Source organism: Periplaneta americana, chromosome 3 (genome assembly GCF_040183065.1).
Source record: "Periplaneta americana isolate PAMFEO1 chromosome 3, P.americana_PAMFEO1_priV1, whole genome shotgun sequence".
In the NCBI taxonomy this organism is placed as follows: domain Eukaryota; kingdom Metazoa; phylum Arthropoda; class Insecta; order Blattodea; family Blattidae; genus Periplaneta; species Periplaneta americana.
This window is the reverse complement of record NC_091119.1, coordinates 78,965,217-79,109,395: the sequence shown is the minus strand read 5'-3', so window position 1 is coordinate 79,109,395 and position 144,179 is coordinate 78,965,217. Positions and strand designations below refer to the sequence as shown.

Below are 144,179 nucleotides of genomic sequence, written 5' to 3'. Positions count from 1 at the left end.
TCAAATTTGAATGATATAGATTCAAAATCCCTTATTTCACAAACTGAAGGATTTTAACAGTAACTGATGGCAAATAGAAGGAATTTTCAACCTAACAGTGACTTTTAACAACTCTTTTCCTTGAAATTTAGTGACTTTTTGAATTCAAACTGCATAAATCATTCGAATTCATTCTGAGCAAGCAATATGTGGGCGTAACTTAATTACAAACAAAATGGTTTTTAAAGGTTTTGAATCTAGATGATTAATTTGTCTTATGGTTGTATATCACTGTGTACGAATATGATATTTGTTTTAGAATAATACTCAGCTGGTCTAGTTGGATTTGAGTAGAGTTTTACTTTCTTATTTGTATCTGGTTGCAAACTATTAGGATCGTTTTTTGTATGTTGTGGCATGGGGAATCGGAACTCGGGCTTCGGCAGGCGCTGAAGCGCGGTACGGGGCAAGGGGAAGGAAAAGTATGAGGCGAAGCGGAGCGGAGAAAGCAGGGGAAAATATCTGGAAGCAATTCTCTCCCGAAGATTCTGTAAGCGCCGCGGATCGAAGTTTCAGGATGTTATGGTTTAGTAATAAAAGCGCGAGCCGTCTTCGGAGCAGTTAGTTAGTTGGCTGCGAGAAGCTAGTTAGTCTTGTCTTGGACTGCGGAGACGTATCCAGAGGATCTGAGTTCGAGGTGCAGTGAACTTGAGTAAGTCCGTAACTGTGGCAGCGTCCAGGCGAGTGCGGCGTATGCGGAAGTCTTGTGTTCGAAGTGCACTGAACTGTATCGGGAAGTCTTGGGTTCAAAATGCAGTGACCTGTATCTGTAAGGCTTGGGTTCGACGTACAGTGAACTTGAGCGAGTGAACTAGAAAAACTAGCCAAGGCGAACGAAATGTGAACTGAGAACCGATAGTTTTGTATATAGTGCTTTGTGAACATTAGTTGAAATTAGGAGTACATTGTTGTTCTTCTCAATAATACACGTGAATTGTCATTGTCGTTCGGTGGAGTGATATAACGACTACTGTGTTGCTCTGTTCAGTGAGATACCCATTGTTGACGGGTGTGTGGTTAAAGTTAGAAATAAAAGTCACATTGTTGTATAAAAGTTATAATTTGCTTTGGCTTTTTTCATTGTTGTTATTGAAGGTTGTTTCATATTAGGCTATATTTAAGGTGAATGTTTTCATTTATTATGAAATTTTCAGATTTATCTAATTTGTTTTCGTCTAGCCTACAGCTATTTTGCTGTCTTGAAAATGATTTAAAATTTGAAGATTTTATAGTAGGCCTAAAAACATTACCTCATATTGCATTGATTTCGATATCATCTTCATTGTTTCCATTACTACAATCCATTTCTTCTGAAGAGGTTTATGACAGTTTATTTGTGGCTGTGTTTTAATCATTTAATTGTTCTGTTTCTAACTAATATAATAAAATTATAATAACCAGACATAGCATCTTAGGGGCCGATGAGTTTAGTTGAGTGCAACACGGAGTAGGATACACTGAGGCTTCGTTGCTAGTGGCAGAGGTGGAGGTGTGCAGAAACATAAAAACTTATGGAGCGTTGTTTACTGCTGAATGTGTGTTGACCATGTAGTTCAAAATCAGGCATGGATCTATTTATTTGTCTATGCTTAGTATTATACAACTATGTTCGTCGTCTAATGAACATAAACACTGCTTGCTAGGAACGATGGGTTACATAAGAACATTTATAAAATTTAAATAAATGATATATTAAAAATGAAAATAACTTAAATATATGTCTTAGTTAATGCAATGTGCTATCGTAACATATTTTAAAATAATTTTTCCTTAATGTTACATAGATTGGCAACTTTTTATTGTGTATTTTTCAATAAAGACTTTAAAGGGGAGATTTTGTAGCTTAAAGAACGGGATGCCAGTCTTTGCTATAATACCACAGTTTAGTATATATAGTTGCGAAGCTCAATACTTACTAAATATGCAAACATAGACAGTTGAAATATGCATCCATAGATAATTGCTAGCCACCAGGATCGCTACTATCGCCTCATCACAGACACTTTCCCTAGCAGACCATAAAATGTATTGTACTTTTGATATCGCGTTCTTTTGAAAAATTAACACCTTCCTTACACTATTGAAATACGAAATACATAAGGTTTATATATTATTTTCATAAAGTATATATTATATTTTATAAACTCACCTTCCTGGATCTTTCGGATGGACAATTCTGACCTCTTTTTCTTAGAATTTATAGTGCAACAAACGTCTCCTTGTCCAATATTATTACTCAAATTATTGTATTTTAGCCATTTACAGTTATTACAACCGATAGCGAACATTTCACAGTTTACACAACTTTTCACAACGATACGAAATACGGCACAGTCAATGCCTTTTCGATCTAGACCAAGCCGAAATATATGTTCGGGTTTTCTATTTCAGTATATGGAGCTCAGTGAATTATTATATTATAACTTTATTGCGTATCATAGCTAAGTTTTATTTAGTGTAATGTGTCCATAAGTTCCCTTTACTTCTTGTTGCATAATATGTTGCAGAAATAATTACAAAACTGTGTAATTTTAATGTGAAGAGAATTTTACATGTTAACATAATCTTTTCGCATCAACATTTTAAGTTTAGAATGGACGCTATTTTTATGTTTAATAAGAAAGAATTTATATTGTGATTTTAATATAGGACATCTACCTTCCTTGATAAAGACAGAAAATTTATCATACCACTCTCATGAAATTAGTGTACGTACGATTGTTACTTCGTCTCTTAGGTAGTAGATAAATGCAATAATTCAATACTCAATTGTAGTATTAAAATACAGACAAATTGAATGTGCGGAGTATCATACATGACATTATGCTTAATTTTAATGTATAATTGCGAATTTAGGAATATAAGATATAGTAAACATAACCTATAATATTTCCAATATGAATGGCAGGGCATTGGAGACCACTAAAATTATGGAGTTTGACTACCTTCGGATTTTTAAATAAGGACTCTTATTATAGGGTAGTTTTGTAAGGTGAAAACAGTGTTTTGCTTTTTATTTGTCGGAAATGATGGGAAAGGGAACATGTTTTAACTTGCATGCACAGTGTTGCCCTTGCCCTCAATCGATCCCCAAGATGCTATGTCTGATCATAACAGTCACACAAAACTATTTAACACTTTAAACACAAGAGAACACTATTTATGTTATATTTTATGAAATAATTATACGAAACAAAATCGAATGAACCTCTCTTATGATAGCCTTCGGAATCTCTCCTCGTCTCTCCCAAAGAGTTTGTAATACTTACTATACTAAAAGCCAGGTTATGAACCGACGAAACAGGAAGTAGTTGGATGGGCGAGAGGAAAGTGCGGGTTAGAGGGGTAGCCTGTGCAGTGATGACACGTTGAGTGTGGCGGATGGAGGGGAGAACGAGAACGGAGCTTTTCATTGGACCTCGCGTGAAAATGTCGTCTGCTAACGAAAATCTGGCAACGGAATCACGGAGACAGTGTAGCCAGTTCATTTGCAGTACCACGTGCATTACGAGTCGCATTTCGTACCAGCGTCATTAGCTCGTGCTTTCTTAAAAACAGTAATTTTAATTACTAATATTGTGGATAGTGTTATCGAGAACTATATACAGTAGTTATTTTAAACATATCGGTGACAAACACTGAACACGCTTTGAATCTCGCCCCACTATGTGGCAACAGAGCTCAGAAAGAGACCAACAGAACGTCGGTTCATAACCTGGCTTTTAGTATAGAGACACATCCACGTGAGTGGCAGGCAAGAAAAATGTCACAAATTGAATCGGCTAGCATCCCCCATTAAAGGGAGTGTTTGCGGCGCGAAAATCGAAAACAGTACCACAATACATTGATGTAGCCTGATGATAGACACTGTTTTAAACATCTTTTACAAAGGATGAGTCGTGATGAAATAAACATGAATGGCAGAGGTGCGCTATATTTATTAAAGTATTATAATGATTCATCTTTGGTGATATTCTAAAAAATAAATTAGATCACCCATATACACTCGGGATAAGTATGTGAAATATTGAATAATGGCAATGTCAACAGTAATTTTCAGTATTACTAGTATTGTTTTAAGGACATAATAATGGATATTCACTGTAATATTTATAAAGATCTATATTTCAGTCCTTTCATGCGAAGGAAGAGGAAGGTAGCCTATATGGTGCTTAGAAAATATTTAGTGGTGAAATATGAGATCATAAAAATTCTGGAAACTGATTTAAAATATAACGAGAATAAATTTTATCATAAAACAATCTATTTATTGTGTAATTGACAGTTGATGACTATACCAAGTTAGAGGTCAGTACAGACTTTTTAATACAATTAGTAGCGGTAATAGTAGGCCTAGGAGTACTGGTAACACTAGGCCTAGTAGTAGTGGTAACTGGTAATAGTAGGCCTAGTAGTAGTGGTAATAATAGTCCTAGTAAGTAGTAGTGGTAATAGGCCTAGTAGTAATGGTAATAGTAGGCCTAGTTTTGGTAGTATTAGTAGGCCTAGTAGTAGTGGTAATAGTAGGCCTAGTTGTAGTGGTAATAATAGGCCTAGTAGTAGTGGTAATAGTAGGCCTAGTTTTGGTGGTATTAGTAGGCCTAGTAGTAGTGAGACCTAGTTAGTAGTAGTGGTAATAATAGACCTAGTAGTAGTGGTAATAGTAGGCCTAGTAGTAGTGGTAATAGTAGGCCTAGTATTAGTGGTAGTAATAGGCCTAGTTTTGTGGTAATAATAGGCCTAGTAGTAGTAGTAATACTAGGCCTATTATTAGTGGTAATAATAGGCCTAGTAGTAGTGGTAATAGTAGGCCTAGTTTTGGTGGTATTAGTAGGCCTAGTAGTAGTGAGACCTAGTTAGTAGTAGTGGTAATAATAGACCTAGTAGTAGTTGTAATAGTAGGCCTAGTAGTAGTGGTTATAGTAGACCTAGTAGTAGTGGTAATAATAGGCCTAGCTAGGCCATCAGCTATATTTTCACTAATTTCTTTGCATTTAATAGCACCAAAAACTAGAAATACATACTGCACAATACAAAAATTACATGATTAATTCATTTATTGTGAAACAAAACTGTTTCAGACAGATATAGTCTGAGGATTTTCTTATGCACTCTGCTATTATAATCCACTGTAATATGATGGCACCTAACCCTTACATACATTGTTAAAACCAACCTTATAAACCTGATTAATGTGTTTCTGGAAAAACTTTATCCAAGAAATATTCCGACATTCTGTAAACACATTCAAAAGAGGAACTGCATTTAGAACATTCTTCCAAATATTAAGATATGCATGCTTTCCTGAGCATCCTACAATAGTAGCTATGTTCGAACAATTATTTGCGGCGCAGTATTTCACCATTTTCTTATTATTTCCCTTCAAGTGTACTTATATTTATTCGTACTCCTCAATTAGCATGAAATGCTCGGACTCCCGCCGAAGCATCAACTACCTTTAATGGCGGCCGAACAGCGGTTCAATTTTGACGAGACGATAAAAGTCACCCTCGGCTCCCTTTATTGCGCATGCGCTATCGGTGAAGAAATTCCGCTTCCGGTGTGACGCTGAGCCCCGTTGTAAGCATAAAAATGTTTTATTTACCGCAGTAATTGTGAACTGGATTTCTTTTACTTTCATTCGAGATTGATGGATTAGTTTTCAAACTTCTGTAATAATGCCTGTGGTATGCAAACATTGCAGTACCATATTTAGTAAACAGTCGAATTTAAACAGACATTTAAGACATGTACATAAAATAGAGCACGTGAACATGATATCGTATCAGTAATATTATATCTTTCTCTTGTAAAATTTCCAGTTTTGGAATTACAAGGTTTTGATCGCCACCCGACGATGAGCCATTAGTTTCACTATCATTAATATAACCCAATTTATCATTGTATTCCCGTTCACTGCACTTTCAGTGGGGACAATTTTCTTTATTAAGCATTTATCCATTATCAGTAGTTATATAGCCGTTGCTAATCAATTAACGAGCACACACCTACGACGACGATCATAACAAAAAAAAAAAAAGCAACCTAAAAACGAGTGTTGATAATGGTTAGGTTTAAATTTTGGGTAATTAAGTAGTAATCACCAGCCAGGCCATCTTCCCGTAATAGAGATCCAGGATAGATACATTACCAAGTATATACATATATTTTAATAATTGTGTAGAAACAAACCATCGACAGGTCATATCGGCCAGGCCATCATCTTACTACAACAGAGATCCAGGGTGTAAAGTGGATACTGGATGACAAGTTAATCATATACAAACGAAATTTAATAAAAGAAAATACATATGATAACGAAGGTGCCCTGGACCTCTATTGCGGGAATATGGAGGCCTGGCCGATTATTACTACATAATTACCATACACTGTTAATTAACTGTTAGCTCTGTGTTATTTCCGCTTGGTAAGACTTAGGACCATTACTGTTCGATCCCAATAGTTCATAGATTTGAACTGAACTACAAAAATGTGGATCATGGATAGAGAAGTGGAGTCACTCTGTTGCATGTGTGAAGATTCACCGATCTCAAATTCAGGAAAGATAGCGGCACTGTGAATTGCTTTACTAACATGTTCGACAGCTGACCTCCTCTATCAGTGATTTAGATGGATAAAAACATTTAGGGCCTACAGGAACTCATAAAGTTAGTGGTATGTTTTCTAATTTACCACGATATTTAAAATGCTATTGTTCTAAGGGTGTCTCGATTTTTTCTTTTGGATGGTTCCTTGTCCATTTTGTTACTCAACTGTGGAATAATAAATAATAATGAATATAGGTCTATACCGGTAATAATAAAAAATATATATATTTCTTTTTTCCGAGATGTTCCAGTCGAACCAAACCACTACTCTCTATAGAGTTCAAATAATAATCTTTGGCCTATAACCTACTTCATCTTTCAAACAAATTAATTCAATTTTTGGCTAAACTAGTGCTGAAGTAGTTCCCCGCTTATATACATGTTGCATATACGAATCTGTGACAGGTTAGATTTGGTTAGTTTAGGGTTTTGTTACGCCATGCATATATTTGTCTATGATGCATATACGATCAACTGTATCTACATAAAAAGAAACCCTTATAAATTCAAAAATTTTCACTTCCGAAATCACCAGAACTACTTCAGCGCTAGTTTCGCCGCTTTATTTACATAGGAATATCTCTTCGAATTGTTAACAAGGCTGAGATCACTCTTAATTTTACTGGATGTGACGCCCCTGGTTTTATAAATTTGGACACAAAGTGTCTTGCAGCCCCTCTGAAGTTGGCACCTACGTTTGGTGATATTTATTTGCATATCACGAGATTCGTAAGTTGGTTTACAGTTGAAATATACAGAACTACCTCAGCGCTAGTTCTTGCCGCCCCTCTGAAGTTGTAGATGGAATATTGTGTTAGCCAAGTTTAATATCAATACTACCACCAGAAATTAACTCTTAATACATATAGCCTATCAAGACTTATGAGGAAATATTCTGGAATACAATTATACGAAAATAACGTTTGACTTGGATAACAGGATCTGGAGTAATAATTGTGAAATCTATCAATGCACTATTATTATAATTACGTAACTTGTATCACCGAAATGTAAATAATATATGATCGTGACGAAGGTGAATCACAGTCTAATACTTACAGTCACGCAACTCATACGTATAAAATATGCCAACATTTGACAGCTGGCGCGACAGTAGCCCTCTAGCGGCAGGCAAGTTAAAAGTGAGCACACGACACATGATAACATATCAGAAAACGGGTTTTGCATAATTTGTTTTATATTTTTATGCTATACAGTATAAGTGTATATGATTCTTATTAATTTTACTTTAGAATCCTAGAAGAATTTCACACGCAGTTAATCTACAAGTTTCAGAAGCTGGGAATAAACGTAATTCTTTCTGCTCCTTACAACTGAATCATGGTCCTGTTCACGTATCATGGTTTGAAATAATATAATTGTTCGTACGTGGATGGTTAATTAAATTCATTCCTAAATATATTTATGAATCATTAGAACTCTATATTTCCTGTGAGAAGAGTCAAAATTAATAGCTTCAAAATTGAAGGGCATATCTCGTAGGGTACATTGCGTGGTGAATTCCTCTCCCTATTTCCTGAGAAAGTAACTATTTTCCATACCGCAAATTGGGGCAAACTCGGCCGCTGAGGTAAACTTGAAAATAAAAAGGGGAAGATTTAAACCTTAATATGACAGACATTGATTTATGAAGTTCATTATTTTTCATTTCTTAAGAACCGGTATTTCCTTTATTATTTTGAGTGGCAAATAGTGCTGATATTATGGTTTAAATGTTTATGGCAAGTTTACCGCATTTTACATTACATTTCCAGTTTTCACACATAAGCTTAATTTTAACTTATCCTACTTATATAATACGTAATTTACATGTCCTTATTGTTAATATGACGTAGGTGAGAACAAATTAATGAACACACAATTTTGTTGAAAAAATTGTGACTTCAATTAACTCAGAAAATGTAGGCCTAATTTTATTTTCAGAGCAGAAGTGGTGTAAGTCAAAATGAGTAATGAGGGTTAAAGTAAACGTTCTTTATAATACAGCGCAAAGTAGCAGTTAATATTGAATTTATTTAAACTATTAGTAGTCAGTGAATAGCACGAAGGATATATTAATTGCTACTTTGCGCTGTATTTTACACAATATTTACTTTAAACCTCATTACCTAATTTTGACTTACACCACTTCTGCTCTGAACGGCTCAAATAATCACTGGGAATATAAAATCAACACCAATAACAGTCATGCAAATTGTTACAGAAAAGATTGCTTTTTATATTAAATTTAAAAAGGCTATTGAGAACTTAATACGTCTGCCACATGAATCTACACCAACACATCAGAAATTTATCGACACAGTCTGGATTTATTCAAGAAGTGAATATTTTGCAAAAGGATTACAATAATCCATGAATTCTTGAAAAATTAACATCATGATCCCTACTTGAATGCAATATAACGTTCAACTTTTGAAAAATATAAAGAAAAAAAAGACGAATACAAAAATTATGGAATTACTTGCATTAAAAACTGTAGATACATTATCCAAAATCGGAATGGTTACACATTTACACATATGATTTCTGCAAAAAATTAATATACTGTAACAGGTATTTACTTTGGTTTTATTTAAACTCTCCTTCCTGACATACAAATAGGTAACATAACTAATAAATGTTTTATAGAATACAATACGTAGGCTACCTTCAACGTGGATTATTGGTTACGACTGAGTAATGATTTTCTCTTGGTCTTCAGGAAATCTGAAGAACGACAAATTCGGAGATTTGAACTTGTTACTGCAATTTTCGTCATTGCACACATTGCCTTTATTCCGATGCATGATTAAAACGTTATTATAATATCTCTCATCCCTTTAAAGCATATGCTGGCTGAACGAGACTATGACCAGTGCCTTGCCTGCCGCTTGGGCGCTAGTGTCGCGAATGTTGGCAGAAAAAGTGTTGAAGTTTCGTGACTGTATGTATTAGACTGTGGGTGAATCTAGAATGCGGTGAATAAAACAATTTTTATGCTTACAACGAGGCCCTGCATCACACCGGAAGCGGAAATATTACACCGATGGCGCATGCGCAAAAAGAGAGCCGAGGGTGACTTTTATCGTCTCGTTCAATTTTGTACGCGAAACTAGCGCCGTTGGTGTCTCTAGTTATATATTACAAACTCTTTGGCGAGCCCCTACCACGCCGTATCGGAGAACTGAGAAATATGTTCCCAAATTGAAGCAGCAGAAAGCAGCCTTTTGTTTGTTAGAAAACGCGCGGAATTTCGAAACCGCTATTTGAATACGTGTTGTATTGCATATTCCAAAGCTAAATGTTTATGGTTACAGGAACAATACTTCCTTTCCGATATACCTTTAATAACGTGTTTCTGCTGTCAGCAGAGTAGCTAGGTTTTCTGCGAGGGAAATCGGGATATCAGAACCTGACTTAAGACATATTTATCATCACTTTATCAAAGAGATTTATAGTTGTTTTCTGCAAAGTAGTATCCGCGTGCTTTTAATGTAGTATTCGCCTCCCTGAGAAACACTAAAATACGAAGGACACACAGTGCAGTGAATACTATAGGCTACTGTATTTGTTTTTTCTTTCATTAACCACGAATATGTTTTAACCATTTGCTACTAGCCTAAATTAACTTTGAAACCTTTCTTTTTCGGAACCGGTACTGCAACAGTACATCTGACGATGAGTTCATGTTTAAACATAGTTCACTGCACTACAAAACGCAGCAATTGTATGTGTGTTATTAGTGTAAAATACGATATCTAAACGCTCTTTCTTTTTGGCACTGAACGCACCTAAAATACACAATGTTGATTACTTGCGAGAACAGCAACTAGGTACCGAAACGGATTAATCAACAATGTGGTAGAACTAGGGGAACTATTATCTTGCGAGTAGAGTTGCCTTACGGCAATCAGCTGGGTTACCTCACAGACTTACTAAATTTCCGCGGGTTACCTCTATGTTTACAATGTAACCATTTGAGTCAATATATAAATAAAAATATCGGATAATAGGAAATGCAGACTAACTTGTTTAAATTACGTTCTAGGCTATTATCCCTCAAATCGGATTTTTATCAATCTCGATCCGCTTTATCGGGATTCTACCAGGCTGTCAGGCTTGCATCATTTTCATAGGAACTCCGAATGTGAATATTCATAACCAAGGTTAATAATGTCTACTTTTTAATTTAATCTGTAGGTTAAACTGCTGTATAAAATCAAAAAGTAGTAGTAGTAGCAGCAGCAGTAAGTAGTAGTAGTAGTAGTAGTAGTAGTAGTAGTAGTAGTAGTAGTAGTAGTAGTAGTAGTAGTAGTATTAATGGTATAAAAAACTGTTTCATTAATCCGTAACTAAGACGAGAGTTACTTTCAATCAGGCATATTAAAAAATTAACTTTTTGTAATTTATACAGTTTCTGTTGAGTCGTCCAAAGGAACGATGGTGTGAAAATTCCTCTAACAGGCTATGTGGCCTAATACTTGTGTTGGGAGATGAATTTGAAATGTGTTATGCCATTACTTAATGAGTGGATAGTACATGCAGTATTAATGAACATGTTTCAGCTTTTAGGCTCTGAAATTTGTTTATATATATTTTATACAGGATCTATTTGTACCGTCCTGCGCCGTGGTGTCGTTGTCTAAGGCATGCTGCCTAGGACTCGCGTTACGGAATGCGCGCTGGTTCGAGTCCTCATGGGGGAAGAAATTTTGTAATGAAATTTCAGCCAGTGTATGGGACCGGTGCCCACCCAGAATCGCGTTGCACTTGGGGAGCTACGATAGGTAGCAAAATCCGGTAGCCAGCTTTAAAGGCTGGGGGATAATCGTGCTAACTACACGATACCTCCATTCTGGTTGGATGATCGTCCACCTCTGCTTCGGCATGTGGGCGTGAGGCCAGCAGCCACCTGGTCGGTCTGGGGCCTTCACGGACTGTAGCGCCACGGATTATTATTATTATTATTATTATTATTATTATTATTATTATTATTATTATTATTGTTATTGTTATTATTAATATTATTATTATTATTATTATTATTATTATTAATTCTGTATCTTCGTATTGGGTGAATAATTGTATTATACATGTATGCACTGAAACAACAGCTGTTTGAAGAAAGGGAAGGGTATGGAGTGGATGAAGGACAATAACAATGTATACGGTAATAACGTACTTTGAGAGGTAACAACTATCTTCGAAATGAGTTGAAACACTGAATGATTCATTGTAGGGTAGAAATTCTCTCTGCGGATTACACCTATCCATTTTCGCTTAAGGAAACTTTACTCAGAGGAAATCTGAAGCACAAACTGTCGTATAAATGCAATAGTTTGTCTTCTGTAACATAATACGGGCCAAAAATATTGTAGAAATTAAAGATTAACTAATCAGTGAAATGTAACATTCCTTCCTTCTTTATCTTTACATCTGTGTGCATTGCTGCAATTAAAAATAGCACACGGACGAACCTGTACATATTCAGCTCAACCAAACAAATAGCCGCCCGTCGGCTGTTCAATTTGGGAGCACTACACTAGCGCCAGTGAGCGGTCTAGCGGTTATTTAGTAAGTCTATGCTCTTTGGTCTCTCCAGCGAATAGGGATTATAAAGAATGGACTCTGAGCGAATTTTCCTGTGTTTTGTTTCTCTGTGCGCCAGCGGCTAGTTCCACTTTCAAGCGCTAGAGGTAGTGTAATCGAGCAAACGCTAAGATAATTGAGAACAGACATCCATGGAATAGAGTTAAGGCACAGGATCCAAACATCGCCTACCTTATTGCATAATCCAGTAACGCTTTGCTTCAAATAAATTAAAGTTAACAGCTTTTCCTTATTTTTCAGTGACAAACTAGTTGTAATAATAATATTTTATATTTCAAATATAATACATTATATTATAAAATAATATAATACATCATAAAATTAAGTATCGAATTCGTTTAATATTTGTATAATAATATAATATAGGTATATGGTTTTACTTCTCGTAAGAGTTTTGTTTTTCCATTTTCAGCGCTATCAAATCATTACATATTTTAATTGTTGTTGGGGTCAACGTCTCAACTCTCATTATAAAGGAACTCTAGAGTCTAGACGTTACAGTTAATGAAGGATTTATTATTTTATGGATCCAATTTATTTATTTATTTGAGTACATAATGTGGCTAGATGTATTAATTATATGTGTTATATTTCCGCTGTGTCGACTGCTAGCCGAGCCCCTACCACGCCGTAGCGGAGAACTGAGAAATATGTTCCCAAATTGAAGCAGCAGAAAGCCGCCATTTGTAGGTAGAAAACGCGCGGGATTTCGAAACCGCTATTTGAATACGTGTCGTATTGCATATCCGAAAGCTAAATGGTTTTGTTTAAAGGAACAATACTTTTTTTACGATACCTTTAATACCGTGTCTCTACTGTCAGCAGAGTTGCTAGGTTTTCTGCGAGGGAAGTCGGGATATCAGAAGCTAACCTAAGACATTAGACTTGTCAACAGTTTAGCCTATCATAAGATTTATAGCAGTTTTCTGCAGTGTTCGCGTGCTTTTTAATGTAATAGGCCTATTCGCCTCCGTGAGAAACACTAAAATACGAAGGACACACAGTACAGTGAACACTACAATAATTTTTTCTTTCACTAACCGCGAATAGCCTACGTTTTAACAATTTGCTAATAAATTAATTTTGGAACCGGTACTGCAACAGTTTCACTATCTGACGATGAATCCATGTTTAAACATAGTTCACTAAACTATAAAACGCAGAAATTGTATGTTCCTATTATTAGTGTAAAGTACGATATCAAAATCCTATTTTTCTTGAGATACACAATGTTTACAAATTGCGAGAACAGCGACTAGGGACCGGAACGGAATAATCAACAATGCGGTAGAACTAGAAGAAGTATTATTTTGCGAATTTAGTTGCCTTACGGCAATCAGCTGGGCTACCTCATAGACTTACTAAATATCCGCAGGTTATCTCTGTGTTTACAATGTCACCATTTTAGTCAATATATAAATAAAAATATCGGATAATAGGAAATACAGACTAATTTGTTTAAGTATGTTCAAGGCTAATATCTGTAAAATCGGGATTTTTGTCAATCCCGACTCCCTTTAATCGGGACTCAACCAGGAAATTGGGAGAATCCCGCCTAAATTGGGATACCCGACAACCCTGGCTGTCAGACATAGGTACTGTGTTCAGACTTGCATCATTTTCATGGGAACTCTGAATGTGAACATTCATAACCACGGTTAATAAAAAAATTACTATGTCAACTTTTTAATTCAATCTGTAGGTTAAACTGATGTATGAAGTCAAAAAAATAGTAGCAGCAGTAGCAGGAATAGTAGTAGTAATAACTTAATAGCAGTAGCAGCAGAAAATAGCATAAGAAAATGTTTCATTAATCCGTAACTAAGACAAGAATTACTTTCAATCAGTTATATATATATATATATATATATATATATATATATATATATATATATATATATATAATTTATGCAGTTTCTGTATGTTTAAGTTCGGTAAATAATTTTATTATTCATGTGTGCACTGAAACAACAGCTGTTTGAAGAAAATGATGATATAGAGTAAGGACAATAACAGTGTATAATAACGTAGATTGAAAGGTAATTACTATCTTAGAAATGAGTTGGACACACTGAATGATTCATTGTAGGGTAGAAATTCTCTCTGCGGATTGCACCTATCCGCTTTCGGTTAAGGGAATCTTTACTCAGAGGAAACTTGAAGCATAAAGAGTCACATGGCAAGTACAATAGTTTGTCTTCTGTAACATAATATGGAGAAAAAATCGTCGTAGAAATTAAGGATTAACTAACTAGTGAAATATAACATTCCTTCCTTCTTTACCGTTACATCAGTGTGCATTGCTGCAATAAAAAGCAGCACAGGAAAGAACCATACTTATTCAGCTCTACCAAGCAAATGGCCGCTCGTAGACTGTTCAATTTGGGAACATAACACTAGCGCCAGTGAGCGGTCTAGCGGTTATTTAGTAATAGAGATGGGTCGGAGTCGTTCATTGATGAGAGCTAGCTCTTTGACTTCCGCTCCTTTTGAGGAGTCGTTCAAAAGAGCGGAGCGGTACAGTGCCCTCCCTCTTTCTCAACCAGCTTGCTCCTAGTGATCACTCCATGCTTCACCATCGCACCGCTCCGAATCTTCTCTCTTAACTGCACAGCGGGTGTTAACTGTATGATATAGTACACAAGCTTCTCAATAGATGCCATTGCAATACACATTCCAATAGTTTGTATCGGTCCGTGAATGCGGAGTACATGTGCAGTAAATAAGCAGCTGCTCAACACATGGGACAAAATGCAACACTTCGTTTTCGTAAATAAAGTCATAAAGACACGGCAACCAACTCTTAGATTTTAACATGACATTTTTAAACATGTTTATAATTTATGTTCCCCATAGTACGTAGTAAATAATTATTAAAATCATTAACTTTCGGTTTTACTTTCCTTTATATAAAACTACAATAATAATTACATTATAATTTCATAAATAATAAAAGAGGTATGCGTATATATTTATATATTGGCAGTAGTGAAACCTAAAACCTCCGCAAGGCCTTAGCAAAATATTAGTAATTTTTTGGGATTCGAAATATTCGGTAGTGTGTGAAGTTAGTGTGCGGCTTAACAATGGTTTTGAGGCAGAAAAAAAGAAGTGAGATCTGGAACTTTTTTACAGATTTAGGCGACGGAAAAGCGAAATGCAACTTTTGCTCTAAGCAAATTTAGTACAAAAGCGGCAGCACATTTAATCTAGCCCGTCACATTCGAAATTTGCATCCATCTAATGCGTTATCAATAGAACGTTTAACGCCTGCCACTCTCCCGTCAGACGAAAACCCAGACGATCCACCACCATCACCTCCACCACCAGCTGCAGAGACATCAAACAATGAAGGCTCCTCAACTTCGCAGCAGAGGAACTATACTTCGCATCAGAGCGGCTCTACTTCGCAGCAGAGAGGAACAACACACCACAGTCAGACTTCCATCGGGTCATTTTTGCGTAAGCCTCTTTCTAAACAAAGGACCCAAGAAATAGATTTCTTAGTTTTGGAAACAATTGTTGAAAATTATTTACCTTTCCAAATTGTTGAGAGCCAAAAATTTAGAAAATTGATTCAGAAACTAAACAGTGCATATAAACTCCCCACAAGGAAAACACTTGCCAATGTAATTCTTCCTCAGTTATATAATATGACCAAGGAAAAGGTTAAAGTGCAGTTGGAGTCTGCAGAGTATGTTACCATAACAACAGACGGCTGGACCTCCATTAACAATGAGTCCTATCTGCCAGTGATTGCTCACTACATTAAGAACGTGCAGATGGAGTCATATTTGTTAGAGTGTTATAAGTATGACGCCAAGCACACTGCACAAAACCTGGCAGAAGAGCTGAAACGCGTTACTCGAGAATGGGGAATTCAACAAAAGATTGTGTGTGTGGTGAGTGACAATGCGGCCAATATTGTAGCGGCAATAAGGCTGACGGGTTGGAAACACATACCTTGTTCCGCCCACAATTTGAATCTAATTGTCCAATGTGGCCTTCACTGCATTCACGATATTTCAGCTAAAATAAAAAGAACAGTGGAGTTCTTTAAACGTAGTCCACAGGCTGCCACAAAACTTAAAGAAATGCAGGAACAATTGGGCGAGCCTGTACTGAGTTTGAAGCAGGATGTTGTTACGAGGTGGAACTCCACCTTGGACATGTTTCAACGGATTGTAGAGGTACAGCGGTTCCTAATTTCCACTGTAGCACTGAATTACCCGGATCTGCCGCAAATATCGAATGACGACGTCAATAAGATCACACAATTATGTGAAGTACTTAAAGTATTTAAAGTGACAACAGAAGAAATGAGCAGCGAGAAGCAAGTTGCTGCTTCAAAAGTGATACTGCTTAGCCAGTCACTGAAACGGTGGTGCAGTTCATTTGTCCACAACGCTGCGATTGCTGAGGATGTCAGGCAGATGGCTGAGAAGATCACGGAGGCCCTAAACACCAGGTTCCGGAACATAGAGGACAACGCTCTGTTCGCAGAGACCACGATTTTAGATCCGCGCTTCAAATCGCACGGGTTTAAGGACAAAAGGTGTTTCGAGAAGTGTAAACAAGCTCTAATAGCCTTCTGTGAAAAAAACCAACCATCACAGAGATCTGATGTTACTTCTCCACCGCCACCAATTTCGGAAATGGAATCGATTGTCTGGGGCGAATTCGACGAAACTGTCTCTAGTTTCGTAAGAAATCCTCACCCGAAATCGGCTGCCATTATCGAAGTTGATAAGTTCCTGCAAGAACCAATGTTACCAAGGAAAGAAAATCCACTTGTTTGGTGGTCAGAAAGAAGGCAAATATATCCTTCACTGTATAATTTGGTGAAGAAGCGCTTGTGCGTAGTTGCGACTTCCACTCCGTGTGAGAGTTTTCTCGAAAGCAGGGCATACTGTTACTGAGAAAAGAAATCGTCTCACAGGGAAACGCGTTTCTCAGATTTTGTTCCTAAATGCAAATTTGAGGGAATAAACGATAAGAACTAATGTAAATAGTGTACGAGTGTAAATAGTGTAAATAGATCAATCAAATTAACAAAAGTGTAAAAAGTGCTATGACTAATGTGCAGACATGACAATGTGAACAAAAACTGTAGGCCTACTTTAAACACATCTGCCAAGCCGAGGAGCTGCCCAGCTGGTCTTGGATAAGGAGCGAATGTGAGGTAAGTTTCCATGTCATCCCAGAGCCCATTTACATTACTTACGCTATTTTACGAACGAGTAACGATCGTAAAGTATCGGTATGTAGTATAAACAGATCAATTAAAAACAGTTCTGAAAGTGTTGGTAAAGTAGTATAAATAAGTAAATAGCAATTATGAAAGTGTACAATGCTACATATAAAACGGCTAATGTGCAAACATGATCTATTTAAACGTGTCTGTATTGAAGTGTAATTTAAACATCGCACCTCTCAATCTGTGTCATTGCGCATGACCACACTAACAGACGTGCTGCGCATCGTTGTGATCAGGGATTGTATACAGCTGTAAAGGAGCTTTGGAGCGCTGTGCTGTTGTGGAGGGAGCGGAGCGTTGGGAGTTAGCCATAAGCAAGAGAGCGAGGCGAAGTTGCCTTGCTCTCCCAAGAGTAGGGAGCGAAATGTAATGAACGACTCGCTCTTTTGTAAGGAGCGAACGGAGAGCCGCTCCAGAGCGGGAGTCGTTCATTCGAAACGACTCGCTCATGAGCGACCCATCACTATTTAGTAAGTCTATGCTGCTAGCTGGTGTGATGTCAGCGCCAACTCTAGGGAGAAAGCAGAATCTGACGCTTTAGCTTGCTTGAAGGTCATTGAAATCAGTCCGGCTACATCAAAGGTACCGACGCGAAGTGTCCATTGTTTATAATCCCTATTCGCTGGTCTCACCCATAGACTTACTAAATAACCGCTAGACCGCTCACTGGCGCTAGTGTTATGTTCCCAAATTGAACAGTCTACGAGCGGCCATTTGCTTGGTAGAGCTGAATAAGTATGGTTCTTTCCTGTGCTGCTTTTTATTGCAGCAATGCACAAGGATGTAACGGTAAAGAAGGAAGGAATGTTATATTTCGCTGGTTAGTTAATCCTTAATTTCTACGACGATTTTTTCTCCATATTATGTTACAGAAGACAAACTATTGTACTTGCCATGTGACTCTTTATGCTTCAAGTTTCCTCTGAGTAAAGATTCTCTTAACCGAAAGTGGATAGGTGCAATCCGCAGAGAGAATTTCTACCCTACACTGAATCATTCAGTGTGTTCAACTCATTTCTAAGATAGTAATTACCTTTCAATCTACGTTATTATACACTGTTATTGTCCTTACTCTATATCATTCATTTTCTTCAAACAGCTGTTGTTTCAGTGCATACATGAATAATAAAATTATTTACCGAACTTAAACATACAGAAACTGCATAAATTATAATATATATATATATATATATATATATATATATATATATATATATATATATATTTAATTGATTGAAAGTAATTCCTGTCTTAGTTACGGATTAAGGAAACATCTTCTTATGCTATTGCTGCTGCTACTGCTATTAAGTTATTACTACTACTATTCCTGCTACTGCTGCTACTACTTTTTTTACTTTCATACATCAGTTTAACCTACAGATTGAATTAAAAAGTTGACATATTAATTCTTTTATTAACCGTGCTTATGAATGTTCACATTCAGAGTTCCCATGAACATGATGCAAGTCTGAACACAGTACCTATGTCTGACAGCCAGGGTTGTCGGGTATCCCAATGTAGGCGGGATTCTCCCAATTTCCTGGTTGAGTCCCGATTAAAGGGAGTCGGGATTGACAAAAATCCCGATTTTACAGATATTAGCCTTGAACAAACTTAAACAAATTAGTCTGTATTTCCTATTATCCGATATTTTTATTTATATATTGACTCAAATGGTAACATTGTAAACACAGAGATAACCTGCGGATATTTAGTAAGTCTATGAGGTAGCCCAGCTGATTGCCGTAAGGCAACTAAATTCGCAAAATAATACTTCTTCTAGTTCTACCGCATTGTTGATTATTCCGTTCCGGTCCCTAGTCGCTGTTCTCGCAATTTGTAAACATTGTGTATCTCAAGAAAAATAGGATTTTGATATCGTACTTTACACTAATAATAGGAACATACAATTTCTGCGTTTTATAGTTTAGTGAACTATGTTTAAACATGGATTCATCGTCAGATAGTGAAACTGTTGCAGTACCGGTTCCAAAATTAATTTATTAGCAAATTGTTAAAACGTAGGCTATTCGCGGTTAGTGAAAGAAAAAATTATTGTAGTGTTCACTGTACTGTGTGTCCTTCGTATTTTAGTGTTTCTCACGGAGGCGAATAGGCCTATTACATTAAAAAGCACGCGAACACTGCAGAAAACTGCTATAAATCTTATGATAGGCTAAACTGTTGACAAGTCTAATGTCTTAGGTTAGCTTCTGATATCCCGACTTCCCTCGCAGAAAACCTAGCAACTCTGCTGACAGTAGAGACACGGTATTAAAGGTATCGTAAAAAAAGTATTGTTCCTTTAAACAAAACCATTTAGCTTTCGGATATGCAATACGACACGTATTCAAATAGCGGTTTCGAAATCCCGCGCGTTTTCTACCTACAAATGGCGGCTTTCTGCTGCTTCAATTTGGGAACATATTTCTCAGTTCTCCGCTACGGCGTGGTAGGGGCTCGGTCTCACCAAAGTCTTTGGTCTCACCCAACGAGTTAGAAAGAGAAGACTATAGAGTGGCCATTTTGTCCTGTACAGCGCTCTTTGCGGTGCCACCACAGTCTAATACTTACAGTCACGCAACTCATACGTATAAAATATGCCAACATTTGACAGCTGGCGCGACAGTAGCCCTCTAGCGGCAGGCAAGTTAAAAGTGTGCACACGACATATGATAACACATCAGAAAATTTGCGTAATTTGTTTTATATTTTATGCTATACAGTAAATGTATATGATTCTTATTAATTTTAATTTAGAATCCTAGAAGAATTTCACACGCAGTTAATCTTCAAGTTTCAGAAGCTGAGTATAAACGTAATTCTTTCTGCTCCTTACAACTGAATCATGGAATTGTTCACGTATCATGGTTTGAAATAATATAATTGTTCGTACGTGGATGGTTAATTAAATTCATTCCTGAATATATTTATGAATCATTAGAACTCTATATTTCCTGTGAGAAGAGTCAAAATTAGTAGCTTCAAAATTGTAGGGTACATTGCGTGGTGAACTCCTCTCCCTATTTCCTGAGAAATTAACTATTTTCCATACCGCAAATTGGGGTAAACTCGGCCGCTGAAGTAAACTTGAAAATAAAAAAGGGGAAGATTTAAACCTTAATATGACAGACATTAATTTATGAAGTTCATTATTTTTCATTTCTTAAGAACCGGTATTTGCTTTATTATTTTGAGTGACAAATAGTGCTGATATTATGGTTTAAATGTTTATGACAAGTTCACCGCATTTTACATTACATTTCCAGTTTTCACACATAAACTTAATTTTAACTTATCCATAATACGTAATTTACATGCCCTTACTGTTAATATGACGTAGGTGAGAACAAATAAATGAACACACAATTTTGTTGAAAAAATTGTGACTTCAATTAACTCAGAAAATGTAGGCCTAATTTTATTTTCAGAGCAGAAGTGGTGTAAGTCAAAATGGGTAATGAGGGTTAAAGTAAACATTCTTTAAAATACAGCGCAAAGTAGCAATTAATATTGCATTTATTTAAACTATTAGTAGTCAGTGAATAGCATGAAGGATATATTAATTCCTACTTTGCGCTGTATTTTACAGAATATTTACTTTATATCTCATTACCTAATTTTGACTTACACCACTTCTGCTCTGAACAGCTCAAATAATCACTGGTAATGTAAAATCAACACCAATAACAGTCATACAAATTATTACGGAAAAGATTGCTTTTTATATTAAATTTAAAAAGGCTCTTTTATTTCTTGAGAACTTAATACGTCTGCCACATGAATCTACACCAACACATCAGAAATCTATCGACACAGTCTGGATTTATTCAAGAAGTGAATATTTTGCAAAAGGATTAAAATATTCCATGAATTCTTGAAAAATTAACACCATGATCCCTACTTGAATGCAATATAACGTTCAACTTTTGAAAAATATATAGAAAAAAACACGAATACAAAAAGTATGGAATTACTTGCATTAAAAACTGTAGATACATTATCCAAACTCGGAATGGTTACACATTTACACATATGATTTCTACAAAAAAATAATATACTGTAAAATATATTTACTTTGTTTTTATTTAAACTCTCCTTCCTGACATACAAATAGGTAACTGATAACTAATAGATGTTTTATAGAATACAATACGTAGGCTACCTACAACGTGGATTATTGGTTATTCCTGAGTTATGATTTTCTCTTGGTCTTTAGGGAATCTGAAGAACGACAAATTCGGAGATTTAAACTTGTTACTGCAATTTCCGTTATTGCACACATTGCGTTTATTCCGACGCATGATTAAAACGTTATTATAACATCTCGCATCCCTTTAAAGCACGTGCTGGCTGAACGAGACTATGGCCAGTGCCTTGCCTGCCGCTTGGGCGCTAGTGTCGCGAATGTTGGCAGAAAAAGTGTTGAAGTCTCGTGACTGTATGTCTTAGACTGTGGTGCCACCGCGAAACACGGCCGATCTGAGCTAAGCGCCCACCTTTGTAAAAATTCGTCTGCTTACAATGTTGTATAACGGAGATAAGAAGTAAAAAAAAACGAAGGAAAAAACATGTCTGTTGTGTGTGCTGCATATAACTGCAATGTCAAAAGGAAAAAGACAACTGATATATCATACTTCATGCAAATTTTATGAAGTTAAGTCCATAGTTTTGTTAATTAGCAGCATTTTTTTTCATGCATAAATGTGTAGCAACGCCCGGCATAAACAAAATAAATGGTTCACTGGTAATGTACTTAAACTAAATACGGATAAAACCAATACAATTCCGTTTCAGACCCAGTGAAAAACAAATAGCAATACAATATTAAAACTGTATTTCGACACCGGCATCCTTTATTTCTGCTCCTTCTGTCCTTACTGCTTATACAAGAAGACGATGAGCTGTAGCTTATAAGAAGTAGGTCTATTTCGAAGACAAACGATTAATCAAATAAATGGTTCACTAGTAATAAAGTTAAACTAAATACGGATAAAATCGCTACAATTCCGTTTCAAACCTAGTAATAGCAATCAAATATTAAAATTGTATTTCGACACTCGCATCCAAAATAACGCAAAACTCTGGGGTAGGTGGTATTGTTGTTAGTATTTTGACTGGAAGGACATGAAAGAACATAATTGAGCACCCACGTGCAATAATGGGGTAAGTATGAATATATTTCGTGACTACTTACCCCATTATTGTACGTGGGTGCTCAATTATACACTAATAATTATCTGTGGTGCCACAGCCCTTGAAATGCTCAGACAGACCAGCCGGCTGTTGGCCTCACGTTCACATTTCGATAATAATTATACTTTACTGTAACAAAAAGACTGAAAGCGTGTTTTGTCATGTTTCACCCACGTTACAAGCTTGGAGGTAAAGGTTGTTTACTACAGATAGGGCCTACTTTCATTCTATATCTTATGGTATAGTAAATAGTTTTGCAACGTGTAGAGACTGGGAAAACAATTTAATAAAATCATCCGAATCATAATCGTTCATTTTATAGGCAATCTTGCAGGTCGCATTTAAAAGAACCTAGGAATATTAACATTTTCTTCAGTATATTTTGCTAGGACTTCTTGTCATACTACATGACAATTTTGCTTAGGTTATTCTTTTAAGCATTCCTTCTAGGAATAGCTCAAGTGTTTTTAATTTAGCATACATAAGTTTAGATTAAGTTCCTAGCACGCATTTGACGAAATACTAGGTTTTTCCACTTCAGTTTAACTGATTTATGCAAACGAAATTAAGACAGCTGACGATTCTAATGTCAGTTATCACCACGCCCACTTTGTTTTGGGCGCATAAGTTCATTACCGACGGTCGTTCAATTTTCTTCAATCATGGCGGCGCAATGACCACTCTATATCTTTCTCTTTCTAACTCGTTGGTCTCACCCTTGGTTCTGAACCAGAGCCTTCTTTAGTTACAAGCCGGGGCATGGGTAGGTTTGGCAACGCAGAGTGGAGGCGGGAGATTTTAGAGTGATATTGTGTTTGCTCATTGCTTTCGTTATACGTAACGCGTATTTTTTCAATATTACTTCATGCACAAAGGTAAGATCAAGATTCAGAGTAGTGATGTAAATTATTACGGGTTCGAAAATAGTGTTTTATTGCAATCAATTAGCTATACTTCAGAATACGGCGTAAGTAGGCTACTTACATACAAAGGCTGCCACTTAAAATAATTACAAAAAAAAAACATGTTTTTATTGATAGTACGAAGGTAAATAAATAAATAAAAAAGATATTCCTTGCACCGAAAATAATAAAATCAATTATGCAATAAAGACGTAAGTTCCTATGCAGTATTCTTAAGTTCCATTCAGTTAACAAATTTGTGGCTAGCAAATTGACAATGTTTTGCGACTTAATGGTGTTTCATCTGTGAAAGGTTTAGGATATATTTTAATATTATCTTCTGCGATTATCTATCGTGTTTTTCTACAAATATTTCAGATGCCTAGAAAGTGCTGTGTGCCTATGTGTCGTAGCAACTACACTTATAATTAAAAAAAATAAAAACATATTTGTTTTTTTTTATTGATGGTACAAGGGAAAATAAATAAATACTTAAAGAAATGTTACTTGTACCAAAAATAAATAAAATAATGACGTACTTTCGCAATACCCTATTCCAATCAATTAACCATTATGTGGCTAGTAAATTGACAATGTTTTGCCGCTTAATGTTGTTTCACCTCTGCCATGAAAGATGTAGGATATCATATGCATTTTAATTTCATGTGATTATGTCGTGCTTTTCTATAAATATTTCAGATGTCCAGGAGGCCAGTTTTAGTTTGAACCTGGCCAGTCACCATAATAATACTGTTATCCTAAATTATTTGTTATAAACTTTTTAAAATATAATTTTAAATAAATATAACTACAGAAAACAAACTAAGAATGTGAATTATGCAAATAGGCCTAAAATAAAATGTAAACAGAAGAAACTATTGACATTCCTATTATAATAAAAGTATGAGGATGTAAATACAGTTAAGTAAAGTAAAACAATCTATGAAAAAATGAAAACACATCCCTTCAACATAATACGTAACAAAACGCAACATTATCTATTAAGTACATGTATGTATCAATTAGCGTAAACTCAGTGGACTTTAAATCCTGTAAATACCAAGTGGGTGAATGTAGAGTATCCAACGCCCACTGAACGAATATTTCACTTTTATCACTGCCAATGTTGCGCTATAATCGTATATGCAAGGTAGGCTATAACAAAAACCTAAACTAACCAAACCTAACCTGTCAAAGAAGGAACAAGTTATACTAAATATGTGTAAAATTGGCCTATGTCTCTATAGTGGGCGGGACATAAGTAACATTGACCACCAACGAAGTGATTATATGCACGTACAAATTAGAGATAGTTCTGACGTATAGCAGGCATTCCGAATCTTCAACAAAACTGCAACATTTATGGGATCACGAAACAGCTGTTTACAATGACTTTGAAAACCACGGCGTAACTTTATTGATATAGCAGGCGAGACCCAACAATTTGACTAGAATTCTGATACACACAAATCACAAATAAGAATATAAAAATGCGGTTATACAATATTTAATAGAATAGTCAATTACTTTGTCATCCATAACCGTGAAAATTCCCAAAGACTGCAACCATTTTATTTTCATTTATTGTCTTGTTTTTTATCACCAACACGCATTTAGTTTATAATACATAAACAATTAACGTTTGGCACGACCGCAAACATAATTCCATCGACACACATTTATATTGTAACATTAATTTACATTGGAAATCGGCATTAGCACAAACACGTGTACTGTACGGTCAGCCTCCGGGTGACAGATAATTACAGTGTTGCCGACGTATGGCCCCGGCTTATAACTAAAGAAGGCTCTGTTCTGAACCCATGGTTGAAAAGTTCGTTTATACTATTATAAGGTCTTTGGTTTACACGATCATAAAATTGTGTCAGTTATGTTTGAATGCCAGTAGAGCAGGCTGTATTATTTCCGTTGCTTACGGGATTACACAAGCTGGCGCATAGCATGATCGAGAGTAGGTCTCTGTGAGTCATGACAATTTCTGCCGCTAGGTTCGCCTCTCTGCCCTATGAAATGATGAATAGTACCATTACAAAGCATTGTGCATCGTGAAAATAGTTCGATTAATTGTGCATTACTGATTGAGTACGAATATTATAAATATGCCAAGCATATTACAATGTTATTTGAAGTTTGTTCAGCTAAGTTATATTCGAAAATTGTCTGTGTTTTGCTATGTGAAGGTCGTATCTTTATAGGTTAAGGTAAATGTCAAAGTTCTCTCATATATCAAGCAATGCTATGTTAAAAGTGGCGAATTGCATTTTCCGACTCTCGAATGATGTGACCCGAAATGTAAAATAATTTCATGCATTGTTTCACTTACCAAGCATTACTGATATAGGCCTAATGAAAATGTGAATGACGTGATGTAAACATTGAAGATAATGTTACTGTTTTCCCTTTCTCTTTTAGAAAATACCGACAAAAGTAATGAATTATCTTCATGCTGTACTTATTAGGTAATTAATGTGTATTTGTCTGTATTTTAGACCTGTGTATTGTTACGTAATTATCAGTGAATCAGGTTAGAGAACTTAACAAGGTTAGTATGAGATTAGGTAATGCACCTCAAACTGTAACTAATTTAATGGGTGCTGCCGAAATAGGCTGAGGTGGTTATCGTGTGAAACAAATTATATCTGGAATATCTAGTTTTATTATATACGGATACGTAAAGATAATGCAGTACCTTAATTAGTTGCAATATCTTATTTAATAACAATATTAATAATATTAGGTGAAAAGGGTAGGCTATAGTGCGTATATATAAGATGTCAAGTTAATTTATTTCCGGAAATGTTTGGTGTATGAACTGAAGTACAGAGCAGACAGTCCCTCAGATTATATGTAATATGTTTTAATATGAAGAATGACAGCCTTTTATTGTAATATAATTGAGGAGTAGAAGTTTGCAAATTACGTCTATTGTCCATAAAATATTGTACGAAGCATTTAATAAGCAATGATGAGTCCTTTAAATGTCCCAAATGTCAATGTCTTTTAAGTGTTCTGCTATGAATATATAGGGCAGAACAGCGCTCCGAGCGGCGGAATTGGCATTACGATGGAACCACTTCAGACTCGTTTTTCAAGCTCTATGCGCCAGCTTGTATAATCTCGTAAGCAACGATTATTACAATCTAGACGGCGGTGTTTACTGTGTATATTATTGGTTATAGTTCAGATTTGAAAGTTGAGATACGAAATTAATGGGTTATATACCTAATATTGGTAATTGTATGGCAAAAGTCGTTGGTGCATTAGCCTATATGGTGCAATATGGTTGCATAACGCATTGTGCAATGGAATATATCGGCGACTTTGTAATAGTAATTTTATTTTTATGCCTTTATTTTGTGTAACAATGTTTCCCGGACAAAAGGATAACGGGCCTGAGGTTAGGGATGAGGTTAGGTATGTTTTGATGAAGCGATAGATTGGTGAACTATTGCAACTGTCGCTGATTCGTTACAAAAAAATTAAGCAGAACAACAGTACAGGGAGGCACATATTTTACCCATTACCAATTTCATAATATGAGAAGGGTTCAAAACGAATTACTAGGTTTCCCTTATAGTTATTTGTTTACTATTATTGTTTTGTTACCACGTAACACACGGTAATTTCACACCGAAAATAAGGGTCGAAAGTTGCTGTGATAGTTGTGACCAGTGGAGAGGTGCGTGCAGGCAGGATCGCTAGAGTGATGAGGTGGAAGAGGTAGGCGGCAGAGAGGGGTAGCACATCTTGTTTTCGTGCGTTTCCTTACTGATCACTGGAAGAAAGCGAGTTTTCATGATGTCGAATTAGTGACGGCTTAGGTTAGTTTAGAGGTTAGATTACTTTTGGCATTTGGTATGCCTTTGAAAAAAAGACGGTAATTCGGTAGAAAACGTTGTGAATATGGCGGTTATCATCGAGGACCAATGACAGGTTAGGTTTGATTTGTTCAGGTTTTTGGTATGACTACCGAAGAAATGTACAATATGCAAGGCATATAAAAAAACCTGAACAAACTAAACGTAACTATCACTGATCCTCGATGGTGTTATTGATGTCTGTCATATTGACCAACATTTGCTACCGAATTACCGAAAGGGCACATTATTACAAGACATAGCAAAAGCCCAAACTAACCTAACCCGTCACCAGGGTGCAATGATTTAAATCATAGTGATATACATCAGGATTTTAAACATTTGATTTTATAATATAAATTACTGATGTAAATGAAATAATTTTTACGGTAAAATTATTGAACTATTTTTTAAAATTAAATTTATTACCGGTATTAATTTTTGAAGAAACAATTTATGTAAGTATACATACTATGACGTGTTAACAATATTGACATACCCCATGAGTAAATAAATAATAATAATGTTGAATCTTTCGTACATTGCTTTTAACACTTGAATATAAATAATTGATTAAATGGCGATCTTACTCGAACTTCGAGATGACGCCGAGATCTAGTAGGCTCTGAGGATGGTGTGAAGAAGCATCGAAACGGCTGTAAGCCGCACATGCTTACACAATCAACACGAGTAAGATCGCCATTTAATCAATTATTTAAAATCAATTTGTTTTCTTGTTATTGCCTTATTACTTGTATAGTCTATTGTTGAAATTCATACTGCTGTTTCTTTTTAGTTTGTTTTATGTAATTGTTGAGTTAACATCTAGTAGTAACTTGCTAACAGAAGAGTCTCTTTGTTGAGTGCATTGAATTGTTCTGCTTCTAAAAGTATAACAAGAAGATCGTAAAATGAATAATTCAGGACGAAAACTTGATCCAATATTATGGGGAGAATTTAAAAAACTTCCCACTTCAAGTGAAAAGGCATGAAAACTAAATGCAAATCATGTGGTTTAGAAATTAGTTGCTAGAAAAAAAGTTACATATTCAGATATGTAACAGCATAAAAGATAACTATGAACAAAATCAGAATACTGCAATATCTGACAGTGAAGATCAAAATTCAGAGACTGGTCCAGTGGTCACCATATTTTTAAAACAAAACGGAGCATTTTAATATTTTCCTCGACAAAAATAGGAAGAAAGACAGCAAAATGTGGATATTTTATAAAAATTGTTTAGCCATAAATAATTAGGTTTGCAAACTAGTAAATAAACTACCAGTAATAAAAACTGAGTAACTTACATTAATATAACCCTAGTAGTATTCAATTCACTCCAACTAAATAGTCCTTTAGAATTAAAGCAGCATTCATTGATATTTTACTGATGAATGGATCTTCTTTAGTAGGCTAAGTTCTCTTATCACAAAGCATTTTGTAAAATTTGACACACGTGTGGTTGAAGTTCACCTTTTAATCAACATAGCTTTCAAAGTTTTAATGGATTGAGCATTCTTGTCACTTGTCCATAAATCATTCATGTAAGAAAACACTCGTTCAGTAGGGATGTTAGTTCCAGGTAAACTTACTTACAAATGGCTTTTAAGGAACTCGAAGGTTCATTGCCATCTTCACATAAGCCCTCCATTGGTCCTTATCCTGTGCAAGATTAATCCAGTCTCTATCATCATATCCCACCTCCTTCAAACCCATTTTAATATTATCCTCCCATCTATGTCTCGGCCTCCCGAAAGGTCTTTTCCCCTGCGGTCTCCCAACTAACACTCTATATGTATTTCTCGATTCACCTATACATGCTACATGCCCTGCCCATCTCAAACATCTGGATTTAATGTTCCTAATTATGTCAGGTGAAGAAAACAAAGTTCCAGTTAAACAAAGAATAAATTCTAATATTTTAAGAAAATTGAAATTGTGCCATTTGTGAACTAGAATCTGATTTACAGGAAGCAAATTTTATTTTAATAATGATGTATGAATCGAATCATAAGAATGTAAAAATATTCCCACTGCTCATCAGGTATTTGTTGAGAAGATTCAAGTTAAAATGTTGGCTCTTAAATCTTTGCCTGGAGAAACTTTAGAAACTAATGCTACATTTTTGAGTGACTGTTTGGAAAATGCTAAGTAAAAAAAAAAAAAAAAAAAAAAAAATCGCTCTTTGTGCAGATAATACGCAGGGTGCGAATTAATGGGGAGGGGTGGAGGGGGGATTTCCCCAGATTGGAAAGTTATTCCCCTTCTCATAAATGTGTATTAATATCCCTGTCAGGGTAACTTCTATGCCCCTACTCACAAAATATACTTGTTTTAATACAAGTATATGTACTTTATGAAGTACAAAGTAAGCAAAGAAAATAATATTACTGTATTATCATCACCAGCAAGCTGACAACAATCAATAACTTAGGAATTACACATCTTATCTTAAGCCTGTTCGCGGATATGTTGTTGTTGTTGTTTTCTAATGCCAGGCGTTTGACAATAAAGTCATTTGACCTCTTGCACTCCAATATTTTTCAAAGATATTATCTAGACCAGCCAATGAAGCACAGATTTTGAGGTGTTCCGAATCCATTTCTTGGTTTGAGTTGCACAATGGTCAGTTAGGGGACTGATATATTCCAATTCTATGCAGGTGTTTGGCCAAACAATCATGGCCTGTTGCCAATCTAAATGCAGCTACAGACGATTTTCGTGGTAAATCGGGAATTAATTGTGGATTTTGATGCAGAGAGTTCCATTTTTTTCCTTGGGATTGTGTTATCAAATTTTGTTTGTTGAAGTCTAAGTATGTAGATTTAATAAATCTTTTCACAGAGTAATACATAGATTTAGTAACAGGTCTGTAAGTAGCAGTGCTGCCCTTCTTTGCTAAAGCATCCGCATTCTCGTTTCCCAGGATTCCACAATGGGATGGTATCCATTGGAATACAATTCTTTTATTGAGTGATATTAATTGAGGGAGTATTTTAGTTATTTCTGCTGTTTGAGATGTGTGTTTAGAGACTATTGATAGAATAGCTGCTTTGGAGTCTGACAATATAACTGCATTTTTTAATATATTGATGTGGCATAGAAGATTCCTGAGACTTTCACTTATTGCAATGATTTCTCCATCAAAACTTGTTGTTGAATACCCAAGAGATCTATAAAGTGAGAAAAGAGAGCACGTAACACCTGCACTGGCACCTTATTCTCTGGAGATCAAGGATCCGTCAGTGTATAAATGAAGCCAGTTTTGTGGAGGGTACCTAATATTAATTGTCTCTAAAGACAATTGTTTTGGTTTTTCAGTGTTTACTTCTGATTTTAGTATTTCTTCTGTTAAATTTAGATTATATTCTATATTTAATAGAGTTAAAGAGTTTGGTTTAATTTTAGGTTTTCTTTTAAATTCGGGATATTGATTTTCTGTTTTAATTCTTGAACAATGGATATGAAACTTTTTTGAGTTTTCAATCTACAGAGAGGACTGTATGAATGCCAATTGTTTCCTGGTAATCTAATAAGTTTTTCATATTGAATCAGTGCTTTTTCTTCTATTGTCATTTTGATGCTGTTAATATTAGTGAGGAATCTCATAGAATCTATTGGAGTTGTTTTGATTCCACCAGTAATGAGTCTGAGAGCTTGGTTTTGAACATATTCTATGTCGTTTATGAAAGGTGAAGTAATTAAAATTTCTCCGCAGTATGTCAGCACTGGCTGTATAAACATTTTGTATGTAGTGTTCAAAGTATTCCTAGAGCATCCCCATTTCTTTCCTGCTAGTCTTTTTAGAAGGGAGAATCTTTTACGAGCTTTTTCAGAAATGTGTTTCAAATCGTTGCTCCATGTTAACTTACTATCGAAAATAACTCCAAGATATTTGGATTCATAAGTCCTAGGAAGGTGTTGGCCATTGTATTGGATATTGAATTCTCTTTCTTTTTTACCAAGTGAAAATATTTGGTAGTTACTTTTGCTTAAATTGAGTGTCATCAAATTTGATGTATTCCATTCATGTAGTTGATTTAGAGCTTTAAGAGCAGAATTTTGAATTTTTGTTCACGGATATAATTATTATTTTGATCAAGATGCAATACAAGCAACTCAGTGCGACCAAGCGTTGAGCTGTATCGAATGAGGATAATAATAATTTTATGTATGGTATTCTCTATCTACATAGGATTCTTTACATATAGTACAATTGCCTCTGCTCTAATATGGGACACTAAGTACATTAGATCAATTTAGAAGTACAGTCCATGGATCTGAAAGATTGGTGGTGCTGTACAGTATGATATGTGAAACCTCCTTCAACAGCTACTAATTCCATATCTTTAGCACTTGTTCAGACCATTCTTTTATGTTTTTCACTGTTTATATGTTGTGTTAAGTCTGGTGGCCCCGTGGCTTATACAGAAAGTGAATAAACACTTATTGCAGCAAACAAGAAAATTATAAATTGTTTTTTAATGTATGTATATTCCTTCTGTAGGTCACTATTGAAAACACACTTTCTTTTAAGCGGTGACATATTCTTTCCATACATATTATCACTCACAGTTAAAAAAAGTACTGTATTTTACAAGTTTAGAACACTAGACCATCTTCTATCAAAGCTACAACTGCAATTAATTCATTTCAATGGAAGCATATGAGTTTCAGTTTTCAGGATTGTTGGTGGCATTCTGTTTGCGGTTTTCAATATCGTTGATGGCATTCTGTTTGCAGTTTTCAGTATTGTTGCTGGCATTCCATTTGCAGTTTTCAGTATATTGTTTGCGAAATTCATATAAAAGTATAAACAATACAAATTGGTTGGCATAGTCTTCCATAGCACAGAGCAACGATAGTTGGTTGATATTGTCTTCCATAACACAGAGCAACGATAGTCGGCTTCATCATTTGCCTACTTCCTCATGCCTCACCCCACACTGTTATTTTTAGTTGGTTATTTAATGATGCATATCAACTCCTTGGTTATTTAGTGTCGATGAGATTGGTGATAGCAAGATGGTATTTGGTAAAATGAGGCCGAGGATTTGTCATAAATTATCTGACATTTGCCTTATGGTTGAGGAAAACCTTGGAAAAAACCCAACCAGGTAATCAGCCCAAGTGGAAACCGAACCCATGCCCGAACACAACTCCAGATTGGCAGGCAAGCACCTCAGCCGACTGAGCTACACCAGTGCAGGTGTATATATATGTACCAATAATACCAATCACACAGTTGTCAGTAATATTTAAAGTTCTCACCAAACCAATACAAAGGAGTATACAAGAAATATAGTTGCAGAAATTCTATGCTGATAAGTCATTGCTAGACATTTTGGAGTCCTGTTTCACCTTAAATAAATCCGGGACATGGACTAAAAAAAAGGACTGTCCCATCTAATATGGGACATTTGGTTACCTTAGTCCAGTAGGTGCGCCTTCAGTATCAAAACAAAAGAGATCATTAGTTTACGTATCAGGTATTCACTGAGACACCATCTCTGAAAATTCAGTGAAGTCATCTTAGTCCCTTTCAGTGGTGAAGCTCTTAAGAGGTTTTTGAGGCTTAGCCTACTCAAAAAATTTGAGTTGTATCTAGTAACAGTATAAGTTCATAATAATGATGTATCATAACACTTGGCTTCACTCTGTTCCTTCCATATGTTAAACTAGCTGTACCCGTGCCTCCGCTGCACCCATTAGAAATAAATATAAAGTAATTACATAATTAAAATAGGACATTTGATCCAGGGAACATTCGTGTTTGATAGAAGGATAAATCGTTTAATATGTTACTTAATTTAAATTGCATCCAAATAATTAACCTCTTCCCTTACTATATATTTTGTGAAAAAAAGTGTCATATTTTTTTATTTTCGTAAAGAGGTCATTTAATATTGCACAATCACTGTACATCACTATTTTCTTACATACTTAAAAAATCACTATGAAATAGACAATGGGACTCAAATGAGTTAACTCGGGTTAATAAATTTTGACACATGTTAGGAACCCGAGTTAACTCGGGTTAATCAGGGAAGTGGTTAAAATGCGATCATTTTGGTCCAGAGACCACTCATTGGTGCAGTGACAATTCCTTTAACATGTTTCTAATTTTTATTACATGCAACCATAGTTTAATGAACATTGACATCATTTAGATTTAATGTGTATACTTTATTTTACTTGTTACAGGTTTCCATTGAATTATGGTAATAACTTAATTTTAACCCTTGTTTTCTACGTACCGGTATTCAGTAAATGGCGTTTGGCCCACTATGGTTCTGAACCCTTCAAATAACTTAAATTATATTATATAATATTACATTACATAATATTACATTACATATATTATATTATATTACTAGCTAAAACCACCCGGCGTTGCACGGGTTTTCCTTTCTGTTTCTGTTTTCAATTAAACTGCTTATTACATTTTCGGAAATCTCGGAAACCTATTATAGACAACCATAACGAATTGCCTTTACTAAGCTAAGATTTATTCTTTACTTAACGTCACTTACATGAATTGATGAACTCCTTAGCGAAATGCCTGCCAGCGTTAACTCAATTTAAAACAGTTGTAAATCAGGCACCGAAAAGAAAACATGTCATCATGTTCCTGACATTCAAGGTTTTCTTTTATTTATATATTTGTTTTTATTTATTTATTCTGATGTAGTTAAGGCCATTAGGCCTTCTCTTCCACACCGCCAGAAATACAAATAAAATAATAGAAAAATCGAACTATGAACAAAGTAAAACCCAACAATAATATGATTCCTTTTCCTCTTTCTGATCAGTTTCAGCATCGAATCAATATGTACATATATAATTTAATTTATATTGGAAGATTTTTTACCCCCGGGACCACTGTACACCCACTTATATCATACCCAGTTTTTTTTTAATATGACTTGGAAAATTATATCTCACAAATTCAGAACATATTATATTAATTCTTATTTTATACACAGAATACAGATACAATATAAACTTGCAATAAGTCATTTTTTTTACATAAAGACTAATATTCTGAGAGACGTATAGGCTTGACAGTATTTTAGAAATTAAGAGATTGTTATTTCCACAACCCATAACATACTACATTTGCAACGTGATTATACAGATAAAAATTCGCAGTAACAACGTGAACAACAATATTTTGAGAGACGTATATTTTAGAATTAATACAATGCTATTGTCAGTCGGCTTATGTACATTCACATACTACATTAGCAACATGACAGAAATATCATTGAATTGCTTTTTGATATGTGTAAAATCTTTTTTTTTTTTTCCCCCAGTCCTTTGTATAAAATATAGTCGAGGATGTGAAAAACACGCACTTTTTAAGTAAATGTCTGCAACTTTGAGGTACTGTCCTTGAGCTTCATTTTAATATGGTCATTACAAATGCTAGTCGCACTGAATTGCAATTGCATTAAATAGAATGGGTACCATAGCAATACGTGAGATAAAAGCATCTTATCCTTTCGTTTTTCCAGTTAATATTGCGACTTTATTACGTTTCGCATGGGTTCTTCACACCAATTCATGTTGGTGCATAATTTTGGTGGGTTAATATTTCGCAGTAGTACTTCTGGTTATTCAATATTAAGTAAATTAAGTGGTAACAATCCTTATAGTTTGAAAGAATTCTAGAATTCAGTTGGATAAAACACAGCCTGCTCACTATCTACAACTGCATCAAGAAAATCATAATACGGTCAATGACTGCGTAAAGATATTTATTGTACGAATTATCTAGTTTTAGCCTTCATGATGTTTACCAACAATGTTATTCGTGTTATAATTTCCATGGCCTTGTGAAAGTCGATGTTGAATACAAAAGACAATAATAAAAAAACAATTGACTATCGAAGCTAGCATTTTAATATTACATGTTTGGTCGTATTTATTTCTATGTTTTATATTTTAATTAATTTAACGTCCATTTGTACAATTTTAATATAGCCTATGTTTTTCTCCTGGTTATGAAGGTTAAATGTGCAAACTTTGGCACATATCGGTCAAAGCGTGTAGATTTGTATAGAGAACATACATACCCACATTCACTTTTACCATATATATTATTTATTTATTTATCAAAGCTTCCTCAAATTAGAGGCTGCCATTAGACAAAGCATACAAAACAATGCAAGAACAAATAGAATATGAGAGCTAAAAGAGTAAGAAAAAAAGCAAACAAATACACAAACAAACAATGGCAGTTTACAGAAGAAAAAAAAAATTCAAGTAAAGAATCAATGAAAGCTAAGAATGAAAAAGAAAAATGATAATGGTGCGTCAATTTTTTCTATACACTGAATTAGAGTCCATATACGTGGTTCCATAAGAGTTTGACTGACTCTCTAATTATGAGAAGGGCCAGTCATTCAGAAAAGATTTGTGCAGTCCTAGGGTCTTACAGAATTGAGAAGAGAAGTTGGGTATCTTTCCTCTTGCTCCAAACATCAATCCCGTAGATTGCTCGTTTCTCCTCATGTACGTCTTCGGGCTGTCCTTTATACGTTTCAAACCTGATGGTGGGGGTCGATTATCATACCCTGAGACAGGGATTCGCTAATGGCGATTATGTTAATTCGTCTGTTACTGCCATTGTCGGCAGTTCCGTGGACTTCTTCATAGATGGTGTATTTTAGTTTTCTAAGGGCATCGGCCAATTTAGTTCTAATTGCATGGTGCCTATGTATACGCAATGTTTCGCCATAAGGGCAGGCTCCCAGGACATGTCCAAGATTTCTATCTCACTGAGGCATCGCCTGCAGTGGTTGTCCTGAGACCTACCGGGTATGGCTCTTACAGCGCTTACATTGGCAGTCATCTTGATAGCCTCCTTCCATTCACCGCTAGTCATTCCATTGGGCTTAGTTATCCATTTGTTAGAAGGAGTGAATTCACTGTACAGAATAACGCCTTTTCCCTTTTGAGGTAAGTTGCACCATGCATTGTACTCTCGCTGGCGTAATTCGGTCCTAATTTTTCTGGTGTTTATTAGTCCTCTCGTAGAAGTTAGGTGTTCAGTTTCATCGATTTGAAGGTTGTTCAAACAATGTTTAGCTTCCTCCATTAGACATCTAGTGTTGTTTATGTACATATTATTACACATATTCAACTTCATACAAGAGTTGACGTGTTGCAAGTAGGCTTCCCAACGTGCGCAGAAAATACCTAAGCCTTTAAATTTTTTTGTCGGAATACAACATATTGTCTGGAATATCTCTAGGAAGTTGTAGGATGTCCTTAATTGAGCTTTTAATAAGAAGATCTACATCTTTGAGGACTTGACAGGTAATTTATCAGGAGGGGTTGTTTGAAAAGGGTATACAAGCTTCGGACAAATGAAGGAAGAAACCACGTATTTTTGGTAAGGCTGGAGCAAGGGTGAGGTGGTCAGACGGTTTCGTCATTGTAAGTTACTCCAAGATATTTGATGGTTTCATTGATGTCTAATGCGGGCACTTCTGTAGTGGAATCGAGGTAAATAGAAGACGTATTAAGTTTGCCGTTTACAATAGAGATGCATTTAGATTTTTTCGCGTTAATCTCCAATCCAATTTCATGAAGTCTTCTAGTTGCTATTTCGGCAATATGTTTGGCAGCTTCAGAGTCTTTCCCAACAATTACCATATTATCAGCGAAGCTCAGAACGGTTACATTGGGAAGACCTGGTACGAGTTTAAAACCATATTCTTCAGCAAGTTCTTCGGAAGTAAGCTCATGAAGGATGTGATCCGTCGCAATGTTGTATAATGAAGGCGATAAGGGTGAACCTTGCATCACACCTCTTGATATTACTATAGGTTCCGTTTTTCTGTGGTTAACCTCGATCTGAGTGGTATTAACTTCCTGTAATTTAGCGATAAGTTCGGCTAAGGGAGATGGCACATTCAGAGAGGATAAAGTGTTTCTCAGATGGAGGTGGCCAATATTGTCAAACGCCTTACAAATGTCCAAGAATACCAAGGTGGTGTTCGTTTTTCTGGATTCAGCCTCTTTTAAAATAGAATTAAGTAAGGAAGTGTTTATTTAAGTACCGGGGCTGTTTGTGAATCCGCGTTGGAACTCGTGAAATGTAACAATTTTCCTAAGACGTTTGTCGAGTACACGCCCGATGATTCTTCTCAATATGGAACAAATGGTAATTGGTCGCCAGTTGCCTAAGTCAGTAACATTGCCTCCTTTGTAGATTAATATAGTCCGTGCTTTTGTGAGTCAAGGAGGTATTTCACACAACGACAGCATATGTGTTGCAATTAAAGAAATTATTTCATAGCAAACTACATTACGAATTGCTCTCATAAGCACGTGGTCGGGTCCAGGTGATGTATCAACAGCTATTTTGTTAGCAGCCGCTACAGTTTCTTCTTTGGTTATGGTAGTGCTAAACATTTCAGTCGGGGTTAAATCATCTGTATCAGAGACATGTTCGTAAGAAGGACGAATACAATTATTAGGGACGGAAAAATTCTTCGAGAAGGAGTTGTGTACTTTGTTGACGTTAATAGTACAGCGCTGATTAATTTGTCTCAGTATCGAATGGACAGCTTTTCTTCTTTGATTAAAATATTGGAATTGTGTAAGTTGGTACATGTATTTCGATCGACGTTTTTCCCTATCTCTCTTTGTGGCGCGTTTGGGATTGCTAGACTGCTCGTAAGAGCATTGATTGTTAAGTAAACGTTTATCCTGTCTTGCTTCGTAATATTTACGAGCTGGGTGTTTCGGGCCAGGGAGTAATGAAATGGCGTTAGCAAGAAATTGAGAAAAATTGTCAACTTTACTATAGAAATCCTCTTCAGTAGTATTATTTTCAAATTCAGCTTTCCAGTGAGACATTTCTTGATGATATTGATTTAACTGCCTAGAAGAGGAGTTATGTAGAGTTTGACAGGAGATCCAAAATAACGTCAGGATTAACTGACGATATTAAAGTTGTATCATTGTGTTCATTGCTACTATGTTTTTTATTTTGCCAGTTGGGCTGTCTATATATATCAGTCTAATTGTATATCTATATAATTGTCTATATCAGTATAATTGTATGGTAACTTTGTTTGAGACAGCATAAATAAAATACTACGGGTATATTATTTATGTAGTAAAACTCCCTTTATGACGGGTTAAAATAACGTATCTAAAATAATGTAAATAAATTATCAAAATAAAAAAAAAAAGAGGAGTTGTGCTCAGGTTCGAACCTGTGACCCCTTACACTATAATCACACATCTTACCACTACGCTACAGAAAGCTATGTATCGAAGTGCTTGAATTTAAGTATTATGAATGTTTTACATTTGCTGTCTATTATGTTTGATTTTGAATTTATAAAAACTAAACAAGTATGTGTTTTATGTCATTTTGTATTGTATATTATTGCCCATGATACATTCAATCAAGAGATCGTACGTCATTTACGTAGTTTTAATTTAATATTATTTTATTTTATATTCCAACAACAATATGGCCGCTTTTACAACGGAAGAAGACGTGACTGGATGACGTCAATAAAAAAACAATTGATTGTAGAAGAGGCCATTTTAATATCATAAAGGCCTTTTTACGTTCTAATTTGTATTGTTTTCAATAATTTAACGTCCATCTGTCCAATTGTAATGTAGCCTATGTTCTTCTCTGGGTTATGAAGATTAAATGTGCAAACTTTGGCAAATATCGGTCAAAGCGTGTAGATTTGTATTGAGTACATACATACATACATAGCCACATTGACTTTTATATATAAGATATTATATTATATTTATTTTATTATATTATGTTATATTATATTATATTTTATTATATTATATTATATTATATTATATTATATTATATTATATTATATTATATCATATATTATATCAGAAGTTACTGTAATAACATTATAGCATTATGTCCATCTAGAGAAACTACACTTTCCAATGGTGAAATAATAATTAATTATACAAATCGGTTAATTTAGCTTCCGATATTACTTCATACAAACACAGAAACATTCTCTGTAGGCTATCTTTCATAGCTTTCGATTGTTGCTGTCCAAGGCCCCTTATAGACGAAGTATTTGTTTTTTATTTCATTATACGACCTTAGATGGCAGTTATTTTAATTTTAAAACTCATTTATCTCATTAAATATCAGTCCTATCAAAATTTTTCAAGGAATAAAACTTATCGCAAATTATTTTTAAAGAAACTTTTGTTATGTAACATTTTTCACAAAAATTAATAATAAGCGAGATATTTCGATTTATTTAATTCAGGCCCCCTTATAACCGCCCTTTTAAATAATGTATTTTGAATGCCATATAGCCTAAAATCTAAGTTACAACGAACATAATTTATATTCCAATTTTCATCGAAATCCGTTCATCCATTATCGCGTGAAAAGGTAACAAACATACAGACAGACATACAAACAAAAATTTCAAAAAAGCGATTTTCGGTTTCAGGGTGGTTAATTATATATGTTAGGACCAATTATTTTTGGAAAATCGAAAATTACCAGAAACATTTCGGCTACAGATTTAGTATTAGTATAGATTCACTGTTGGTAGTTGTTCCAGGATGCACAGTTTACTGCGAGAGGCTTTGTGATAGAAGTCTTGTAGCGATGGCCTTGCTCATATGCAGCACCACTCACAAGTTTGATGAAAGGCTGGGGAAAGGGGGTATCGATTTGCTATGACTTGGTAGTAGGAAGTGGGGCTAGCCTCGTCATTGTGATATAATACCACAGTCTAGTATATATAATCACGAAGCTTGAGTTTATGAGGGTACTAGAAACAATAGACTGTGCAGGTACTATTCACATTGTCTGTAATGAGGTGATAGTACCGATCCTAGTGGTTAGCAACTATCTATGGGTGCATATTTACTATGTATTTATGTATTGAGCTTCGTGACTATATATACTAGACTGTAGTAATACACCGTGCTGTATTCGTGTTCTGTGAATGCACTGCATTGCTGAGTGTTTAATGAAAAGTGCATGAATATGTGTGTTACATGCTAATTGGATTTTCAGTGAAATAAGCATTTAAGTGAACATGTCCTTAAAACTCTTAACCTACGAAATCTTGGACACACTGACTATACAAATTAAAATGTGTTTTGGAGATGTTGAAAAGACAAAATTTGTTGGATTGGTATATCAAAATAGCTTTGTGGAATAAAAACTAAATTTTCCTGTGATGAAATTAAATAACCTTCTGTCCACATATCTATTTTTAAAGAAAGAACGGTAAGAAAATGAATTGACTTCTCTATGCAACACTGAACTTCCAAGTTCTATGGTGCGGGAATCTGTGACAGATTAGGTTAAGTTAGATTCTTTTAGGCTTTTCGTATACCTTCCATATACAAATCTGCCATAAGTTAGATTAAGTTGGTATGCCTTGCATATATGAATTTGTGACACGTTAGGTTGTTTAGGCTTTTGCTAAGTACTAAGTGAAGTGAAATGTGCATTGCGATGGTTGGTTGATGCATGTATCTGTGCTAACAGGAGCCTTTTTGAGCACTTCGTGTAAGACAGATGCTATTTTTATTTCATAATGTACTGCATCATACAATGTAAGCAAAGTTGTAGGAAAAGGGCTGTAACAAGGAAATAAAGCATTTCTGGATGAATGTTCTTAGAATATTTTTTATCCTCTGTATGATAGGAAGTAGGAGCAGGAGTACGTCAAGGATATCCTTTATTACCTACCCTGTTCAACATATACCTGGAGGATTTAGTAAAATACTGTTTTCAGAATATGGGAGGAAGATAAACAAAATGCATAAGATTTGCAGACGATATGGCGTTGTTAGCAGAAGAGGAGATGATACTAAAAGATATATTACTGGAGCTAAATGACAGCTGTAAGCTGTATGGGATGAAGATAAATGCGAATAAGACGAATAGCATGGTCATAGGGAGAAAAATACAGAAGATAAACTTGTGAATTCTAAATGAGGCAGTAGAGCAAGTGGACAGCTTCAAATGCTTGGGGTGTACTATAAGCAGTAACATGAGCTGCTGCCAAGAAGTCAAAAGGAGAATAGCAATGGCAAAGGAAGCTTTTAATACAAAAAAGGAGGATCTTCTGCGGACCTCTGGAAAAAGAACTACAGAAGATACTAGTGAAGTGCTTTGTATGGAGTGTGGTATTGTATGGGGCAGAAACGTGGACACTGTGACGGAGTGAAGAGAGCGAATAGAAGCATTTGAAATATGGATATTGAGCAGATTGGAACGTGTGAAGTGGACAGACAGAATAAGAAATGAAGCTGTGTTGGAAAGAGTGGATAAAGAAAGAATGGGTCCACACCTGTGGAGTAATGGTTAGCGCGTCTGGGCGCGAAACCAGGTGACCCGGGTTCAATTCCTGGTTGGGGCAAGTTACCTGGTTGAGGTTTTTTCCGGGGTTTTCCCTCAACCCAATATGAGCAAATGCTGGGTAACTACCGGTGCTGGACCCCAGACCCATTTCACTGGCATTATCACCTTCATCTCAGTCAGACGCTAAATAACCTAAGATGTTGATAAAGCATCGTAAAATAACCTACTGAAAGAAAAGAAGAAAGAATGATGCTGAAACTGATCAGGAAGAGGAAAAGGAATTGGTTGAGTCACTGGCTGAGAAGAAACTGCCTACTCAAAGATGCATTGGAAGGAATGGTGAACAGGGGAAGAGTTCGGGGCAGAAGAAGATATCAGATGATAGACGACATTAAGATATATGGATCATATGAGGAGACAAAGAGGAAGGCAGAAAATAGGAAAGATTGGAGAAAGCTGGGTTTCCAGTGAAAGACTTGCCCTTAGGCAGAACACTAAATGAATGAATGACTGAATGATAGGAATATGCCTCTAAAGTTTTTATACACATTTTACTGACACCCTCTATAAGTTAAGCAAATTTTTTCAGCCTACCTGGGATTTACACCTTAGCTTTGCCACTAGTCCCTTTGTTGTCCGAACAAGTGAAAACAGGAAGGCGATGTAGATAAACGTTGCAAAATTCTGTTATGCTACAGACAGTTCCTTCTGTTGCATTTAGCGATCTATAAGAGAAAAAAACTGATTAAAAAAATATGTTATAATGTATCATATCCCAATTCAAAATGTTCATAAAACTAAATTGAGTCTTCATTATTCATCCTAGATACTTCATAATCAGTGAAGCATACACTAATCTGAGAATAATTTAAAATGATTTCTAAGTATCATAATCATAATCATCATCCAACTCAAGCACTAGACCACAGTCTACTATATACAGTCGCGAAGCATGAGGTGTTTTTTTGCAAATCTCATGATAAAGCGCTCCAAGCGTTTAGCAACTAGAAACAATAGACTGTCCATGGTCGACTTTGGACTGTGTCGTATTTCTATCAAGTACTAGCTCGTTGCGTATTTCACATTGATGCTTGTGAAATGTTCGTTATTGGTTATAATGAAAATGTTAATGGCTAAAATATAATAATTGGAATAATAATATGGGACAAAGAGGAGACGTTTGTAGTGCTATAAATTGTAGCAACAGTAAGAGAAAGAGGCCAGAGTTATCCTTTTTCCGATTTCCGAAAGATTCAGAAAGGTTCCTGGGTTTCCACAAAAATGCTGTGCAGAAACAAAACTGTTAATTTGAAGTTCTTTGTGACTGTTAGAATACATTATATCCTTAAATTTCACAATTAAATGTTTCAGTCCAACCGAAAGGACATTAGATACCGGTTAAAGTTCTGTCACTTAGGCTGCTAAATTTCCAGAGAAATAAAGGATAGGTCTATTTTTTTTTTTTCAGAGGATATATTTTTAATTGTAGCTATTAATTTTGTTATTATTTTTATGTGTTATTTTACTAAAGACGTAGAAAAATTAAGTTTGTTTTAATGAAATTTATGGATCATGTTTTATTTTCAATTCTGGTGGGATTATTATTGCTTAGGCCTACTTTTTTCTTCAAAGGATATGTTTTTAATTATAGCTGTTAATTTTGTTGTTATTTTTATTTGTTGCTTTACTAGAGACGTAGAAAAAGTCTGTTACAATAAAATTTATTGATCACATTTTATTTCCAATCCTGGTGTGATTATTATTGCTTAACCTCATCCCACTTTGTTAACTACGTAAGCCTACACTACAAGTACCGGTACATGTAAGTTACTCCATTAATTCATATTTCCATTATTATTGTTGTAAAGAGAAATGAAAATTAATATTTATTGGTTTCATAGTTAATTATCACTATAATCTTGAATGAGTGAAGCTATTATAGTAAATTTCAGTTCGTTTTGCATAAAAAAAATTATATTAACTTATTTCTTGCAGGTATCTTCGAGTTTATGGTGGAATTTAATTTACTTCATTAAAATAATAAATTAACTTTATGCATTTAATATTTCAATAATGGAAGGAAGGTGTTAATTTTTCCAAAAGAACACAACGAAAGTGTAACATTTTGTCGGCTGCTAGGAGAGAGATCTGCGATGATGAGGTGATAGTAGCGATCCTAGTGGTGGGCAACTACCCATGTTTGCATTTTTACTACATATTGAGCTTCGTGACTGTATATAGTAGAATGTGACTAGACCTAGTGGTCTGTTGCAATCTCATGTCATCTCTTTAATGGTCTTCCAACAGATCATTGCACAGAAGGGCAGTAATGTAGCACTGCCTTTGGCCATCTTTCTGTTGGCATTCTCTCGACATGCTGTTTCCAATTAACCCTTTCAGTCACGAATTATGTTTTTGTTCGAAAAAGTCTAATTGTTTGTTCTTGACTTCTTCTAAGTTTTTGTGTATTGCCCACAGTCTCATTTTTACAGCAAGATGCCTGGATTTCCAGAAATGAACTGTCCACTTGAGAGGACTCACTCTCAACCACTCATTGTCCATGAAGTGGCATTGAAGTTGCTGTCCTGTGTAGAGGACACAGTGAATGAAAGGGTTAACTCTATAGATTTGAAAAAAATTTAATATAGGTTGAACATTCAATTCTTCCAAAATTTCTGTATTTCGTCTTCTGTCCCAACATGTATATCATGCCATTTTCCTCATGAATTTCATTTTGTTGATAGTTACACATTGAACCTTTTTTTTTTTTCTTTTTTTCAAAGTTCAGGCTTCTGATCCATAGACTAAAATGTTGTAAATCTTTAATCTTGTATGTTTCTGTACTAAATTGGGTTTGAGAACTGAATTGTTAATGCTGATAACTTTACAAAATTACCGGTAGTTATTTTAGTATCAATATCCTTTTCTTTTTCATATAAAAGATGCTACCTTAAATTGTTAAATGTGTTCTAGAATGCTGTTTTCAATACAGATTTTACTTCTTCTTGAATATTTACTTTTAAAAGCCAAGACTTTTTACTTTTCTACAGAAAATATCATATTATTGTCTTTTGCAACTGTGTTTAATGAATATGTTGACTTTTGGAGATCATCTTCTGAAGTGGCCAATAGAACCTGGTTATCTTCGAAGAGGATTGTTTCTATTTTGATCCGTCTGTTTATGGAAACATAGCCTTTGTTTGGGTTTTGGAAACGCCATTTACATATCATAGAGTTCATGTAGATTATAAAAAGCAGAGGCGAGATTTCTAAGTAACTTAAGTAAAATAAAAATATGATGTAAATCGAATATTGCAAGATGATAATAGATGAAGTTACGCAACTCTTAACAGCTACGAATATCCTTCAGTGGTGTAGAACGTGAGTTTTCTATGTTTGGTGTTGTTAAAGAACAGACTTTCTGTAAACAAAGCTTCCAAGCTTGTGTCTTTTATAAGCATTTAAATAAGGAAACTGAATACAACTGAAGAATTAGTTTAGAAATGGGCTTGGTGTAAACTAAGCTTCTAGTTTAGTTTGTGTTTTTGTTTAAAAACTTAAACAATAAGCTAAATATTTTGTAATGTGGGCCCATCATACCTCAATGCAAAATTCTTGAAACACAGCATGTGGATTGATTCTTCATTATTCATCCTGTGTCAGGCCTGGGCATTAATATCCAAATCGAGTCATTGTAGACTACCCCTTAACGCCCCACTCCATCTTCCCCGGCTGAGACAGTAATGTTTTGGTCCAATACAACTAGACAAGGAAGATAAACATTGTTCCATGACAGATTGTATAAGGTAGGCTGTCATGGAAAGTTGTTAATCACGCTATATTTTCCACAAGGCATAACTAGAATAATAATAATTTTTGGGTTTAGGAAGGACACCATAGCATCAGATATATTACATATAAATCTATAACTTGCAACAAATTTAAATGTAAAAGGGCATTTTAGGCTGCCTGTATCAGTATTCTACAATAATCATTCATTCATTCATTCATTCAGTGTTCTGCCCAAGGGCAGGTCTTTCACTGCAAACTCAGCTTTCTCCAGTCTTTCCTATAATTATCATCATGATTTTCTAAGTCGGCCTTGGTAGCATAGTCTGTATAGCGCTGGCCTCCTGTGCTCAAGGTTGCAGGTTTGATCCCAGCCCAGGTCGATGGCATTTAATTGTGCTTAAATGCGACAGGCTCATGTCAGTAGATTTACTGGCATGTAAAAGAACTCCTTCAGGACAAAATTTCGACACACCGGCAACGCTGATATAACCTCGGCAGTTGTGAGCGTCATTAAAGAAACCATAATTTAATTTCTTCTTTAGGAAAAACACGAATAACGAACATAGAAGAGCTAAAACATATACATAAGTGATAACTTCCCAATATAAATAGGAAACACTGCAAGAGTTAGTTATCGAATTTCACAGCAAATTGTAATATGAAGACCTCATGTGAGTGATGAGTTTGTTAAAAATGTCCTATTGTAGCAGCCGACGAAATACACCCTGAGAAAGTCAATTTATTTAAAATTTTAAATCTTTCTCGACATACATTACAAGCAGAATAGAAGAAATGGGGTTTGATATTGAAAGTCAATTAGAAATTCAAATAAAAATTCTGTATGTGGTTTTTGTTTGCAATAGATGAAAGCACTGACTTTAGCATCACTTCACAAATTAATCATATAGGCTACCCAATATTAGGTGAGTTGATTCTGTTTTTAACATCCATGAAGAATTGTTGGATCTTGTGATACTCTTTCATGCCTGAAGATTTGCATTTAGTTTGTCTTCTCAGACTTTCACTGACATCTTATGAACCAAACAAACAAGTTATTAACAAACACAAAATGTTGTCTATTTTCATGTGAGCTTGAGTAACATTGAATAATATTGTATTTAAATAGGGCTGAACAAGTATTTTCAGTTTCAATGCTCCTGAGTTGCAAGCTGTAGTTTAAGAGAATAATTTTATTTCTTTTGTTTAGGTTTTGTTAAAATGGGATAAAGGCCTTGTTGTTAAAAACAAAGTTAAATCCGTTTATTTTCTAGTCACTATTTTCTTCCATTGAATAGAACAGAAATTGTGATTTATTAAAGTTATGAATTCTGCCAATGATGCAACTACAAATACGTGACATTGATGTAACTAGTTTTGTTCGTAGAAATGGGATAAGAAAATTGGGGAGACATACTTTCCTTCTTGGCTTTTTAGTCCCCAGGGCTGTTTAAAATAGTGACTATGCCAGAAATTAATAAGATAGAGGAAAGATCTTTTAAGCCATGTATGTGTTCTTACTGACAAAAAGTACCAAACAGATATGGAAATAATTATTATATAAAATTCCATTGCATATTATTATCATAGCTTTTACGAACTTTCAGCTCTTGCTGGTTGGCTGAAATCCACCACAGATGTAGAAGAGTGCCTTATTGTTCGTTTGTTTATAAGGCAGTATAAGTGAAAGGGATGTGATGTAGGGTTTTTCCATTCCCTTTCACTTTCCCGTTGTGCCCAGAGCTGTCCTAGGTATTTCGTAAACAGTGAAACATACACCAATCTGAGAATAATTTCATATGATTTCGAAGAAAAAATTTAATCTAAAAATCCGATTTAAATAAAAAATGTAATTGATTTTGATTTTTTTTCTGGCAGGAGCTGGCCAGCAAGCAGTCAGTCCTCGTCTATGGTTGCTATGGATTGTAGGCACATTATTGCCATGTGGTTTTTGTACAGATGGAATAGGATTTATTGTGTTCATCCAATAAATGAAAAAGAAAGGAGAAGCTGGTCTGTTCAACACATCATTTGAAGATCTGAGGAAAGATGAGAAAAAGTTTTTTTTTTTTTAACATTTCAGCATGTCCATTAGTACTTTTGATGAGATACATAAGCGATTGGAATATGATCTTCAGTGTCAGAACACTAAGATGAGAACTTGTATTCAACCTATGCAAATGTTCCGAAGTTCGACTTCAGTCCTTCAATGACTTCTTGCCAGGCCTTCCGTGTGCCATCTCGATCCTTGTATGAGGAGCGTCCCAAAAGTAAGTTTATAAGGCATATTTTTTAATATTCATATTTTATTTTGTACATAAAACACTGTACATTGTGCTGTATGCTCAACACTTGATTTTTCGACATAGTCTCCATGGCGATTAAGGTATTTGATTAACCGTTGAACGAGCTTGTCGATGTCACTCTTGTAAAATGTGGTGTCCTTTGTGTTGAGCCAGCATTTCACCGCTGTTTTGACGTCTTCGTCACTTTGGAATCTGTGCCTTCCAAGATGTTCTTCCAAGGTCGAAAAGGGATGATAATCACTTTGGTGCGAGATTAGGGCTGTGTGGTGGGTGTTCCAAAGTCTCCCACCGAAAATGTCATAGCAGTTCTTGAGTGGCATTGACATTGTGTGACTGAGCATTATCATGGAGCAGTCATGACATTTGAGAGCAGTACAGGACGTTTATGCCTAATGGCAGCTCGTAAATTTTCCAATCTTGCACTGTATACAGCTGCATTTATTGTTGGTCCCTTCTCCAAGAAATCGATCAACAACACGCCCTTCTGACCCTAGAAGACAGTAGCCATCATTTTGCCAGCCAACTTCATGACCTTGAATTTCTTGGTTCGTGGGGAGCCTGGATGCTTCCACTCCATGCTTGCCCTTGTTGTTTCTGGGGTATGGTGGTGAACTCATGACTCAACACCAGTGACAATACAAGAAAATCTTGGCCACCAATGGCATATTGCTGCAAGAATGACAGGGCACAAGCCATTCTCTGAGCTTTGTGGTTTTCAGAAAGGTTTTGTGGTACCCATTATGCAAAATTCCAACTGCTCAATACTTCGGCTAACTGTTCCACTTGACAGACACAAGTCTGTAATGGTGATTCTTCTGTTCTCCAGTATTGCATGCTCAATGTGTATTTTGTTCTCTGCCATGCCAACTGTTCTGGGTCTACCACTCTGCAATCAATCAACTGTTGTCACCCTCTCGGTTCGAAATTTGGTGCATCCTTTTGCCACACTCTAATGACTCATTACACTTTCGCCATAAACGTCCAGCAACTGATGATGAATCTCTGCAGCTGACATCTTTGCATTGAGAAATCGAATTACAGCACGAATTTCCTGTTTCAGTCGACCCTCCATCTTTAACTGGCTTTTGTCAGAAAATGCTAGTGCACAGTGCTACCAACCAATATGACGTTACCAACTGAAACAGTACAAACATTTCGCCATAGTTAGATGCTGTTCTAGCTTTAAGGTCACGGACAATAAATGCCTTGTAAATTTACTTTTGAGACACCCCTCGTAGATGTCACTTGATTTATCCCACAAAACTGATCTAGCCTCAACCAACATTATCAATAACTCTATATTAATTTGATATTCACTCATTGTCACAGAACGGTGTACTTTGCGACAGCATTAACTAACTGATGCCCGATATGCTGATATGTGCAAGCATGCATTTAGTTATGTACACCACTGAAAGAGCCTGGTGACCAGATTTCTAGTGAGTGTCCAGTGGTCTCATTGTGAGTCACTGGTGACTGGCATGTGTGGAAAATACAATGCTTTCACATTTGTTACTACTACCGGCTGGTTCATACCATCCAGTTGCAACCAGTGTGTGTGAAATTACCCTAAGGAAATGCACGGAAATGAGATGTACGTCCTACCCCTCACTGCCACCTACTCCTTCAACCTCGATGGAACGACTTAACCTATCCACAGCTCTCCTCTGGCCCCCCACTTTCACAGCAACTTTCGCCTTTATTTTGGTGCGAAATTGACATTGGCATTCAGTTTTTATTTTGTTTACAACACATAACTTATAACTCGATTAGAACCCAAGTACATAAACGCATTTGTACATTAACGTGGTAACACAATTGTAAAGAAATACCCATTAAATATACAAGTAAGTATGAAAGATTTTTATTTTGAAAGTATTTATGGATGCTAACGAAAACCGCATGTTTATCACTATTGGTATACATCTCCCAGAAGCCAGTGAAGCAAAAAAAGATATTAGGATGCCTCCTTTAATGTAGCTTTTTTTTTTTTTTGAAGAATTAACCAAAATTAAATTTGTGAAGTTATAAGCCCATGAAGGAGCAATGCCGACGAGCCATTTGCTGGCCTCACATCCACGTCCCTAGGCAGAGGTGAACGATCATCTAACCAGAACGGAGATATCGTGTGGTTAGCATTATAATTGGTTTCCATAACCGGATTTCTCTACCTAACATAGCTCCCTAAATTCATCACGATGCTGGGTGAGCATCAGTCCCATACATTGGATTAAATTTCATGAGGAAATTCGACCAATTGTTTCCAAATTTTTGACATCTGCAGCTCCCTTTCCTTGCTGATCATATAGGCCTACTGGTAGACCCTCATAGCAGTTACAATCATATAAGTTGGGTAAACTCTGATTCCTGTATTTATTTTTGGCTAGGTTACTACTTTAGGTAGAGAAATGAAGTTCATTAACAACAAAAATACAAAAGTGATTTAATGTAGCAAAAAAACACCTACAGCAGATTTATGTTTACAAAATGTATTTTCACACTTCTTCACGAACACACAATTATTTCACTACTGAGAAAATACATGTTTGTTATAAAAATGTATCTCTAAAGAACAGTTCTTCTTATTACAAACAAATACAAGTATATTTGAGGAGCATCATTTCAAAATGAGTTTTCTCCACCTTACAAGGGAACCTTCACATGTGTCATGTTGAGGTGCTTTTCCAAACTTTGCACACTGTAAGGTCTTGTTAAGAAAAGACATATAACAAAAAATGAGCCCATTATCTACACTGCCAGGCGCTTCTTTTGGAGGTAACTTTATCGTCGAAACAGGTTGAGTAGTCTCACACTGACAGATAACAAGTGCTTCGTCTGCCATAATGTTTACGTTGCACTGCAGCAATAGCAAGGAAGTAGGGAAGGAACTGTATTACTGAACTGTACACTGAAGATCATTCCGATATTATACAGTACCGGTATTTATAAAGTTTTGTCACAGTCGTCATTTTGAATCTATGAAATAAATATTATTAAAATGAAACGAAATAATAATTTGATCTAGTAGACACATAATGGACATCCATTAGATGTCTGCATTTACACAATGATATGAATGATATTAAATACACAAGAATTTAGAGTATGAAACTAAATAATCGAAACAATGCTTTATTTATGTACTTCAATTATATTTTGTGTGAAATAGAATAGTATGCATTCATATACTCTGCTATAATAATACTTTAACAAAATTGAAGACCTGCTGCTGCTCCAACAGCTGACCATGTAGGTCTGGAACTTGCTTACAATAGATTTACAATAACTCTACACACAAAAAAAGAATAGACATAGATTAACTACTGATTTATAAAGTCTTGTACAGTTTTGAGAAAAAGTTTGACTGTGCAGTATGATGTATATTGCTCTTACCTCAGTATCACAATGAAGGAAAATGTGATAGGCAACAAGTAGTCTACCATGACGCAATAAGAAAAACTTATACTAAATTTTAGTAATCAAATGAAACAATTTTACTAAACAGAATGACATTCACATATAAAGTAAAACCCATTCAAAATATGCTAGAATTCACAACATGATCAAATAAATATACTGACTAAGCTAACTTGTATAATATTGTAATTTAAATAATCATATCACTAGAGCCTGAATTTTTGGCAAAATGCCTTTTTTACTGAGTGGAAGTAAATAATTATTTGCATAGATATAAATGTAATTTGGAGTAAATCAAAATGATAGGGCCAATATTTATTTTGTCTATTTTACCTTTTTAAGGAGTTTCTTACTAATAAATGCCTTTTTTTTTGTCATTTTAAAGCAATATTTCTTGTTTATTTGCAATTTTCTAATTAATTGCAATGTAATGTGTATGAAATTTAAATATTTGAAACAGTGACTAACTTTACTAACATTAGTTACCTAAATAAAAGTACGTAATTTATTTCGGTGCTTAATCTGCTAATAATTGTGCTTTATTACTGTTGGTGATCGATATTCCACAGTTACAAATATAATATAGACTGTCTCCGTGGTCTGTTGGTCAGCATGCTGGGTTCCAGATCGGGAGGTCCCGGGTTCGATTCCCGGGTTTGGGCTCTCGGTGAATTTTTCTTGAAGAAGAAGAATTCCCTGGGTGTTTAGAATCTGGAAATTTGTATGATTGTGAGTTAATATTAATTAATTAACCAATCGTCACATATATAAAAATACATCAGGACTGTCACTGGGCAGTAACCTGAACACACGTTTCAGCATCTCATTGTTGACAAGTAACTCCATCTGTTAGCACAACCATAAAGCATCTATGTCTTCATGATACCAACAATCAGCTTGATAATTTTAAATATTAAGCTCGTTCTCATAGAAGTTGTTACATAGGATTTTCAATTGTTTGCTTTCATGTTTTCAAATCTTACTATTACAGTTTTGTGCTACACGTGGTTATTATTGTAGGAGAAAGAAATTTGAGTGAGGAACAGTCAGTTATTGTTGGGTGACAGAAGGTATAAGATCGGTTAGCTAGATTGCCTAAATTCAGTAAACCATTGAAAAAGTAAACTTCATGCTTATGTTAGTGAATTTGGTGCCTATGTGTTTTCAACCGATGGAACAGTTTTGTTATGTAAGGTTTGTGAAAAGACAGTTAATCACGAAAAAAAGTATTTTATAAGTCAACATGTGTCACCTACGAAGTAAATATGTGAGTTATGTTGATATAATTTAAATTCATTGCTAAAATATATTATGCCTTTTTCAAAGATTATTGTGCCTTTTTTTTTTACGTTTTTATTGCCCTTTTTTGCCTGCCTATTTTACCTATTATAAATGCCTAAACATCCGGGTTCTATTTATCACCATATGAGAGTGAACATTTTATTATATGTACTGTAATCATTTTTAACTAATGTAAATATGAATGTGTATATACTAGGATTTTACATTAAAAATACAAATGTATATAGGCCTACAGTATATTTTGGAATAAGTAAGATAATAATATTTGTTTATGAATCAACATGCAAATAATTAGTTTGTACTAAGTAATTATTTAGCAAGTGAATATAAAAACTGAATTTCAATAATGTAAACCTAACATGAACTTAAGTTACAATAGTATTGAAAATCATGGACTTCACACAATGTAACTAATAATATCAATAAGAACACTAAAAATGGGATACATTACCCTGAAATGTGATTCTTCCTAAAAAAGAACAAGTTAAATGTATAGATGGTCAATATGTAATAATAAAAAATAATAAAGTATAATAAATTTTAAGTTTATTATGTAGACCTATGTCTTATAAATGCATGATTAGATAAACTTCAGATTTAATATTTCTTCATTTCATGTTCATTTTATTATACATTTTAATTACACAACTCTAACACTTTGTCACTTAGGAATGAAACTAAACACACTAGAGCAATACGAAATATACAGATACACAAAAACACACCCATAAATCAACACACAACTGAATTTCAGAACACATACACTATTTGACTCCACAGTATACAACACAAACATACTTCCATGGGGGGCGAAGACGCAAGGACCACACAATTCTGAAGATGGCTCCCAAGCCAAAACTAGTGAACTAAGATATTTTTAAACGTAGTTCAAGGTACCACGTGAACGTCATATATATTTTTTCATTCATTTTGTTCTTTGTATGAATAACAAAAATAGGGGATTTCCAATTGAATGATTAAAACGAAGTTGTTGGAATCTTATACTGACTGAAATAAATATTTGTGTGCACGCTTTGCTTGCAAAGTGCCTGATACGATTAGCTAGCTGCTATAGTATCCACACAGAAAGGGAGAGAGCGCTTCAGGCTTTCGGAAAGCGAACCGTATGAGTACAGTCATTGGGCTACTCAAGCGATTTTCAGTATTTTCATACCACCTTATGAGAACCTTGTAGTTCACATAATCCAACTGTTTTTTGTATTTGTAAAATCCTCAACATGACAGGTTTTTGAAGGTTTCCTTGTTATATATTTCTCGTGAAATGAACAAATCTGGTCTCTTCTGATCAAGACTTCCTTTCTAACATCATATTAAGATGGAAGTACTTAAGCTTGTTTTGTTACTTTAGCATTGCAAATTTGAATTCTGTGTTCATAGAATTAGAAAAAATGCTACATGTTCAACTTTTTAAGAATGAACAAAACACATTTTGAAACGATCCTCCTCATTTGTATTCAGTTTCACTGTTCTAATGAGAAGAATGTTGTCTTGGTGTTATTTTGCAACACTTACAGGTCATTCATTATCTCGTGAAATCAAATGCATGTGTACGTCATAGCTTACAGTAAGAACCCCTATGGTCAGGATAAGTGAGCTAGCTAGCTGCAAGTGGAAAGCTTTTTTTCTTCCCCTTACGCACAGATATGTTTCACAAGGTAACGAATGACCTTTTTTCGATGTTGAGTTTAACTCTATACTTCGATTTTATTACAGATATTGTAGAAAAACCACATTCACAAAGGTAAAAGGTAGTGAACAGACTCAAAGTACAGAGTGCTTTCTTGCTTTACTGGATATTCATCTTCAATAAGAAAAAAAGGTAAAGGTATCCCCTTTACATGTCATCAAGGCACTTGGGGGGCATGGAGTTAGAGCCCCATGCTTTCGTGACCTTGGCACTAGAATGAGGTGGTGTGGTCTGCACCATGCTCTGACTGCCTTTTACCCCCAGGAAAGACCTGTACTCAATTTTATAGGAGGCTGAGTGGATCTTGGGGCCGTTCTGAAAGTTTGGCAACGAGAAAATTCCGTCACCACCTGGAATCGAACCTTGCACCTTCCAGTCCGTAGTCAGCTGCTCTACCAACTGAACTACTCGGCCGCCTATTCATCTTCAATACTACACCAAAACTCTAACAGTGACTGTGACTGGAATTAGTTTTCAATGTTGAATCAGTAGAAATATCAATGAGCTGCTCTGCTTCCTCATTCTGTAAGTGTTGGGATGTCTTACTTTAAAAGGGTTGCTAACCCACTAGAATGGTTTGAATTCGTATTTAGGGACGTATTTTTCGATATATAAAAGTAGTGTTGATAAGTACTTCATGATAACAGTTTTGAGCTCTTCTTTTAACATTATTTGATTTTCTTGTAAAAATTTATTCGAAGAAGAAAACATGGGCATAATCTCCTTTTGTCATATTGTTTTTCCACGGATCACTTTCTTTTTAAAGCCTTTCAACCTTGGTTGAAAGCTGAAAAGTGTTTGTTTCATTGCCTTGTAGTGACTTGTTAAGCATATTTAGTCTTTCAAAAATATCAGTTAGAAAGGCCAGCTTAATAAAAAATCTTCATCATTAAATTGATCAACAAGAAAATGATTTTCGTTGCTCAGGTAGGAATATATCTTGTTTCTGAGTTCAAAAACTTTTATGTCCCTCTCACACTTGCACGTCGCACTCAGGCATATTAATGTATTTAAATGAGAGGAGAGGCTGCAGCACAGTGCAGTGTGGCATGACACAATCAAAAAGATTAATTTTTGATGGTGCATCAGAATTAGCAGTTATTAGGTAGACATTGGGTTTTTCTGTTTGGGGCTGAATTGTTGACATAACAGTCAGCTATCTTTTTATATAGCCTGTCTATGCATCTTAACTTTTTTATAGGTTAAGAATTAAATGGATTATGAAAAGCTGATTAATTTGGTAGACAAAATCCAGTTCTTTCTGGCAAAAGTTACAATTTTATTTTCATTTTATTATGCTTCCTCAAATTAGAGGCTGCCATTAGACAAAGCATACAAAACAATATAAATGATGAAAGATAACAGAATAAGAAAAAAAGTAAACAAGTACACAAACAAACAAACAATGGCAATTTACAGAATAAAAAAAGTTACAAGTAAAGAAGCAATGAAAGCTAATAAGAGAAAGAAAAAAGATAATGTTGCGCTAGTTTTTTCAGTACACTGAATTAGAGTCCATATAGGTGGTTTCGTAAAAGTTTGACTGATTCTATTGTAATAATAATATAGTCATATACTTGGAGGGAAATAAGTGACATACTACAAAACACTACAGGTGAGAAAATAGCTCTAATCCATTTTTTTCAACTGTACCACAGTATATCACTCTAATGAGAGCCAGACTAGAGAAAATATTAGTGGTGTGACATATCATGATGTGTAAGTGTGATCAGGCCATTAGCAATGAATTGACTAGGAACAACCATCAAACACTACTGTAAAACAAAAGGCATGAGTGTCAGCACCCGTATCATCACATATTTTAGCAAAAAATCGTACTTTCTTTGGTCTTGTTTGAATGAAGTTTAATGTGTCGATTACCGGTACTTCAAAATATCATACAATTCTTCACTGAATTTTTCTGTTGTCAAAGTCTCTTTGTGTATTGTTCATCAGATCCAAACTGCATGAGGTGCTTTGGGCCGAATGGAAGCTTCAAGCCCTTGGTAGCTTCCTGTCATCGATGAATTTCCATCAGTACATATTCCAACTCATTTTTCTCATCGTAAAACGATCTACAGTATAATCTGACACAAATCTTCTCTTTTGTTTCACCTTCAATTTCTTTACAGAACAACAAATCTTCAGTCAACTGTTTTTCATTAATAAATCTGATATAGCAAATGAAATGGGTATCTTTGTGATTGTTTGTTTGTTGCCTCGTCTAACTGTTGTGTAAGCAACTCTTTGTCCTTCAGACTATTTAAGAGCTGGTCATTAATATCTATTCTTCTACTGATGGTATTACAGAAAGAAGTATTTTGTGAAGTTCATTACTAGCACCCTCCACAATCATGATTTTGGCCATATATACAACAGCAGGCAAAATTAACTCCTCTGCATTGTATGAGACTTCTTACTTCAAATGATTCGATAGTCCACTTTATAAGAAGCCAGAAGGCATTAGTGTTAATTGTAGAATGTTTAGAAAACTTAAACTTTTCTTGATTAGCTTCCGTTAATTTTCTTGCAAAAACGTCTCTTGGTTCTCATCCACATTTGGTGAAGAATTTCGAGTGCTGTTTAAGTTTACTAGATAACATAGAGTCCATGAATAACACTTTCAAACAAATTACATATTGAGGATGGTTCTCATTAATATCAACACAAGCAAAGCCATATTTTATATTTCCTTGTGCTGTTGAAGTTGATGTACAGTATATTTTATATTTGCTTGTGCAGTTGAAGTTGATGTTAAAAATCTCTTCATTATGTCAATACTAATTATCCGAAATAGTCGCACAGAAAAAAAAAATATCATTAACACATAATATGAATTAAGTAAGCATTGCATAACTGAAATGACGAAACGAACTGAATCCTATTATGATGATTCAGCATAACTTACCTGGGACAGAACATATGCAAAGTCCTAAATGTTCCCAAGAATTCAAGACATTGATTGCACATGTAGAATTTGGGCAGGGAATGTTGCGTAGCAATGAGTTCCATGAAAGAGAAAACAGTATGTCAAAGTTGTTACTTGCTGATTTTCCATCAGTATCAAGGACGTTGATTTGGCGTGCAGAATGTAACAAACAGAAAGCACCATGTTGAATGTGAAAAGCTTGTGCACGAATTCACTTTATATTCATTAGTACTAATTTATTAGGCTCCCTGATAGGAAATATAAGATGATCAATCAATCAATCTTCTTAATGTATCCAGCTGTTTGCTGACAACATAAAGTACACTATAGTCCACTGCAGTCTTTTCAGTTCTTGTTTTTTCATGAGAAATGAGGGGTATTTTGATCGGTATTCATTATAGATGCCTGTTGCTAGTAGTCAATATATACTGCTAGTAGTCAATATATACTGCAGAGCTGTGTCTTCTGCAACTGGTATTGATGATTTTAATTTAAGCTGCCATCACAGCCTTAGGTTAATTATATTATTAATGTAAATATCTAGAAGATTTCACTCACTCAGAAATCGAGTAAGAAGACTAAAATTATCCTGACAAAATCAAACCTAACCTATATAAAAAATCTTGTTCTTGACAGCAGAATGAAGGCCTCTTCTGGATAATTAACATTTTAAATAAACGAGCAGAGGAATAACGGAATGTTGCATAGCAACGAGTTTCACAAAAATATCCTATCAGGGAGCCTAATAAATTAATACTAATGAATATAAAGTGAATCCTTGCACAAGCTTTTCCACACTCAACATGGTGCTTTCTGTTTGTTACATTCTACACGCCAAATCAACGTCCTTGATATTGATGGAAAATCAGGAAGTAACAACTTTCACATACTGTTTTCTCTTTCGTGGAACTCGTTGCTATGCAACATTCCATTATCCCTCTGTTCGTTTATTTAAAAATGTAATACTGGTAACATAGTTTAGGCTGTGGTTTTATATCTGATCCAGTAATTAAATTACTTGTAAGGTTATAGACATGTTCAGACATTTCTAACAATATCCAGAACAGGTCACATTGTCACACAATTGTACCTACACCGATTTCACCTTTCTGATACTCTTACTTGTCTGTGGTGTAATAATCATGATGAAGATCTGGAACACATTCTTCTATACTGTCCATCCATAAACCACAAAATATAAGATGATAAATAACAACAAAATTAACACTATCCCGTAGAAATTGGTTATGTACTAAAAATATTAAACCTGTAGAGGTCATTCTCATTCTCTTATTTCTAACCACTAATTAGGCTGGGAGCTGCAGTGCACACTTTGGGATTTACTACCTTAGACCTCGGCACTATGGTATGGGATATGTTTCTGTGAGGAGGTATATTAGTAATATGTAGTTCCACTGTCAGTGACAAGGTTAGATGAGGTTTCTTGAGATATATTAGTGATAAAGAGCTTCATTGTAAGAGACAGAGTTAAGTAGGGTTTGATGAGGAGACAGATTAGTAATATGTAACCTCACGTCAGTGATAAGGGTAGGTAGGATTTGATGAAGAAATAGATTAGTAACATGTATCCCCACTCCGAGTGATAACTTTAGGTAGGGTTTTTCGAGGAGGTAAATTTATGATGAGTGCCTCTCACAAAAATGATTCCTGTGAATGTCAGGCCTGTTATTCCTCTGTTCGTTTATTTAAAAATGTAATACTGGTAACATAGTTTAAGATGTGGTTTTATATCTGATCCAGTAATTAAATTACTTGTAAGTTTATATTTTAAATGTTAATTATACAGGAAAGGCCTTCATTCTGCTGTCAGGAACAAGATTTTTTTATGTAGGTTAGATTTGATTTTGTCAGGATTATATTAGTCTTCTTACTCGATTTCTGAGTGAGTGAAATCTTCTAGATATTTACACTAATATAATTAACCTAAGGCTGTGATGACAGCTAGCAAATGAAGCATATGTGGCAAAGTTTTATTCAGTTAATTTCATTGAGATGTGGAATGTGTAGCCCACAGTGGGAGTACAGACAGATGATGTTCAGGAAATATACATCATGTCATGATATGTACATTTTTTTGGTCTAATGAGTCTTGGCCAACAGGAACATGTCTGAAGATAAAATGTCTACTTTGCATGTTAGTCTAGTATTAATACAGTAAGGAAACTGTGTTAATAATTAATATTTGAGGAGAAAAATTCGTTCCCGTGCCGGGGATCGAACCCGGGTCCTTGGTTCTACATACCAAGCGCTCTGACCACTGAGCTATGCCGAATTCAATCCACGGCACTGGACCAAACCCTCCTCCCTCATTGTTTCCCTTTGTGGCCTTACTCCAAGTTAGGCATATATGTTGACGTATATGTCCAATGTCAACTGCCATTATATTAGGAGCGCACTCAGTAGAGTGACTTGTTCGATCCCCAGCGCGGGAACGAATTTTTCTCCTCAAATATTAATTGTCAATATTACAGATATTATTCTGTAGGACAAATGAATGAATCTATAATATTCTCATAGTTGCATTGCATATGTCTGTACAGATTACTGTGCACTTAACTGCGGAATCCCAGCCAAACAAGTCACTCTACTGAGTGCGCTCCTAATATAATGGCAGTTGACATTGGACATATACGTCAACATATATGCCTAACTTGGAGTAAGGCCACAAAGGGAAACAATGAGGGAGGAGGGTTCGGTCCGGTGCCGTGGATTGAATTTGGCGTAGCTCAGTGGTCAGAGTGCTTGGTACGTAGAACCAAGGACCCGGGTTCGATCACCGGCACGGGAACGAATTTTTCTCCTCAAATATTAATTGTCAATATTACAGATATTATTCTGTAGGACAAATTAATAAATCTATAATATTCTCATAGCTGCAGTGCATATGTCTGTACAGATTACTGTACACTTAACTGCGGAATCCCAGCCAAACAAGTGACTCTACTGAGTGCGCTCCTAATATAATGGCAGTTGACATTGGACATATACGTCAACATATATGCCTAACTTGGAGTAAGGCCACAAAGGGAAACAATGAGGGAGGAGGGTTCGGTCTGGTGCTGTGGATTGAATTCGGCGTAGCTCAGTGGTCAGAGCGCTTGGTACGTAGAACCAAGGACCCGGGTTCGATCCCCGGCGTGGGAACGAATTTTTCTCCTCAAATATTAATTGTCAATATTACAGATATTATTCTGTAGGACAAATTAATAAATCTATAATATGTGTTAATAATGCTATGACAATCTGTTACCTAAGCTTCACTTGCACCTCTAGTGGCGAATAACTATAACTACATGCCCAACATATCTATTAACTTGGGGAAAATAAATAAAACATCACAAAAATGTGTAATAATATTGAGTAAAAAGAAGATGCAAATTATTGCATGTCTGACATGTTAAATTTAAATAAAGAAACAGTTTGGAAAGCACAGAATTTTATTTGAGAACAGTCACTAACTTCAAAATGTGTCACTTAACCTGTAATTCTACATATGTACTGCAGGCCGTATTGTTAAAAGTTTACCAACTCCGAAATTATTCATTGGAAGGTTAATATTATTGTTTTTAATAGTTATTAGAGGAGAAAAATTTTCTCTGCCACCGGGAATCGAACCCGGGTCCTTGGTTCTATGTACCAAGCACTCTAACCACTGAGCTACGCCAAAGCTCAATCCACAGCACTGGATATCGCATCCCTCTCCTCTAGTGTTTTTCCCTTTTGTGGCCTTACTCCATATTCGACATATATCTTGATGTATATTAACTGCCATTATACAAGGAGCACACTCAATTGAGTGACTTGGTGGCTGGGATTCCACAGTATATGCAGTGTTGGGCGAAGAATCTACGTAAAGATTAATTTATCTGTTATGGTAACAATGGTTATTAGAAGAGAAAAATTCACTTCAGCACCGAAGATCGAACCCGGGTCCTTGGTTCTACATACCAAGTGCTCTAACCATTGAGCTACACCGAAGCTCAATCCACAGCACCGGATTGAATCCCTCTCCTCTGATCCTGCTTGGTATATAGAACTAAGGACCCGAGTTCGATCCCCAGTGCTGTAGCAAATTTTTCTCCTCTGATAACCATTGCTACTATAACAGATAAATTCTGTAGGACCAAAAAAATTAATCTTTACGTTGTTTTTATTAAAAAGAAAAAAAAAATATGATAAATATCTTTATCATACAATAAATTCAATTCAAAGAACAACAACACAAAATAGGTAAATATCTACACTGTGATATTACCAATTCACAAACATTGTAATTCACAGTTTTCAACAACACCTGAGAGCTTTGGAACTTTAAAGACAAGTAAAAGCTTAGAATTTTTAAGAACTCCTAAAACCATTGTATTCAACTCTCAATTGGGAGATGTAAAGATACAAATAGTACAGAGTACAGTGTTAGGCCTACGAAATATCTTGTTTCCAATGTTAAGCTGAAAAAAAAAATAGATAATGCAGACATGCAAGTATACCATCGATGCAACAATTTATAAGAATTGATTTATATATACTTTAACATCACTTGTGTAGGATCTTTGAGTACCATATGTCAGTAGGCCATTGACAATTGATTAGCCGCCTAGAACAAGGTTGTAACCCTCATTTCTCATAAGTTGACTTTTTTGTGAATAATAGTTGTTAATGATGCGCTATGTGTACTTGTACTCGTATTAAAATCAGCACACATGTCTTGCTCTAAAATATTAAAAGTATGTACAGTACAATGTGTTTTTCCCCATTTTTTAAGAATTTTGTATTTGCTGGTTACAATCTTGTTCTGGGCAGCTATCCAATTGTTGATACAGTAGACCTAATGTCGAGTTTTACAGACTTGTAGAACAGTTACATAAAACATATTATTTCAGGATACAGTGTATTGAAAAACTTAAAGTTTTTAACATATAGGTGTCGAAAGAAAACGTAAAATTTAATCTAAAACAATTTAATTTTAAAAAGAATTTGAAAACATATAGGCTATATACATAAAATTTAGTCTTTACTGGAGAAAAATCTTGTGATGGTGGTTTGTCTCTTGCATTCGTCCCTTCTTCTGGCAACTTTATCACGAAAATGTCAAAGGAATAGAATGTCCATTGCAGATGCACCTTGCTCTTCGAAATTACACAGCCTTCCTTCAGTAGCCTTTAATCCTTCACTGTGTGTCATCTTTTTATTTCCATTATCTTTCACCTCCTCGTCCTCTGATTCCTCTTCATCTTTCCCTTCCCTCTCTCTCACCACTGCAACTATTTCACTGTCGCCTAGTAATTCGTCATTTTCATCTCGTCCCATCCATTCTCCAACATCACCATCAGTAGCTTTTTAACAGCCCAGAATCTTTTCTAAGTCCATTGCAATTTTATTTACACTTTCCTCTTTATCCAGCCTCTAACACATCCTGTTTCATTTCAATAGTCACATTGTTTTGTTTCCTCTTTTTCTCACTCGACACTGGTAAAACAATATAGCACTCAATTAAAAACTTTCCCGCACAATGATTCACTTAGAAATGGCAAGTCCATTCCACGGAAAGTTTAACTGGAAGAAATTCGTGCAGGTATTGCATATCATTCAATCTTTACAATTCATTTTTCGGTGGAAAATCTGCCCTGACAAAAACAGAAAGGAATGATATGAGCGATGAGTAGTTGACGCTAGCTGTCCCGCTTTCAAAAGCTGCTACCTGGGGTAGATAGGAGTTTCCCGTACAAGTCACTTGTTGCCAGGAATGTTATTATGTATTACAGTTCATTTCCAAAAATTACTGCCTTTAGTCATACCGCTCAGCCAGTGTAAGTAGTGAAATAAAATGAAAAGACTTATTTCATGATTTATCCACTATGTAAAAAAAAAAAAAATAGAGAAGCTTCTGCAGATGCTGAGTTATACGGAATGTCGAGTTTTCGAGAGTCGAGTTTCTGGGACTCTACTGTAGTCTGTTTATGTTGTGTGTTATATGGCTTTTGTTCATGTAACTGATTTAGATTTTGATTTAATGTTTATGATATTGATGATTAAGGCAATGGTGAATCATAGCAGGTAAATTTCCAACCCGATATTTGCCTTTGTGATTGAGGGAAACCATGAAAAACCTTAGTCAGATTAGCTGGCTGCGGAGTTTGAACCTGGGGCCTCCCAAATGCGACTCTTAAACATATCTGAGCCACTTCACTCTGTTACAGAAGTTTTAATTAATAAATTCTTATTGGAATTCATACTCTTATTGTTCTCGAAGTATTCTGTGCATACAAGGCAATTTGCACTTAAATATTTTGTATCTTTTTTTTTTTCTTTTTTTTTTAGGAGGAGGTTCCCTCACCGACTATTTTTAACCCACTTTTATATATATGAAATCATTACAACAAAATTTAACATAAAAATTAAATTAAATGAAAAAAATAAAACCTCAAAACGTAACTGCGTTAAGAACATATGATAAGCATAAGAAGTATGTCTACACTATATGTATAACTTTTTGAGATCTTTGAGGAAAGTGAAAAAATGCAATTCTGGGTTTCGTCCTTTGTGCATTTTATACTTGAGCAATAAGATCCTTTCGAAACCCCTTATTCTTCTAATAAATCTTTCGCTTCTACATCATCACCAGAACATAATTATAAAGAGCGGAATTTCACAGTCGTGTTACTTATCTGTAGCTTGCATCACTAGCTTTATGCACGTGCATATCCATTTGGCAGGAAATATGGCCGAGTTTCAATACTGTATTAATATCTATACTGTGGTCTAACTGAAGAAAAAATTGTATTAATAAAATGTCTACGTAATTGGCTAAAATAGAAGATTAAAGGTTCTTGTAATTTGAGTCTGTAACTTAAACTTCTCAGATAATCTGTGAAGTCGAGTTTTTCTGACAAGACTAAGATACAGACTCAAATTACAAGAACAACACTTGGTGATTTGCTGTCATCCTTTGTACTTTCTGTGGATTTATTTGGTAAAAGCACATATGCTTCTAAGATGATAGGTCCTTCGATAAAATGTCCACTTTTCATACACTCCACTTAGAATTATGCCATAAAAATATAGCTTCATAGTACCTGTGTTTTAATTTTATTCCTACATTTATAATACAACAGGGTGGAAGCGCATTATCTAGCGAAATTTATAAGCTTGTACTTGCTATTTGGGAAAAGGAAATTGTACCAGAACAATAGAAGGAGCCCATAATGGTACCTATTTTTAAGAAGGGCGGCAAGACTAACTGTAGTAACTTTCGAGGAATATCACTTTTGTTGACATCCTACACAAAATTTTGTCCAATATTCTTTTGAGAAGATTAACTCCTTATCGATGGCTGAGAACCAGACTGTTTCAAGTCCGTTTCAATATATATATATATATATTTTTTTTTTTTCGAGAGAGATCTATTTTAAGTTTCTGACTTTCAAAGCTGAACATGGAACACTGAAATAACCTCATGATGAGCTTCTGGGGTGTAATATTTACACTTCTGTTCGATTCACATATGCAGACAAGGACAGGGAACACAATGAAACAGAAATCTCCTTTTTCTAAAAAGTTGGACTTAGAACAGTCTGGTTCTCAGCCATCAATATGTAGATGAAATTATTGGGGCTCATCAGTGCTGTTTTAGGTGTAATAGATCGACCATTGATCAGAGTTTTTGTATTCGACAGATATTGGAGAGATATTGGGAGAAATTAGATCAGTTATTCATAGATTTCAAAAAGACATATGACTCATTTAAGAGAGAAGTTTTATATAATATTCCACACCTGTGGAGTAACGGTTAGAGCGTCTAGCCGCGAAACCAGGTGGCCCAGGTTCGATTCCCGGTCGGGGCAAGTTACCTGGTTGAGGTTTTTTCCAGGGTTTTCCCTCAATCCAATATGAGCAAATGCTGGGTAACTTTCGGTGTTGGACCCCGGACCCATTTCACCGGCATTATCACCTTCATCTCATTCAGACGCTAAATAACCTAAGCTGTTGATAAAGCGTCGTAAAATAACCTAATAAAATAAATATATAATATTCTTATTGAATTTGGTATTCCCAAGAAACTAGTTCGATTAATTAAAATGTGTCTCAGTGAAACATACAGCAGAGTCTGTATAGACCATTTTCTCTCTGATCCTTTTCCAATTCAGTGCGGGCTAAAGCAAGGAGATGCACTATCACCTTTACTTTTTAACTTTGCTCTAGAATATGCCATTAGGAAAGTACAGAATAACAGAGAGAGTTTGGAATTGAATCGGTTACATCAGCTGCTTGTCTATCCACAAACAATTAGGGAAAACACGGAAATTTTACTTGAAGCAAGTAAAGCGATAGGTTTGGAAGTAAATCCCGAAACGACAAAGTATATGATTATGTCTCGTGACCAGAATTTTGTATGAAATGGAAATATAAAAATTGGATATTTATCCTTCAAAGAGGTGGAAAAATTCAAATATGTTGGAGCAACAGTAACAAATATAAATGACACTCGGGAGGAAATTAAATGCAGAATGAATATGGGAAATGCATGTTATTATTCAGTTGAAGCTTTTGTCATCTAGTCTGCTCTCAAAAAATCTGGAAGTTAGAGTTTATAAAAGTTATGTTACCAGTTGTTCTGTATGGTTATAAAACTTTTACTCTCACTTTGAGAGAGGAAAAGAGATTAAGGGTGTTCGTAGAGTTGGAAGGTATGAGCACGAAGTACACCTGCAGAAATACAGGTTAGAACAGTTGCAGGAATCAAAGAAGAGCACAAGGACATCCGAATGAGCCACCTACTGCTATAATTCAAGAAGTTAGTCAAATTATAAGTGAGGAAGCACAAGTCCTACTTTCAGAAAGACAAGCACTACTCTGAATGGTAAACAGATGTCAAAATAAAAATCGACCAATAATTCCTACATCTTTGTAGGAATGCATAGTTGTGGAACCATATAAGACCTCACGTGATGACCTCGGACAGAGATGACAACAACCGGATTATGATTTTCACAACTAACGAGACATTTGTTCATCTTAGTAGGAGCAATGTATTTCTTGCCAATGAGAATTTCAAATCAGTTCCTCAGATTTTTTTTCAACTCTGTACGATCCATGGTATTATCATGCTTTTCCTCTGATGTACTCTATTTATTTGCAAAAATGAAGAAACCTATGGGAGAATGTTTGAAGAAATTAAGAATCTGTATGCTGCAGCCAGCGCTGAACTAAATCCTCAAGTGGTAAAACATATTTTGAATTTAGTGCCATGAATGAAGCTAAACTTCATTTTCCAGATTCTGAAAGTGAAGGTTGTCTGTTCCACAATATCTGTTGATTAGTCAATTTGTCGTGCAGAAAATCTACTGTCTTTTATTGTCATGATCACAAGCCATTTCATTGATATGGCAATATATTGTATCATCAGGCATGAAAACGAAATCGAACTGCTTTGCTTCTTTTTCACCAAACATAACTTTAACAATACCTTCAGCTATACACAAACAAGCTAAATATGGTGATTCCAAAGCCTTTGAATTCAGTGGCCCTACTTTAGACACAGCAGATTTTTCCCGTCTAAATCTCAATGCATAGGAGAAAAATTCTCCACTTTTATTTTTAATATTTGAATGTTTTGTTCTAAGTGCCTTCGTAATTTATTTCGTTTCATGGAAGCATTTGAGAGAACGTCGTAATATAATACACACTGTAGTTTGGGTTCGTCTTCATCATCACACCACGTCAATTGCAACCCCAGTTAGCATCAAATTTATGCTGAAATTGATTCTTTCTTTTTCAGTCAATCACCGAACTAGTTGCACTTATGTCAGAGCTCGAACATGAAGCAGGGACACTTGATTGACGTTAGATGGGTGATGATAAAACATTCATTGACAATTTATGCGAAGGTAAAAAAAAAAATACAAAAATCGACAGAGAATGAAAGACAAAATGTGTCAGTGCTAACATTGTGTGCACAATAAATGTCGCCAAGAGAGATTTGAGCACTCATCACGTGGGAACTATAACTTTGGCAACTCAACTGTTGTTACCATAGCAGCAGGCCTATCATGCTATGTGACATTCAGTTGTTTTTCCGATTGCAGCGCTAATGTCATGTCCCTTCTTTAAAACAAAACAGGTGTACTTCCATTTCCATGTGCACTTTTGTTGCTCACAACAAATTTTGTAACACTGAATTTACAGAATGTAAGTTAATACTACTGTTGTATATTTTGCAGTGCACAGGTCCGTCAATGGAACCCACCATCTATTCAAATGATGTACTCCTGACTGAACATATTTCTCCGAGATTTCAGCGCATCAAAAAAGGTGACATCATTATCGCCAAATCCCCATGCAATCCACGGATGCACATTTGTAAGAGGGTAACAGCCATGCCAGGTGACGAGGTGTGTGTAGGAGTTTCAACACAAGTGGTATGTAAACATACTTACCTTATGCTAGTTAATGTAACAGCAGTATAGATTTTCATTTCATTTCACTTTGTGTATTCCATAAATTTTACATCAGGTTGTAGCTTTGAAATGTGAAATAAGTCAAAAGTTATTAAAAAGAATATATAATAAAGCAGATTAATTCAATTTACAAACATAAACAATTCATCAGTTGAGTAGAAGGTTTGAACAGTGATTTTTTTCAGGTGAAACACATCGGAACCACATTCTGGCACCTTTTTTTTGTATTTTTCATCATGCACCTGAGAAATACAGTATGTTAATTATATTTTTAACATAATTTTTCTTTGAACTGTGCTTAGGCCTTGAAAGTTCTAAAGTGGGACGAAAAGGAGATTAAAAACGACAAAATTCCCTAGCACTGGACAGTAATTCTTTCCTGTCCACTATAATAGTCTATATTCTATATAGAGTTCCACTACCTTCCTCTCCAGAAGAAAAGCACTTGGTATGAATATATAGAAATTTTGGTAATTCTGTTCTAAACCTTTTCTCTGGATCATTCAAAGCTTTAAGATAATTGAAATATACTTTGCTTTTCAACATAAATCATCATCAGGGAAAGAATGTATGGAATCAGAAGTAAGGTGAGTATTTTTAAATTTTATAAAATCTTTTTAAATCATGTCCTTTTCATACACATGTCATTATTCTATATTCTTAGGACTTTCTTTTGTAAAAAAATAATATGTTTAGCTTCAGATGAGTTTCTCCAGAATATTAATTCATTATTTCTTTATAAAATGAAAATATGCAAAGTATACTATTTTAAGGGCGTTTATATTACCAATAGAAGAAAGAATCTTGGTGCATAACAGGTAGAGCTCAATTTATGTGCGTTTTCTAGTTCAACTGATTGTCCAGTTGCAAACCAGGAATCTATGTGCGTATAGAATCATTCAGATGAGTTCCATTTAATGTAATATTGTAGGAAAACTAAACACTATTATAATGTACAAAATTTCATTACACTGGTTTATCAACATTAAGTGTTAGTTTAATTGCACTAAACCATTTATTTATTAGATTTAACGTTGTATTATAGTGTATTTCACAGATAGTTGCCTTGTTGGATTTTAAACCAGTGGCAGGTCAGTTTTGCAGGAAAGTGAGAGGACTACCGAAACATTTCAGAAGAAACTTCATAGTCCTTCTACAATACTCGTGTGTGTATCATTTTACTTGATGTGAATATTTAATTATGTTAACGAGTGAAAACAAAATCATTAATGCATCAATGTTGAAATTATCTATATTAGTTTTACAATAATCCCGTGGCCGTTTTTTCATTGAACTTTTCAATTTGCTTGTTTGTTTCTCTTTAAGAATTCTACCCAAAGAACTTTCACTAATTATTGCAGTTGCTTTAATAGTTCTTTCATACACTTCACTGACAGATATCATACGTTTACTGCACCTCGCATCATCATATTCTTCCTGAAAATATCCATGACCCTGGCATATAAGCTCTTTACTTTCGGAACATATATGGTTCCCTCTTCCATCAATTAAATGAGGTACTATAATTAAGCATAAAATAAAAATTACACTTGTGATTTTCATTGTTCACAAGCCACTATATATATCAAATTGTTTGAAATAGCACACTGTTATAACTGTAGCATCTGTACACAATAGAACCTAAAATCACATCAGTGAGTTTTTTTCAAGCCTCACTATATCTGCATCAGAAGCAGTAATGCAGATGTTTTCAAGGAATGTGATGAAGAAGCTGCTAACACTGTTGACAACTCCTCTATCCGTGAAACACACTATAGAAATGTGTGTGTGTGTGTGTGTGTCTAATGCCTACCCACTCCACTTTACGTGATTCAGGTTCCGCATACCCATTTTCAAATTGCACACCATTTCGGCAGTACAGTAAAATTTCTTTCATAAGTTTTACACTTACGCGTTTTTCACACATATTCTTTTTTTCTGAAATCCTGGCAGAATTCCTATATTTTCCATTTTAATTTATTTCAGATATATGTTTCTTGTTTATTATTATTATTTTTTTTTTTTACATTTACATACGTTCATATTTTAAGATGCAGCTCACTTTGAAATTCATGGAAATCTGAGCTGCATGAGCTAGCTCCAGTAAACCAGTTATGCACAAGTGAAAGAATCAATTCAGAGAGGAGAGAGAAGTATGTGAATGAACCGACCTCACTCCTTGTTGTGCATAAAGAAGAAGCAGAACATTTTAAACAATGAGGATTTGATGTCCAAAGCTGTGACCATACTGAATACAACTACCATAATACCCCTCCAAACTGAAAATATTGTGATGTAACTAAACAAGTTATGGAACATTTATGACTGTTAGAGGGCATGGTTTATTCCTTAGGAGCAAACAAATTTCAGTTATATGTTTTTCTCATTTATGCATTTTTCTGTAAAGTTATCATATTCTTTATTTGAGATAATCACACTTTCATCATTATTTGCAAATAAGATTACTGGAATTAATATAAACTAAAAACAATAATGGGCCAAAAATTTACCCCAGGGGAATTCTATGTTTAGTATTCCTAAATTCTGAGGGAGTAACTCTGTGACTATTTGGTATATTTGTTTCTGGTCTGAATCATGTGAAAGGTCTAAGAGAAAGGAAGGTAGACTTTAGAGATGAACAACAATTGAGAAAGCAAGATTAACAGCACCTGCAAAGCTGAAAAGCCACACAACAATGTTCTATACATTGCGTCATTGACGTTAAGACTACTTGTGAGTGTTTCAAGACACCGAGATTAATCACTCCCAAAGTCCCGAACGTCAAGCATCCTTGAATTGCCATAGTAGTTTATACCTGACTGAACTTTTATCTACTTTGGCAACTTATATATAAATATATGTATGAACAATCAAATAGCCTATCTGAAACATCATCTCTACCTTTCACTGTACAATAATCCATTCCCCAATCTTTATTTAATTATTAGGCCCTTATTAAAAGGCTACCTAGGACTCGCGTTACAGAATGCACACTGGTTCAAGTCCTCAAGGGGGAAGAAATTTTCTCATGAAATTTCGGCCAGTGTATGGGACCGGTGCCCACCCAGCATCGTGATGCACTTGGAGAGCTATGATAGGTAGCGAAAATCCTGTTTTGCAAACCAGCTATAATGGCTGGGGAGGATCATTGTGCTAACCACACAATACCTCCATTCTGGTTGGATGATCGTCCACCTCTGCTTCGGCATGTGAGTGTGAGGCTAGTAGCCGGCTGTTCCATCTTGGCCCATCATGGGCTGTAGCACCATGGATTTACTTTACTTTTATTAAAAAGCTAGGAATTTTCTTTTCATATGTTTGAGATCAAGTATGCAATCTCAAGTAAAAAGATATTAATGTTATGTTTTATATTTCTTAGAAATGCAAATTTATTTGAGAATTTTTTTTTCTATTTAAATATAACATAGGTAATATAATAGAACCAGAACATTTTGATAACTAAGATATTGTACTGTTTTGTCTTTTTGTCTCATTTAAACATTTATAATGTTATTTATTTCAATGATGTATGTTATTCAAAGTTACGAAATCTTTCCATGCTGACCAAATGCTATTTCGAGAATGATGAGTGAGACTTGAAGCGCACAAGAATGATGAGACGAGACTCGAAAGACAACTGCAACAAACACAGCGAGCGAGAGCGGCAGTTAGTTTTGTTCATCTCTAGTAGACTTCTATTGTACCAATAAATGTTATATCTTAAAGAATGAAAATGAAAAAAATTTTTTGGAAAAATATAAGCATGTTCTCTACAATATTGTATACCAGTACATTTTCAATTCATAACTAAATTTCTGAATTTACAAGAAAGGAAGTAAATCACACAGAAGATCAGATTAGACACTTGATTCTGACAATGATAAAAATTGATCAGCAACATTATTTTGATAACACAAGCTTTCTATGACTATGGTGGATGGAAAAAATTGCAACTGACTTAGCACTACTTTATCTCAAGTTTGCTATATGCTTGCATGGGTGTATGAGCCACTATTGAAATAGCATTAGTTCATTATGAAATAAATTATTTAATTATAATATGATTAGTGTAATATGTAGCTAATCAGTGATGTATGCAGTGGAGGGGAAAAGAAAATAGCCACCCTACCCCATTATTTTCTGGCCTAATTGCCTCATAAGTGGTGCCTTGTTGGTATCACTGAGAGGTTCAGACCTGTCTTCGGACATTTGACTAAACAACAATTATAATATACCAGTAACGTTGGTCTTCATCGGATATGCATGACTATCTTTAATGCGATTTTATTATTTAAGAGTTAACACTTTATTACGTGAAATGTTTATTAGAGTGAAGGATCCATAAATATTCTACTCTTCTATTCACAATAATTTCTGGTTTGATAAATACGCGTCGCATTATACAATATTTAAGAAGAAATATTAAAAAGAAACTTTTAAAATAATATTTCCTAGCCTCCTTAAGAGCTGTGTCATCCATTAGAAGGCCTGATGACCTTAACTTCACCCTAATAAATAATTACAATTCTTAAAAAGAATTTTACTAAGATTATGGATTTGTGTATTAATAATTATAGCAAGAGAATCTATTTTTCGTTATAATTATTATAGAAATTTTTTGTTTGTTTGTTGTAATCTCAAAAAGAAATAATTAAAGATGTACAAGTTATTATTTTTGGCCGCTCAGTTTCCTGATTTGGAACACTGTACATTGGTAAAAAAATTGTGTCTAAAACTGTTAGAAGTTCATTTCTCTAGTACAACATTTCAGGAAATTCCTTTTGATAGATTCGGTGGGTATTATGGTGCATATCTAACATATTGTAACTTTAATTCAGAACAAGAATGTAACTTTTATTGTTACGACAATAATCACTTTCTATAATTGAATGTAAACACTCCCGTCAACAATGGGATTTCCACTCCACACAGTAACACAGTATTCGTTATTGCACTCCACAGACGACAGTGACAATTTACTTGGATTATTGATAACAACAATGTACTGCTAATCTTAACTAATGTTCACAAAGCAGTATTTACAAATCAGAACTGTCAGTTCTCAGTTCACTGTTCATTTGCCTTGGCTAGTTCTTCTAGCTCACTCACTCGAGTTCACAGTATCTCGAACCCCAGACCTTCAGAGACAGTCCACTGAACTTCGAACTCAGCTCCCCCAACTGCAGTCCACTGCACTCAAACTCAGAACTTCCGGCTCCCACAGTTATGGACACAACTCAAGTCGAACTCCGGTCTCGAAGCTGGCTTCACTGCTACACAAGACTGCCTTGCTGTCCAAAACTAGCAACGACTGCAACTAACTAACTTGCGTCTCGTATTTATAACTAAACCATAGTTTCGGGAAAGTATGAGGCTGGAAATTTCTGCAGATGCCGAGAAGATCGCGCCTCTCGAATTCTCTGGATTTCTCCCCTCAGTCGCAGGCGCATTACTTCCCCCTCTCTGCCGCGGTAGCCGTCCGTCTCCTTACGTCGCGCCTTGCCACAGTGACCATCATTTCGTCTCCCCTCCGCGCCACGCCCTCAGCGCTCCACAGAGCTCGCTTTGTCTATCGGGCCTCATGTGTTCTCGCGCGCCCCCCCTTGTGTGGGACACGTGATCGACACTCGACGTGGCTGTCACATTATGTTGAGAATACATCATGACATATTATGATAAATGCCTTAGATTTATGAGAAATAATACATTCTAGAGAAGTAACTATATAGCCTATGGTATATAGAATGATGATAAACCCGGTCTTATCATGTTCAGGTACCTCGTGGTCATGTGTGGTTGGAAGGAGACAATCGCAGCAATTCTGCAGATTCAAGGACATATGGCCCTGTACCTCAAGGGCTAATACATGGCCGAGCTCTGTGTAGAGTTTGGCCGCCAAAGGATATTAAAATGTTGACTCATAGTGAAAGACAGATGAAAATAAGATAATACTGTTGTCATGGTGCAAATAAACTGATTTTTTGTCTTTAATTTAGTAAAGGTGTTGATAATGAGTTTTAATGTGTGAGTGAGTTTTGTATTTTCAGAAAATTGTAATAGATATTTATTACAAAAATAAATAATTCGATGTACCATATTTCTTCACCCCATTCTCAATCATCCTCCATTGCTCTCCTTCCTCCCTCCCTCCCTTCCCCATCTGTTTCTGGGAAATGAGAGGTTTTCTGTTCACAAGAAGGGATGTGATGATGGAAATGATTCCTGTGAAATATCATGGCATTGAAATATTATGTAAAATAATTGAGGCACTCAGAAGCAAAGTGATACAAGTGACTTTTTTTAAAAATTGAGATAAGTGTATATTCTAAATCTTTAACGTTACTTCTGTTCAGAGAAAAAGTAATATAAGTGCAGTTCCAGTCAGTGCTGCTCCATGTTAGACTTACTCTTGTATTGCAATGCATACAGAGTTTTGACTGAGAGGCAAACTAATACAAGTGCGTTGCTTACATAGTGTTGTTGCGTTTCCTCTGTTTATGACTAATTCATTTGGCACATTGGAGAGAGGTAACATATTACATATTCGAAACATCTTCGTGGAAGGCCTGCACACATTGAGCTGGATCAACTATACAATAAGGATAACTTCTGCTAAGTGGAGCAACTTGCAATAGCTAAAGAAATTCATCCCACCCATACACTACTCTTTATTTGATGACCTGAAGCATAAAGACTGGGCCTGTAATAAGGACTGCAGGACATGGAAGAGAAAGTTCAAGGAATACTCGCGGTAGGAGTCCTACAGATGCACTTCATGACAGAAACATAGATGTTGCAGTAGAGAGAGATGTGACTTCTTCAGATGAGGCTAGTGACGTAATGAACAGTGGCTAAGGCTGAATTTCATTTAAAATTAAACATTTTCTTAACCCTCTTCTTTCGGAGTACTAAAAACGACATCAACTGTTGCCCTAGAAATTGAATATAATATTCAACCTATCAGACACTATGTATTAAAAAAGGATCTAAAAATACATTTAAAATTGCAAGCCTCATCCAGATCTCATATGTTCTTCAAACTGTCAGATAATATCCTGTGTAATTTCTACAAAATAAACAAAGAAGAAATACTAGTCTATATCACAGACATACTGATTGTTAAAATTTCAGTTGTGAAATTCCTCCATGGAAATGGTTAATTCCAGAACATAGCCTACAAATTCCAGGAAATCATTCCAAAAATGATCCTCCATTCATTCTTAAGTCAGATGCCATGGAACTACTCTGCAGCACATATAAGGATTATATTCAAATTTATACAGATGGATCTCTAAACCCTGATGATGGGACATCAACAGCAGGGTATTATATTCCAAACTATCAGGAAAGTTACTTCATACCATGTTCATCCTCCTCCGTCTTGACACTGAATTGTTAGCTATTGATGCTGCTCTTCAGTGTGTTACTCAAATTTCTAAAAAATCTATTTGCATACCGAAGCTATTTTTAATATACAGTTAAATATTTATCAGACCTATATGCACATAGAATTATTCCAATTCAGAAACAACTAGGTAAACTAAACAAAACTCCAAAAGGAAATAACATTTCAATGGATACCTAGTCATTGTGGTGTACCTGGAAACGAGAAAGTCAATAACGTTACAAAATAGGCAACATATTTACAACCAAGACCTCTTAAGTGATATCTCTATCCAATGCCTTTGCTTCAGTAAAATCTCATTTTATAAACTTATGGGTCAACAATTGGTTCTCTTCTGAAAAAGGAAACATTTTACAGTCCGTTCAAAAGAAACCAAATGACCTGGAAATGTACAAAAAATTGCCCAGACATGTTCAAACATTTTTAACATGAGCCAGAACAGGTCACATTGTCACACAATTGTACCTATATCGATTTCACCTTTCTGATACTCCTACTTGTCTGTGGTGTAATAATCATGATGAAGATCTGGAACATATTCTTTTTTATATTGTCCATCCATAAACCACAAAGGAAGTAAATTAAAATCATCAATGCCAATTGCAGAAGACACAGCTCTGCAATATATATATTGACTACTCTGGGTACTAGCAACAGGCATCTGTAATGAACACTGTTCAAAATACCCCTCACTTCTCATGAAAAACAAAAAATGAATAGACTATAGTGGACTTTATGTTGTCAGCAAACAGCTGGATACGTTAAGAAGAGTGAGTGATTCTTTCGGTTATACAGACACATTTTGTGTTATAATATGATAATCAGAAAGCCAAATCTGTTAAGACAGGAATGTTTGAATGTTGTAAGCAATGTTCATGTTGTTGTTTTAAATAATATACAAATACTGAAAACTGTGGCACTTATATTACTTCTCCACAAAAATATTTTCGTGGAAAAATAATACAAGTGACTTTAGGACCTTATTTTACCTAAAATGTTTTAGAATAGATAATTTCTATTTAGAAGTTAAAAAATATAGGTACCAACATACACAACTGTAAATTTACAGCAACATAGTCCTGTAACAGATTTTTTAATTTCCTTTTCAACTTCAAAGTCATTTATCTCAAATCTTACTAAATGTCACTTGTATCACTTTGCTTCTGAGTGCCTCAATTGTGATTAAGAAAGGATAGTCATTCATTTCAACTGCAGAGGATTTTTAGCATTGGCCAGATCACATTATAACAATGGAGGAAGAGAGCAAACAGGAGAAACAAAAGTACTCAGAAAAACTTCAAAACAGGGGGATAGTCCACCACAAATCTCACAGGATTTTAACAAATGTAACTATGATCTCTATGCTAAACAAGAAGAATGTGACTATTTGAGAATATGCTGGTATCTATGAGACTTGCACACATTGACAAGCAAGAGACCATTTGCCAGCAGAGTTTTAACTACATTTTCCATTATAATTGTGTACACACACACACACACACACACACACACACATATATATTGGAAGTAGGTAATATAACTGTGCAGATTTTAACAGAGTACAAAAAAAAAAAATCTAATACCATATTACTCCTAAATGAAGACTTTCTCAGAAAAAAATAATTTTCCCTTAAATGTTAACACTGTTTTATTCAGCAAATACTACCCAGACGATTCTGAGTTTTAGTCTCATCATTAAGGTACGTACACACTTAGCGAACGAACGAATTATGAAGCGAAATTTCGTAATTCGTTCACTGTTTGGAGCAACGTACAAATCATCAGCAAATGATCAGAAAACATTCACGTTCGCTGATTATCTGCAATAATGGCAGACGAAAATATAATTATAACAAGTGCAGCGGTTGTTATTATAGGCAGTTTAATGAAAAGAAAGTTAAAAACTAAAAGGCGATGGTAACAGACGCCACTCTATGAAAGTCGCAATCAATATAGAGGCACTGACTTGCTTCCTGATTTACGTCGAATGGAATCGGGACAGTTTCACAACTTGTCGCATTTCAGAAACAGACTTCGAAATATTACTGTGCAAAATAGGGCCCAAAATTTCCAAGAAAGACATTGGCTGACGAGAAGCAATACCTATTCAGGAAAGGCTAGCATTAACACTTCAATATCTTGCTACAGAGGATTTGTATACAAGTTTACCAGGATTGTTCCATGTACAGCTATAATTTAGGAACTGCAAGATTTTATTAAGGTACGACTGCAAGACAGGGGAAAGTTTCAATATACGGATACCTCACTGACAATAATTATCTTAAAATACTAAAAAGAGAGATTTGTCTGTGGTTGTCGAATGCGCATCATGCTTACGAAAAGGTACTTTTCAGTGCCAATAATTTATTTTGTGTGCACAAGGTTTGAGCTTTGTTTTTTCTGGGTATCAATTTGTCCAAAAGGAACGACATATGTTTATATGTGAACCAAGTTGACTTGTACACTTCATCACTCCCCATTCCAGATCCTTTTGTGGACTTCTGTCTTTTCCTCCGGAATGATGTCAGTAGGGACTCAGTTTTCTTTTTGACTTCTGCTCCCTACAATAAACAAAAAATATGTATCCATTGAAAATAAATAAACAAAAATAATATTCAAATCTTGCATGTGTTTGACTCGCCTACTTTACAGCTGAACATCTTTCCAATAGCTTCCCAAACATGTTTGCTTACTTGATTGTGGTAAGTAGAATGCTTGGGATTCCATGAAGTTTCCTGCTCCCTATATGCATTAATAAGATTTATAACATCGTCTTCCATCCACTCCAGTTTCGACATCCTGTTGGTGAAATTGAACTAAGCGCTGCGTTCTGCTACGAACTACAAGCTAGTGGCAAATCCTGTCCACAACGAATACCAATTTCCTTTGATGTACCGAAAAGTGATGGATCACTTCCGAAGGCAAACCAAATGAGAAACTGATAAAGAATGAATTATCTCTGCAATTTTTCAATAAAATGGACCGGTTTTCTTGCAAATTAAGTAAAAAGATTAACACAGTTATTTCCTGCCATTAGGAAGTCAGGCAACTCTGCTGCAGTGACTACTTCAAGATGGAATCCCTGAGACCTGAGTTAGTGTGCATATTCAAAGCAAACAGTATTAGATATGTGGACGGCCAGCCATTGATTATGCATTTATGTTCATGAATGGAAGTCCTGATCACATATAAGAGATTAATCAGCCTAATGGATTTTCAAGGCAACCACTTTTATAAATTTCACTATGCCCCCATCTAGCAACTGCAAAAGAAGTCACATTATAACCCTTATGGAATTGCATGGAGCAACTGTACTTCCATCTAGCTGTCGTTATCAAAAAATGCCTTTTCCCAAAATTCAGAGCTACTTGGCTGTTAAGAAATTTTCGTCAAATGAAGAGTTTATTGCAGCAGCAGAAGGATTTTTTGCAGACCTCGAATCTTGTACAAGGAGGGTATAGTAACTAACATTGCAGTACTGGTGGACCAAGTGTGTGAATCTCAGGAGGGATTATGTTGAGAAATAAAGATTACTTTAGAATAATCCTAGTTCAATTTCTATATCAGCCTATCAACTTATCAAACAATCCTTATATAGTTATAGACAAAGCTTGCTTCATGCAAAACAGTATTCGAACTTTCATAATGCAGATCTCCTGTGATATACTTGTATCATGTTGTTCATACAATATGGTAAGTTGAAACACTTTCAACTAATTAAGTCTTAAAATGTATGCTGCTCTGTCTAATGAAAGTTAGATTTAAAACATTGTTTCAGAAGTTTTCATTGTTTAATTTCCTTAAAATTATCAAATAAATAACTCTAATCAATAAATTTTAACTTCTTTTCGATAACCTCGATCAAAATACACGATTAAAGAGTAATTTGAGCTCCTGAGTTAGGAAAAGCATCCAAATTGCTCTATTGGGTCGCATTTCTGAGTTATCGGTATGGTCCCTATAATATGCATTAATTTGTGTGTATTTAAGAACAACCATGCCAATATGGTTATTATCCTAAAAATTGGTTCATATCTCACATATTAATAAAAAACATACTAAATTTGATTTTAACTTATAAGTCATGTAAAGATTTTCAAATAAACTATAAGAGCTCGTACTTTGAATTAGAAGTATGTTTTTTTTTTGGCTTTTGTTTATGTCCAATTGGAACGTTCCCTTTAGAGAAACTAGCAGTAATTCCACTGGTTCCCCATCATAGCGGGTCCCAACATCCTTGATAGTGTTTTGACGTGAATATATCTTTGAAATCAGACAGACACATGGGGTACCAGGATAGAAGAAGTGATGTAACATGTAACATTTGGAGGGTGATCCATTCTGTCACCATAACTTTGTGACTAATAACATGATTGAAATAAATGTGGTCTCATTCGATCAAGTATGACTACAACACATGATATTGAGTTTGCGCCATGTATGCACGAGGTGCGGGTGGGGGCCACGGCGATCTTTTTCAGTGTGGATGAAAATTTCCAAGCAGTATATCAAGCGACTCCGATGTGCTAGTGTGCTGATTTTGGTGCAATGAGTTCCACTGTTGCAATTTTGAAGCAAGCAATTGACCATGTTTTGAAAGGTTGATATCGCTTAACTTACATTGCTGAATAAAATAGAGATCTCTGGCTGTAATTAAATTCTTCAGAAAAAATGATCACCTGAAGGGGAAAATGTTTCAGTACATTGTCTTTCATCACTTTTATATGAATCTGGCCATTGGTGGCTTGTAACCAATTTTCTTGGAGGTTCAAATAATTCGGAAAAATTAATATTTGTTGCATTATTAAACATAACTTATATACACTGTACAACTGCAGTTTTGGAATGCAGAATGTATAGCCATAGAAGGGGTGTTTTTTTTTTAAATAATTTATTGATCGATCAGCGCATTTAGCACTATACAGATCATTTCTAAATATGTAAATATAATACATGACACTGAATTGAGGGCAGCCTAGTTTGGGCTCCTCAATGACCAAAATAATTGTTAATAAATAATTATTTACATAAGTTGGTGTGATAAGTTTTATTATAATATGAGGTCCATTGGAAGTTGGCTCTTGATTCTGGTGGGAAATGTGGACTTCCTTCTGAGAGAGTAGTGGATGGCGCCTGGAACATTTTCTAGGTTGTTATAGAACTTCTTAGCTTGTGAATGTATAAACTGTTGGATTGTGTCAATACTAGTTTCTCTGTGTAGTTGGCTGTTACGGACAAACCAAGGAAAATTGAGTGAAATTCGTAGGACTTTATTTTGAAATGACTGGATGTGTTTAATTTCACTTATTGCAGCTCCTCCCCAGACAGGACAGGCATAAAGCAGTAGAGGTCGTAATAGAGATGTGTAAAGTAGCATGCAATTTTGTAGCTTTAGAGATGATTTCTTGTTGAGCAGATATAATTTAGTGAGTCTTGAGTAGGCCAATTTATGTTTGTTGTTGATGTGATGTTTCCAAGATAGACGGCGATATAAGTGCACTCCAAGATATTTTACAGCTTTATCCTTTGGTTTCCACGGTATCATGTTGGTTGAAAGATTTATGCATGGAGGATTAGCAGGACGACACAAAGTAAATATCATTGCTTCGCATTTATTGTAGTTCAGCGCGATGCACCAATTTTCAAGCCAAGGGCATATGAAGTTTAAGGCTTCCTGAAGGTGATTTGAGGCTATGTTAATGTTGCGATGGGTTGCATAAATAGCTGTATCGTCTGCATACATAGCAATTTGTGCAGTTGGTGTTGCAGGAATGTCCGAGGTATATACATTGAATAATATCGGACCTAAGATAGAGCCTTGTGGAACGCCAGCACTAATGGGTCTAACAGAGGAGTGAGTACAACCCACTCTGACTGAGAATGTACGATTTGACAAGAAACTAGTCATTACGTTGCATAGGTAGTCTGGAACGTCGGCCTTGTGTAATTTGTACCGAAGACCTTTATGCCAAACTCAATCAAATGCTTGAGTGAAGTCAAGAAATGTGACTGCAATCTGTTCTTTCTCTTCAAAGCCCTGTGCTATTTGTTCAGTGATACGAAGCACTTGATGATTGGTAGAATGATTTCGACGAAAGCCAAACTGATATGGAGGTAGGATGGATGCTTGAAGTAGAAATGTATCCAAGCGTTTCAGCAAAACCTTTTCAGAGACTTTGGATATAGTTGACAAAAGACTTATGGGACGGTAACTTGTTGGATTTGAAGCAGGTTTTCCAGGTTTATAAATTACAATTATTACTGCATGTTTCCAAGTATCAGGGAAATAGTCCAGACGAAGTAGAGCATTGAATAATGAAGCTAAGTTTGCTAGAGCTTTACGAGTAAGATACTTCAATACAAAGTTTGGGATGAGATCGTATCCAGGAGATTTCTTTGTTGGAAGTTTCTGAATTATTGAGTGGATCTCATTTGGCGAGGTGAAGTTTACGAGCAATGGTGCTGAAGGATAATTATTCGGAAAATGTTCTATATCTTCATTGAATTCTTTGTTCTCGATTGGTAGAAGGGGTGTGATTTTTATGGAATTAACGAAATAAAAAAAAATAATGTTTAAAAACTTAATTGCATTTGCAAAAAAAAAAAAATCACGAAGGTATTCTAGAAAATGAACGACATTTAACCACGAAATCTAATAATTTCAACGAAAAGCTTCAGTCACGAAATCAGTACTTGAAACTTTTTTTTTTCCACAAAATACTCGCGAAAACATAATTCTTTCAAATAAAAAAAAAATTGAATTTGGTTGTCTTCTGAAGCTTTGTGTCAGCTGTAAACCACGATCCTACATCTCTGCAGAGACTGAAGAATATGCATACTTGTAATTTACAGATGAGGATCACATCAGTTTCACTTCAACACATGTTCAAGTGTTGCGGTTTTCTGTTTCAAACACTGATAGCGAGAGAGGATTTTCGATGTATAAAGATATTCTGTCTGATTGATGAGTTAGTTTCTCATATTCAATGTTGAAACTATTCTAACAAGGGAAGTTCTCGAGTTGTCAGAAAGAAATGTTGGATATGTCTACATCATTAGCAAGAGCTAATGACATAGTTATTGAATCTAAAAAGAAACATTACTTTTTACTGCCTTAATATTGAAATCATACTTACACTTCGGCATGTTTTGTATACAGTTATGCTATGTAATTGTTACAATAGTGATATGTTAGGCCAATCGAAGTATCATCTTCCAGAGAGTGCTTCAAAGAACCAGGAACATCGAATTTGTACTGGTGTCTCACAATTAACACATTCTTACAAACCGAATTTGTTTGGCAATTCGAATGCAATATAATCCTCTGACTTCATGCCTAGTTTAAAGAACAAATACTGTCAAATGGAAAGCTATTCGACGAAGACAACAAAAAAGTAACAGATACATGACCATCTTTACAATCGGCCAAGATTGTTGAGGACAAAGGAAAATCATCCCAATCAGAGTATATGGCCTTGCATGAAGGGAAGTTCGATCAACTGTCGCCATTACTGACATGATGAAGGAATGATTGTTTTTTTTTTCAGGAAAAAAGATGAAAGGCCTAAAAGGGTGACAACAATTTAAGCTCGATTGAAGTACAGTATGTAATAGCTTGCAACAAATCCATCGCTGCGAAAAGCAACTCATTTGAGGTGGCAATAGACAAGATTTGTTGAACAGGTTGCACGATTTGGTATTCTCAGACTTCGAAAATGCAGTAAACCTGGGTCGTGCAATTCATGAATCCGACATTCAAATTTGGATCAGAGAGTGGGTGTAGCATAGACCAGTCTCCTGTGATGCACCCTGGTTAACAACTCTGTTGGTAAGTTGGAGTATTCAATTGGTTTCATATTGGTGAATGATAAACAGTAAAGTACCAGCCATTAGTATAAAAAAAGTTTTTATGCAAATAAACAAATGGGAATTCTTTACATACCTATTGCGCTTTATTTCGTATGTAATGTGACAAGTATGAAGGTCGTCTGCTTAAATGCACTGGAAAATCAGACGTTTCTTGTTAGATTTGATAATTACATCATTAGTTATTGCTAATGATATAGAAACATCCAATATTTCTTTCTGACAACTCGAGTACTTCCTTTGTAAGGCTTTATATTATTCAAGAGCAAGAGAGTTACTCGTACATGCTATAAACTGGTGTAATATTTGTTGCTTGGGATCAGATTGAACTCACCCTGGTTTGTGGATTGGTCAGAGCACTTTTCATTACTTTTTCTAAATATGTGTAACTGATGTAAAGCAAGGGTTATAAGTAGGCCTAATTTTCAAGAAACATTTTTATTTATGTAATTTAATATTCATAATATTGGAAGTATCAGGAAATTTATAACAATTAAAATTACTAATTGGATTTACACATGTTATACATAATGTTTTGTATGCCATATCCTAACTCATTTTCACGAAATATTGAAAAAGTTTGAAAAGTGCAGGTCTAGGAGTAATGTGGCTGCATAGTAAGCAAGAGGTTACGAGTTCAAGACTCCACCTTTTTTTTTACGTCTGTTTATAGACATAAATGATCAAGTGTTATGATTTATAACAAAGATATATACTATGCGACCAAGGTGGGAACCATTTTGTTTGGTGGCGCTGTGATTCACTTCATAACACAGGCTGTGCTGTAAAGTCCGCATCAGATGCAAAATGAAGCACATGCTGAACTGCACTCTTGTTTCATTATTATTAATACGCTTTATATCTTCGTATATATAGTTAACTTTAATGTTTAGTTTTACTATATCATATGTTTACACACATAGGAATCTATTCAGAAAACACACTACAACATCAGTGTTCGTAAAGGAGTGAACATAAATCGAAAGTAACAAACTAAAGTAGGTATCATATTTTATGCAATATTTCCTTTGATATACATTTCTTACCTTAGCATTTTAAAGTGGCCAGACTCCAGACATCATATATGATTCGCCATCCTCATCTGCTGTATCTTTTGAGCTTCTGTCTTCATCCGCTATATCGGTAGAACTTCATCCTCATCTGCTGAACTTCTGAATTCATCCACTATATCAGTAGAACATCCATCTTCATTTTCATCATCCAATTCGTCATCTACACTGACAGAAATAATCAGTTGCTCAACAGCCTCTTCCATCAGCCCGTCCCTTGTCCAATAATCGCTGGCTGTTTTTCTGACATGTTTAATGGATCTTCTCCAGTCATCGGGTGTAATGGTATTAAAAACAGCTAGTACTAATATTTTTAAATATGTTATTGACACTTCACCCATGTTTTTCTCTGCGACTTTCATTTTTGTCAGGTTCCACACATATTCTATTGGATTTAGATCCAGATGATAGGGGGGGGGGGGGAAGCTCATGGGAGTGAATCCATGTCCGCGCAGCAATGCGTCTATTCTACATTCTACCCTAGGTCGATTCTGACGAACTAGAGTTAGCAACTCACATTTCCGCATCTCTGCATTAAAATTAATATTAATCCTTGAAAGCCAATCCTCTATATCACATTTCAAAGAATGTGTTGGCGACGCTTTATTTTCCTGTTTATTTTGGTATGAAGCATTGTACAATACAACAATACAGCCCTGTGGTAACCCTGGTATAACTTGATTCATCATTCTCAAACAGCAGAAATAACTAAAATGCTCTCTCAATTAATATCACTCAATAAAAGAATTGTATTCCAATGGATACCATCCCATTGTGGAATCCTGGGAAACGAGAATGCGGATGCTTTAGCAAAGAAGGGCAGCACTTCTACTTACAGACCTGTTACTAAATCTACGTATTACTCTGTGAAGAGATTTATTAAATCTACATACTTAGACTTACAACAAACAAAATTTGATAACTCAATCCCAAGGGAAAAAAATGAACTCTCTGCATCAAAATCCACAGTTAATTCCCGATTTACCACGAAAATCGTCTGTAGCTGCATTTAGATTGGCAACAGGTCATGATTGTTTGGCCAAACACCTGCATAGAATTGGAATATATCAGTCCCCTAACTGCACATTGTGCAACTCAAACCAAGAAATGGATTCGGAACACCTCAAAATCTGTGCTTCACTGGCTGGTCATGATAATATCTTTGGAAAATATTGGAGTGCAAGAGGTCAAATGACTTTATTGTCAAATGCCTGGCATAAGAAAACAACAACAACTTGATTCATCGTCCATTGCATAAAATTTTCTAAGTTCATTTCATTATGATAATCTCTGGATTTGGATTTCGCATCGTACCTGAGGAAAGCACCCAGTATAAATCCATCACTATCACCAGCATGGGCTACTATAAGTCACTGACCTGCACTGCTATTTGTATAAACTCCTGACATGTTAAGTCTTGCTAACATTTGTGAACAGTGTAATGGGTATGGAACCATGTTTCCTCCAGGTAAATAACGGGCTTTTGTTCACCTCTCTCATTTCTCATATAATGCAAATAAGCTGCGCACTTAGCTACTATATCAGAGCATTCTATTAGACATTTCCTTTTATCTTTACATTTTCTGGATGAAAACCCCATGGATAGTATGAGTTTTCATTAAGTTTCCTTGCACCCTTTAAAAACCTATTCTTTTCTTCATCACAAAACTTTATGGCATTATAAATGACACTCCATGCTTGGCTACGAAACATATGTCTTCCTACATGCGGCACTGCAATCAGACTTAAATGCTAGCTATTGGATGTGACGACACTCCAGCAGTAAACATATGCAGCGAGCACAGAGTTCCTCATTCTAGCACGACAGGTCCCGCCTTGGTCATGTAGTACAATGGGTAAATTAGTTGCAACTTCAAAATCCTCTTTTAATGTTTATAAATATGACAGATTTTTCATGTGAACCAGGCACTGTCTAAAGCTGGACTGAAGATAAATTTTCGTTAGTCATTTTTTGTGTCTAAGATTGTACTTATTTAAGTCACCTGTAGATTTAAACATCATTTACCAAATTCTAAACAAGACTATAACAAACTATTCTGATAGTATTACTGAACTCTGTGTAGAACATCTTTCAATGCATCAGTATTGAAATTATTGCACTCACGTGGTGACTATAAATAATAAATTCTTGGAAGATAATCTTCACCACATTAGCACAATCGTTTGCAAGGAGAAGACAAGTGTTTTCCATAACTTCTCCTACTCAGTTTCCATACTCACTTCCCGTGGTGCAATCTATTTTTTAACAAATGAGGCTGCTGACAGTCTTACTAAGAAGGGAAATAAAATCTTACAAAACCACATGTCAACTTTGTCAGTTTTAACAGTTAAAAGATTAATAAATTCAAAATATCAAGATATAATATCATACCATTTCCATGAAATTTCAAGTAATAAAAGATGGAAGTGTCCAAATGTAAGAACAAAATATAGTTCCTGAATATTCAAGAAAAAGTGCAGTTGCATCCTTTCGATTGCTCAAAACACTCTAACAAAATTTAAATTTTTTGTTCACCACTTTGCCCATTATGCAGTCTTCAGGAAGAAATGGATCAGATAATCGTCTTCGTCTAAACCCACTGTGTGTAAGAAATATTGGAGAGCAACAGGGTTAATGGCTTTATTGCCAAGTAATCAGCAAATGGTTAACAACATTAGCATAGATTTTGATAGTCCTACTTATTGGCTTAAAATTTATTATTCAGACATTCTTCATCTATGCCAAAAAATTATACAATAGCCAGAGAGTGTCAGAAAAGATCATTTATCGACAAAACAAGTTTTAATATCTAAACATTCCTGATTTTTTAACTGGTGTACCAAATGTTTAACATTACCGAGCAAGGATATTTCCACTTTCAAATTTTTTGTGACTGGACAGTTCTGTAGTTGGAGTTGCCACCTACAGAATACACTATATATATATATATATATATATATATATATATATATATATATATAGACACACACAATAAATTCGCTAAAAATGGACATCCCTTATCTCCCACCCTTCAACAACCTTCAGTTGGAAATATTGTTCAAGTTTGCATAAGAAAATTTATTTCCTGTATGAAGGGAGGGAATGAACTGGATATAAATAGTGCAAACTTTCTGGCAACTGAAATTTACAAAAAGGTTTAAATGTAATCCTAAGAATAAGTTCCAGTATCGTTTTGTGTTAGGCTTCTAGACTGTCGAGTCTTGCCTGTACTGGTGTAGATAGTTACATATTTAAAAAATGCACAGAACTTGCTCACTTCACTTCTTGTTATATATGAAGTTAGAAAAAGATGTCCCCCCCCCCCCCAAGATTTATGAGTTACTTTATAATTTGACTACAATTGATCACTCAAAGACATTTGGAGCATGTCGAATCTGTGCCAAATTCACAAAGCACCTCTACTTTCTTTTGTCTATGGGCAGATCTTCCCAGTTATCAACTCACTCATCTCCAGGCATTCTTTCGAGATTTCATCCTTCCTTGGTCTTCCCAAAGATCTTTTACTTTTGAAAGTGTTACAATCCAATTGCCAAGAATTTTTGCCATATTTATGCAGGTCACATTTAAGTAATACTCTTGAGTTTACTGAATTCATTTAATAAAGTACACCATTTAATACACATTAAGCAATGAATTCATAGGGCACTGGTGCCAGCATTATGGGTTCCACTTTTCCACTGATGACATGTGCTGGCCGTGGTTGTGCAGGCTGGAACAAGTAAGAAAGCAACTGTTAACTACAACCACTATGGTACACACACACACACACTGTAAAGTTTTCATTAATTTTATTACTAATTCACGTTCTTGAACATTTTGCTATGTGTATTATCAAAATCACATTAACTCATTAATGAATAAAATTTTACGTCAATATTTGTAAACGAAAGTTTTAATTTATCTATGTTTATCAGCTTTTCTTACTGAGCATGAGGCTAACAAACAAACGAGAGCTTCTTTATATTGACATTTAATGAGGCAACCAGAAATTAATTCCACATTGGGACTTACAAAAATTACTCTAACTGAGCAAGGTGTCTCTAGACTTTTATTTTGAAGTTTGTGGGTTCCAATCTGATAAAGGGTTTTTAATGGTTTACCTCAGGTCAACGCAAATGCCAAATTGGAAATTTAATACCATGATTCATCACCACCTTACATCACCATTATTACAATCATTAAAAAAATTAAATTAGTTAAAATGAATATGAGCTATATGTAACATACGACAATAGAAAGAGAATCACAACATTAGTCCACAGCTTACTGATATACCCAAAGATTCTACACGCGATAATACCAACATGTTAAAGTATGTATAAATAAACTTAAAGAAAAAAAAAACTGTTTTATGAGTCTGTGAACAATAAAAACAGAACCAGAAAATATGTTTGTATTCAACTTTCAAAAGGATTTAAATGAAACACCAATGCTATTTAAAAAATTATAAAAAAGAAGCTTACGAAGAAGTTACAGCCAGTAAGTACATATGTTTAGTCAACAGTTTGAAGACTGGTTGGAATCTCATAAGTGACACCAATAAGGCATCACTCATGATGCAATTAAGCCAGAAGATAAAGGGTTAGAGGTAGCCAGTTTCTTTCCCCCCACCACTGCACACATCACTAACTAGTAAAATAGTTCATGAATCAGACTTCACAATTGTTCTTCCCCTGACACATATATACTGCCTGATAATAGATGTACCGGTATCAGCCAGAACCTCAATCAAAGGTAAGCCAGTAAGTATCTAAAATATTTACGATAGTTCTTTATATATATAAATGATGGGTCCAATTGTCTGCCTTAAAATTTGCAAATCAAGCAAGAGGGATTTCTAAAAGAATTACACAAAAAGCCTGCTAGCTTCACCATAAACTTCTCTTTCACAAGTAGATTAAACTTTTCGGGTATTCCATCATGTTCTGAAACTTAATACTGGCTCCCAGTACGAATTATGTAGGAGGAAAATGAAACTCATATTACTCAACATCAGAAACGGAAATAAGACAGTACAAGTACAGCCTCATCACAATACCAAAATTAATAAATAAAGCATCTACGTCCATTAAAAAAACATCTCAGTTCGTTGTTAATAGTACTGACTTTGAATTTTTAAAACATCTCAGAAAAATCACATTTTTATGAAAAACACATGTAACAAATCAGTTTCTCAGTAATCTGGCCATACTGCTGTTTACGCTTTCATACCATCCTGATTTAAATCCACGGAAAATCCTGGACGAAATTTAAAATAACTTTCAAAATAAAGATTGCCAAGATCTCTGCTGCAAAGCATTGGTGAAAAATGTTTGGAATGGTGGAAAAACCTCTAAGTTCTTATATTCATTAAATTGAAACAGAACATTATGAATAGAGGAAGGGGGGAGGGGGGGGCACATTCAAATATTTTTTCTGGTTAATCACTGCTCAAATCTTTTAACTGCCAATGACTAACATCGTTTCGTACCAACATTGTCACTGAATTTAGACTCTATAAAATGGAGAAATTAATATGTATTTTCTCGGTTTAAGTAACTCCTGACAGGAAATTTGAATTCAAGTATCAATTTTAGTGGTTTAATGGTGGAATGGAATGTAGCTCATGCCCCTGTAAGTGTAGGAAATGTATTCACACATGAAATGCAGCTATTTGAACTGTGAAAATAGCAAAAACAGTCATCCTAGCAAATATTGCTTCAAAATACTAGGAGTCTTCATTTATAAAATAGTAATATTATCACTTAAAAAACTAATTTGACGTAAATTTTTATAGACACATGTATCATATTATGTAAGTTACTAAATGGTTCAACTTTAGATTTACTAATTAATATCATTCATAGTTTTCTGCCCAAAGGCAGATCCTTCACTGCAAACCCAGCATTCTCCAATCTTCCCTCTTTTGTGCCATTCTTGTCTCTGCATACAACCCATATATCTTAATGCTATCATCTGCCTCGAACTTCAACAATGACACCTCAGCTTTAATTTTATAATTACACTACTTAACAAGGTTTTCATAACATGGAAAAGAGCAACTATTTTTATGTAATTTGTATGTCCTGATTATGAATATGGCATTGAAAAAGTGACTACATGTCACATTTCTTTATAAAATTATATTTTTTTAGCTAATGAATCATATAAAAATGTGTTAAGATCTACCCACTGAAAGAGGTTCTTTTCTTTAACGCAGATCTTTTACACAATTATATATGACTTCCGTTCTTTTAAGGTATCATTTGAAACATACGAGGCGTGTTCTTCAAGAAAGTTCCAAAAGGGTGTAGTAAGCAAATGGGAAGATATTTACAAACCATTTTTGTTGCATTGTATTCCCCACACTTCATTTACTTCTCAACATAATCTCCACCATTATTGAGGCATTTATTGAGTCGTGGCACAAGTCTTTCTATCTCCTCATTGTAGAATTCGCCCGCCTGCAATGCGAACCACTCCCGCACTGCTGTTTTCACTTCACCATCGCCATCAAAACATTGACCACCGAGGAACTTCTTGAGGTGCAGGAAGAGATGAAAGTCACTCGGAGCCAAATCTGGGCTGTAGGGGGGGGATGGTCAATTTGTTCCCAGCCAAATTTCGAGATGAGATTTTGGGTGTCACGAGCTGTGTGTGGCTGAGCACTGTCATGAAGCAACACAACTCCATCGGTCAGCATCCCACGTCTCTTGTTCTGAATTGCGCGACGGAGCTTCTTCAAGGTCTGACAATAGGTTTCTCTATTAATGGTTTCACCCCAAGGCAAGAATTCGATGAGTAGGACTCCTTTTCTATCCCAAAAAACAGTGCACATGATCTTGTGTGTTGACATGGTTTGTTTGAATTTCTTTTTCCTTGGCGATGCAGTGTGCCTCCATTCCATGGACTGCTGCTTTGATTCAGGTGTCATGTGAGACACCCAAGTCTCGTCACCTGTCATGATATGGTCAAGAAACTCGCCTTGCTCACTGTAACGTGTGAGAAAGCTTAATGCACTGGAAGCTCGTTTCGTTTTATGTTCCTCGGTGAGCATCTTGGGTATCCATCGTGAGCACAATTTTCGATATTGTAATTGATGTCATAATTTTGTAGAGAACACTCCGTGACATTTGTGGAAAATTCAAGGAAAGCGAAGAAATTGTGAACCTCCTGTCCTCATGAATTTTTTCATCGACAGCATGCACCAAATCGTCATTGATCAAAGATGGCCGACCGGTACGCTGCTCGTCATACACAGAGACACGGCCCTTATTGAACTTCCTAACCCATCTTCTAACCATTCCATCACTAATGGCATCATCACCATACACCTCACAAAGTTGACGATGAATGTCGGCTGGTTTGATGTTTCTTCCATTCAAGAAACGGATAACAGACCGCATCTCACAGTCAGCCGGATGCTCGATCACTTTAAACATTTAAATTTATCACAACTAACCACACACACACAGACTGAAGCTCTGAAACTGCATGCACAGCTTGCCTGAGGACTGAATGTGCATGTGTGTTTTCACACATGCACAAAATAACGACTGCAGCAATGCGATGGCTATAATTGAAAACAGAACTTATTTTAAGAACACACCTCGTATTTTCACTTTTGTGGGTTGAATAATTGTTACCCTTTGCAGTGGTTTACTGTTTTATTAGCCTTATTATGTGACTGCATGGAGAGTAGGTCACATCTGGCTGTAACTGACTAAGGAAAAGGTTGCTGTTGTATTGTGAGACAAGAAATGAACAATTTAGCTATTAGTTCTGATTGTGGAAGTGTTGTGAGTAGTACTAGTTATTGTGCAATAGTGTTAAATGGATTGCAATCGTCGTTCATGTAAAAATTCTCCAAACAGTTTCTGCTATGTTTGAGGGGAATTAACTTTGAAATCACGTCGATCAATTACAGACAATGTAAAAAAGTCATATTACTTGTATTTTGGCTGTAAAGTGGATGAACAAGACAAAAATTGTGCACCTCACGTGTGTTGTGTAACGTGTTACGTGAAGTTAACAGAGTAGTTGCAAGGGAAAAATAACACGTCTTTTGCTGTTCCAATGATTTGGCGACAGCCTACCAGTCATCTGAAAGAATGTTACTTCTACATTACCAAAACAGAGAGATTTTCAAGGAAAACTAAAGATAAAATTGTGTATCCTAATCTCCCATCAGTCATAAGACGCGTGCCATATTCGCGTAAACTTCCTGTCCCTATCCCTCTGCCCAGTAAGGAAGATTATGTCATTCCATAGGAACACAAACTATCAGAATCCTAAGACTACTCTTCCATAGGAACACGAACTATCAGAATCCTAAGACTACTCTTCAACTTCCGCTGATCCCACCTACATTCCCGAACATCATAAAACACCACATCTCATACGACAGGCAGAACTTAATGACCTAGTTAGGTATTTAGGTTTTCCAAGCAACATGCTGAACTATTAGGTTCTAGAGTACAAGAATGGAACTTATTAGCAGAAGATACCAAGATTTCAGTGTTCAGAAAGCGAAACTATAAGCTGACTATAGTCCCGTCGCTCTAATTTCCGGCAGCCAATCGCGTTGCAGGTTGGCTACATTTAAACGTGTGCATCTTGTGATTCGCTGATTCATTTCTTAAGGCTCGATAAATACTTAATATAATCGCCCGCCATTTTAGCTCTTTAGTTGGCGTTCGCAGAAAGCACACGAAGATGTTATTTGCCGCTCAATTATTTGCTGAATTACATTGCATTTGATTTATTATCATAGGAGTTACGACATGATAATGTTCAATGGTGTTGCAAATAGATTCCTTGTATGGTAGCTCGGCAACATAAGAACAAAAATGGCGAATGATACTACCTACCTAGGCTTTATAGAGCCTTCACTTTCTAAGACGTAAGCAAAGAGGCGGAGTCACGCCGGAAATAACAGCGTCGGGACTATAGTTATTTTGCAATGGAAAATACAGTTTGTGCCTGCAAAAATGTGAACGGGCTGATAATGAATGGAAGAATGGAGACTTTTCACCGATTCAACAAAACTAAGCTTAAAGCAGCTTTATTGCATAATGGCAATACAAAACCTTCCATTCCAGTGGCTCATTCAGTTACTATGAAATAAACTTAAGAAAACATGTCACTAATATTGAATGCAGTAAATTATAATGGACATCGCTGGGAAATCTGTGGGGATTTAAAAGTATTAGCTTTGTTGCTTGCATTACAAGGAGGGTTTACTAAGCCATGTTATTTTTTATGCTTGTGGAACAGTCGAACAACAGCATTACATTATGTGGTGAAGAACTGGCCTAACGGATAAGGTTATATTCCTGGTGAGCAAAATATTAAATATCTTCCACTAATGCAAAGTGAAAAAGTACTTCTTCCTCCACTACATGTAAAACTAGGGCCAAAGAAAAATTATGTGAACGCTCTAGATAAGTGTGGAGAAGTCTTTCAATACTTAAAGACTCTGTTCCCTAAATTCAGTAATGCTAAATTAAAAGAAGACATATTTGTCGGTCCATAAATTAGAAAACTTTTGAAGGACAGCATTTTTGAGAAAAGACTTAATCCAAAGGAATTACCAGGTTGGAAATTTTGAAAATTATCGCCAATTAATAAAGATATTACTAAGAAACTACAAAAAATGGGCTGCTGTATGCAACTGAAGATCCACTTATTACATTCACATTTGGACTTCTTGAGAACTTGGGAACTGTAAGTGATGAGCAGGGAAAGCAATTTCACCAAGACATTGCTACAATGTAGCAATGGTATCAAGGAAGATGGGATCCAGTGATGATGGGCGATTATTGCTGGTTTTTAAAAAAGGAAGATTCCAGTTCTCGTAAGAGAAAGAATTAAGGTATTTTTTTATCTTTCTCTATTTTATCACTCACTCTTTCCAATACAGCGTCATTTCTTATTCTGTCTGTTCACTTCATACGCTACATTTTTCTCCATATCCACATTTCAAATGCTTCTATTTGCTTCTCTTCACTTCGTCGTAATGTTCATGTTTCTACCCCATATAATGCCACAAAGCTCCTCACTAGTCTCTTCATTCTTGGAACATATTCTTCAAGAATTTTTGTCGGTATTATACAGCAGACTGTTAAGAGAGTAAGTATAATATGTAGTTACAACACTTGCCACTTACCAGTAGATGGTGTTTCCATTATATTAGCAAGAAACAGAACTGATGCTGAATGGTCAGTGTCACCTACTGCAGTATTTTTACTAAACATAGTGTATATTAGTTATTTAGCGGGAGAAAAATGAAAGTACGTATGTTGATGTAGAGACATAGTGGTTTTTTTTAAACTACTCTTAGAGGAACAAAAATTTCTTTACACTGATAACCAGGGAAAGGATTTATATGTAAATACATATTTACTTATAAAGCTAATATAATTTATATTTTGCATTATCTTTATGTTTCACAATGTGTAGGGTTGAAAAATCCTACTTTTATTTTCCATATTTTTCCATATTTTAGAGTTTAGTACATATTTTCGTTAATTTCCATATATTTTCCATATTTCATATAAAACAGTCCATATTATATTAGGTTTAACAATAAAACAAAACAAAATTCCATTAACTTTTAAAAATACATTTCAACAATAGAGATTTAAACACATGTTCAGTAATCCCTTTAACATCAGAGTTATTTGAAAATTAGCAGTCCTATCAACAATGGGAAAGTAAGTTACAAAACTGTATTAATTTAATTTAAAATTTTTAACAGACTTCAGTTGTGCAGCTCAACAGTTAAATGCCAGTCAGAGTACACATAGGTTCAGTTTTGTAAATCATACTATAAAGACGGTAAATATGCCAAAAGTACGTCATTCAGTCAATTTAAAATCAAAACTAACAAGTTACATTTCAGAATTTAAAGAAGATGGTTTATCAACTGACAATAAAATATTATTTTGTAATTTGTGTCAGTGTGCAGTATCATCTACACAAAAGTTCCTGGTGCAACAACACATTACAACTAGTAAACATCAGGCCAACAAACAACTAAATTCCAAGCAGAGACAATTGTTTTTAACACAACCAACAACATCGAATGTAAGATCTGAGTTTAACATCGACCTGTGCCGTTCTCTCATCTCTGCTGATATTCCTCTCTACAAACTAAAGAATAAGGTCTTCAGGGAATTCCTTGAAAAATATACTCAACATACAATCCCGGATGAGTCAACACTTAGGAAGACGTATGCTCCATCCATCTACGATGAGACAATACAGAAGATAAGAGATGAAATTAAAGATAGTTCAATTTGGGTTTCCATTGATGAGACTCCCGACAAAGAAGGTAGACTTGTTGGTAATGTAGTTATCGGTTTGTTAAGTGAACAATATTCTGAACGAATTCTTTTACATTGTGATGTTCTAGAAAAGTGCAATAACAAAACTATAGTTAAACTGTTCAACGAAGCTATGGGTATCCTGTGGCCAAAGGGTATTATGTACGATAATGTGTTATTCTTTATTAGCGATGCTGCCCCTTATATGGTCAAAGCTGGACAAGCATTATCTGTTGTATATCCTAAATTGACTCATTTTACTTGTGTGGCGCATGCATTTCATCGTGTGGCAGAAGTGGTCAGAGACAATTTCCCTAAAGTAGATTTGTTGATTTCATCAGTGAAAAAAGTATTTCTCAAAGCTCCCAGTAGAGTTAACGTGTTGAAAGAAATGTACCCTGAAATTCCATTGCCACCAAAGCCAATTTTAACTAGATGGGGTACATGGCTAGAAGCAGTTGAATATTATGCCGAACATATAGGCTCTATTAACAATGTTCTCCTTGCATTGGACTCTGAAGATGCAGTCTCAATTGATACTGCGAAAACAGTTACCTGTGACATAAATGTGAAGAATGACTTAGCTCACATTCAGCATACATTTTCATGCATCATAAAAACGCTCAAAAGTCTCCAAAATAGGCACCTTTCACTATCTGAAAGTTTTGAAATTATAAATAGTACTGTGGAACAACTGAATCGTGGTAGAGGTAAAGTTGCAGATGCAGTAAGAGCTAAGGTGGACACTGTACTTTCAAAAAACCCTGGATATGAAGAACTACAAAAGGTTGTTGCTGTGATGAGTGGTGAATCAACAGTGAAGATTAACTTGGACTTATCCCCAGCAGACATTGTGAAATTGAATTATGTACCAGTTACTTCTTGTGACGTCGAACGCTCTTTTAGTCAGTATAAATCTATCCTCAGAGACAATAGAAGAAGATTCACTTTTCAGCACTTGAAAGAAATGTTTGTAACCTATTGTTATGGTAACAGACAATAAAAATTGTGTTTTGTTGAAACTACATTGGAAGATAAGGTACGTCCATTATATTTTTTGTTTAGTTTGATTAAAATGTACCATTTTTTTATAATTTTAAGTCCATATTTAATTCCATATTTTGGTAAAAATCCATATTTCATATATTTTTAGTCCATATAAATCCGTTCCCTGCTGATAACATTGGAATACAGCGGATTTCCATTTGTCTCTGGCTGGTTTCCCATAATATAAATTGTCAACACTGTGAATGACTACATCATACTTTTGTAAGCCTAACAAAATGCGTCATTTCAACAGTTCTTTTTTAATACGCCCACAGTTTATGGTAATATATAGGCTACTTGGATATGCTGCAAAATTACACCATTACGTAACTACTACAGAGAACCATTTTCAAAGAGGACAGAGCCCCTCCACACTATGCCAACAATGTGCACTCCTTTCTTGATAAAACGTTTCCTAACCTTTGGACTGAGAGAGGACGACCTATACCAGTACTGCCACGATCACTGGACATGAACCCACTAGTTTCCTTTCTGTGGAGCTTTGTGAAGGATAAAGTGTATCACACTGCTGTGGCCGATATCACAGATTTACGTGACCTGGTCACACCGGAGATGCTTTCGCGTGTATGACAGGAGATAGAGTATTGCATAGACATGGTCTGTACCACAAATGGTGTTCACATATAGGTTTACTAAAACTTTTAGTAATACAACTACGTAAACATCGAGGCAATAAATGCAATAAAATTATTTCAGATATTAAATTTTTTTCTCTTTCACCAGTTCTTTCCCAAACACACTGTACCTACCTATATCCATTTCCTCAGATAAATATATTTCACTTCAAAATGCATATTATAATTATTATAGAAAGAAGTATGTAAGGAAATGGGAACAATGTTTTAAAATATGACTATATTATTGGTACCAGTAGGCTTTACTTCAAAGCATATGTGATTCACAACACAATGGCTGCGTTAAGCTGGGACAGCACTGAGGTAGCGCTGAAATAGTGACAGCACTGAACCCTTTGCTGCCCAACAGTGCTGAAATAGCAGCCGCCATTTTTCGTAGCAAAATGTTTTTGCTGCGAGCCTGCAGCAAGCTAGCGAAAGTGGAGGGGGTAGACATCAACCAATGGTGTCTTATATTCCGGAGTAGACAGAACAGAACAATGGCGTGTTTCTTTGTAAACACAGTGGACATTTTGGAATCTGGTCATTCAGCAACTCACAGCTGCTGTAACTCGGTAAAAATGAATAGCTGAATTAGTGCTGTCGCAGCTGAACGCAGCCAATGTTATGAATGCAGACTCCAGTAAATGGTGTGATCTAGACTGACACCTTTCTGTATGTCACTGTAGCTTGACAGGTTGTCACTCAACTATGATCCACAGTCAGGAATAAAATATGAGGCCATTACTTCTTAAAATCAAGAATACTCGAGGTGTAACAACCTAAAAACAAATGTTGCCAGCAGTAAAACTTTGATTTTTCTGAGTGATACTGAACAGCATGGCAGAAACAATAGCTAGTCCTTTGGGGATTAGGGGGGAAGGGAGGAAAAAAACACATATAAAAACATCAGAGGTACGTTAGTTGGTAGGAGGGGTTATTTAGGTCAGTGAAGAAAAATAGCGGAGTGAAATTCATCATGTGATCGACTTAGAAAAAAATGATGTGGGACTTGGATGCCGTATATGACTCAGTGACAGACAGAGAGGAAAGGCAACTTGACACAGATTTACAAGGCTTCATTATATTATTGGCCACCCTACTCCATTATCTCTTGGCCTCATGAGCAATGCCTTACTGGTGTCACGAGGTCCAAATCTGTCTTCAGACAGTTGACTAAACAACAACAAAGAACATTACATTCTCTGACAGTGCCTGTTAACGTAAGTGATGTTAACTTCAATAATAAAATTAGAACTGTTAGTTATAATCATCTTACAGCAAACATGTTAGTTTTATTTCGATTGCGCGCCATTCTAACAATGCAGTACTCGTATCTTGACACAAGGCACTCGAAAATAGTATTAGTATCCTGTGTTATTGCTTCAATCATAGCTGTCACTTGCGGATGAATACAATTTGTTTTGTTGAAATCAGGATTAAAATACAATGAAGTCTATAACATACCTGTCGTGTTAATACAACTCTGATATTTTTTTCCTTTGCTTCCTTTCGAAGACGTTCATTTTCTTTAACCCTTTTCAAAAAGTCTTCTCGGCATTTGGAGTGGGTCACATGTTCAATACGAACGTTGATCCTAAGAATAAAATAAAATGTATATTATATTTCAATAATTTAAATTATCCTACACTGCATTACATGATCACAGAATAAGCTACAGCTGTAATCAATGTTAAAAAAAAAAAGAGCAGATTACAATCACAAGCAAAATTGTATTGAGCGAAGATTTTATAAGTGTGAAATAGGCCTAGTTGTTTTACTTTTTACTATGAAAATCACAAACTTAAGAAATACCGGTAACCAATGATTCCATCGTAATTTTAGTATTCAATAAATGTTAAGAGCCATGGCAAAAGTGTGGCCAATGTATCATATACCTCTTAGGGATGATCTTCCCTCGAAGCCGCTTGTTTACAATGACACCCAAAGCATGAGGTGTGACATTGAAGACGCGCCCTGTTTTCCCGTGGTAGAATTTGTATGGCATCCCTTTTTGAACAGCTCCATTGCCCTGAAAAACAGTGAAACGGTTTCAAAATTTCTACGATACATGTTTCCAGAAGACATATTGATATATAGTAAACACTATAAAAATGGCGTAAATTAAATTTATATTGAAATTTCGATCTCGCTACGCACCATACATGTGACTGACGTCTGATTTGTGTTGAGTTATTTCATGATGAAACGTAACTGAGAGAGAGTATAACTTTATAAATCTGCAATTTGTGGCAAAATAAATCGAGTCAGGTTTAACCTGCACTGACGAATAGTGATATCACTGGGATACGTGACCACGGTATTCTTAAGTCGTTCCACTAAATGACCAGTGGAGAGAGCCGCCACAATCCCTACCGGCACTCACTTCTTCCATTAGGCGATTCACGACACGGTGTATAGCAAGGACACCAACATTTGCGAACGAAATGACACTAAACTGAGGAATGTTACTACAGGTGTGTAGTGTTATGTAACAGGTTAGGTTGTGTCACAGATTGGGGGGGGGTGAAACTTTAGTATCTCCCCATACGACACAATTCCAGATCACTTAAATAATCCCCTCAACTAACACAATAACCTCGTCACATACCTCGGCTTAATGTCACTCAGCTATCCCCACATTTAAACCCATCTAGCCCACAAATAAACTTAAATCAGACGTCAGTTCAGTGCCTGCTGTAGGGCGATATCGAAGACTGGTCATTTTCTTATCCAGGGCAACAAACCTAACAGAAGTTCCACGAACCTTAATATCGACAATATCACCAACTTTGTACACTTTCATGTACGTAGAAAGAGGAATGGTACCATGCTTGCGGAATTTGCGAGAGAACAAATCTCGTGTTCCCCTCCTGTAACCTTTGGAGTTAGTCATCTTGACTTAGTCTGAAACATGATAAACATAAATAAATTGGATAAATTTCATAACACGGATTCCTTCCTTGCTGAAACGAGAGTGGAGTGACTTCCGCCGAATTTGGAATACTTCAAAATTCCAACCTTGTGCACACAAAATAAATTGGCACTGAAAAGTGCGTTTTCGTAAGCATGATGTGCATTTGACAAACGCAGACAAATATGCTCTCTTTTTAATATTTCAAGATATAATTGTCATTGAGGTATCCGTACACTGAAATTTTCCCAATAAATTAATATCAGTACCTATGCATACCACTGATAGGCCTATAAAGAATTAAGATGTCCCCTAAACACACTGTCTTCAATCCCACGTGGTTTTAAGATTTCTCTGCTTACCAAGCACTAATATTAAGATCATTCCAAATTAAATTAAAATATCACTATTATATATTCTACAAATATTTCCCGATATACAGTATGTATTACAAATGCCATTACTATATACAAAAATCACCAAACTTATTTTCATACCTACTCTCCTCACGCTACAAACATAACAGGAAGTTGAAACTTGAAAGGAAACATTTTCTCGAAGTTTTACTCCAATCGATCCAACGACTATAATCGATACTTCTCAATTTAAACATTTTACGAGCTAGATTTTTATAGTTATGTGTATATACAATAGCGTAGCCCTACAGTAACCGAGACATTTGTAATTAGATCATTAGGAAGCTTTCACACCATTTTAACAGACGATTAAAAGTAGCAATAAAGTCGATTTTATTATTATTTATTTTCGCAATGTTGCCATCAAGAAGCATTCCACATCATCAAAAGGAATCGTGGCAACTATGCTGCAGATGAGTTGGAAGGAAACAAGTGAACAACGAGAGTTGTCTGAAAGAAGGATGCACAAGAGTGGCAAGAATTCGAATGATATGTTGTGAATAGGACTAGTAGGTTTATAGGTGTTGGGACGAAAAATTACGGTTGTAGCAGCTGGGTGTGAATAGTTTTGAAAGTGTAAATTGAGCAGGTTTGGTATGAATTGAATCATTCATATTTGTAGTTGGCTGCAGATCTTGCTGTAAATGTCATATTTAGTAAATATAATCCAAATTTTGAGATGACATTAAATACATTTTTCTCTTTCAGAAATGTCTCGCTGGAGTCATATTTGCTGTTCCACATTACTGCTGTTAATAATTAGCATTGCATTAGCAATCCCAAAACCAGATGACAAAGAAAGAAAAGATAGAGTGTTGGACAACGTAAGTTTGTACCTCCTACTTATATTTTAGGTTAATGCGTAACTTCAAGCGAAAATTACAAAAACAAAAATATTCTCATCTGTAAACTGTCTCCGCTTCATTTTATTCATTTGAAACTTTGGCAATAAAATTGTGTAGAAGATGCGCGCCACTTTTGCAATCAGCGTAGTCATTTATCGCGCTGGTTTTTTTATAGTGCCGGTTAAGATTTTCGGTTTAGTTTGATTTCCTCAGGCCACTGTATTAAGCTACTTATCTGCATTGTAGAGTCATTTCAGTTTTAGTTTACGTGTGAGTTTTGGTTTAGATTAGGTTTGATTTTCTAGTAGTAGATTATTTTACGACGCTTTATCAGCATCTTAGATTATTTAGCGTCTGAATCAGATGGTGATAATGCCGGTGAAATGAGTCCGGGGTCCAGCACCAATAGTTACCTAGCATTTGCTCAAATTGGGTTGAGGGAAACCCCCGGAAAAAATCTCAACCAGGTAACTTGCCCCAACCGAGAATCGAATCTGGGCCACCTGGTTTCGCGGCCAGATGCGCTAACCGTTACTCCACAGGTGTGGACTTTATTTTCTAGAAGTCCAGAATCCGTATAACATGAGCTATTACTGAATACACTGACTTGCAGCTGCAGCCCACCACTGCAGAGTAAAGCCCTGTTCCCATGGCGCGTGGCTTGTCGAACCTGGTCTGAAGTTTGTCAATCCTCGCGCCGTGGGAACGTAAAGACACGTTATTGCGCTAGGTGGCTCGACCTTTCCCGTGAAATGTCTGTAAATGCTCGGACATCAAAGGCTTGTGGATCGACGGACAAGCCTGAGTGCGGCTCGTGCACCTGTTTCGACGGCCTGTTGTAGATTGTTAAGCGAATGTGGAATCTACAAAATCAACACCATAAAGATAGGAACCAGGTTTATGATGCTTGGAAACGAATTCAAAGTAATTTAAGCAAGCATTGAGTGTTCTTTGAAAGAGCTAAAAAAGAAGAAGGAACATCTGATGGCTACTTACAGGAAATTGGCGATGAAAGTCAAAAACAGTACAAGAACTAAGGCTGGAACTATTGAATTATACAAACCAGAATGGTTCGCGTACGACAAAATGGCATTATTTTTGCACACTGTTTACACACTAAGGGGTAAGAAGCGCTTATGATCATTTCTTATTAAATACTCGTAATAGTTCTTATTGATGATGTGGAAAGACGGAACATAGGTTTTTATATATCGATGGCTATTTGTTAAAACATCTTATCTGCAAAAAATTCAAATCATTTGACTGAACTCTGGTGTAGCGAAGAGTCATCTGGGAAATGTTTAGTGTGGCCAGCAAAAATGTCTGACAAACTTTAATTTTCACATCTTTGAAGATTATTATCACATATTCAAATGACTTTGATCGTCTGCTGTTTTCTTTTCTTATTCAATCAAGACAAAGTGACAAGGAATTTTCCTCTACTTAGGAAAGTTAATTCTTTACTCATTTTAGTCACAAACTGTACTGATTTCAATAGCAGAGTAAGCAAACTACTGTGCTGATTTTATTCGTGTGCAGTATGTTACAATAATAGACGTTCAGTGATTACGACAATAACACCTTCACTGAATAATTAGTTAAGAGAAAAATCGCAAAAGAGTTTAAATAATCAATATTGTATAGTTCCTATCACTGTTTTTAATACCATTGTGCTTGTACGTAAAATTAAACTAAATTCACAATGATTGATAATTTCTGTACAAGTAATGAATTACTGTGAACTGTAAACAGAAAAAAAGTTTATTATCTTATCGTCTATTGCTAGGAATAGGACCCGAAATAAATATCTTAACAATCTTAAATTTTATCGTAAGAGCCGGAATTTCTTATCTTATGAGCCACTTGGTAACAAAAGATACGATGATTATTTGGAAATTGGGCATGTCTTAAGACGATTTGTTGGTCACTAAAATAATTCTTAAACAGTTAAGATAAAATGTACTTCTTGTTTTCTCATTCGATATTAAAGACTCGTTTACGCCGTTTTGTCAGGCTGTGCATTATGATTTTCCCCTCTTCATTACGCAAAAAAAAAGCATTGTTTGAAAAAGTGGCGCTTAAGATGTTCTGCCGATCACCCATCGATATATTATTTCACTTTTCATTTATTTACATTTTTATTTTTGAAGTAACTTATTTATTCATAGATACTGTAACAACATTTGCATAAATTAATGTCTACTTTCCTGTCACTGTCCGATTCATTTTTATTGAAAATTATTTCCATTAACCAAAAAAGAATTACAATTAAAGAACAATGAAACAAATGAAACTGAAAAAAGTCTGGCAATGGAGAAGTGGTCCACTCGAGATTTGCCAAGCCACTCGTCTTGACGCGCCGTGGGAATGGTGCGTGGTCGGAATTCGACAGACCACAAGCGGCCTCGAGAGGCTCGAGGTTTGCCAAGCCACATGCCGTGACGCGCCATGGGAACAAGGCTTAACGGTTAATTAGCACGCCTGATCTGGAACGAGTGGGCCCGGGTTCAAATCTTGGTTGGGACAAGTTACCTGGTTGAGGTTTTTCTGGGATTTTCCCTGAACCTAATAAGAGCATATACTGGATAACTTTCGAGTTGAACCCTGGATTGATTTCGCTGGCATTATCACCATCTTATTCAGAAGCTAGCCTATATACCATAGCAATTGAAAAAAAAAACCATCGTAAAATAACCAATTAAAAAAAAACCTTGCAGTTGCACACAGCAGTTATTCCTTGTTACGATTAGGTCACATTGGATGTAAGATATCTCCAAGCCTGCCCTAAGTGGCCCTACGTCATAGAGAACTAATGGCAAGGTAAGGACATACGAACAAGTGGTGACATAGCGCTTATGGTTATGCGTGTATGTTAAACCTGAAAACACTCACCACTCACCGTTCTCTATGTTGCTCTTCTATTTATTTTTTTATTTTATTGGGTTATTTTACGACGCTTTATCAACATCTAGGTTATTTAGCGTCTGAATGAAATGAAGGTGATAATGCCAGTGAAATGAGTCCGGGGTCCAGCACCGAAAGTTGCCCAGCATTTGCTCGTATTGGGTTCAGGGAAAACCCCGGAAAAAACCTCAACCAGGTAACTTGCCCCGACCGGGATTCGAACCCGGACCACCTGGTTTCACGGCCAGACGCGCTGACCGTTACTCCACAAGTGTGGACTGCTCTTCTATTCTAGTGAGATACACTAAATGGCAAATCTGTACTCCGTCATGATGGCTTTTTTTTCCTCCAAAAAAAAAAAGACATATTTCATGGTTTTTCAGTTTTTAACGGAATTACTGAAATATGACGGAAAACACGTAGTTTAAATTTCTAAAACCTAATGAAATATTACAAACTACAAATTAAAAAAAAACTGACAATTTCTACGAAAAAAAAGGTAATGGTAACAAATACCTTACTATAATAATACCAGACAGCTAGCAATTCTGCGCGCGAACGGTGCAGGTGCTGCTACCCAGGCGACAGGGTGTGCTGAAACCCACGAAGCAAGCTGTAATTTACTATAATGTAGATTGCTGTTGGGCTTGTAAATAGTTTTATTAATTAGTGCTGTGTTAAAATGTCAGGGTGTATATGTTCTGTTTATAACTGCTACAATTACAGCATTACAAATTTCTCCAAATCGTATTTTCGATTTCTGAGGGATCATAAAACGTGAATCAACAACCTTCTTGGTAATTTCCTAGAAGACAGGAAAAGTCCAACTTCCAATAGCTTTAGCCATCAAAACAGTATTAACACCACTCTCATCAAACAACTACGAACAACTGACAACGTCATTACCCATTCAAAATTAGCGAAAATTCTAGAATAAATGACAACTATAACCAATCAAATTGAAAGAACATCACGGCGACACCTAGTATAAAAACATAGAACTAATATATAAAAATCACTAACATTTAACTCTAAATTTAAAAAGTTGGTAATACTACATCCAACCAGGTCAAGTGCCGTCTTCTATGAAATTCTTTAGTAGACCTAATGCCTTCGTCTCTGTGATGATAGAACAATAAAAGTTAGCTTTTATTATTTAGGCCTAATAAATGAATAGAAGTTAAAATGTATTGGGAATTTTAAGGTTTATAAAATTAAGTTTTATTGTTGTCCACTTGCCTTTACTAATTATTACAAGCACCAGATTACTACGAATTTTATATTTGCAGTTGTCAGCAATGCGTATATAAAGCGTTATTGTAAATTCACTCTTAATGTCAGAATTAATTTTGTCTCACTAAAGCAAAGAAAAAATATGTACCCTAACAATTAATTACGGAAAGTAATACAAAGTATGCAATATTTCTCACAATATGCAGCTTTGATATAAAATAATAATGTCACATTAAATACCATTCACCATTTCTTAAATGTCTCATATATTATCCACATTAGTACCTCACGTTTTAAACAATAGTCCGATTCCCACTGTGTTAATATCTGTATTTATGGTCGTAATACCACACCCCTCCACTAGATGTCAGCTCCACGACATTTTGCACTTACGCTAATGCTGCTACTGTATAGCTGTCCGATATTATTATAGAAAGGTATTTGATGGTAATTCTACAGAAGAACTAGACCAAAGAAGGTAGGCTACCATCAAATACCTTACTATAATAATACTGGACAGCTGTATACTAGCAGCATTGACATGAGTGTGAAATATCGCGGACCTGACATCTAGAGGAGTGGTGTGGAATTACGTCCACAAATACAAATACGAGGGCAATCCAGGAAGTAACGACCGTTTAGCTTTGATAAAAAAAAAACAATATTTTATTAACCAAAAACATGTCACTTACAAATTTGAAGCTTACTTTATTTCTCCACATAATCACCTCCGTTATTGAAGCATTTGTCACATCTGTCCACGAGCTTTAAAATTCCCGTGTTATAGTCATCTGCCGCTGGTCCTTTAAGCCAGTTGTTCACTGCATTCTTCAACTCGTCATCACTTCCAGAACGTTTCCAGCCCAGGAACTCTATAAGCTTCGTGAAAAGGTGAAAATCACTAGGAGCAAGGTCCGAACTATAGGGTGGGTGATCAAAAAGTTCCCATCGAAATTGTTCCAGCAAATCTTTGGTTGCAGCAGCAGTGTAAGGGCGGGCATTGTCGTGAAGAAGCACAATACCGCAGGAAAGCATGTTATCAGAAATTAGACACAAGCATTTCGAATAAAGTCTTTCATCTTTCTTGTAATATACCACTGCAGCATGAAATGTACAGCTACCTGTGTTTTGAGTCTTGTCTTGAATTACAAAACTGTAGTTTTCATTGAAATCCAATAAAATGGTAGCTGATTCATTATCCAGGTTCTCTTTTAACATTTTCAAGTAAGAAGACTGTGTTTTTGCTATAAATGAATGTGAAACGAGTTTCTCAATTTCCTGTATTAGTAAGTCACAAAATTCAGAGAAAGTGCTTATTTACTCTATCTGTTGCTACCCATTGTCTATACTGGATTGGTTCATCAGGCTCAAAGTCATCTGAGAATTGTTGTTCGATATGTTTTTTTTTAGGTTAAGATTGCTAGGGCACTTTTCAAAAAGACGTAGCATGCAAATTCTGTTAAGTATGTCACAAGTTATTAGTTTAATCACATCGTGGTAAGTTCCTTTCATATGAATATTTTCCAGAAGCAACTGAACATTATGGTGTATTGTACACAGACAGCATGTGCACCTGAGGATCCTGCAAGTACACACCCTTTAGATCCGAGGATTACAAATTTAGATAAATCTATCTTGTTGTGAGGGAATGTTGTCTTGAACAAAGAATGTAGCTCTGACAGATTACTTAAAACAAGCGGTTTTTGTTTATAAACATTTTTACTTCTGCTTACCTTGTTTTTCGTTCCAGGGATTATGCATGAATAGTCATCATCCAAGTAAAAATCAATCACTTTCTTGGTTGTCTCTTCTGATACCTTCTTCCCTTTCCATGGTTCGTACAATGCTAGAATACCTTTCTCACTCACAAGTGCACATGCCTGGTGTATTATCATATACTTAGAAATGTCAAACTTTCACTAATAGGCCACGACAGTGGTACCAGTGTAAGTAGTTGGATTCCTTCACGGATGTTGACATGTTTAATTTTATCTTTACTGTGCCCCATTAATTCATCAAAATTATGTGCTCTCTCTTGCACGTTCTTGCTTTCTCTCCCAGATAGAAGACACTGCTCATGATCAGAGACTCGGAGCACAGATACACAAGATAATGCATAATTGAATTATTTAAATTCACTCTATTTGGTTTATTGTTGGAACTAGTTCCGAAACTCATTTGAAAACTGCAAAAAAAAAAGTAAATATATATATATATATATATATATATATATATATATATATAAATCGTGCAGTAACATCGAAATTTGGGCCTTCATGACGAGATCGACATACTTCAGAGAAGACGAACTTTTCGGCTCATCTCATGTCATGTGTAAGGGTACAGGAGCTCTTTACTCGCGAATTTTTTTATTATTTTTATATTTATTTCCTTAATAACATTAAAACGAAGTTTTACAGAGTGCTGGGATTAAGCGGCCAAGCACAAGTACAATGAGATTGGTTTTCGATAAGTGTTAATCGTCACAAACAGTACAAAATTAAAAATTGTAATATTATAAGAAATATAATGAATACCGGTACATTAATTATGAAAAAATAGAAGGTCAATTTTTATCATCTTATAAAGAACTTCAAATGTATATTTAAGGCAAAAAATTGAAAAAGTATTATTATACAAAAATACAAAATTACGTGAATAGCATATTTAATTCTTCAAATTTCATTAATCCTATAAAAAACAAAGAAAAGCTAATTGATTTTTTATTAGGATTTTCTAGAATTCTGTAGCTTTTCTCAACCGAACAAACTCGTAAACCATGAAGTATTGTTCATTTAATTTTAGTTTCTAAAAAATTTCATATGCCCTGGATTTGTGGTGTTCTTGCAATTTTTGCAATTCACTGTAACTTCTTGATGCTGTGAAATGTACACTGAGTACTGGATGTGTGGAATTTCTGCACCACTCGAAAGACCTATGTATGCATATTGTGACAATTAAAACTGAATTTGAGAAAAAATGTGACCTATGGGATTTCTGCAATTTACAATTCATTTTGGATACCTCCTTGTACCATTCATTATAAATTATAAATACGCAGAGATAAAAGAAAGAAAATGCCATCTCTGTCGTGGAACAAAGTTGTACGTCAACTGCCTACTCAAGGGCAGGGCTATTCAGTTTTTTATAAACTTATATTCAGGCTTTAATTTCCCAATTGTGCAGTTAGTATGGGGTGCTAATTTTTTTATATTTGCCTATCTACTGTGGATATCTAACTACATACCTATATATGTGTAGTTTGTGGGGAGCTTTCGATATGAGTTCATTAACAGTTCCTTTATTAGGTACCAAATTTCGAGAATGATGATGTTGGTCCAGTGCCTAGGCACTTGACAACGAAGTCATTCTCCATCTTGCAATCCAGTATTTTTGTACGATGTCATCTTCTTTTAGAAGCCCAAAAATAAATTAATCTTTACGTAGATTCTTGTAGAATGCTGTGTATCTTTTGATGTGTTCTATGTTCATTTCTTCATTTGTATCACACAGTACACATGTGAATGTATGGGAAATTCTCATCTTACACAAGTGACACTTCCCAAACAATTGCGAATGTCACAACAGCAGATTTATATGGGCCTTTGGGTCTATAAAATTTACAAGGTTTTATCTTTTTTCCATCTGAACTTTGTTGTTTTTGGGGAGATCTGAATTTAATTTTGATTAGTTGTTTACAGAATTTTCTACACACAAAGTTTTTAGTTGTGTTAGTGAATTTTCTTAGTTTAGAGGTCTGTATGGCTAAATAATCAGCAAACAGTACAGTTTTCATTCCAGAATTTGTGGAGGTCACTGATGTACAGTAGTGGCAAAAAAACCAGACCAAAGGAATAATCAAAGTCCCCGAAATGAGCCACTGCACATGCCATGCCCGCATTCACAGGATAGCGAGTAATCTATTGAAATTGTTGTAGTTTCAACTGCTGACGTAGCCCATTTTGAAAGCCATTAGAAAATAAGCTGGTAAAATTCATGTTCTAGGAATAATAAGTTAATTAAGTAGTAAAATATTGCTGCAGTCAAAAAGTATTGGGAACGAATTTGAATAAGGAACAAAAAAAGTTTCCTTCCCAGGTAGGATTCAACCACAAAAGTTTTAGTTACCAATCTATCGTGCTGTCACTGTGAACAAGGCTCTGAAATCTGCTACAATGGTCAGTCCGGTTTTTTTTTTTTTTGCCACTACTGTACACATTGAATAACGTTGTGCTAAGGTCTGATCCCTGTGGAAAACCTCTGTGTAACTGTCTGTATTGATAAATAACATTATTATGTTTTCTGATACAAAATCTGAAACCCAACGAAACATTATCCTTTATGCTTATTTTGTGCAATTTATGTAACAAATTACATCTTCAAATGGAAAGTCCTTGAAAGTCAAAACATCTTCTCTTTTGTTGAAAAAAATATTTATTTCTTAACAGACATGACATAAGATTTTGGGATTCCATGTACGAGTTAAATTGGTTTGAAATCATTATTGTCATTATATTTGTTACTATACTAATAGTGATATTCGTCTATAATTGGGAATATCTTGAGATGGTCTGTCCTTTTTCAGAAAAAGAAAAACAGCTTTTTCTAATCAACTGGAAAGCTGCTATGTCGAGCATACTTAACAAGCGATTTTCATGTCGAACTATTTTCAGGAGTGACAGTTGTCTCTTTGTTACGATAGATACCAAAATGGTAATGTAATAATATATTGATATATTATTGTGTTTCAGGAATTAAGTGACCAGGAACATTATCAGAATGCTCAGCATAACACACAATACGATCATGAGGCATTTTTAGGAGAAGAAGCCAAAACGTTTGATCAGCTACCACCAGAAGAGAGCAGAAGAAGACTGGGGTATGTTTAATTTATATTAAAATTACATTAAATGTTAGGAAATTGGTGTCACAGAAGAACTTGTTTAAGAATCTTAATATCTGTTACTATAATATTATTGTTACATTATTGTAACATTATAAGTCTCGAAAGAAGCCTAACAGTATGATTCGCGTATGGAACTATTTACCAATATTATTATTATTATTCTCAAGGCACTACAATTTCAAAATTGAATGTCTTGGCCTTCTCAACAATTTTTTTCCAGGAACTTCTATTCTGTACGACCATCATCCAATCCGTGATTCTTAGCTTCCTCAAATCATTCACAATATCATCTTCCCAGCGCTTTTCGGTATATTCACTGCTCTAGTTCCCAGGGGTTTCCATTTATATGTAACTTTCACTAGCCTCTGGTCTTCCATTCTTTTAACATGGCCAAACCAACTTAACCTCATAGCCCTGATGAAATTTATTATATTTTGGTCGTGTATTAAATCATTTAGTTCTTTGTTAGTTTTTATTCTCCAGTTGCCATCTCTATCCTTGGAGGGTCCAAAAATTCTTCTTAAAATCATCCTTTCAAAAATTAACATTTTTGTATGATTGATTCTTTCAATACCCAAGTTTCCCACGCGTAGGTGACAACTGGTCTTATTATGGTCCAATATAATCTTAATTTAGCTTCTTTTGTTATTAGTTTGCTTTTAAATAAGCTTTGGTTGGTGAAATAGGCTCTGTTACCATTGGTAATTCGTTTTTTAATTTCATCTTCTATCGAGTTATTGCCATTTAATATTGTTCGCAGATATTTAAATTTATTGACATGAGCAATCTGCATATCATTGATTTTCAGGTTATTTGTAATAGAATTTTGGTTACCACATTTCAAATACCTACTTAGTTTTATTTTCATTTATTACGAGACCTAATGCTTCAGATTGTTTTTTCAGTTTTGTGAATGTTTCTACTAAGGCTTGCTTCGTTCTTGCAATAATCATTACATCGTCTGCATATCCAATGCACTGCTTCAGCCTAGTAGATATATTTCCCCTCATATCCATTTTTTTTTAAATAAAATCTATGACTAAGCTAAAAAGCATAGCCGATAAGAGGGTCTCCTTGCTACCAATATTATTACATATTATAATTATTACACCTGCAAACCACTCATTTAATTAGTGCTCCCTACATGACACTAAACAATGAAATATTTTGACAGATTATTGGGAGTAAAATCTCCTCAAATAAATCCTCTAGAATTGGTCTACTGCGAGAGTGGATTGCTATTTGCATAATATAATTCAGTTTACTCAATTAAAGGGATCATGCCTGATAAAAATTCCCATTAATTGAGCAAACTGAATTATATTGTACGAATAACACGATTGAATTCATTATTAGTAGTTCATTACTGAACAAGAACGATCAACATTTCTCATGCCCTAAAGGTGGCGAGAACAATGGCTACTCTTTGCCCATGTTATGATCACGTGATTGTGTCATGTCTGATTGACATATGCCTTTTCTTTTAAAATTTGTAGCAGTATTGTGGAGTTTTTCTTTCATAGAACTTCACCTACAATAAGATATTTATGGTGTAATGAACAACAATACCATTTCAGTGAGCTCCACAGTTACTTCAAGGTAAATAAAATACAAGCGTATAGCTTGGATACAACGAATTGAGTCTTTTTAGGTTCTGACAAGCAAACAAGTAACTTCAGGTCCTAACTAAGTATTAGGTTTTTTTTAGATCATATAAAATTTAAGTATGTTATTTGTCCATATATCGAAAAAGAAAAGTGATATTTCGAGAGTAATAAGATAGCAACAAAATAGGTTCGAACCTAAAGATCCAGGGCTGGCTTATTGTTATCAGGCTACTTGTCTGAGGATGAGACCTGACTCTATCAGAAACTGCGGTGGGATTGTCCACCTGTCAGTGTCATTTGATCAAGGAAGGGCTTGGGGCTCTGGGCCCTTGGGGTTTATCAGACTACTCGTCTTCAAAATGGGACCTGGCTCTATTGGGGGCTGAAGTAGGATTGTACATCTGTCAGCATCGGATTCACGAATGCCATCCAGGCCACCTGACGGACTTGGACAGTCATCACATATTATAGGGTGTACAAGTCAAAACTTATGAAAGAGTATGCAACCATCCCTGGTCTAGTCCTCATAAAGCTAAGCCAAGTATAATCACTATTTCTATGGTTTTATTCTGTATGTAGTAGGCAGTTTATTTTAGTCTGTTTTGTTTTTATTTCTAATAAAACAATGCAAGATCAGTAAAATAAGGACTGAAAATATTTTATTTATACAACAGTTCTTTTTATTATTAAATAAAACATATACAATAGGTGACTTATATTTATACTCAGAACAGTAAAATAAGTTACGGAAAAATATTTTGAATTTTGAAATTATTATTTCTTTCAGGAAAAAATGTTCTTACAAGAATATTTCAAGCATAGATTTCAGTTTTGTGCATTTTGTTTGTAAAACAGTTCTGATGATAAAATTATTAAAAGTGTATTTATTGCATGTACATCATTAAAAACATACATTCAATAATGTAAAAGCTTTTGTATGTAATATATCTGTTACTGCAGATATAAACTAAGAAACAGAAGCAAGTTTGATAGGTAGAGTATAACGTTGGAGTTGTCGAGTGACAACAGTAGGCACGAGTGATCCTGGGTTAAAATTATGAATGTTTTAATTAGTACTAAATGTAACTTGTTTTTCTTATGTGAAACACAGTCAAGAAAAGAAGGTACTCAGAAGATAAAATCATTATTTCTGAATTTTGGAAAGTCGTTCTTTTATGCACACCTGCCATTCTTATAGTTTTCTATTAAAAACAAAAATATGTTTTAGTTTCAGATGATTTCAATTTCATTATTAAGATTGAATGATGGGGTTGATTTCAAATAAAATTCCCAACAGGAACAAGTTTTTAAAATGTAACTGCTTTCTATTGGCAATCAATCTGCTTTTCTCTTGAGAACTCATGTTGTTTTTGTACTCTTGCAGGTTGATAGTTGATAAGATTGATAAAGATTCTGATGCATTTGTGTCCCAAGAGGAATTGAAAGACTGGATTCAGTATACTCAAAAGCGATACATAATAGATGATGTTGAGAGGCAATGGAAGGCACACAATCCAGAAAACAAAGACAAGATTATGTGGGAAGAATATAAAAAGATGGTGTATGGATTTATGGATGGTAAGATAAATATGTTCTTTACTTACGTTTGTAATGTGATTAGCTGTAACTGGCAAGCAGTGTTGTCAACTCTGTTCTTGAAAACTCGCTATAAAACAGTGTAGAAGGCGCAAATTGATGTATGCTCAATGAAAACATAGTATTTTGCTCTTTTGAGACTTAAGAAAAACTGCTGTATGCCTGTATTAACAATACAAATTTTGATAAATATGATCTTTCTGATATTTACACTTCGTTGTTTATCTAAGAGAGTCAATCCTGCTACTGAACGTAAAAACCTCACTTCAACTGCTTCAATTCTTCCTTTATCGGACTTTCTATTGTTCAGTTTTCACTGCATAAGTGAGCCTGGGAACGACCATCATCTTGTAGAACTTCATTTGTATGCCTTTCAGTGCATGTCGAATTTTGCCACACATTCTATTAAACTCATTAATTTAATATTAATGCCTTCATTCCTACAATATGACACATATTCTAAGTAATTAAAATTATCCACTTGTTTCTATAATCTGTCCATTTATAACAGTTTTGCATCTTAAGTGATATTTTTCCAAAAGTGCCGTAATTTTTGTTTGTGTTGTATTCATTTTCATATTATATTGGGAAATTATTTTATTTAATTGTATGTGTTTCCAATGCGTACTCGCTTCACTTGCATGATTCAGGTTCCGCATTTTGCGGATAATGTCAGGACTGTAACCCTGTTGACTAATTTGTAGTTGGTCTTCAGTCTCTCCTAACGAAGGCTGATCATCTGCAAATAGAATGGTATTTAAAATTATGTTATCTACTTTAAAAGAATTAATTAAACTATTTTGCCATTGTTGAATGGCATAGTTGATATGAATATTAAAAAGTGCAGGAGATAGGGGGCATCCTTGTTTTGGTTTGTCCTTATTGCTTTTTTACCTAATAGTCCTCCCTTGTCAGTGGTATTATTAGTCCCACAATAAAGGTTTTGAATGGCTCGTATCAAATGTTCCGGAATGCCTCTTTTTATCATAATATTCCACAACTTAGTTCATAGGACCCTATTGAAGGTCTTTTCGAAATCAATAAATAAAATACATGTAGATAAATTATATTATCATCGTTTCTGCGTTAGTTGGCTCCATTACAAAGATAACATCTCATCATGAATAACCTTTTCGAAATCCACATTGTTCTTCACTTAATAGGACTTGCTAATAGCATTTAATCTGTGTGTAATAATCTTTTAATATACTTTATATGCTGCACATAATAATGTAAAGCTATGGTTCCGCTACGACGATCATCGCCGAGCAAACAACGCCGCTCGATTAGCTCTATGTGTAAATATACGGAGCTGCTTTCTTTATGACGTTCATCACTGGCTGCAGTGATGTGCGTCAGCGTTCATCGCTCTGGATTGATTTGACTTCAAATTGAGAGCGATGATTGTCATATATTCAGAAAAAAAAAGAATGACGGTAAAGCAATATGGCTTCAAAACGTGTACAACTTCTCAACAATAAATGACGATATTTTAATTAATTTTGTTTCCAGTCATCCTGCCTGTATGATATGGGTTCGAAAGTATATAGAGATGCCCATAAAAATAAATGTTGTGGAAGGAAGTTGGTGAAATTATAGGGAAGGGTGGTAAAGTAACTTGTTTTCGAGATAGGATAATATGCGAATAGGTACATTAGAAAAACAATATTACAAATGAACTTTTTAATGACAGTGGTTATAAAAATGCCGAATTGAGTGTTTTTAAGCAGGGATGTATAAACAGGGTGTCAAGAGAATCTGTCAAGAGAATCTCTTCCATGAAATTTCAACCTTTAATAACGACGATTACAGTAATGTATGTCTAATTAATTAGCCTACTCGAGACTATTTTAAAATTCAAATGAAGTGTGTCTTATCATTAGATTTCAGTTTAATAGCTTGGCCATAGCTTGAATATTGAAACCACTACAATTTATAACGAACAATGTAATTTATTTTGTTGACATGATTTGCTCTCTCGGAAAATACAAGTATTTTTCCAGAAAAGCTAAAACAAAGAGGGCACAATATTCTTTCCCTTCACTGACTTCTGCGAGCTTTAGCTACATATTGTATATTGATAAACACAGACCTAGTATTAGTCTGCAGCCACATGTATTTTCAATATGGAATAAAAATCGTTTAATGCCTACCTATATATTCTAATGCACTGTTGTAGCCCCACTCCACTTGTTAATTTACCAACATAACATGCGAGAGATCCAGGATGAATTACTGTAGCCTACCTATGTAGCCAGTTTCCTTAGTATTGCTCCTGCACCTGTCGAGTATTATGTTTGTAACAAACAGATGGAGGAAAGCTACATATTTCTGAAAATTATAGAATTTAATAAACATGAATAATTGTTTTAACATAATTGTAATATCATTTTACGGTACCGGTAGGCCTATCTTAAAGTAATAGACAATTTCTCGCTGGATGGGTTTTCAAAAAATGAAGTAGGATTTCTCTTCACATGACTTTCAATTAAAGACAAAATAAAATTGAACTGCTCTATGGTAAGTATAAAATAGTCTTTGAATTTAATTTGATCAGTAGGTCTAAGTATATGTCTACAAATTAGCGCATTGAAACATCCTTCTGTACATCTGGTTTTAAACATATCATTGGTTTGGAGTCTTCTGTCTATTGGTGTACATTATATTTCATTAGATCAATTTCTTCTTCCCCAAGAAGTAATACAGTCATTTTTTCCCTATTTAAAGCCATTTTAACAACTTGTAAATTCTCAAGTTCATTGTTAAACAGCTGGAGACAATCTATATTAATCTGCGATGTCCCCGATCGACTGATTGTCGATTCTTAGAAATCGATTATTCTCTACAGCAAAGACGGGATGTTCGCTGCAAAAGGAAACCACATAGCCGACGTTGAGCGCTGAGTGATCATCGTCAGCGTTGTTCGCTTGTTGATGATCGCCGTAGCAGAACCATAGCTTAATGCTTCTATAATTGTTACAATCCTGTCTTTTTCATTTTTTAGAATAGAGCATAATTGCTTTCTTATATTCCTCTTGGATGATGCACTTTTTCCAACATATATTAATTAATTGCAAGTATCTTATTTTGAATTCTTCTGATGCATATTTCAAGAGCTCCACATTCACAAGATCAATTCCTGGTGCTTTTTTTTTTGTTCTTTGAGTTTTTAAGTGCACTTAGTAATTATTCAATTTTAATATTATCAATTATTGCTATTGTATTTAGAGTAGGATTAGCACCTATTTCTACTGTATTTTTCCATAGATTCTTATAATGTCTCAACCATTCCTTTTCTTATGTATTGTTAATTAAATCTGTATCTCTTTTGGACATGAATCTTATATGCTATCTCTTGCGAACCATGACAGTCAAGTTCAATATTGCTTATACAAGTATCCCAACTCTCACTTTTTAACTTCCTTATTTCTCTTTCAGCAATAGCACGTTTGTATTTAAAACCTATTTTATCAATATCTGAGTTTCACTGGAGGTATTTGAGACACGCTTGTTTCTTATTATTTATTAATTATTGAATGTCTTTGCTTCATATATACATACATACATAACACCTCAGTTTTATTTTTCTTGTTCTTGAGACTTCTGTTGCAGCTTTAATATAACTTCTTTAAGATCTTTCCATTCCTCATTTACATTAATACTTAACGTTCACTGATCTAAATATTAATTTACTCGTAATGAGTATAGCCTCCGTATATTGTCCTGTTGCAACAAATTTATTTTGAGATCTGTCTTAATTTTGCGTGTTTTTATTATCTTTTTTAATTAGTTCTTATAATTACATTTTTAATTTGTAAAATACCATGTTTTTAAGATTGATAGTAGCTACCGGCGTGGCTCAGTCGGTTAAGGCATTTGCCTGCCGGTCTGAAGTTTCGCTCGGGCGCAGATTTGATCCCCGCTTGGGCTGATTACCTGGTTGGGTTTTTTCCTAGGTTTTCCCCAATCGTAAGGTGAATGCCAGGTAATCTGTGGCGAATCCTCGACCTCATCTCGCCAAATATCATCTCGCTATCACCAATCTCACCAACCTCTAATTGATACAGCGTCGTTAAATAACCAGCTAAAAAAAAATTGATAGTAGTCTAATATTTGTTTACATTTTGACTGAACGTGAATGCCATTGCCAATGCCCTCATGCCCTATACTTACCAATACATAACAGAGTATAAGTATAAACAAACAACCGCTTGAGCATAGGTATAGGGCAAAGTAAGTAATGACTCAATTCTCATTTTCAAAAGTTACTCACAAAACACTTTTTTTTTTTTTCTGGGGAAACCTTGACAGTTACAGAAAAACATTATTTGAATCTTTTATTCAGTTATTTATGCTCTGCCACCAACATTTTTTTTTGGCATTTCATACCGTTCATGCTCTGTATACATAATAATTTCTCAATATAACACATTGCAAAAAATTTTGTGTAATGGTCCACAAGTCTCCTTAATGCTGTCTGCAGAAAAGTTTTTGGGAGTCACTAGAATAAATGACGAACATTTGCTGCACTTTAAATTGTAACATTGGAGTTTACGAAAGTTATTTTAATTTTGGTAAGAATAAAAGGTGTTCGATGAATTGTACACAAAGAATTAAGGAACAGAAATTTTAATTTCAATTTCATTTTATTTGTTTCAGATATGGATCCAAGTGAATTAGATAAAGAAGAAGAAGGGTTTTCATATCAAAATATGTTGCGTCGAGACAGGCGGCGATGGGATGTGGCAGATCAAGATGGAGATGATGCACTTACGAAAGAAGAATTTAGTGGGTTTCTTCATCCTGAGGAAACAGGCCATATGAGAGACATTGTAGTACTAGAAACCATGGAAGATATAGATAAAGATAAAGACGGGAAGATATCATTGAATGAATATATTGGAGACATGTATCGAGGGACAGCTGGAGAGCCTGAACCAGACTGGGTCAAGAATGAGAGGGAGCAGTTTTCTCAGTACAGAGATAAAGATGGAGATGGATTTATGGATAAAGATGAGGTATGCACACATACACTGGCCAGCAGAAAAAGTAAAAACCAAAAATGAGAGTAATAATAATAAGGGCAAAATAAGTGCACAGTAACATCATGGAAAGTTCGAGTGGCATAATCATGTACAGTAGAATCCCTCTTATCCGGCACCAAAGGGACCAGACTAGTTCCAGATACGAGATTTTGCTGGATAATAGAATAAATACCAGTATATACAAAAAAAAAAAAAGTTCGTATTTCTTGGTGCCAAATGTTGAGACTGCAGCCATGTGAAGTTTAATTCTCTATCACGTGCTCATAACTGAATAAACATAAAAACTGTGTGGATTTTCCTCATTAAAACACATCATACAGCACAAATAATACACTAATTTTAGGTTGAAATATTCACTGAAAAATAAAGTTCGTGCGAACTTCCTAATGTGCCAACACTGATGGCCAGAACATAACTAAATAAACATAAAAACTGTGTGGATTTTCTTTATTAAAATACATCACACAACACAAATAATACACTAATTTTAGGTTCGAATATTCACTGAAAATGAAAGTTCGTGCAAACTTCCTAATGTGGCAACACTGACAGCCTGAACATAATTAAATAACATAAAAACTGTGGATTTTCTATATTAAAACACATCACACAACTCAAATAATATACTAATTTTAGGTTCGAATATTCACTGAAAATGAAAGTTCGTGTAAACTTCCTAATGTGACAAAACTGACTGGCAATGTGGCAGATTTAAACTTTTTTTTTTGGCCTAGCCAAAAGTGCCGTTGTTTTGGTATTGCCGGTTATTTGGCTGCTGGTTACAAGGGATTTTACTGTATTAAGATCCTAATAACTTTTTCATATTTGCAGAAATTACAGAATATTATAACTTTTTAAGAAAACTGAGAACAAGGTGGACTTTGATGAATGGAATATGTGCATAGAACACAAGTTAACTTTTTTCGTAGTAAGTTACTGTCATAATCTAGAAGAAATTAGTTTGCGATAAGGAATAGATTTATAAAAAAATTAGTGATGCACTTTGTTTTCTGCTGAAGTAGCATGTATATGTCTGTTTTTGCTTTGAATTATGTATATGTTTAATGTATTTTATTGTATTTGTTTTATAGTGATGAGATCGGACACAAAATATTAGACGTTCAAAAGAGAAGTCTATATTCAGAGTTGAAGAAACATTTATAAAATATGTATAATATTGTTTTCGCCCATTCCCCTCCCCCCCAAATATAATACCCTGAATGTATATCCAAATGGACAGTGTTCACCATTACCGCCAGTACTAATAATTTAGAAAGTGAAGTGAAGTATGTTAAAATCTAATAATATCATAATATCCAGAAATGAGCGACAGTGACACTGACAGTACATTTTCCAATGAATCGGGTAGTGAAAGTGTTTCACTTAGGTCAGAAGGTTACAGTGCTAAATTTAAATGGCCATGGTCCCCTGAGCTTAGGTAGCCCACAGAAGAGTCAAAATGAGTTGTTATAATCCCGTCACTCTTATTTTCGGCAGCCAATCACGTTGCAGGTTGGCTACATTTAAACGTGTGTGTCTTGTGATTTGCTGATGATGACATTATGCATTTCCTGAGGCTCGATAAATATTTAATATAATGGCCCGCCATTTTGCTCTTTCGTTGCCATTTGCAGAAAGCACACGAGGATGTTATTTGCCACTCAATTATTTGCTCAATTACAGTGCGTTTGATTTATTATCGTAGGAGCTATGACATGATAATGTTTAACGGTGTGGCAAGTAGATTCCTCGTCTAATAGCTCTGCAACGAAAGAACAAAAATGGCGAACGATACACACTGGAAATAACAGCGTCGAGACTATAAGTATAATTTTAGAGAGAGATTCTTGCTTAAATTAGCTTTGTAATTTCAGTATATTTATTTTTCATTGTTCATTCCTATGTTAGTAACTATAGTCTAATTGAAATATCCATTATAATTAAATCAATAGAGAATTCACTGTCACAAAAGAAATATACATACTAGGTTCAAAAAGTTCCCGGAATTTTCTAGCATCATAGAAACAACGTACCTTAAACACTATTCTACAGCATTCCCTTCAAAATAGTTGCCTTCCGCAACAACACACTTTTGCCAACGCGTGTAGAGTTCCTGGAAGCAGGCCTGGAAGCCATTTTGTGAAACCCGTCTTAGTGCTCTCGTCGCGTTTGCGATAACCTCTTCAGCATTGAATCTCCGTCCTTTCAGATGACTTTTCAGATGGGGAAACAGAAAGTAATCAGGTGGTGAGAGATCAGGAGAGTATGGTGGGTGATCCAAAGCAGTTATGTTGTGCCTGGCAAGAAAATTCTTTACAATAATTGCGCGATGAGCAGGTGCATTGTCATGCATAAGGAACCAGTTGTTTTCTACCCACTTTTCTGGACGTTTCCTTCTCACTGCGTCCCAGAGGCGACGGAGGGTTTCTACGTACAATTCTTTCGTTACAGTACGACCTTCTGGAATGAACTCATGGTGCATGAGACCCTGAGAGTCGAAGAAAACTTCCAACATAACTTTGCTTTAAGTGTGCTTAAATGCGACAGGCTCATGTCAGTAGATTTACTGGCATGTGAAAGAACTCCTGCGGGACAAAATTCCGGCACATCCGGCGATGCTGATATAACCTCTGCAGTTGCGAGCGTCGTTAAATAAAACATAACATTTAAAATAACTTTGCCTTTGGAAGTGTCCCTAGGAAATTTTTGCTTCCGAGGAGATGTTTTCGATTTCCACTCAGATGACTGTCGTTTAGGGACTGGGTCGTACAAGTAGCACCAGTTTCATTTTGTTTAAGAAATCACCATCTTCATCAGCCATACTGATCATGTCCCCAGCAAAACACAGAACTTGATGTTTGTACTTTGCTCTGTGGACATAATTACAAAATGCGACGAACAAACAAAACACTATGATAAACAATTGCCTACAACTCAAAACCAATAATTGCCATTATCAGCAAACTTTAAGGAAATGACATCATGAATGTTACCAACAAAACAAATGTATAATATCCCTTGTTATATATTAATACGAAAAATGGTAGTAAAATTCCGGGAACTTTTTGAACCTAGTAGTATTAAATCACAAAATGACTAATTTTCTTCCAGTTGTTAAAACCTAAAAATACATTTTCAATATAAATGCAGAAAATTACATTAATAACAGTAAAACTCTTGTTATATTAAATATAATTATGTTGTAAGACTTCACTATCCACTTGTGAAGGAACACTGCATAAACATACCTGATTTATACGAACACCATAAAATGGTGAATAAAATACATTGAAGTTGGCGAATAAAGCTAGGGTGACCAGAAATTTTTTTTACAAAAAAGAATATACTACTGTATATGCTTCAGTAAAGAAAAAAAGTTGAGTGCGTACAGATCTTTTATTAAATCTCTGACTCTGTGCAATGTCAAAGTTTGCGGTGAGAGGGAAGAGAAGGTAGTAATACTTTTTAATACTCTTACGCCCACGACTAAGATAAGCCACATAAAATTTAATGGTCACTCACTGACAGAGATATAATACGGGCTGGTTTTGCATTTGTGACTTCTTAAAAATCAGACTACGAAACTGATGGATTGGTTATTTCATAAATGATGATAATGAACTGCTGTCATGGCCTCCGCGCTCTCCCGACTTATATCCTTCTGACATTTTGTGTGGGAATATGTGAAGGATTTGGTGTTTGTGCCACCATTAGCGGGCAATCTGTATCATTAAGACTTTTTGTGTGGGATGTGTGAGGGATTCAGTGATTATGCCACCAATACCAGCTAATCTGTCAAAATTCTGGGCTTGCATCATTAACACCTTTGCTGAAATTGACAAACATGCTAAGTCGAATGTGAGACGAACTTTATTATAGAGTTAATGTGTGTGGTACACATCGAGCACCTGTAAAAAAAAAAGCTAGTTTTTCTATGTAACTGGTACAGTTTTGTGACTATACAGTATGTTAAATAATATAGACTTACGTACAGTACAGTGATTCTTCAAAACCACTTCAATCGCTTGTAGATACCACGTATGTAAAAGTGATGCCGCCTGACCAACGAGTTAGGACCAAGTAACGTTAAAATTAACTGAATCATACCTAAGCACTTAAATAAACTTAGATTAGATAGTGATTAATTTTAACTACATTTTGTGTAACGTATTCGGAATTTAAAAATCACAAGATAGTCAGTTAGAAAATACGTGAAAAGTTATGAAAGTAAAGAAAACAGTTTAATTGAAGATATTTTTAGATAAAGTGTAGAGTACTTGGATCTCTAAAAGAGTATGTCTGGTCACCCTAATAAAATTATTGTAATTCGTGAAAACAGTTCGTTATTTAAGTATGTAAATCATGAAAAAAGTTGGTATTTAAACATGTAAATCGTGAAGAGAAAGTTAGAACGTAAACATGGAAATCATTTTTTAAAAATTGGTTACACACCAGATAAAGAAAAGTCTCATGTGAATATCAAAATACATTATTCATTAGTCTTTGTTGCTTACTCTTGCTGAAAATGTGGTAATTATCTTTTAAACATTTCTTCTTATTGTGTTAATGAGTAACAAACATAAGCATTGTGCATGTATGATACATAGATTTTTATTTTTTTTTTTACAGCTAAGCAGCCATACTTTCCACATGATAAAACATGAATGACTTTCATTTTCGTACTTATTTTGAATGTTTCATTGTCGAAAATAAAATAATGGAATTTCGATACTAATGAATATACAATTCAGTGATATTCATTTAAAAAATCGCACTTAACGCAAACCTATAAAAATTTTAATTCTCTGACTCAGCAAATTTCATTCAGAAAAAATCATTCACGAAAATCGGGTGTTCCTACTGATTTAGTATACAAATTATTGACCTCAAGTGTACATTGTTTCATTTTTTAAGAGTTCTTTGATCGATTTTGTTATGTGCCATAACTTCAAATGAACTTCGATGATTTCATGAATGGTGAAATTAACAGAGCTATGAAAAAACTTCCTTCTTCCCCCTTTCAGCAACACGAAATTGTTTAATGAAACATTGATTACTGTGATACTATTAATCTCGTTCAGTTTATTTATTTTGCAAGTCTTCCTGATGTTCAGGTTGATTGTAACCTCTCATTTCTTCCTTTCAGGTGAAGAATTGGATCATTCCACCAGATTTTGATCATGCTGAAGCAGAGGCTCGACATCTTATCTACGAATCAGACTCCGATGCTGATCAGAAGTTGACGAAGGACGAAATACTCGCAAAATATGATCTGTTTGTTGGATCACAGGCAACTGACTTTGGAGAGGCCTTGGCACGACATGACGAATTTTAGGTTACATCATGTCTCTAACAAAGCAAAAGCCTCGATTGGAGTATGTAAAAAAATAATTAAACTGTAGGCAGTTGCAAGTTCACACGTCTGTACAATTCTGCAGGTGACCCAAATGGAACAAGGACAGAACAGACGAATGGATCTTCCATGAGATTTCATTGCAAGTAACGCTACTGTAGAAATGCATTTATTATTGACCTGTGTTGGATTTTACACAGAGATTAGTGTTTCATTAGAAGAATTCAGGTTTGAGTCCTGTGTTTCAGAGTTACTTTAATTTGATATCCTAGGAGTTCTTCCATTCACGTTCATTTAAGGCTATGTTTTGTACTCTAGTTGTTGATAGTTTAAAAAGAAATATACGAAAAATTCCCGTTTTTTCTTCTTTTCGTTAGAAATAACAATATGAAATTGTCCACGAAGTTTAAACATCTCAAAATCAACATTGAATTTTGTAAATTTAAGTTTTCATTTTCGACAGATTTAAAAAAGTTCCTACATATTACATACTTCACACTACTTCAGAATTTACTTTACTTAGTTTAGTTATATTTACATTAAGATTTATATTTAAAAATGTAATATTCTCCATTTTATAACAGTATTTGGTAAACTGTATAGTGTTGATGTAAGAATTCTTTAAAATTTATTTGCAGCATTCTGTAAATGAAATGTTGGTTCACTGATTTATAATGCTGAGCCATCTGGAGTTTCTCTGTTCGCCATATTGCATCGCAGTAACAGTGTACCAATTGCCCTTTAAGACATTACAGCAGAGTAGATAATTTGTAAATGATATGTACTACAAGTTACTTTATCTTGTTCTTAAGGGTTCAAGTAGTAAACTTGAAAATTCATCAAAGAATCTCTAACACATTTAACATAGGAAGACGAATCTCTGGACACAGTTCTGAAATTATTAAAAATGAGGCTATATTCTATATAACAAAATTCCCAAATCTTTAATGCACTAGGGACTAACTCTCATGATTTCTTGAACATCAGTCTACTATCATATTTTCATCTCGCTAATAAATGCTAGTATTATGTCATTTGCTAGCCCATTTGATGTTTCAGGTTGGGAAGAATATAATTGCCCAAGTTAAGAAATATATTTTTTTGTTTTACCATATGTTTCATAAAATGTACAAAATTCAGTTTAAGACAAATTAACAATGTTAGTGATTGCCTCCATCATTTGTAAATGTTTCTTACGTCTCCTTGGCACTACAACCCATGCAGGGATCTACCTCGTCTTATGTGTAAATTTTTACATTGTTAAAATAATAGATTCCTTTATCAGCAACATTTTGTATACATCAGTAAAAATGAGACAATATATTGGACTGCCAAAATTTGTTCCTGCATTGGATTCTACTAGTGGCAAAGCCAAAAGCTGGCCTGAGTGTTTCATGTTTCTTCAACCAAATAGGATTGAATGAATGTTACATATAAGATTAAAAAATAAGATAATATTTGTAAGCAGTAGCGGCTGGTGGTCAAAGTAATGAGTGTGCTGCTATCACTATATCGGCCTACTGTATACACTTGTACAGTAGCAGCTGGTGGTCAAAATAATGAATGTGCTACAATCTCTATATCGGCCTACTGTATACACTTATATATATTTATCTGAATTTGAGATTCGCCTAGTGATGAAATATGAAGTCCATACGACGTTCCTTCATACTGAAGAACTTGTCATTTATCCTGATGTTAAATCCCTCCATCTTGGACATCATACTCTTTTCTATTGACAGTATTTCAAGAACAGTGGGACGATCCTGAGACACAATGTTCCTTAAAAACGTTTTTATGTGTTTCCGAGTAGTGAAGTGTGATAAAAATTTTGGGCAAGCTGGGCCGAAGGTATGGTGATCTAGGCCGTGCTTTACGTCGCTAAAAGGTAAATGAAACGCGGAAACACTCCTGTTTTTAATTAACTAAATTCTAAATTGATCTTGTCCCTTCTTCGAAAATGTTTGGGAAAGCTTAGCTTACTCTGCCTAAACTGAAGCTTCGCCAGGGCAAAAACATCTTTCTGGCTCAGGAGTGGTCGTTGGTGTTGTAACCAAAATATTTAACAACTTCGTTACTTCACAGAATGGAACCTGTAAATTGTTGGAGACTATGTATTGTAACAATTGAACAGCCATCTATATTTCTATATAGAACTCCAAGTTGTGTCTGTAACACACTTTTGTTCAGTATAGTATAACTGTTGATAGCAACTTCAACAGGTAGATGGCAGCAGCAGTCGGACACTTGAATTACCAAATACATTGCTGAGCTGCAGCATCCCCAGGCATTTGTGGCTCATTGTCTCGTTTTATGTTGTGCAATACATTTATTATAGTCTCTATTTTGCTGCTCGAATTTTTTTAAATTTCACTCTCTTCGACATGCACGCAGTCTTTAGTGAAGTCACTTTCTCCCCTGGTGCTGCCAGAGCGAAGCCAGAGACAAGGACTATGGGTGAAGCCACTTCTTCCCCTGGAGCTGTCAGTCTTGTCTCGGATGCTTTGCGCTTTAATTTCACCCCTCCCCCTGCTGTCCCTTTTCCCATGAATTCAATGTCACCAGGTTCTGCAAAATTTACAGCAGTTTGTCAGTAGCGCACAGTTTTAAATACATTTTCTTTAATGTTGTGAGCAACAATGTTTAATTCTGTACAGTATTTACAGTCTATTCAGTTCATTGCCTTAACAATTCAGGATAAATGTGAAATTAAGTATCGTGGAAGATCTAAACCAGTGCTAGATATAAAACAATGTTTGACAAGTCGACAAAAAGAATATATGAGGATTCGAAATTTTCTCGGGCTTCCAGCCAGGTCATAAGTTGGTGATCCACCGACATTTCGAGGATGTTCATCTTCCTCATCTTCAGGGTTAAATGATATCTGAGGGTACCTAGCTCCTTAATTTATAGGCCAGAGGGAGTCAGCCGAGGAGCTGCAAATTCGGCGAAATGTATTATAAATAACACCTTGAACTTGGCTGGGTTGAAAAGAGTGAATATTTGGGAGAGTTTAAGTTCAGCTCGTAAACAAGCTGTTGAACAGCATAACAATGGCGTGAGAAAAAACAGAGAAGTGTTGTCTAGAATTATTGACTGTATCAAGTTTTGTGGAATCAACGAATTAACATTATGAGGTCATAATGAAAAGATAGGGTTTGACAATCGAGGAATATTTCTCAATTTGGTGAAATATACAAGTGAAATAGATTCGATATTCAAATCCCATGTGGAGAGCTCTTCGCCATTTAAAGTCCTATCAAAAAGTATTTAAAATGAGCTACTGGAATGTATATTGGATGTATTCAGAGAGGAATTTTTAGCAGAGATTGAGGAGGCCGAATTTCTCTCTATTCTTGCTGATGAGACTACAGATATATCTGAAAATTTTCAGCCTGTGATTGTACGTAATTCAGTATTGTAACAAAGAAAGAAAAGTCGTGGAGAGGTTCTGGGGTTTCTTTAACCGAACCGGACAAGATGCAAATGCAATATCAGAGCTAAAAACAATTTTAAAACAAAAGAAAGATAAGCTTATTGGACAGAGGTACGAGGGAGCAGCTATGACGAGTGGTGTATTAAATGCGATACAAGTTAGAGGTTATTACAAATATGCATATTTTGTGCATTGCTATGCTCATCAGTTGAATCTCATAATGGAAAGAGCCGCTAAACAAAATACAAAGGCTCGCATATTTTTTGCTAATTTATCCAGTATCTCTGCTTTCTTCTCTCGATCTCCACATAGTCTATATTAGATTCATGTGTTTCAAAAAGAATTCCATCAGCTGGGGTAACAAGATGGAATTTTAAAATAAGAACAGTAAATGTTGTTCATGAGAAGAAGGAGCCATTGCTAGAATGTTTTGAAACCATAATGGAATCTGAAACATCTAACAACATCACAATAAATTAGGCAAGTGCCCTGGTGCGTACTCTTGAAGATTCTGAATTCAATTTCGGGCCCAGTTATTTGTTGATGCCTCATGCACATATATTATACAATCAACTACAACACCGCCAGTTAGATGTTTCTAAGGTTCAAATCTGCATATCAAGATTTGTTAATGCCATACAGACAATACGAAACAGTGAGCAGCGAGAACTGTGAAAATGAAAACCCTAGCAAGCATCGTAAGGTCGAAGAGAATCAGACAAGGATTATGGCAGCCAAGGAAGTGTGACCCCACTATCACACAAGCTAACACTCGATTGCAGTTAATAGATCATCTTACAGTATTTTCACTTCTGTGTCAAGAAAAATTTGAATGCTACAAAAGCTCATTTCCTGAAAATGACCTAAATGTATGTGTGAAGCTTTTTCCAATGTCCGATAAAGACTAACTAAAAATGGAACTCACTGTGTTGTGTCAGAAACAAAAATTCAGAAATATCAGTGACACAGTCAAGTTCTTGCAATTTCTTCTATCTGTAAACTTGCAGGCCTCATTTTCAGAAGTTGTGAAACACTACGCATAGCTATCACCATACCAATGACAACTTGCAAACCAGAACATTGCTTTTCGTATTTGAAAGGAGTAAAATCCTGTCTTAGAAATACGATGAGAGAAGAGAGACTGATTGCATTAGCCATGTTGTCCATTGAAAAGACTATGTCAAACAACATATCGGGCTTTAATAAGAAGGTGATTCAAACGTTTGCAACCTACAAGACAAGGCTCATGGAACTAATCTTTAAATAAGATAAGTTGCATGGTTTATACTGTATGCAGCCCCTCTGAATTCAATATCCACGAGCCGCCACTGCAAACAAGCATTCTTTCGTTGCGCTTTACTTTTGCAATCTCCAAGCTGTGTCGTGGTGAAGCTGCCTACAGCACTTTCCCGCGTAAAAATAGCCAATCATAGCAGTTATTTCAGCTTCGCACATGCACATAATTGTCTACATTCTGATGTGGAGTTTTGTGTAGCACAACGAACCCCCTGAGGCACCGAAGAGCGAAAACTAAACACTCTATAACGCGTCATGAAATAACCACGGGAAATTGTCAAATGACAGATCAAATACTATGGTATTACAAATACATTATTTGAGCAAAAATTATCATTGTGCTGTAGCACTGTAGCACATAAGGACAGGCTGCCCCTGTTTACAAGTTAAATTGTTAACTCATGGCACCTTTTGCATTTTTAAAAAAGAACCATTACAGTTCTCTGGAGTCTCAAATCTAGTAAGAGACTTTCTTCCCTGTATTGTGGAAGGAATTTTACATCCCGTTGCTGCATTGCTAGGTGTCTGTACAATACTTACTACAATACTAGCCAGAGTGTTCTTAAGAATTTGGACTTGAGTCTGGACTCTGTTTTTAGTCTGGGATTGAGCTTGAAAAAGAAAGACAATATGTATGCATACACACACTCATTCATAGTAAACCATGATAGAAAAATATATACCGGTAATATATGACATAGTTAAATATCAATTATTCCCTTTTTTCTATTGAATAATACTCTGTGAACTGTAAATGACCACAGCCACATATGAATTAATACAGAAGAATGGAAACCTGCCTCACAAACTGTAAATTTTGTTGTTACCTGTGCTGTTTACTTGGAGGTAATAGTAAATGATGTAAAGAAGGCATAAGTTTTCTTAAAAATTTTCATAGAAGAATATATAAACATATTTCAAAGTGACATATTCAGAATGTTGAGTGTTTTCATTTTCGTAAATGTAGAATTGAAAATATCTTTCAGAAATAAGCATCTTTCAGCTCTAAAATATAACAGGTTATTAAGTATTTTGTCTATCCTGTTAAATGAAAAGGCAGCATAAAATTAATCAGTGAAGAAATGGAGGCAGCTTCCTGTTATTGCACAGACTGACTTTCATATTACTTTTATATATACAGGGTGATCCAGGAGAAGTTACTGCCACTTACGGAGCATATTTCCAAAGCCATTTTGAGCAAAAAATGTCCTATAAGCATGGTTTCTATTGTCAATATGTTCAGAGTTACACTAAATTTGAAGTTGTTTGTAAAATACCTTTTTCTTTAGTTTTAAGAGTAAAAGAATAAATATTACAAATAGAAACGAACAAAAACAAACTTTTCAGAAGTATCATTTCTTTACTTGGCTAGTATTCTGAAGCAAAAAATATGTTGTGAATTTCTTAGTTGCTTCGTACAGATTTGCAAAAAATATGTTGTGGATTTCTTAGTTGCTTCGTACAGATTTTTTTTCTTAAAATTTTTACTATTATTTTTTTACACAGTTACCACAATAATTGTTACAAATCACACCACTTCTAGTGACATGATTCTTTACAGTTCAGTTTTGTATCCTAATGTATAGCCTTAACGAGTTTACAAGAGTGGCATGATTTGTAACAGTTGTTGTGTTAAGTGCACAAGAATAATGTAATTTTATAGTTAAAAATTAAAAAAAAAAATGTACGAAGCAACTAATTAATCACAACAAATTTTTAGCTTCAGCATACTAACCAATTAAACAAATGATACTTTTGAATAGTTCATTCTCTATTTGTATTATTCTTTTACCCTTAAACCTAAAGAAAAAAGATAGTTTACAAACAACTTCAAAATAGTGGAACTCTGAAAATATTGAAAATAGAATCCATGTTAATATGACATTTTTTGCTCAAAATATCATAAAAAATAAGCTCCGTAAGTGGTGGTACTGTGGGGAGCTGACGAGAAAGTCTCTGCAGATGTATTTTAATTGGGTACAGTACGGGGAGGTATTGATGAATGGAGCACTGCTCTTCCTAGAACTCACCAGAGATAAGAAAAGTTGTTATGAGTTAGAGTCTTATGACACTAAACAACATCTCAGTCACAACATGTTTAATTATACTGTGGCTGAAATTACCAGGTAGTTTGAGACTAGCTCTGCGTTGGTGTTTTGTATAAGTTGAAACTGTTAGTTTATATTTTAAAAGTTGATCAAATGTTTCACTTTGCCTTGTTACTGTAATGTAATTAGTAGTGTGTCATTATGTTGTTTTTTTGCGAGCAAGAGTGGCATTACGCTAGCTGTTGCCTGCGTGTAGGATTGGCATTACTCCACATTCCTAGCAGGGCTGATCTCGTGAGCTCCCCACAGTAACTCCTCTGGAATCACCGTTATACATATATATCAGATTAGATTACTATAGAAGAGAAAATTTCACACATATTATATTATCTGTGAAAATATGGTCTTTATCCATGGTTCCTTGCCTCCACTATGATATACTTCAGTATTCATAAAAATCAATGGAGTTGAAATGATTGTGCCCTACTAGATATGTATGGAAGTGATTGTCTACCTAAAGGTGGAATTTGTAAATGTTCTCATCAGCACTCAGTATTCCATGACGCAAGACTATTGTAGTATGTAATATCTTTCTCTTTGTTGCATGTAAACTATGACATTAACTACAGTCTACACAAAACTAGAAAAGTATTGACAGTTCTCTCTCGCACACATGGGAAGGGAGCGATGTTGTGAAGTTGTGTTGTAGTGCATTGCGGCTCTTTGCACCGCCTGTCTGTCGTATCGGAACTAAGCAACTGACACGAAATCGTAAACTCATAAATTTGTATCATACAGTAGTCTTTGATCAGACTAAAGCCCGGTTCAGACGGTGCTTGTTTTCTAGCGTGTTTCCTTGTTGACTAGCAAGCTGGGTGCCGTGGTGGATACGATGCTGGCTTCCGTGTTGGCTACGGTGATGGTTGTTGTTCTCACGGAGCTGGCTCTTTTCACAGTTCAAATTGGAAAATCATCTGCTGTTTCATCTGTTGCCAACACTCATAGTCAAAAAGAAACTAAACCGTAAGTGGAAAACAACTAAAGTCCTACATTAATAATAGTAAATGTTGTAATAAGGTACTTAAGCCTTAAGTGAAAAACAGCCAAAGTCCGATATTTAATTGCTGTTTCTTAGAAACTAAAGAATATAGAAAAAACAGGTTTAGTTGGAAAACAATGAACATGGCGACATGGTTTCAGTGGTGATACTATATTATCATCTTTGGTTCCAGCCTGCAAACCATCACGAAAAATAGCAAGAGATCTACCCTCGAAATCCAGCAAGCTAGCCATTCAAAGGAGCCACCAGAGCCCATTACTTACAGCAAATGAGCACGCAGGCTAGCCATCAGTGCAGCCACTTTGGAATCCATCACAGAAACACGCACCGTCTGAACCGGGGTTAATATTATAATAATAATAATAATAAATGTATGAATGAATGTGAATATGGTACCTAGTATAAACGACAAGTTTTCTCCATTAATACCTTACGACCATTGATTTTTTTATAGTTGAAACCTAAATTCTTTAAGACAGTGTGCAGAGAAGAAACACTGCCATGGAAGAGATCTGCATATCGAAGCGAAGTTTGCAGCTTTTTTAACGTAGGATGCTCCTTCTGTCAGTAATATAAATATGCATGCCGCCAGATTGCATCCTCCTGAAAGATATATAAATTTGTCATCCACTTTTCCACTTTCCTTTTCTCTCCCGGAGTTTCAATACAGGAAGGTCCTCCTTTTCCTCGTTCAATTTAAATTTCTCGTTTCCTATTTTAACAATGGTGTTTCCTATTTTGAGAGCCTCTGCAGTACTGTTTACCACCTGTTGTACAGGAGTAAGAGGCCCGCCATTGTGTCTTCTTTCTCGAAATAGTCCCACACATTTCAAACCATTTCTCTCGCCTGACTTGTAAGAAGAGCATCTTTTCCATTACTTCTAGACCTCTTGCTCTCCCTTGTAGCACTCCTTTCACCTTCAGAGCCCATGGTTTGTTTTCTGTCTCTAACTGCAGGAGTCATGCCTTGAGACACTGTATAAGTGAAACACACGGACACTATAAATCGCGTTACAAATACACTCACAACTAAATTAAATTTAAAACTAATTCTACCTTCATCAACAACAAAATATCAACGAAAACAATAGCCATGACAAAACACCAATACTTGCTGTAACATGGTAACGAAGATTCAACATTTCCAAACAAAGCAACTGGCTACCATATGATTGCTGCAAAAGTCGGCAATGTTGGCCTGCTGTCATGGTCTCTGATTGGCTAGTTGGAGTGGTTTCCATGGTGATGCTTTGAAGCCGCTGAACTGTCAATACTTTTCTAGTTTTGTATAGACTGTACAAAATATTTCCTTTGTATTTTTCATTTTTTGAATTTGTAATATTAATTCATAAGTTCTCTTTATATGGACCTTTTTCCCACAGTGGCATATAATCTGTTATTTCTTTCATTACATAATCATTTGGTTAAAATTATAGATGCAAATGATTACATAGTTTTACATATTTATAATCACCCCAAATTTTATATTTCAATGATATTTTTCGAATACACTCAAGTAGTATGTAAAATAATGCATGTACTTGGTAAGACAGAGAAGCAAATTGTTCGTTTTTATTATTATTATTATTATTATTATTATTATTATTATCGTTAGAAGGCTGATGGCATTGTTAGTGAGACTCTGGGTGTTGTTTTATTTTTATACTACATTTACAAATTATTTGTGAATGGAAGAGCATAACTGCCTACATTTAAGCACAAGAATGTAACTATTGCAGAAACTGAATCTATTTTTACTTTTTGACTGATATTTTGTAAGATATCTGATTTCTTTCTTCCATATTTTAATCAATATTATTTGTAAATTTAAAATGACAAATAGACGTTATATTGCATGCAATATCACATTTGACTTTTAAGGAAATATTTTATTTGCATGCTAAATTTTTAAAAGGCTTAAGTATTTTTATGTAATTATGCTTCACAAATGTTGAAATAATATTTCATAAATCAGTGACAATAATAGAAGAGGTGATGAAGCAACTAAAAGGAACCACTTAAATTTGAAAACTGATGAACATTTATTCTAAGGTATGAGAATACAAAGTATTGTGTGAATTAAATATTTCATTTTTTCACAATCCTCTGTGTGTAATTATACTTGCCAATTACTTATTTATCAGATGCCAATTATTAATTGTAATTAACTCGTGTTTTTGGCGAAACAATGAATGTTTGATACTTTACGTAATATGTATATACCATATTTACTCGCATAATTCCCCCATTTTTATCAATATTTCTGTTAAAAAGGAGGGTGAGGAAAATACATGATATTTTAGAAATGTAGAAAAAAATATGGCAATCATATGGTAGGTACAGATTTTTAGGCAAGAAATATAATTAAAATCAATTTTATTAATAAAATACATGAAATTAATATACATAAATATTTTCTTTCGTGGTTTCCTGCACTGAAATGCGCAAGGAAGCATGTATGACGTCATTTCTTAGCACATGGCCTGTCATCTTAACCGACAGCTGCTTGTCGCATCCTCATGATGTGAGTTGCCTGCTGACAAATATTATTAATATTTGCACTTCTATTCCATTAAGATAAAAAAAGAAAGAAAAGCGAATCAGATTTCAGAACCAATTGTCATAAAAAAATACATGATTACTTTGTTGGATCCCCCCCCCCCCCCGATGTTTTCTCCAACTGTAAGGCAAATATCAAGATGATTCCAATATTGTCCGAGAGAGCTTTGATATTGGTATTGCTTTAAACAACACGCAGGGAAACGATGTGAACACTAAGCACAGAAATTTATGAACTTACCTTTCTCTTTCTTATTATGCATCACTTCCATCTGATGATTCAATCTCTAGTACTATTGTTTGATCAGCTTCATTTTGCAAGTCCACTTCTTCTGTCGACATTAGGTCATCCTCTGATCCATCCAAAGCATTTGAAATGCTCCTCTTTTTTTTATGACTATTGGTTCTGAAATCTGAATCCATGCTTGGATAATCCATGAGCACATTTACTCAATGGAGGGCTTCTGAATCTTTGTCATTGGTGTGTAATTGTCCCCCCAAATTGGAAAATATGCGATGGGGGGGGGGGGAATTTATCTATGTAAATATGGTATTGCATATTATATAAATAATTATTGGAAACTCTCTTGCTTCATACTGTTTTGCAGAAAGGAGCTGATTTTTGTAATTTATATACTACTAATTACTATCATCACTACCACCACCACCACCACCACCACCACCACCACCACCACCTCGTATAATGCTTTAAAATATTAAATGGGATACTTACAAATTTGCAACACATTTTTAATTTTAAAGGTTGAATAATTTTGTGCAGTTTGCATCAACAATTTACTTGTACTAAAATTTTCCATTAACAATCATTCTTAATAAATTATTTAAATTACATGAAAGTATGCACTGCAATATGAAAAGCAAGGGGATATAAATAACGTGTGTAAAGTTTTCAGCCTTATTATCAGTTGTATTCAGTCACTTTACCAGTAATGTATTTTGGATTATAAATTATCCATAAACATACTTATAAAAAGAGTTTAAATCAGGGCAAAACAAATTTCCTATGGATCCAGGCACCAGCTGTAAATTGTAGATGCCAAATGAATAGCAGTAAGGTCTATTGTTGCCATCAATATATCTTTGATTTTTCTACCGAACTAAGTACCATTGCTGCACAGCTTTCATTAAGTTTTGCAGTGTCGGCCCATTCTTGTTGCACATCATGAGGTCATTCAAACTCTTGGAGTGCAAAGAGAATTCGAATTTATTCTTAATGAAATTCATCAAACTGAAACCTCACAATAAGCTGTGGAGACTAGAAGTATGCAAATAATGGAGAGCAACTCTCTTAAATTCCTTGTGTTACATGTTCAAAGTATCCTCTGAGTTTGCGAGATTGGAATGTCAACTATCACAATAACACTAAAGTACATCACAGTGTCACATATAAATCATAATCTTTGCATGGAATCTCTAAACATCACTGTTTGCAACATAAATGGAAGGAAAGGTTTTTGAATTCAGTTATGGAGAGGGTGGCGAAAAAGATATGAAACAGCTGATGACTGTTTACCATGGCACTTGATGTGCAATGGTTAGATCATGTCGATTGTTATCTGGGATTTTAAAACTAGGCGCTGTCACAACCTGGCACCTGGTATTTGCTCTGCATTGGTTTAAATATTGAGAATTGCCTACTATTCATATTGCCATCAGCAGGCTCAGTCTTTGCATTTAGGAGAAATGTGAAAAAAAATCATACATTGTAGTTTTTTTGTCTGCTAAGTGGACATATCAAGATATTTTACACATACAAGTCAGTAAGTTACAAATCTATTACTGTTAGATGACAGTTTTATCCAGGTGTCAAGGTGACCAATGTACATAAGTGAAACAAAGAAGCAGCAGTTGCAAGATGGTAACACTTCTTCATAAATGTACATTGTTGTGTAATTTTTGTGGGTAAAAGGTCTGGGCAGCTAAGGATATTCATACAGAAATGGTGCACATGTATGGTGAGCATTGCCTGTCACATCAAGCTGTCTACAGTTGGTGCATGAATTCTATGAAGGGTGGACCGGTATCGAACATCGAGTCGATTGGCTAGTGCAGATTGTCCTGGAGGCAATTGTGCAACAGGTTGGTGACTTGATTCGAGCAGACAGGATGAAGGGGGACAATATGCAAGCCTGGATAGGCACAGATGATGAGTCTTTGGTGCATCATTACCAGCCCAAGATAAAATGTGCATGAATGATCGGATCAAATCATCAGGATGCACTCATGCAGAGGTGCAGTCACCTTGCAACTACTGCTTCTTTGTTTCGTATGTAGACACATCGATAATATTCCCATCCAGCAATGACAGCTTCAGTCATCTCATTCAAAAATGTAGGTTGCTACTTCAATTTGTACCTTACAGACTCCCTCATAGTAATGCTTTGGTAGGAGACTTCTTGTTCATGCACAGTACAAGGTAAAACATAGAAGCTTCACTAGAACGTGACAGTATTCTCATGTCCACATCTTCCCCTTTGAGAGGTAATTTTGATTTCCTTTGATGAAAGTGAGAGTGAACACTATCTATCATTGAGATTAGAAAATCGTCAAAGAACATATTTTGCTTTTGCTGTTTTCCTAGTATGTTAAAAAATACGCTTTCAACAACTTAATTGGAATTTATGTTCTGCAGTTATTTGTAATGTCAGAACACTCCTACAAACAGCACTTTTATTTTGTATTCTAATTTAAGATAATGGTAAGATAAGGCAGTTCTTAGCAGAGGCTTTTTCATTAAATAATTTTTGTTTCTGAAATATTATCAAAGACATTCCCTCCTATATAGGTGGTACATGTTGCTTGAAGACAAGTAAAATTAATGTTTGCGGTATCTTTACCAGCAAATTTCTACTGCAACGAAACAAACTGTCAATATGTTTCAAATACATGTTTTGTAAATTGAGTTTACATTTTAACATTTGAAATAATTGCTAATGAATGTACCAGAGTTACTGTATTGCTAATGAATGTGCCAGAGTTACTGTAAGGCATTCCAGTGGTTTCTAATTATCAACTGGTAAATTTCAACTTCATTATGGATTATGGAGATGATATGACAATATTCCATACCATACTTAATGTTGTAATAGTTATTTATATGTATGAATGTGTAAAGTATACATGCTTTTATAATACAATTTGTTAGTAAAATATCTGTATTACAAATTTATATTCACTTTGTGGAGTTATGTAATCACCTAAATGAATCGTAAGAACCACTTCATAGAAAAATCCCTACTTCCTATTTTACTGGTGTCAGTTTTTTTATTATTATTACTATTATTATTATTATTATTATTATTATTATTATTATTATTATTCTCTTGCCGAATTAATGCTGATAGTAGGTATTATCTTGGCTGACTGCACTACGATCGGATATGAATCATTAGCAATGCCAGCTCATGATGAGAAAATAAATACTGTATTTATTTGGAGGTGGAAAAATCGAGGAGAGGGAAATTTCGCGAGAATTACAAAATATCGAGAATAAGTAGTCATAAATAACATCAAACAATTCACATAACAATCAAATCAATGTTTAATACTAAATTGTTTTATTTGTACCGCTGTATGTCAGTTCTAATACCTTTAGCCAGGGCTCAAAATGAATGTTTTCACGAACTGGAATGCTGTTATTTTCGTGGACATGGTGGTGTTGATGACAACACGGAGTTGATGACCAGTGAGATGATGCTGAGTATTATCATGAAGCAACCAATTAATGTATAAATCTCTGACACATGTCTTCGGAAATTTCCATCGCTTTATCATATTTACTTAGTTGGAAACCACAAATGACAGTCACTTCATTCAGCCAGAAAAAAAAAATTGAATAAAATGCACACATCTTTAATAAATTTACTTCAATGCATATATTATTACTAGCATTCATACAGGCCTCTCTGTAGATTGAAAACTCAAAAAAGTTTCATATCCATGGTTGAAGAATTAAAACAGAAAATCAGTATCCCGAATTTAAAAGAAAACTTACAAATTAAACCAAACCCTTCAACTCTATTAAATATACAATATAATCTAAATTTAACAGAAGAAATACTGAAATTAGAAGTAAACACTGAAATAATGAAACAATTGTCTTTAGAGACAATTAATATTAGATACCCTCCACAAAACTGGCTTCATTTATACACCGACTGATCCTTGATCTCCAGAGAACAAGGTACCGGTGCAGCTGTTACGTGCTGTCTCTTCTCACTTTATAGATCTCTTGGATATGGAACAACAAGTTTTGATGGAGAAATCGTTGCAATAAGTGAAAGTCTCAGGAATCTTCTATGTCACATCAATAAATTTAAGAATGCAGTTATATTGTCAGATTCCCAAGCAGCTATTCTATCAATAGTCTCTAAACACACACCTTCATCTCAAACAGCAGAAATAACTAAAATGCTCTCTCAATATCACTCAATAAAAGAATTGTAATCCAATGGATACCATCCCATTGTGGAATCCTGGGAAATGAGAATGCGGATGCATTAGCAAAGAAGGGCAGCACTGCTACTTACAGACCTGTTACTAAATCTACGTATTACTCTGTGAAAAGATTTATTAAATCTACATACTTAAACTTCAACAAACAAAATTTGATAACACAATCTCAAGGGAAAAAATGGAACTCTCTGCATCAAAATCCACAGTTAATTCCTGATTTACCACGAAAATCGTCTGTAGCTGCATTTAGATTGGCAACAGGCCATGGTTGTTTGGCCAAACACCTGCATAGAATTGGAATATATCAGTCCCCTAATTGCCCATTGTGCAACTCAAACCAAGAAATGGATTCGGAACACCTCAAAATCTGTGCTTCAGTGGCTGACCATAATAATATCTTTGAAAAATATTGGAGTGCAAGAGGTCAAATGACTTTATTGTCAAATGCCTGGCATTAGAAAACAACATATTATTACTAGCAAATGTGGTCGATTCCCAGCCCTCCGTTTATGACTGGAACATTTGTTTCGCAAAGACTTTGAAATAGATACTAAGATCGCAGTTTAAACAATAATAAATTCAACTTGCTACCCAGCAGTGGCTATGACATCTGATCATTAGCTCGATATGAGTGATGAAGTGTTGTTGAATTCTGGTCCTTTTAATTTCATTAATGCCATGCTATTATTTAGAGTTGGATACTCAGTGCGAAGCAAACATATCAAAGGCATGCCACAAGAGTATTATAAATTACTGAGAGCTTATACAAATGCTATGGTACAATAAAGCAGTGCTGAGAGTGCCATTGTTAGTAGTTTTAACCATTTAGTTCACACATACTTGAAAAATTTATTGAAATATCTTGTATAACTAATACCAAATTAAAATGAACTGGAACAGACAAAAGCCATTTCTTACAAGATGGAACAGAAAGTTTTCTGAAATTCACGAACCGGAAAGCCATTCCGCTGAATTTCGAGCCCTGCCATTAGCCTGATCTTGGCTAATCTCAGATCACGGTATCAAACTACTTTGAGTGTAAAATAGTGGGCAGTGGAATCAGAATCTCTAATATCTCTCTCTCTCTCTCTCTCTCTGTATTGAATATCCTTATTCACTGAAATTTTGATATTTTCTGGACACTCTTCTATGCCAAAAGGTGAGAGTTGTATTACTAGCGGTCATATGTAATATATATTGATTCCAGTATTGGACGAAATACTGAAGAAAATACGTTCTATCAATATAAGAGTGTTTATTTGTTCACTCATTATGAATGAAAACATAAACACTCATTATTATATTTAATTTGACACAAAGAAATAAAAAAAATAATAAAACTTTGCCCCTATTCACCCTCTGCATCTCTGTTCACCTCATTTTACAGTATATAATGAATTTGTGAGTGTTTCGCAGTTGTTAAACGATAAATTACCAGAACCAAAACATTCTGGCTTATGGTTTGTTGAAATAAGAAAATATAAAATGATTTTTGCTGCAAACAATAGAAAATCTCATACCACTAGACCGGAGAGAAGATCCAAAAGAGATGCCAGAAATATAATTATCACCATATTCAGTATCGGTGAAAAAGTATGTCCGTTCTGTATTATACTGTAATAAAATTAAAGATAAAAGTGAGACAGCTCCTGCATTATTAAGGGCTGCAACGATATCAATATGGGGAGTGGCAAATGACATGGTGTTGAGTCATCATGATATTCCATTTATAATAATTGATCAACAGCATGTGGTTGACAACCTTTTAACCATTTCAACTCGAGATCTAGATCAATCATTGAACAATATGAAATTGGATTCCATACCAGGACCCGATAAAATATTTGTGCATTACTTCAAAATTAGTTAAATGTTCATCTGTAATCATTGAACTGTTAAAACATATGTTATGGAGAATATGAGAGAAGCAAGAACATTATATTTATTAATTCCAAAATGAGGACATCTGCCCGGCAGTCCAGGTGACAATGAAGTTCCAGATCATAACAAATATATCAACAATATATATACAGGGTGATTCACGAAGAATCACTAGTGTGGCTCAGTCGGTTGAGGTGCTTGCCTGCTGGTCTGAAGTTGCGCTCGGGCGCGGGTTCGATTCCCGCTTGGGCTGATTACCTGGTTGGGTTTTTTCCGAGTTTTCCCCAACCGTAAGGTCAATGCCAGGTAATCTATGGTGAATCCTCGGCCTCATCTCGTTATCACCAATCTCATCGACGCTAAATAACCTCTTAGTTGATACAACGTCGTTAAATAACCAACAAAAAAAAATTATTCACGAAGTTCTTCCCCGGTTTACAGAAATGATTCCTGAGGTTATTTAGAACAAAAAATAGAAATTAATTAATGGGCTCACTGACCTTAGTACACGACATAACTCTTTACAGATACACATCATGCATAACGTGGCCCGCCGAAGTGATTTGCAACTTGAAAATGGGTCACAGTCCTGTCATCTATCCATAGTATGCAAAACCCGAATCATGCAAGTGAAATGGGGGGGCATTAGATACATACACATACATTCATAATTATGGAGTTACAACAGATGTTGTTGCCATAACAGATTTAACACCCTTAGATTACTGCATCCGGGGTTGGACAAAAGACATCATGTATCAGGTTTAGATACAAACATGTGAAGAGTTGCTTCAAAGCATTCTGGATGCCGTGGCGACAATAAGGAACAAACGTTTGAAGCTGCAAAATGCTACACATGTGAACCATTGCCTTGAGATTGAGGGAGGGATTTTCGAAAATGTGATTTAAATGAGTGACTGATACATAAACATCAATGGTTTGTTTGTTTTTTTATTATTATTTTTTTTTTTTTGCATTTTTGTTGGTAAAATCCCGAAATAAAAGTTTTTTCTGCAGTTTTCAAATTATCATAACTCCATAATTATGAATGTGATCCCATTAATTTAGCCTCAGGAATCGCCTCCATTAACCTGGGGAAAACTTCGTGAATCACCCTATATATCATCGGCTAAGAATAAAAACCTCGTACTTACAACTTACTTAAAAATGGCTTTTAAGGAACTCGCAGGTTCATTGCCGCCCTCACATAAGCCCGCCATTGGTCCCTATCCTGTGCAACATTAATCCAGTCTCTATCGTATCCCACCTCTCTCAAATCCATATTAATATTATCCTCCCATCTACGTCTTGGGGCCCCCCAAAGGTCTTTTTCCCTCCGGCCTCCCAACTAACACACTATATGCATTTCTGGATTCGCCCATACGTGCTACATGCCCTGCCTATCTCAAACGTCTGGATTTAATGTTCCTAATTATATCAGGTGAAGAATACAATGCATGCAGTTTTGCATTGTGTAATTTTCTCCATTCTCCTGTAACTTCATCCCTTTTAGCTCCAAATATTTTCCTAAGAACCTTATTCTCAAACACCCTTAATCTCTGTTCCTCTCTCAAAGTCAGAGTCCAAGTTTCACAACCATACAGAACAACCGGTAATATAACTGTTTTATGAATTCTAACTTTCAGATTTTTTGACAGCAGACTAGATAACAAAAGCTTCTCAACCGAATAATAACACGCATTTCCCATATTTATTCTGCGTTTAATTTCCTCCCGAATGTCATTTATATTTGTTACTGTTGCTCCAAGATATTTGAATTTTTCCACCTCTTCGAAAGATAAGTCTCCTATTTTTATATTTCCATTCATAGAATATGCTGGTCACGAGACATAATCATATACTTCATCTTTTCGGGGTTTACTTCCAAACCTATCGCTTTACTTGCTTCAAGTAAAATTTCCATGTTTTCCCTAATCGTTTGTGGATATTCTCCAACATATTCACGTCATCTGCATAGACAAGAAGCTGATGTAACCCTCTGTGTTATCCTGAACTTTCCTAATGGCATATTCTAGAGCGAAGTTAAAAAGTAAAGGTGATAGTGCATATCCTTGCTTTAGTCCGCAGTGAATTGAAAAAGCATCAGAAGCTGACCTATACGGATTCTGCTGTAAGTTTCATTGAGACACATTTTAATTAATCGAACTAGTTTCTTTGAAACCTCGTATCATAATTTTTTAAGAAAATGCTTTTTTGACTTAATTGGAAGATAATCTCGTAACTCATCCGTAAAAAGTGTAAAAACAACTGTTTCTGTTCGTGATTTAAAAGTTAAATTTAGTCAAAATCTGTTTAAAATATATAAAAATTAAGTCTACATTCAGTTTTTTTTTTTTTTTTTTGTTCCTTCTATAAATTTAGTTTTCGTGAGATACGAGGTTTTCATCCTTAGCAGATGATATGTAAAAGTGAAAAGTCACATGTGCCATGCACACATAAAATTATATACATACAATGAACATTGAATATGTTGTTCAAATGCCTAGACATTTGGTAATGTCGAGTATTTTTGAGATATAGAATCTTGAATAGAACAGTGACTATCATTAAACAGAAATTACAGAAACTGTAACACACATATTTATGAGCAGTGACTATACAAATGATTATGTAGAATGAGTAGTGAATCTTTAAATATATCAATACAAATATTTTGTATGGTCTGACTACATATACCTAAGGATTTTGGAATGTGTTCGTAAATTTATATGAAGTACCGTAAAATGGGGTGAATAGGATCAAATCTTTATTCTTGGTTATAAAGTTTGTTATAAACTGCAATTGAGCGGGAAGACAGTCATTGCTTATTAGAGCAATAATAGTAACCAATGACTGTGATCCTGCTCAAGTACAGTTTATAACAAACTTTATAACCAAGAATAAATTTTTGATCCTATTCACCCCATTTTACGGTATCCCGAACTCCAAAAAGGAAACCTTTCACCTCCATGCATTAATAGCAAGTTATATCTCTCACTAAAGTGAGGTATGTATGGGCAGTAAATGATTTCCTTTTTTTCACTAACATCTGCATCTTGTTTAGTATTCTTTTCCATCCTTATTGTGGGGTCCAGAATAATTAATCCTCTTCCATGGCTTCTGTCAATCGCTATAATATCTGCTCTACGATTGTTTCCCTCCTCTGAGATGCGGTGTGCTTCCTCATAAACTCCCACTTTTCCTTGCATAGAGTCACTGCAATAGAAGATGACGAAAATTCCCCATTCATTTCCCTTTAGAATAAAATCCAAGAATGTGTCTCCGATGTCTGCATGTTGTAATGTTCTGACACCTTCCTGAGATAGACCTGACAGCTGTAATGTTACATGACATCTTAATAAAATTCGTCCATTATATTAATAAATTTCTCTTGCTATTAATCCACAAGTTCGTTGTAGGATTCTCCACAAACTTGGACTCCTTTGCCCTTATGAGGAAGCTAACATCAAACTTCAAAAGACC

The 144,179-nt window shown here is 35.2% G+C and overlaps 3 protein-coding genes across 5 annotated transcripts; 2 read left to right on the top strand and 1 right to left on the bottom strand.

Annotated features, from left to right (window-relative positions):
• Positions 1-26,765: 26,765 nt before the first annotated feature.
• Positions 26,766-73,867, top strand: LOC138696202 (mitochondrial inner membrane protease subunit 1). The gene is made up of 3 exons (XM_069820835.1): positions 26,766-26,962; positions 67,534-67,731; positions 73,546-73,867. The coding sequence occupies exons 1-3, from the start codon at positions 26,843-26,845 to the stop codon at positions 73,717-73,719; spliced, it is 492 nt and encodes a 163-aa protein (XP_069676936.1). The 5' UTR covers positions 26,766-26,842; the 3' UTR covers positions 73,720-73,867.
• Positions 73,868-87,714: 13,847 nt separating this feature from the next.
• On the bottom strand, positions 87,715-100,816 carry RpL21 (ribosomal protein L21). The gene is made up of 5 exons (XM_069820834.1): positions 100,533-100,816; positions 99,889-100,028; positions 99,020-99,153; positions 98,589-98,718; positions 87,715-87,842 (listed from the first exon to the last, which is right to left on the bottom strand). Exons 2-5 carry the CDS (start codon positions 100,015-100,017, stop codon positions 87,756-87,758), a joined length of 480 nt encoding a protein of 159 aa, XP_069676935.1. The 5' UTR covers positions 100,018-100,028; positions 100,533-100,816; the 3' UTR covers positions 87,715-87,755.
• Positions 100,817-100,825: 9 nt separating this feature from the next.
• Positions 100,826-137,529, top strand: scf (Calumenin scf). Of its 3 annotated transcripts, XR_011331280.1 has the most exons (7): positions 100,826-101,045; positions 101,160-101,275; positions 110,185-110,312; positions 113,331-113,524; positions 118,202-118,560; positions 123,734-131,743; positions 131,953-137,529. XR_011331280.1 is itself a non-coding variant. In XM_069820831.1 (6 exons), the coding sequence occupies exons 2-6, from the start codon at positions 101,162-101,164 to the stop codon at positions 123,920-123,922; spliced, it is 984 nt and encodes a 327-aa protein (XP_069676932.1). In that variant the 5' UTR covers positions 100,826-101,045; positions 101,160-101,161; the 3' UTR covers positions 123,923-137,529. The 3 variants fall into 3 exon arrangements, 2 of the variants coding, with proteins under 2 accessions (XP_069676932.1, XP_069676934.1); XM_069820831.1 differs by having other exon boundaries at positions 123,734-137,529; XM_069820833.1 differs by having other exon boundaries at positions 100,865-101,040; positions 123,734-137,529.
• The last annotated feature ends 6,650 nt before the right edge of the window (positions 137,530-144,179 follow it).

What these genes read in the sequence shown, in the direction of transcription:
- LOC138696202 (XM_069820835.1), top strand. Translation starts at nt 26,843, where the DNA reads ATGGGTTATATACCTAATATTGGTAATTGTATGGCAAAAGTCGTTGGT. An exon ending in ATATCGGCGACTTTGTAATA is followed by an intron (nt 26,963 to 67,533) that starts GTAATTTTATTT and finishes TATATTTTGCAG; the next exon opens with TGCACAGGTCCGTCAATGGA. An exon ending in TAGGAGTTTCAACACAAGTG is followed by an intron (nt 67,732 to 73,545) that starts GTATGTAAACAT and finishes TATCATGTTCAG; the next exon opens with GTACCTCGTGGTCATGTGTG.
- RpL21 (XM_069820834.1), bottom strand. Translation starts at nt 100,017, where the DNA reads ATGACTAACTCCAAAGGTTACAGGAGGGGAACACGAGATTTGTTCTCT. An exon ending in GTGATATTGTCGATATTAAG is followed by an intron (nt 99,154 to 99,888) that starts GTTCGTGGAACT and finishes ACTGTTTTTCAG; the next exon opens with GGCAATGGAGCTGTTCAAAA. An exon ending in GGGAAGATCATCCCTAAGAG is followed by an intron (nt 98,719 to 99,019) that starts GTATATGATACA and finishes TTTTATTCTTAG; the next exon opens with GATCAACGTTCGTATTGAAC.
- scf (XM_069820831.1), top strand. Translation starts at nt 101,162, where the DNA reads ATGTCTCGCTGGAGTCATATTTGCTGTTCCACATTACTGCTGTTAATA. An exon ending in AAGATAGAGTGTTGGACAAC is followed by an intron (nt 101,276 to 110,184) that starts GTAAGTTTGTAC and finishes ATTGTGTTTCAG; the next exon opens with GAATTAAGTGACCAGGAACA. An exon ending in GATTTATGGATAAAGATGAG is followed by an intron (nt 118,561 to 123,733) that starts GTATGCACACAT and finishes TCTTCCTTTCAG; the next exon opens with GTGAAGAATTGGATCATTCC.